The sequence below is a fragment of the Mustelus asterias genome, chromosome 9, assembly GCF_964213995.1.
Source record: "Mustelus asterias chromosome 9, sMusAst1.hap1.1, whole genome shotgun sequence".
NCBI lineage: Eukaryota > Metazoa > Chordata > Chondrichthyes > Carcharhiniformes > Triakidae > Mustelus > Mustelus asterias.
This window is the reverse complement of record NC_135809.1, coordinates 39291308-39433514: the sequence shown is the minus strand read 5'-3', so window position 1 is coordinate 39433514 and position 142207 is coordinate 39291308. Positions and strand designations below refer to the sequence as shown.

Below are 142207 nucleotides of genomic sequence, written 5' to 3'. Positions count from 1 at the left end.
GGGGAGGGGGTGAGGGTGGTGGCGTGGGAAATGGACCGCACACTGTTGAGAGCCCTGTCGACAACTGTAGGTGGGAATCCATGGTTGAGGAAAAAGGAGCGCATATTAGAAGCACCACTTTGGAAAGTGGCATTATCAGAACAAATGCGACAGAGGTGAAGGAGCTGAGAGAAAGGGATGGAGTCCTTACAGGATGTATGGAGCGAAAAGCTGTAGTCCTGGTAGCTGTGGGAGTCAGTAGGCTTGTAATGGATATTGGTGGATAGTTTATTGCCGGAAATGGAAACAGAAAGGTCAAGGAAGGGAAGGGAAGTGTCTGAGATGGACTAGGTGAAGGCGCTTGAGTGGTGGAAACCGGAAGCGAAATTGATGAATTTTTCGAGGTCTGAACAAGAGCATGAAGTGGCACCAAAATAGTCATCGATGTACCGGTAAAGGAGTTGTGTAGGGGACCTGGGTATGCTTGGAAAAAGGAATGTTCCACATACCCCATAAAAAGACAAGCATAGCTAGCACCCATGCGGTTACCCATTGCTACACCTTTGATTTGGAGAAAGTGGGATGAGTTAAAGGAGAAGTTGTTGAGAGATAGAACGAGTTCAGCCAGGCGGAGGAGAGTGGTGGTGGATGGAAATTGTTCAGGCCTCTTTTCAAGAAAGAAGTGAGGAGCTCTCAGGCCATCCTGGTGTGGGATGGAGGTGTAGAGAGATTGCACATCCATGGTGAATAGGAGGCGGTTAGGGCCTGTGAACTGAAAGCCGTCAATATGATGCAGGGCATCAGAGGAATCCCGGATGTAGGTGGGGAGGGAATGGACCAGATGAGTAAGGATGGAGTCAAGATAAGAGGAAATAAGTTCCGTGGGACAGGAGCTGACACAATGGGCCTACCAGGATGGTCCTTTTTGTGGATTTTGGGAAGTAGGTAGAAGCGGGCTGTCCGGGGTTGGGAGATGTAGGGGGAAGGCATCTGGAAGAAATGAGGTCTGTTACAGTGTTGGAGATAATGGCCTGATGTTCAGTGGTGTGGTCATGGTTCAGGGGGAGGTAGGAGGAAGTATCTGAGAGTTGGCGCTCAGCCTCTGTAAGGTAGAGGTCAGTATGAGAGACGACAACAGCACCCCCTTTGTCGGCAGGTTTGATGAAAATGTCAGGGTTGGACCTGAGGTAGCGAAGAGCGGAAAGTTCAGAAGGAGAGAGGTTAGAATGGATGAGAGGCGCAGAAAAATTAAGACGGCCAATGTCCCATCGACAGATCCCAATGAAAAGATCGATGACAGGTAATTGTCCCGGCAGGGAGGCCCAATTGGGGGCAGAATGTTGGAGGCACGTGAAAGGATCTGTGGAACAGGGGGGGAGGACTCTTGCCCAAAGAAGTGGGCACGGAGACGAAAGCAATGAAAGAAGAGTTCAAAATCATGTTGAGCCCGGAATTCATTGAGGTGGGAACGTAAGGATACAAAGCTGAGTCCTTTGCTGAGAACAGCACGCTCAGCCTCAGAGAGAGGAAGGTCAGAGGGTATGATGAAGACATCTGGACTCGAAATGTCAGCTCTTTTCTCTCCCAACAGATGCTGCCAGACCTGCTGAGACTTTCCAGCAATTTCTCTTTTGGTTTCAGATTCCAGCATCTGCAGTAATTTGTTTTTACCCTGGAAGACTTTGGCTACTTAACAGGCTCCTGATGGTTCTTTCACTCTCGGGGACCAAACCAAAGTGCCACAGCTCACAGGAATTCACTTTGATTTCTTCTCAGTGTTCCAGCTATTTGCCAAAGTCTGACATTTAATGGGAATCCTTCCATCAGCTTTTGAGTAAATGATTTTTCAATTTCTGTTCAAAGTCTCGCTACTGTGGACTTCTCAGCTTCACTACATTCTCCAAACTAACTGCTTAGTGCCTTTACATCAAAAATACCCTGGATTTCTGATTGCTTTTCTGCCTCAGGTCTACAGCTGCTTTTCAGCTCTTATCAAATTATTTCTCTGCTTGCTGAACTCGGGGTTTACGACCACTAACCCCAGTGCTTTCAGCTCCATCCCCAAAGACCATCTTGCAAAAATCCCACAGACTACTCAGAATTCCAACCAGGGCTCCACCCTGAATTACATATCTCTATGGCAACAGAAGTTAGTTAAAATGCCTGATATATTTCTAGATTAATTAACTTTTAGCTTCAAAATCACACCTTTTCATTCTGTGATATTAGCGAAACAAACTGGCTCTCATCAAGATCCTGACTAATTTAAATTTCAAATGAAGCCAGGGCAATTCTTACCAGAGAAAAGCAAATTACTGCAGATGTTGGATCTCAAACAAAAACAGAAAATGCTGGGAAATCTCAGCAGGTCTGACCGTATCCGTGGAGATGCCGGCGTTGGAATGGGGTAAGAACACTTCAGCAGTCACAGGCATTCAGCCTCTGATCTTCGGGTAAGTGTTCTCCAAGGCGGCCTTCACGGCACACGACAGCGCAGAGTCGCTGAACAGAAACTGATAGCCAAGTTCCGCACACATGAGGACGGCCTCAACCGGCATCTTGGGTTCATGTCACACTATCTGTAACCCCTACAACTTGCCTGGACTTGCAAAATCTCACTAACTGTCCTGGCTGGAGTCAATACACATCTCTTTAACTTGTGCTTGGCCCTCTCTCCACTCATATTGTCTGTACCTTTAAGACTTGATTACCTATAAAGACTCGCATTCCAACCATTATCTTGTAAATTGAGCTTGTGTCTGTATATGCCCTGTTTGTGAACACAAGTCCTCACTGACCTGATGAAGGAGCGAGACTCCGAAAGCTTGTGCTGCCAAATAAACCTGTTGGACTTTAACCTGGTGTTATGAGACTTCTTACTGTATCTGTGGAAAACAGAGCTAGCGTTTCCAGTCTGTATGACTCTTATCAGACTTACTGGGTGGTATTTTCCGGCCACACTCGCCCCAAGACTGGAAAATCCTGCCTGAGATCAATGGCAGGATGGCCCGTGACCCGCCCGCTGCAATTCCCATGGCGGGCGGGACAGGAAAACACTGCCTGTGTCTGCAGTTCCCCAGCTAAATGAAAGCCACCTGTTTTTTTTTAATGGTTTTTACCTTCCTACCTCTGACTTCAGAAGTAGACATGGAAACTTTTGAACTACCATTTTTTGAGATACTCTGGCAATTTTTAAAGTCCAACATTTTAAGTACTTACCCTTACAACTTCAATCTTCCCAAATCTAAAAATTACCTCTAAAATATTAATGTAAACCATGAAACTAGATTGTTATGACAACATGCTTATAATTTGTGTTGTGAGCTGCAGTCTCCCACTGGGTGTTACCAGCTTGAGCAGCCTGATGGTGGATGCAGCTTTTAACAATTATGCAATGTGCATTAGGACTGCTTGAAGAATCCTCCAGACAAATCCTGAAACTCTGAAGCTCTGAAAAAATCAGAGTGAAGCAGTTTAATCTGTCCACCGATTGTCCCTCAGAGGAAGCTAATATGGGCAACCCTCTCTGAGTCCCCAAAATCTCAACATGTGAATACGGAGCTCTGGAACTTTTTAGTTACTATTCCCGACCCCACGCCCTCATCCTAACCCTCTAATCACAATGTCATCTCCACCACCTCGCTGGCTGACATTCCTGTCATAGCCTCGCCAACTTACCCCGCATCCCCCAAACCAGGCCACACACAGTCCCATACTTGCTGATCTTCCGATCACCATTTTGTCCGCTCTGCTGCGACTCATGCCTTTTCCATTCCTTTGATGCTCCACTATAAGGAATCCAGGTGTGACAAAGAAATCGCTGGCAAGACAGTCAAATAGTAATGGCAGAACCACAAATGGGTGTTGCATTTGTACTGGGTGGCAGATTTTTCTAAAGCAGCACAGAATTAGAGATTGCATACAATTGGCCCTCACAGTCAACCCCATGCTATGCATGACCAGAAACAGGATTTATTCAATTAATATACAGGTTGTCTGTGACCACATACATCAAATAATACAAACTACTGCTTGATCATTTTGGGTGGGTAGGGAGGGGATGTGGGCTGCCAAATCAGCTTCATTTCTCACCATGTTTATTTGAAAGAGGACGGAGATTTGACGGTTGGCTTCTTAGGGACCCAAGATGTCTTCCAAAGACTTGTTTACTCCCTCGACACAGCCACAAACTCTGCAAACTCAATGTGACACATATTTATACCAAAGTACTTAAAAATCAACATTAAAAATTTGAAATTTTAATGTATAGAGATTTGAGAGGTCCTGCAGCAGTTCAGGAAGGCAACAACCATCACTTTGCCAACAACACCCACATCTGAAGAATAACTAAAAGATCGGACAGAGCATCCAAAGTTGTAGGAGTGTATTGAATAGTGTACAATTTTCCCACAGACTGAGGAGTTACAGCAAGAGAATAAGTAAGTTCTGCCACAACTGTTGACAGAGAAAGAATGAAGGTGAGTCTGAAATAATAGATTATGAAGCCCAATTTCAACTGAAAAGACATATCCACTATCAGCTGTAATTAACAGCACCTTTACCAAATCATCCAAGCTTCCCACAGCATAATGAGTCTAGTTCATTTGTGCATATTAATCTTATAAATCTTATTGGCATTGTTGTCTATTATGCCTTTATTCATTCAAGAGATGTGGGCTTTACTGGCTAGGCCAGCATTTATTGCCCATCCCTTATTGCCCTTCGGAAAGTGGTGGTGAGCTGCCTTCTTGAACCCGCTGTAGACCATGGTACACCCACAGTGCTGTAAGGGAGGGAGTTCGAAGATTTTAACCAGTGACAGTGAAGAAACAACAATATATTTCCGAGTCAGGATGGTGCGTAACTTGGAGGAGAACAATGGTAATACCATTGAATATCAAGGGTGGTGGTTAGATTCTCTCTTGTTGGAGATGGTCATTGCCTGGCACTTGTTTGGCACAAATGTTACTTGTCACTTCACTTCTCAATCCAAGCCTGGTTATTGTCTCGGTATTGCTGCATTTCGACATGGAATGCTTCAGTATCTGAGAAGTCACGAATGGTGCTGAATATTGTTCAATCATCAGCAAATATCCCTACTTCTGACCTTATGATGGAAGGAAGATCGTTGATGAAGCAGCTGAAGATGATTGGGCCGAGGACATTACCTGAGAAACTCATGTAGCAAAGTCCTGGACCTTAACTGAATGACTTCCAACAACCATATGCATCTTCCTTTGTTCTAGTTACGACTCCAAGCAGCAAAGAGTTTTCCCCCAATTCTCATTGATGCCACATTTGGTCAAATGCTGCCTTGATGTCAAGGGCAGTCAAACTCTCACCTCACCTCATTGAGATAACTCAATGTTAGTGAACATTGATGTCAAGCATCCTGACTACTTTATTACAATAAAAGTTCCATACAAATGCAAGCTGTTGCAACTAGAAATGGTAGCACTTTGGTATACTGTGGAGGGACAGCGGCAGATAATTCATTTCTGTAGGAGTCACCCGTGAGACCTCGTGGTGTCCGGCCCAAACATAGGCAAATAATTCTCCTGCAGATTATCATGTATGATCCTCTCAGCGAATTAATCAATACACCACTTGGAAGAAGTATGGAAGGTACTGTGTGGACTATGATCTCTGAACTTTTTAATAAAATATCTCTACAATATATTCATTGCTATTTCTACATTTTAAAATTGGTCCTTAGCTGAAAGTAATCCTTAAAATGGCTGAACCTATATCTGTCTGTGACCCTAGAACAGAAGATGCCACTTTGCAGTTTTGGGAAAATTTGCACCTCATTATCTCTGAAGAGCCACTAGCAATCACAGCCCAACTTCAAACAAAGCTATACAAAGGCCATTTACATTTATAACACAAGCTTCCCTGCAGAAGACAGAGCCTACACTAAAAGCCCCTCAAGTATACCTTTCAACTCATAATGGCTGAGATGATTAGCAGTCTTTGAGACCCAACCAAATGCAAAATGATGGATACATATCCTTTGTTGAAGGCCTGGCAGATCATATTACCTAGGTCTTTGGTTTTTTAAACAAGGTAATATTGCCTTGATGAACTGAATAGTCCAGTCTACCGTTTAATATCTGACTTGCAACCACACAGAAAGGAGTTTCTATTGGAAATTCTGTGCCATTGCCTACAAGGCTGATTCATTTCTCATCTTGTGAAGTCAACACCATGAGAAAAGTTAATTCTACAGCATCGGTTTTCAACCTGCAGACCTCTGTGAAGGAATACTTTATTGAACTTTGATTCTGGTTCTGAAACTTACAAAAAACAATATTTATTTTCTTTCTGGTCTCTGTACTGTAAAACCTTTTCTCTATCCATCTTTTTACTGACTGAATATGGAGATAATGTTGCGAACCCTCCTTCCTGCGTTTTGAGTATGAATAAATAAATTAACCCTTTGAGTTCATTCTATCTCAAGTTTGTTGTGGGGTTCGAAACTTGGATCACACTAAAACCGAAACTTTGGGAAAATGTGCCACTGCTTAGAAAGAGGGAAGTAAATCAAAACATCTTTCTGTTTACATACAGTTGTTAAGGAGAAATTATTGCTGTTTAAGATGCACGTGGCACAGTGGTTAGCACTGCTGCCTCACAGCACCAGAGACCCAGGCTCAATTCTGGCCTTGGGTGACTGTATGGAATTTGCACGTTCTCCCCGTGTCTGCGTGGTTTCCTCTGGGTGCTCCGGTTTCCTCCCACAGTCCAAAGATGTGCAGGTTAGGTGGATTGGCTATGCTAAATTGTCCCTTAGTGTCTCAAGATGTGTAAGTTAGGGTGATTAGCGGGGTAAATATGTTGGGTTACGGGGATAGGGCCTGGGTGGGATGCTCTGTCAGAGGGTCGATGGACCTAATGGCCTCCTTCTGCACCAAAGGGATTCTATGAAACTGTTTGTAGCAGTACCAATGATATAGAATATACATATCTTCATCAATCTATCACCCACTGATGCAATTATCCATAATAATACTATAATGGTAGGAATAGGCACCACACAATCCTTGTTGATACAAAGTTCCACCTTTACAGTGAGGATACCCTCCCTCATTTTGTCTGCCACTACTATAATCCTAAATGGGATTGATTTAGCAGCTCAAAATCTGGACATTCATGAGATGCAGTGGGCCTTCCGCAGCAACAGAACCATGTTCCAACACAATCTGGAATTTCATAGCCTGACATCACTCACTTCACCATTATCAATTAGTATCATAGAAAATGTTACATGCCACGCGAGACAAATGTGAGAATGAGGTGCCAATCTGGCAAAGCTACATGTATGCTGAATCACAGAAACTTACTGGACAGTTGGAAGCAATCAGGCCATCACACAATTGGGCCGAATTTAATCCCACACCTCAACTTTTTCCCCATAACCCTACAAACACTCACAATGGGTTTATTAAATGGTAAATCCATACAAGCTTCCTGCTACGTTCATTGAGATCTAGAAGCCTTTGAGTATTTGCACTTGTTTCCATTTTCTATTTTAACAACTGTTTCTGTCTTAAATTGTAGCTTTGGCCTTGCCCCTTTATTCTGAATTAAAGAATTACTATATCTAGTAGGAAATAAAACAAAACCCAAAGAAGCATCTAACCCACTAATTAGCATGTAAAGTCTTATATTGCACCATCTAAGAACAACTATAATTGCAATTGCTAATATGAGATCACAGAAATCAAAACACAACATGCTGGAAATACTCAGCAGGTCAGGTAGAATCCATGGAGAGAGAAGGTTTCAGGTTACTGATCTTGCTTCAGAAACACAGTTCTGAAAGGTTATTGATCTGACTTATTTGTGCAAATGAATGGATTCTGAGTAAGTTAAACTTGGGCCCATTCTGCCTCTGTCTCTCTTCACAGGATGCTCTGTGACCTACTGAGTATTTCCAGCATTTTCTGTTTTGATTTCTGCTACCTCATCTTTTTCAATATGTTATAGTTGTCCTGAACTGGTGCATTAAAGGACTTTGCCCTCTTAATTAGTGGGTTAGTTACTTCTTTGGGGTTTTATGTTTTATTTCCTATTGTTTGTGTAGGATATTAGCGGAATCTTCAGAAATCTAACGATAGCTTCATTTTGTGCGTATCACCATTCTCACATGATTTCCAACTTCCTCGGTCATATTGTTCAGACACAGAGCTTGGAAGTCTCCTTGCTCTTCTGACAGTAGATCAAATTACACACTGCAGGTAACACTGAACTGTTCTACAGCAGACAGGATCAAACTACACATTCCAAACAAACTGTTGGCTATGTGTTGTCCTTCAAGAGGACTGATCAAAAATCTGGTCTTGTCCACTTTTTTTAAACAGTGTTAGAAATCAACACTGCCTCTTATTTCTCAACAAGTGTGGGAAGATTTGAGCCACCTGTTGAGTTGACAATGGCCTATTCAGTTTATTGTAGCTGACTTTAAAATCCTGAATGAGTGCATCAGTCTTGAATCCCAGCGTGCTTTTAGAACTGGAGGATCCATAAATGACATGATCGGTGTGGCAGCCACAAGAGAAATGCTGTGAGTAAAGGAGATGGCTATAAATTGCCTTTAACAACCTCACCAAGGCATTGAACCATCTGAGCAGAGGCAATATATTTAAGCTGCTGAAGCTGCTCAGTGTGACCTCTTTCCATGTCAACATGAAGGGTAAGGTCAGAAATGATGGGGACACATCATAACCCTTTGAGATCCGTAATGGCGCCAGACAAGGTTATGTTCTGGTGTCAACACTATTCGGCATATTCTTCACCTTGCTGTTGTCACATGCCTTCTATTCATCTACAGTGTCTACTTATATAACAGAACTGACTGAATGCTGTTCAGCCTTGCCAGCCTGAGAAGCAGTGGTGTTCAGTTGACGTGGCTGGGTACCTGAGAGATTGTGTGGAAGCTTGAATACATGTGGTGTTTCAGGGCAGAGGAGTGCAGAAAGGAGAAGTGTGGATTGTTGATGAAGGCATTTGAGAGAAAGAATCGTTTGAGAGAAGATTCAAGCGTGTTCTTCAAGAGTGAAGTTTGGAAGACCAAATGTTGTCTTCATTCATAATGGAGCCCATTATTGGAGAAGTTGAAACTTGCAGTTATGTAGGCTACCAGTTTAGTAGCGCCTGATCTAGAACATCCATTTCATTTGGATGTAACTTCCACAAAGGATAGTATAATGGCAATATTGGGGCAGGGCTATGCAAGCCAGAGACATCCAGTAACTTACGCCCTTGCATCTTACAGGTGGCGGAGAAGTCTTACTCAATTTGTGAACAGCACTTGTTAGCTTTCTACTGAGTAGTATGCTTCCTCACTTATATCACGGGTTTAGAAAAGGTTATCATCCATTCATCTCATACCCCTTCAACTTTATTGAAGATAACTTTATTAAACTTTAGATGAAGTTAGGGGACAGTTCAGTATCATCACAGATTGAGTAGATGAACACAAGAATTACTTCATTGGGATTTAGGTGTGACCCCCAGATAGCATCACCCTTCTTCCAGGAATGATGATGTATGAAGGCTATAGATACGGGTCCTTTACCATTAATGGATTTTAAGCAGCATCCAATTCTTTAAGTTCCTATTGAAGAAGTTCCTGATGCTTATATTGATCATTTTGTGAGTTTCTCATACAGGATTTGCAGTGGTATTGCCTGAATATACCCTCAAGTTCATGTGTCTTCATCAGTATACTCAGTTTGCAAAATTGATGGCTTTTCTCATTGCAGGTAATGAAACTGCTCGTTACCTTCTGAATATATGTCTGATAATGCCTATGTTATTAATGCCATGCTGACTCTTCCTCCTTATAATAAAAATTCTTATTGTGCCTCAGATGGTACATTTTTGGGCTATGGGTTGAGTTTTCCATTCTGGAAGTTAAGTACCGTGGTGGGCTGGAAAGTTGCTTGATTCCTGCTGTGTGGCAGGATGGATTTTTGCGCCAGATCTTCCACTTTTCAGCTCATCAATTATACATGAGTGAAGAGCTCTTTGAGTCTCGTGACTAGATGGCCAGTGATTTGTCACCCCACCATTACCTTATGGGGTTGAAGGTTCTGATGCCATATTTAGACAGCATCAATGTATACATTAACTCACTGCAGGCCAGGTGTAAGCTGAAGGAATGCATTACAATGCTGCAGGTGAACAAATTCCCTTCTCTATGATTCAGTGAGGCTTCCCTGGGGATTCTCCTCCAGACCATACAAGAAAGGCAAGGAGTCCTCTTCCCAAGGAAAGGGAGCAGGAGGTCCACCCAGCAGGAGGACGTGGGAAGAGGTTGTCAGCAAGTCAGCACCCATGACAAACAAAAAAGGTCCACCCTGCAGTTCAGGAATAGGATGAATAATCTGATGTCCTCCACCAGGGTACGTGACCCTTATACTCATTCCAAACTCATAATCCTATCAGGGAATCAGGAAGTCTAAGGGTTAGAATCCACAAGGATGTCACATGCTACCAGCAGATCAAACATTAGGACTGAATACCTGACAGCCATTTTAAGATACCCATCTCATGTTAGATCCTGCACAAATGTCTTCTTAATCTCTGGGGAGGGCTCAGCGCACACAGCCGGCATGCATGCTTCTGAACTGCTCTTTCATTTGTTGTGCTCAAAGTCAATCCATCTTTCTTAATGCAGGACAAATTTGCCCATAATCAGTGTGAGGGTCAAGACCGGAGCTAAGAGCACTCCTATTCCATGAAGCGTATGCTGCAAAGCTGGCTGATGATACCAGAGATCATTCCTGTGCAGAAGATGAGATCAGTTTCCTGCAGCCTGTGAAGCTCCATATAGTATAAATTGGCCACATACAGGCAATCAATGTGAATGATCTGCAGCGTAGGAGCCTGCCTAGTCAATCACTAGTTTCTCTGTATTCCAGTCATCAGCAAGAAAAGGCTGAAGGAGGGGTTGAGCAAGCTCCCAGCCCCAGACCTCCTTTGATGACGATGCCAAGGAATCCTCGGATGAATTCACTTTACTACATTCACCTGCACCCTCCGCCAACGCAGATACACGCACTTACATGGCTTCTAGTTCCAGAGTAGGTTCTGGGTCACTTCCGGTGATCACCTCATGGACACGTGTCCTCAGCAGGCAGCGGCAGTGACAGTGAGGACGTTAACACTTGGAGAACTGCTAAGGACTAGATCCCTGCAGAGTCCATGACTGATAACAAGCATTTGGAATTGGCTCCAAGAGCAATGTTGGAGATGCTGAGACAGGCAGGGGAACTTCAGGTGGAGTTGTCAGAGGCTGTCATCATGGAACAGAGAATGGAGGGGTCCGTCCACTTTCTATCTGATGTTGTGGCTTCGGCATGCATATGCATCAAAGTCTTCATGGGAAGGGTAACAGCTGTCTTTAAGACCCAGTTCCAGCAGTTTCTGCTGGATTTGCACTTGGACTGACCAGCACACTATTGCTCTAGCCATCGGTGCTTCAAGCAGTGGCCACGTGAAAAGGGGGATGGGTAGGGAAGAGTAGGGAAGTCTTGTTGCACCTGTAAAAGATACTGGTGAGATCACATCTAGAGTGCTGTGAGCAGATTTGGTCCCCTTATTTAAGGAAAAATATTGTTTCATTGGACACAGTTCAGAGAAGGTTCACAAGGATGATCCCTGGTATGGAGGGATTGTCTTGTGAGGAAACGTCAAACAGGTTGGGATGCTACTTATTGGAATTTAGAAGAATGAGAGGTGATTTCATTGAAACATATATAATTCTTAAGGGGCTTGACAGGGTAAATGCTGAGAGGATATTTCCCCTCATGGGAGAGTCTAGGATCAGAGGGCGTAGTCTCAGAATAAAGAGGCGCCAATTTAAGACTGAGATGAGGAGGATTTTTTTCTCTCAGAGGCTTGTGGGTCTTTGGAACTCCTTGTCACAGAGAGCTGTGGGGGCAGAGTCCTTGTGTATATTTAAGGCTGAGATAGATAGATTTTTGATCAGTAAGGGAATCAAGGGTTATGGGGAAGGGGCAGGAAAGTGGACGTGAGGAATTTCAGATTAGCCATGATCCTATTGAATGGTGGAGCAGGTTTGAGGGGCTAAACAGCCGACTCCTATTCCTATTTATTCTGGTCTTATGGTCTTATTCAAGGTGTCTCAATTATAAGTGACAGATTGTTATGTTAACCAATTATTGGTTGACACCTAGGCTAACTCAAGATAAGAGATATAGCTTAAGGGAAGCCATTATCTTAAATTTGAGACAACATACATAATTAGCTAAAAGCCAATGGGCTAACTCCTATTTTATTATTGACAAATTATAGACCGATTGGCTATTTTCCAACATTGGCTAAGGTAAATTTTCAACAGCTTTAAGGTATAAAAACATGGTCTCAAAAAGTCATATTGATAGGTGTTGAGGGAAAGAGTTTTTTTTAACATGTTATCCATGTTTTCGGAACTTTCACATCATATCTTGGTCTGAGGAGGGTGGCAAGAAATCTGTTCAATTGTTAAAGTTGAGCTTTCTCCTCTTACTGTTAATTAAAACTATCTTTCTGACTTGTTACCTTTTTAATAATTAATAAACTTCATGAATTCACCATTTAAAGTGTTCTTTCTTGCCTTGTGGTTAAGTCTATGACACCTGGTGTGATTTACAGTTGGGGAGTTATTGTAAACAAGTGAACCCCATAAATCTCAGTCCAAATAAATCTCCGTTGTAACAACCCACAGCCCCATCCCCAAAGTATCTCCCATTTTGTCCTTCAGTTCCATGAAGTCTCACTCAATTTCATCACAGTGATTTGCCTTTAGTCCTACAACTGCAACATGAACAAAGGCACTTCCTATATGAAAATGATGGCTGGACAATACACATGTAACCCTTTCATCTCACGTAGACATTATGTGACCTTCTGAGAACTTGCTGTTGTGTTGAAACCTGTAGTTTGTGGATGTTATAAGTACTTGGCATGACCAACTTTGAAGTCTTCTCATCCAAGTGCACTTTGCAATGACCTTTATTTTATGGCTGTGAGGATTTGGTAAAAGTGTTATTCATTGATGGGCACCATAGTCTTTTATGCCTCCTTGCAGCATTATTTCATCTTCACTTTTAAAACTGAACATTATTTCTTTATTAATTCCCATTCTTCCTATTTATGATACTGAGCGATTGAAGTTAGTTCCACTCTGACATTTGAATGTCTGAGAGACAGGAACGAATGTGTGATGTCAGAGGTATGTGCTTATCCCAATGAAGCCATCCAATTGTCCGTAAGGATTTTACTTTGCTCCTAAACAGCACCCTATATTGCTTCACAAAATCCTTCTGTGAAGTCACAGAATGCCAATTGATATGACGCTGCTCTAATTGACTTAGTGTTCATAGAAAGGATTGGCCTTTTTGAGATGGACAATGTCAAGGACTGTAATGGGTTGAAAACAATGTTCCAGCACATCTCCTGAATGCTCATCAGTATCTATAAAAGGACTAAGTTATCATTGTCTGCTGTGTCAAACCTGACTGCGCCACATCTCTCCCAAATGCCAAGGCGGTGCAGTACATAAACTTGGCTTCTGACAAATGCAGGGTAATAAGTATCAATAATCACACAATGGTCCTGCTGAACCACTCTGTGAGGACAATGCTAACATAATTCACATCTTTGCCTCCATACTGACAATAACAGGTCACTGCATCCTGGTGTCCAATGACATCTTGAGACTCAGTCTCAAGATGCAAACTCTGCATTAATCTTGCATGAAAGCTGGCATTTGGAGAGACAGTGCTGTCCGGATATAGCTCCGTCTTGAGACAGTCAAGCGCTAATCATTGACACATGTCTTTCCTCTTCGAATCACCTTGCTAAACTGCTGTCTCACCGGCATGTGTGCATCTGTGTGTGCAATAGTGTTTCAACCTTTGAAGGTTGCCATGCCCACTGACTGACATATTGGCGCCATGATTAAAAGGATTGCACTATTTGTAATGAGTTGTTTAAGGATGTGCGCTAATGGAGAGTTAATCACATTTGAGAGTGGTTACTGAGTCCCCCGGCTGCTGTGCCTTCTAAGGATGACCCCATCTTTAGGGTTGAAGGTGACTTTTGCTTCTTCCATGATCATTATGATTGATGACCTTTTGTGACATGTAGTCGATATAAGTGAAGGCATTGTTGACTCCTCTACATCGAAGCGTGAAGAGAATTGCTCTTGTATCGATTTGTCTTCACTTCATTTCTCCTGGAAACTTGTCGCTATGAGATTGTCATTGCCACATCTTCCGTATCGTGCCCACACAATGGCCTCCTCATGTGGCTGGTCTGAATCCTCGCCCTCTTTAGATTCATCTCTTCAACATTCATTTGAGGAGACATGTAGCCCCTCCATGTCTCACTGTGACAAAACGTTCACCCTTTGCAGCACAAGATGGTGCAGGCACAACAAACAGCAGTGATCCGGGACACCCTCTGTGGTGAGTATTGGCGAGCCCCTCCTGAGTTCAAAAATCTCAAACACATCTTTAAGAAGCCAAGTCTCTATTAGGAACCTTGTGGCTGAATGTGCTGCACCATATCTTTCATCAGATGAACTCTATGGATGATGAATGGGCATCATTAGCCTTGTCTTTATGGGGTCCCTTTATCTCTGAGAAGTTAGAAGGGGAGGCAGTGGCTTAGTGGTACTGCCATTGGACTAGTAATCCAGAGACCCAGAGTAATGCTCTGGGGACCTGGGTTTGAATCCCACCACAAATTAAATCTGGAATTGAAAGTCTAACAATGACACAAAACCATTGTTGTAAAAACCCATCTGGTTCACGAATGGACTTTAAGGAAGAAAATCTGCCAAGTTATCAAGAAGGCATCATTGCTTGCATTCTACACTGGTGCTTGTTTCTGTAAATAGACACAATTGAGCGACCAATAGTAGTTTCCATTGGGTTGTCTTCCTCCATATACAAGGCAGCTAAGAATTCTCCAGCCCTTAGCCTGTACATCACATACCAAGGCCATTCACTGCCTCCTGGAGTGGTGGCTGATCCTTCCCCTCAAGCTGTGAATGCACATTCACAACAAGGATCCTAAATAGGGTCTAGGAACCTCCACAGTCAATCTAATGTTGGTTGTCTTTCAATGGCCTTTACAACAAATTTGGATACCTAGACCTTGCACTTATGTCCTGACTCCAAGTATGGTGTTTTGAATGCACTGGGAGGATGGAGGGCCCCTGCTGCCTCAGTACAGCATTGATTCTTGGACCCTATATCCATTCTGACATCACCGTTTAAGGATCAGATGGATTCTCACCTGAACATGCACCATTAGTAAACAGGCCAAGCTAATTTATTGTGCATGAGACCTTCAAGTCCAACACTCAGCTGTGCCAAGCTCTCCATAGATTGAGCAAGACAATTGTAGGGTACCCCTTCAATTGGCTGAAATTGCTGTACTGAACTCCTTCCACACACCTTCTCTGACCAAGACTTTCAAACTACGTCATTGCAAGGTGAGCTTGAAATGGTGCTGCTAACCTTCACTTGGGAGACCAGTTTCCAACCTCCCCCATTACCCACCAAATCCCTCTCATGTTCCTCAACCCTTACCAACTCCCTAATTCCCTTCCTCGTAGCACATCCAGCCTCCCCTTGTTATCCTTGAACCCAAAATTAACTATGTTGATATATCTGTCCTCTCCCTTGAACTCTTCAATGTTTACAATATCATGCTTAATCCCCAGGACCAAATTCCTTCAGTAACTAAGTGACTGACCATGTTCTACACACCACCCTGTGCATAACTATCATTGGCAGAGAGGTTTTCCCCTGCCCTAGACTGCGACCAAGACATGCATGCCATGCAGAGCCCTACAGTCTGTTCAATATTCACCCAGAAGCATGGCCTCAACCCCAGGACAATCTCCCTCAATAAACCCCACCAGGGTGGTCTCAACCCCAGGACATTCTACTCAATATGCCCTAACAGCATGACCTCAGCCTGGGGCAGACGCTTCAATATGCACCTGAAAGCATGTCCTCAGCCTCAGGAGAGTCTCTGACTCCTTAGACAATCTTATAACTCTTGCCCCAGAACTGCTGTTCACTAATCCAATCTGTTCATTGACATCCGTCCTCCCACCCAAGCTCTGCCTCTGCCTATCCTCTTCCTGCCTGTGTTTCACCACCCCCTCCTGCCTTTCCTCTGCCTTCCCCCTATCTTCCTGTGTTCTAGCACCACCCCCAGTCCTGCCTCTGCATTACCCCTTCCCTCCCTGTTCCACCATCCAGTGCCCAATCCTGCTTCCATCTTCCTCCTTCCCACTGCTATTGACTCCCATGCCCAGCCAATTTTTCCCATTTCATCACAATGTCTCAACAATGTTAAAATTAAGTTGGCTTAAGTTAAAATATTGAAGGACGTTGTGAGTCAAGAGACCAATTTCAAGGAACCAAGACCCTAGAGGTCCTGGGATCCACGGAAAAATAGACCGATGTATTGAACTTATGCATCATGCCTTGCCTCAACTAGTGGAATGTTAAGTATTAATCTTTATTGTTCAATAAACCTACTTAGTTTTCATTTTAAATTTGTGATTGTCCTTTTTGCCATTATGGTTATTCCTTGACAAGAATTTTCTTACTCTGGGGTTTCATACAGGGTGTAAACCCCAACACTAGCAATTTTCACTTGATGCTGAAATCAATACGTGTAGCAAAAGCTGTAGCTGTTCTGTCCAAACTGAATAAGAGTCTGTGGAAGAACAGCAACCTGACTGAGAACACCAAACTACGAGCCTACCAAGTATTTGTCCCTGTGCGCTCCTGCATTGTATCGAGACCACAGTAACATATGCTAGGCACTAGAAAAGGCTGAACAGTTTCCAGATCTCAGATGTATCCTCAGTATCTCAGGGCAAGACAAGGTCAACTTAAGGCTCTTAGTAAGCACAAATTTCATCATGTTAAGAGTCCCATCAAGACCAATACTTTTTAAAAGAGAAATTAATTTTCCAATGCCTAACAGAAAGAACCAAACAACAAGATTTCACATTTTAAGACTTTTATGGTAACAAATGAAACAAAATTGACAGAGATAGCTCATTACTTAATGGGAAACGAATACATCAGATAAAGAAACTGTACTTTCAAATTAACTAACACTACTGAAATACGTCTTAGGAAAATATTTTATACAATTCCTCACTTCTGGCAAATATGTAGCATTATAGGAATGATGTGGAGATGCCGGCATTGGACTGGGGTAAACACAGTAAAGGGTGTGGCTTTTGCTATCAAATAAACCTGTTGGACTTTAACCTGGTGTTGTTAAACTTCTTACTGCATTATAGGAACACAGGCTCCAGTCCCTCCCAGCTCTTTCATTTCTCCCTGCCATGTCAGGTTAAAACCTCCAAGTGTTTTTTGACAATCATTCTATTAAGCCCAAGTTTTCCGGTTTGAGTTATCACCAACAAATGCAAATCTTGGTAACTCGTCATTCTGTAAAACTCCAAGAGCAGCACCCGTTCTGTTCTCTTCCTAACAAAAACTGAACATGCAACCTGCTTGGTTGTTAACATGGAACAGTAACGTTAACTCCAGTGGGATCTTGCGGTCCCACCAACGGTGCACCCCTGCTGCGGGTTTCCCGGTGTGTTCAATGGGAAATCTTGTTGGCAATGCATGACCATAGGATCCTGCTGCCAGTGAGCGGCTGAACATGCTAGAGAGAGGGAGTAAAATCCTGCCCTTTGTTTCCAATGGGCCCAATTTTACCATCAAGTTGCGCCCGTTTTCGGGCGCGAAAACTTGGTAAACTTTGCACGCATTTAAATTGACTTAGTGGGCTGGACGCCCAAACTTACCGGCATTTCCCCCTTTATCACCACATTCGCCCGTCCAGATTCGGCACGAAACAGACATGGTCCACAAAGGTCCGAATCGGGCATTCCAGCTTCTGAGGAGGTAAGTTCAGGGCTTCTGGCGGCTCTCTGACTCAGATCAGTGGTGGGGGTGTGGGGGCGGGGGGGGTGGGGGGGAGGGAGGCAGGTCAAATGGCTCCCTGGTGGGGGGGGGGGAGGCGGATTAGATGGCTCTCTGCTGGGGGGGAGGGAGGCAGATTAGATGGCTCTCTGGTGGGGGGAGGGAGGCAGGTCAGATGGCTCTCTGTTGGGGGGAAGGGAGGTGGGTCAGATGGCTCTCTGTGGGAGGGGGCAGGGAGGTCTACTGCCACTGCGTATGATTGGTGGAAGAGTAGAGGTCGCAATCAGTCTAGGTGGCGGGGGGGTGGGGGGGTAAGGGGTCAGTTATGTTGTGGAGGTGGGGCAATGTCTGCGGGAGCCGGGGGGAGGCATTATCCGGCACGGGAGCGATGTGGCAGGACAGCATTTTTCTATTTTTTTTACTGCGCATGGGCAGTTGAAGGCTCCAATCGAAGCAGCGGCATTTCGGGCGCGATAAGCCTCACCCACAAGCTTCTGTAGCGCGATTCAGAATCACTGCTTTTTTTTTAGGCAGAGTGCGTGTGAGGATGCCAGAAAACAGGTCTAAAAGTAAAATCTGAAACAGTCCCAGATTTAGCACTTAGAATCAAAATGGTAAAATTGGGCCCAATGTCCCCAACAACAGCTGTCTTTTCTCTGTGAAATAACTGAACAAGTGCTAAAGCTGGCAACTGAGACTTCAACGAGCTGAATTTTACAACCCCAATATGTAGCAACCCCCCACCCCCCCCCCCCCCCCCAGCATTCTCAGTGGCGAGAACCATGATTTTGGATATTGTGCCCCCGCCGGCATTTGCCCAGATAGCGAACACGGGCTCAAGAGACTTCCCTGCATCTCTTGAGAGAGACTGTGACCTCACATTGTGAATTACTGGCTGGGATGATCAGTTCAAATTGCATTGCCTGTCATTCTCAAGGTGTGGCCTTGAACCTCTATGCATTGCAGTCATTCCAGGTACTAGCTGGAGACCTTTGTGGCACTTTTTTCCCTTATTCTTTCAAGGGATGTCTGCAGCACTGGCAAGGCTAACATTTGTTCCTCATCTTTGATTGCCTTGAACTAAATGGTTTGCTATGCTATTTCAGATAGCAGTTAAGAGTAAAACACATTAACGTGGGTATGGAATCACCTGTAGGCCAGACCAGGTAAGGATGGCAGATTTTCCTCCCTAAAGGGACATTAATGAGCCAGATGGGTTGATATAACACTCAATGATAGTTGTCATGGTAACCATTATTGAGACTGACTTTATATTTCAGATTTGTTAATTGAATTTAAATTCCATCAACTGCTGTGGTGATATTTGAACCCATGTTCCCAGAGCATTAGCCTGGGTCTCTGCGTTACTAGTCCAGTGACATTACTAGTCCAGTGACATTACTAGTTCAGTGATATTACTAGTGTGATATTACTAGTCCAGTGATATTACTAGTCCAGTGACATTACTAGTTCTGTGATATTACTAGTGTGATATTACTAGTTCAGTGATATTACTAATCCATAGATATTACTAGTTCAGTGATATTACTAGTGTGATATTACTAGTCCAGTGATATTACTAGTCCAGTGATGCCACCATCTGTCCCAGAGAACTAAAGCTTCAGCTCGCAATTACACAAAGCTGATCACAGATGCAATGTTTAGGCAAACCAAATGACGTCATCTCCTTCACACCAATGATGTAGTCAGGCTGAGAGGGTCAGGGACATAGTGTGTATTGCTGGATTCCCTAAAGTTCAACAGTGTGATAGATTGCAGGCCTGTGGTTGTCAAAGGTCCATCGGGACATCCAGTGGCATTTCGGGTCAATCACGAAGGTTTTCATCTCAATGCCCAACTTGTGTGTGACCATCATCAAAGGATCCTGCAGGTATGTGTCTGCCATCCTGGGAGTGGTCACGACTCCTACATCCTTAGGCATGCCCAGGTGCTATGGATGTTCTTTCTATCAGAGTCAAGGGTTGGTTTCTTAGAGACAAAGAATACTCACCGAAGATATTACTCATGACCCCATTGAGAAACCTATGGATAAAGACTGAGCTGCATTACAATCAAAGCTATACATCTTCCAGGGCCATCACCTCTGGTCTGCTCAAAATGTGGGCACAGTAAGAAGTCTCACAACACCAGATTAAAGCCCAATAGGTTTATTTGGAAGCACGAGCTTTTGGAGTGCTGCTCCTGCATCATCTGACTTAGATGCTTGGACTCTCTGCAATATTCTGCCGCTCGTGTCTCACTAATTATTGTCGTCTGCTATGCCACACACAACCTGGCGCTCCAGAAAAAGCATGGGCAGGGACTATCTAAAGGAATGAGCCATATCCTCTGATAACAAATCTCATGATGGGTCTGAGGATGAGCAGTAAGTCATCATTGAACCATGGAGCCGTCCGTAGATTGAGCCCCATCTAGCAGCTTCTAGAGGGGGTGAGGATTCAAAGCAGAAAGTGCTGGAAAAAGTCAGGTGGTCTTTCAACCTATGTGGAGAGACAACAGTAAAGGGCAAAATATGACTCTTTTTCTGAATACTTAAAATCCAGAAGGGGAATAGGACAGGTGAACATACAAATTATAAACAGGATTAGGCCATTTGGCCCCTTGAGCCTTCTCTGCCATTCAGCAAGATCATGGCTGATCTTCTTGTAGCCTCAACTCCACATTACTTGCTGCCCCTATACCCTTTCACTCCCTTGTAAATCCAGAATCTATCTAACTCAGCCTTAAAATATTCAATGACCCAGCCTTGACTGCTACCTGGGGAAAAGATTTCCATAGACTCAAGACCCTCAGAGAAAACATTTCTTCTCATTACCATCTTAAATGGGAAACCCCTTATTTTTAAACTGTGTCCCCTTGTTCTGGTTTGTCCCACAAGGAGAAACATCCCTTCAGCATCCACCCTTCACTGCCCCTCAGGATCTTATGTTTCAATAAGATTGCTTCTCATTCTTCTAAACTCCAATTGTTACAGGCCCAACCTGTTCAACCTTTTCTCATAGGATAGCCCCCTCATCCCAGGAATGAATCAAGTGAATCTTCTCTGAATTGCTTCTAATGTAATTATGTCCTTTCTAAATAAGTACTCTAGATGTGGCCTCACCAATATTTTATACAACTGTAGCAAAATATCTCTACTTTTATATTCCAGTCCCTTTGCAACAAACAACACCATCCCATTTGCATGCCCAATCACTTGTTATTCCAGCAAACTAACACGATGATTCATGTACCAGGATACCTAGACCCTCTGTATCTCAGTGTTTTGAAATCTGTAAATAATATGCTGCCTTTTTATTCTTTTTACCAAAGTAGACAAGTTCATATTTTCCAACAGTATACTCCATTTACCAATTTTTTGCCTACACACTCAAACTAACTATATATACGTATATAGTTTACAGACTCCTTAAGTCCTCTTCATAACTTACTTTCCTACCTATGTTTGTCTCCTCAGCAAATTTAGCAACCATACATTCAATCCCTTCATCCACATCATTAATGAAGGTTATAAAAAGTTGGACCACACAAAGTTCCATTGACATTGGGTGGGATTTTCCAGTTTTGGGGCGAGCGCGGCCAGAGAATCCTACTCATGGTCCTTTTTATTTAGAAAAATCCAAAAGTTCACCTGTGGATCGGGAGCAACAATATCTTTTCTAAGAAATCACTAACCAGCATGGTACTTGAGCAGGACGAGCTGTTTGCTTGCTTGCACTGCAATTATTTTTAATTGATAAGGGAAAAACATTGGTTTGCAGGTTACTGATTTACTGAAATCATCTAACAGGGGAGCTGTAATTTTGAACCTGTTGTTTTTGAACTCCGTTTTGAGGAATAAGCGGAGATGGAAGGTTGTCCTAACTCGCTCTCTCCCTGCCTTGCCTGAAACTCCATGTGTGGTTATCAACCTGCAGCCAGAGAATCTTCATCTGAATGTAACTTGTCTGTACTTGGCAACCTGCGAAGCTGAAACAAGAAGAATTGACCCAGCACTATATTCTCCTCCACGACATAGCTCCATTGGTGGCAACCTCCAGACACCCTCCAGGACCAGTCTTCATACAAGGGAGCTCCAGGTCAACAGTGCCAAGACCCTGCAATCTTCATCCTTTGTTTTATAAAGCCCATCCTGCAGAGACCCTATCTGTTTGTTTGTGTGTGTGCATGCTTGCTCTGGGTATTTTTAGATGGGCTAGATAGTTATACTTCAAGTACAATTGTGTGTTCAAAGTAAAATTCTGCTGGATATCTGAAATAGAAACAGAAAATGCTTGAAAGTGTTAGCAGGTCTAGTAGCATCTGTGGAAAAAGAAACAGAGTTAACATTTCAAGTCCATATAACGTGAGTAATTCTTTCTCCACGGGGGCTGCCAGACATAGTGAGTGCAATCTTACCAGCCGTTCACGCCGCACTCCTGCTGCAGGGAGGTCGGTCAGCCAAATCTCCATTCTCTGCAACAGCATGGGAAAATTCCACCAGCGTGAACAGCCATAACATTCCAGCCAGTGAGTCTTTCGTCTTTCCAGAATTTTATCTTTTTATTTACAATTGTGTGTTAACTGGTTCTTGCAACTAATTTTTAAAAAAATGTTTTGTTTGATTAATTATAAATCATTCTGAATTTATTGAAAGAAGTCTGGTCATAGTCTGACAATGGCAAAGGTAAGTGATTGGCTGTTTTGGTGACTGAATTAAACTTTTAAACTAATGGCAAGACCCTGGAGTAGTGGGGCTAGATAAACTGCACACTCCTCCTTTCATAACAATGTTACCCCCTACAGCAGTGGTTCCCAAACTTTTTTCACTGGGCCGCACTTTCGGAATAAAAATTTGCTCGCGCCACACTGAATTTTTTATTGATAAGAAATACATTCAAAAACAAAAAAAAACAACTCCTCGCAGTGCTTGATTCATAACATAGAACACAACTACTTTATAATATGATCACGGGACATCCAGGAAGTATAAAACAATGCAGCTCCATAAAAACATGATTCATTCCCAAAATATACTTCTCGACGAGCTTCTTACATATGTAACCTTAAGTAAGTATACAAACTCAATGAGAGGTGTGAGCTTGTTTTTGTCGGGTAATTTCATTTTAGGTCTAATTTCAGACAAACAAACTCTCATCTCCTCATCAACACAAAGAAGCCTTTCTTTTTTCTGGTCTTTGATATTTGTCAGAGCTGAAAATCCCTGTTCACAACAATATGTCGTGGAGAACTGTAGAAGAATAGCTGATGCTCTTGAAGAGATGCGTGGATACTGTTTCTGGTTGTATATCCAAAAAGAGTCCAGTGGCATACTCCCGTGTTTCATTTTCAAGGTGCGATCACTCGAAATGCAGGCCATTTCCTCCTCATCCAATGGCAGACCTGAACAGCTGGAATTCGCAAAAGGGTCTCTAACCCAGTCGAATTTTTCTGTAGACAACGATGGGAAGTAATGATCAATCTTTTCTACCAGTGTTGCAAGATGTTCCTGTATGAGGCCGTACAATTCATTGCTCGTTTTAAAACTTTTTACCAGTGGAAACATTGAGGTTATGTTGCATCGCTCTTCCGAGCCAGAGCTGAAGCTTTTTTTTTAATGCAGTTAGTTTGTCTGTAGTTGTGAGGATATTGTCATCGCGGCCTTGCATACTGGCATTGAGCACATTCAACCGGGAAAAGATAATCGGCCAAATATGCCAGCTTTGCACACCAGTCATTGTCATCCAGTTGCTGGTACAATGGGTTCCCTTCTTGTTCCAAAAATTCTCTTAATTCGTTCTTCAGTTCCAACACCCGATTTAAAACTTTTCCGCAGGACATCCAGCGAACCTCTGAGTGCAGAATTAGGCATTGATGTTTTGATTCCATGTCTTTGCAGAGTTGAGCAAATAACCGCGCCTTTAGTGGTTTTGCTTTGATGAAGTTCACAATGCGCACAGTCTGATCGAGAACCAACTTCAAATCAGCTACAAGGGTCTTGGTGATTAATGTCTCTGTGTAAAAAACAATGAGTTGATATTACATCTGGATTTTTCTGTTTGATGAGTGCCGCCAAGCCTCTCACATTCCCTATCATACATGGCACTCCATCCGTACAAATTCCAATACAAGAATCCCATGAAATCGCAACTTTTTCCAAATACTCAGACAAGGTTTGGAAAATATCTTGTCCTCTGGTATGTTTTTCAAATTCCTTGCAAAATAGAAACTGTGTGATTATTTCATCATTGTGAATGATTCTGATAAAGGCAAGCAACTGTGCTTTTCCACTAATGTCAGTCGATTCATCAACTTGAATGGCAAATTTAGAATTCTTCATACTTTCGGAAACACGCTTCTCAATATTAGCTGACATATCAACTATTCTTCTGCGAATTGTATTATCAGACAAAGGAATTTCCATAACTTCTCACTCAGCATCATCACCAAACAAAGTTTTCACAATCAAGCTGCAGGCAGGCTGAATCAATTTTTCAGCTATTGTATGTGGTTTTGTCTGTTGAGCAATCAATTCAGCCACTTGGTAAGATACAATCTGCAACTTATCTGAGACTGTCATTCGTTTTTCGAAATATGATCATTGGCATTTCTGCTGTTCCAAAAGCCTTTCAAAATATTGAACATCCTTGTTTGCCAGATTTCCATGTTTTGACAACAGATGTCTTTTCATCTTGCTTGGGACCATATTGGAATTGGAAAGCTTCTCACCACAGATCAAACACATAGGTACGTTTTCATCTCCAGTCCATGTGAAACCGAGACTCAGATAGCTATCCATATATTGTCGACAAACTTTCTTTTTTGGAGGTTTGCTTGGGCCTGCTACTGGTGTAGAATTAAACGACTCTTCTTCAGCACTCTGTTTGAACGGCGATTCTGGATCACAACATGGACTCGGATCGTCCTCAGCATCACTTGATGCTCTTGCTCTCACTTTGGAAAAATATCTATCCATGTTTAAATGTTTCTTTGATTGTCCTTGAATCTTCCCACCACACTTGCCATCCTCTCTCGCCGCACCAGTGTGGCGCGCCGCACCCTTTGGGAACCACTGCCCTACAGCATGAGCACTTATTTTGTGTAGTAACCGTTGACATGACACTTCATCAAATGCCTTCTGTAAATCTAGGTACACCACATACATAGGCTCCTCTTTATCCATGTTGTTTGTCACTTATTAAGAACATAAGAACATAAGAAATAGGAGCAGGAGTAGGCCATCTAGCCCCTCGAGCCTGCCCCGCCATTCAATAAGATCATGGCTGATCTGACGTGGATCAGTACCACTTACCCGCCTGATCCCCATAACCCTTAATACCCTTACCGATCAGGAATTTCTTTTATTGAAAGAACTGTATAAAATAGTTGAACACAATTTTCTTTTCACAAAATCATGTTGACTGTGCCTGATTGCACTGAGATTTTCTAAGTGCCTGCTATAACCTCCTTAATAATAGATACCAGTATTTCCCTAGAACAGATATTAACCTAACTGGTCTATAGTTTCCTACTTTCTGTCTCCCTCTTAACTCAAATAGGGGGAGTTACATTTGATATTTTACAATCTTTGGGACCTTTCCAAGATCTAGGAAATATTGGAAAATTAAGGCCAATGCCTTTTACTATCTCAGCAGCTTCTTTTAAGACCCTAGACTGAAGTCCTTCACAGTCTGGGGACTTGTCAGCTTTTAGTTTTAATAATTTTCTCAGTAGTCCTTCCCTGATGATTCTAATTATTTCAGGTTCCTCCCTTCTCTTCATCTCTGGATGCACTCTGGATTCCTTTCTAAGGAGATTACTTTCATACCTTATTTGTTGCTCATATCAGCTCTTTGGAGACTCATGCAGCTTGTGTTGCAAAATAGCTTTCTGAACATGACCCATTCCGCCCAAGGAGAAATCTCAGGCCTTTGCAATAGTAACTTACATCCCTTGTGAAATGGATCACCATATGAGAAAACCATAATCACCTCTTCAATAACATAGCACATTAGTCTGTTTTGAATGATTGCTTTCCAACAATGCATGGAGATAAACATCAGTTGACAATAGGCTGGTTCTGAATCCATACATATGAAAATTTCAGTATATTTTTGTCCATTTATTAATTTTATTGTGAAAGCAAATTGAGTACAAAGACAATCCTCCCCCCACCCCCAGCTACTTATCCCTTCACCCGCTGCAGCCTCTTTCCTTTTCCAGTGCTTGCTCCATGCCCCCACACTCTTTCACATCCTGTTTCTGTATTCCTTCCCACTCTTTTTTTCTCCTTCTCCTGTCCCTCTCCTGTTCTGTCTCCATCACCCCCTTCCTCAATAACAACCACTATCATTCATTACTAGCAGATCCCCATAACCCAAATTAAAGTATTTGTCTCATTTAAATTGCAAGTGTCTTAGTCATGATTCAGTCTACATTATGCAGTGCTATGGTTTTGCGAATTAGTCTTTCAGTCATTGGCGAGTTTGGTCTGGAAGCATCTCTTTTTTCCTCCTTCTCCTGTTCTTTTCCTGCTGTGTCTCCATCACCCCTTTCCTCAATAACAACCACTATCATTATTAGCAGATCCCTCTAACCCAAATTAAAGTAATTGTCTCATTTAAATTGCAAGTGCCTTAGTTTTGATTCAGTCCACATTATGCAGTGCTATGGCTTTGCGAGTTAGTCTTTCAGTCATTGGCGAGTTTGGTCTGAAGGCATCTCGTTCCATTAGTAGGCATCTGTTGGTGAAAGAAAAAATTAAAAGTTAGCAAATTACATGGTAGCCAGTCATAACATTTAGAGGAAATCAATATAGATCTAAAGCCCACATGTTTATATTATACTTTGTGAAAGCTCTGAAATTGCACCATGGAATAATAACTTACATGTAGTTAGTGTACTCATCTGAAATACACCAACACCTCTATTAAAATAATCAGAAATTTCAAATGTGTTAAGTATTTGATTCCATTTCTCATGAGAGATAGAGAATCTGGTGAATTGGTGCGATGATAATCTCTCCCTCAATGTCAGTAAAACAGAAGGAGATAGTCATCGACTTCAGGAAACCTGATGGAGGACATGCCCCTGTCTACATCAACGGGGATGAAGCGGAAATGGTTGAGAGCTTCAGGTTTCTAGGTGTCCAGATCACCAACAACCTGTTCTGGTCCTTCCATGCCGACGCTATAGTTAAGAAAGCCCACCAACATCTCTACTTTCTCAGGAGGCTCAGGAAATTTGGGATATCCGCCACCGCTCTCATCAACTTTTACAGCTGCATCATAGAAAGCATCCTTTCTGGATGTATCACAGCTTGGTATGGCTCCTGCTCTGCTCAAGACCACAAGAAACTACAAAGATTATGAACGAAGCCCATTCCATCACAGAAACCAGCCTCCCATTAATTGTCTCAATCTACACTTCCTGCTGCCTCGGAAATGCAGCCAGCATAATCAAGGACCCCTCGCACTCCGGACATACTCTCTTCCACTTTCTCCCGTCAGGAAAAAGATACAAAAGTTTGAGGTCATGTACCAACCGACTCAAGAACAGCTTCTTCCCTGCTGCCGTCAGACTTTTGACTGGACCTACCATATATTAAGTTGATCTTTCTCTTCACCCTAGCTGTGACTGTAAGACTATATTCTGCACTCTCTCCTTTCCTTCTCTATGTATGGTATGCTTTGTCTGTATAGCGCGTAAAAAAACAATACTTTTCACTGGATACCAATACATGTGACAATAATAAATCAATTTAAAATTTCCCTTAACAGAGTTTCAGGATCCAGGCGCTTCATCTCCTGCTTTTATTTGAAAATGATATAGTTTTCAGAATGAGCACAGTTCCTGTAATTCTGCTGTTTAATGCTGATGTTCTCTTGAAGCTATTACATCACACACCCATTGCTCAGATAGTCAGCTTACATATCTAAGCAGCAGACTATGGAATAACAATTATTTTTCTAATCATAAAATAATGTTCAATCTGAAAATGAAGTACAAATATGCTAAGGATTATTATGCAATCTTCCTTTCTTATGGTTGATGTAGATGGAAAACAACAACTATAATTTTACATTTGGGTGGTTTAGTCGGATAATTGCATCAGGACTGCCAAAGTGTGTCATTGTAATATTTCCTCTGTAATTGTGAATCGGGCATCAAGCCATTATACATTCCATGCTCAAATGTGGGTGAACACAGTCACACAGGGCAATCTTACCAAAATAATTCTAAGCCCAGAACAAGCATGAAAACGGGAGTTTCAGATCCGTTTTTTCGGCAAGGGTACAAGTCCAATCTTCTGCCACTCTGTGCAAAAGATGATGTTAAACCTGTTTCCCGCCTGTTGGGGGAGGCGACAAGGCCTGAGCTTGCCGGAAAGCCAGCAGCTCACAATAGAGAGCGCAATCATGCTTGCGCAGATCTCGCTGTTCTGTGCAGCGAAACAGAGAGAACTGTTAGTCAGCTCCACCCTCTGGGTACTGCCCACGATCGCTGGCCTCCGTAGCCAATTGCGACCACCCTCCTGGGCTGGTCGATCAGCCGCAGGACAAGAGGGTAAGATCGTCCCCATAATTTTTAATTTTCCATTGTGCATCAAGTATCTGCATCTACCAATTTATGCAGATGCAATTTAGTGTTGCCGAAGAGCTTTATGCAAGATGGAAGTTGGGAATCTTCTATATCAGGTATTTTGCAAGATATATGTTTGTGACTTCTTGTGAATCCATTCAGCTTTTCAACCTTCATTAGAGTTTAAGTTGCAATGTGGCTCTGATTTACAAATGATATATGTCTTTTACTTTCTATTTTGTTAGGTTTGGGAATTTTCAAAATTATAAAATTATTAAAAAAGGTACAAGAAAAAGGGATCTTTGAATGATAAAATTTACACTTCCAGTATTTAGGTACTCTATCGTGGAAAGGCTTTCCTAGTTGTGGTGGCAGTATTCAAGTCTTGGACAAATTTAGAGTTCATGGAATTATGCACTGAATTTTCTACTTTAAACATTTTCCAGAGCGGGAAATAAATGATGACATACATATGACATCATGGTGAAAGCTGAAATATGAAACACTTAAAATATCAAAAATATATCCTTTATCATAATTCTGACATTCCATAAATGTAAAATTAGTTTTTCCAGGCCTCTCAGCAGTGATGTGCACTTGGTGCCCAATTTGTATCCTAGTTAAACCACTTTCAAATATCCAGGCATTTTTACAACATGGCTAATCACACAAAAGGGCAAGTTCCCATCAGTTCATGCAAACTCCATGATTTCTAATGATTGCAGTGTGGTTGGACTGCAACAGTGCATTCTACAGTAAAATGTAAAATCACTGAAAGCTATTTAACATCGCATGTGCAGACTTGAGAAGTCTCTGTTAGTTTTAGAGAAGCAATGACAGCAAGTGCGAGTTTTACTATAATGACTACAACAAAATCCAGGCCATTAAATGAATCACAAACTGAGCTAAATGGAAGTGATTGCCATTGCTAATCATAATTAGCTATGTAAAGAACTTATCATTTCTAAGACTTTGGTCAAATTTTATAGAATCATAGAATCCCCACAGTGCAAAAAAAGGCCATCTGGCCCATTGAGTCTGCACTGAAAGAGCATCCCTCCCAGGCCCTCCCCTCCACTCTATCCCTGTTACCCTTTGCATTTGCCCTGCACACCTTTGGACTGTGGGAGGAAACTGGAGCTCCCAGAGGAAAGCCACACAGACACAAGGAGAACATGCAAATTCTACCCAGTCACCCAAGGCCGGAATCGACCTAGTTCCCCAGTGCTAACAACTGTGCCACCGTGCACTTAAATTTAGAAGTAATAATCTTGCAGTACCTTGTGCAGTAATTAAGGAGTCAAAAAGTAGTGTTTTCAAGAAACAATGGCCTGGGGAAACTGAAGATTGCACTGACATACCCGTTTCCAGCATACCCCAGTAAGCATGACTGCCTTAATTGGGTTTTAAGTAAAGTCAGTAAATCTGAAATAAATGATTAATTCTAATTCAATTACAAGATTTAGATCATAAGAAATAGTGCAGAGGTTTAACTTGCTATTCAATTACTTGTCCGACTCATGTTCAAACCTTAGCTAGACTAATGAGCTGAAAATCTCTGTTTTACTAGGCTCAGAAATGACATTAATTTTGTTAGTCTTAATCAAATTCCATGTGGGTAGACTTCGGCAGCACCAAATTGAGCAAGTATTGCCATTAATTTGACAAAATTGTTAAGGAATTGTCTCAGTCTATGAAAAGGTTAAACAATTAACTGGAATAAAATACGGTTAAAAGTTTTCTATAAAAAGTACATACACATTACTACTTTCGCAAACACAGGGTTACTTCCCAGACAAGAAGCCTTGAGAGCCTTGCCATTCCAGACAGCTAACTAGGCTTAAACTGATAATATGACACTTGTTTTCAGAAAAACATGTTGGGCGGAATTTAATGGCTCCTCCCGCCAGTAGGGTTTTCCAAGCCCACCAAAGTCAATGAACTTTTAAATGGCTCATCATATTTTCCAACCCTGTCCCCATGCAACAGGGTTGTAAAAGCCCGCCCTTCGTTTTGATTTAAAATAATCACTCAGAGAAAGAACCTCAGAAATATGACACATAATAAGGATTGTACTCTAAAACCAACAGTATTTCTTTATACTTAGGTAAACAAGTAGTCAGATTGCAAACTCCATGAGGAGCTAGAGGATTGAATGAACTGAGATAAAGAGAACAAGAGCTACACTTTACCTGGATTGCAAGTATAAAATTAGTTTGTTATTTGTTTTGATATTCTCCCAAAAAAATTCTAAGTGCCGAAATCGTGTAAAAATGGGAGTAAATCCCGCTGTTTTTTAAAGCGGGATTTTCAAGATGAATCTCCCACACCCTGAGCACTGCAGGATGCCCCAGCGCGAATCACAATAAAAACCAGCGGGTGGGGCCTATTCCCACTAGAGAGGCCAGCAGCATAGTGGTGAGCAGGCCACTGTGCACTCACCGATCTGTCACAGCGGAGATCGGCATCTACACAGTAGCCCCACACTGCCACTGGGGAGTGGGGCAGGGGGAGAGAAGTTAGCGGGCCCGGAGATTTGAAATCAGGATTTAAATATTAAATCCAGCGGCTGGAGACACGCGGAGGCCATGGCACCCAGCGGGGAGCTTTCTAAACAGCCTGCGCTTTTGACTCCCAGCCTGGGAGAATCACCTCCCCCTTAACTATTTTTAAGTGGATTTGAAGTTAGTGCTTTTAGATGAGTTCAGTTATCTTGTATTGTAATATTCAAACAATATTATAACATAATCCAATACATAAATTTCTAAACTATTATAGGAACCATTAAATAGGTTGTGATCTCATTCCATAAACCTCATGAACCCTATAATTTATCTAGAATTCTTAATTATAAGATTCTGTGTTCTGATAGAGGAGACTAAGAGACACAGCTCTCAGAAAATACTTGCATGTTTCTTTCCGAGCTCATTTTGTTTTGTTTGAAAACTCCTAGAAGAAAGGCCATTCATCTTAAGAGCAAATTGTTAGCCAGCATAGCTGATTAAGTTCTTATCATATTTTAGAATTTCTTTTTGATTAAGATTTTAATCTAGTAATAAGTTCAGAAGGAAGATTTATCCTTGTCGGGAGGTGGGGGTTGGTGCTAAAGAACTCTAACAAAATCATTTCACTTCAGAGAGGGCACAAAGATATCTTAAGAGAAAGTGGAATGAGTTCAATTAATTAAATTCATTCTGCAAAGTTCTGGCAGCACTTTTACTCCATAAGGAAAAACTGACTTCAATTCAAGGCTAAGTAAAACATTAAGGTTGGTGTTAAATTGAAAAAAACTGTGCAAATCTGCAAAGATTAGGTCAGAGGATTGTACAGATTTTAAGAAATAGCAAGGAATGATGGTAAAGATGATAAAGAGACAGAAATCAGAGTATGATGGAGTTAGCTAGTAATATAAAAACTGTACAAGTATTTAAATAGGAAGTAAGTAACTAAAGCTAGCATTGGCCCTCTAGAGAATGAGTTTGGGGTATTGACCAGAACTCAATTGAGTCCTCCACCACGTGCAGAGATTGCCAGGTATACCTTGGTGACCTCCCAGCTGGATCTGGAGAAGGATCACTTCCTTGTTGGGCATTCTTTGACCAAGGAGAAACCCCCTCCCCAGTGGCAATGCTACCCTCATCAACTCCCACTGCCAGGGCTTACCTAGCTGGTCCTGACACCTCTAAACCCCACTTAACTTGTTATGAAGGTACATGTCCGTCACTGCACACTGCTCCTCCCTGGCACTGTTGAACTGCTGGCCCTTTGATTGATTGGCAGTTCTTGGGGACAGGCAACCATCCATATAATAGACAGCAATTAGTAGACCAACTAATTGGTTGCCACTGACAAGGTGCAGCCCCAGGTCCCACTGAACCGAAGTAAGTTTGCGCTCAGCCCTCACCTCCCTCCAACCCCGTTTTTGAGATTGACAATGGGCCACCAGCACTAAATCCAGCCCTTTAGCACATACCTGGCTAGTTTCTGGTGAGCTCTGCTGTCTGATTTTAAAGCAGCATGGATCAGCAACAGGTTAAAGAGATCTCTCTGCAAGAAACAAAGTTGTTTTAAAGAGGTGGGACTACATGCGGTCAAATAAATCCCAATATCACTGCTGTGTTCAAATTAACTGGTACAATAACATAACATGTTCAGAGTCCTGGGCTCGAATTTTCCCTGTGGGTTCCTGAAACCTGGACATCAGCAGCTCCACACTGTGCGGGAAAAGGTCGCTCAATGTGATGACAACCAATAATGGCCAGAGGGTAGGCTTATCATCCAATTAAAGTCAGTGGGCTCTCAAAGTTAGAGAGCCAATTCGGAAGCCTTCCAGCTTGAAAGCAGCAGCAGGATGCAATGGAAGTTAATTGAGGGAGAGGACACCTCAAAATGGAGGCATTCTCTTGCTATTTTAAAAAATAATAATTGGTCTTGCTTTGCAGCCAGCCCTCCATAGTGGTGGGTCCCCCTCTGCAGGGCAGTCTGCGGCTTCCGTTGCATGATGTGGAGATGCCGGCGTTGGACTGGGGTAAACTCAGTAAGGAGTCTAACAACACCAGGTTAAAGTCCAACAGGTTTATTTGGTAGCAAACGCCACTAGCTTTCGGAGCGCTGCTCCTTCGTCAGGTGAGTGGGAGATCTGCTTATAAACAGCAAACAGGGCATATAAAGACACAAACTCAATTTACAGAACAATAGCACAGACTCAAGGGTTCACAGCAGTGACTGGGTGTGTCTACAATCGTTTTAGAGATTAATACAGGCTGATTTTTGGTTATGTTTTATTGTTCATAAGGGAAGTTTGAAAACACATCAAACAAAGCAGGGGAGTGATACAGTGACTCAGTTGCCATATGGTTTGTTTCCCCTTGGCCAACTTGCTCCGTAACAATTTAATGGCCAGAAGGCCTTTAATTGACTTGAGGTGGGCCAACCCACCCCTTTGGTGAGAAATCATACCTCCTAGAGCTGCCAGCAAATCAAATGGACTCAGCAATGGACACAGCTTGAAGTGACAGGTCCTGTTGAGGGGCTGAGGGGTGGGGAAAGGGGTTGTTGTGATAAAAAGCAAGGGGGAAAAATTACTTTGAGGGTATGGGGTGCTTCCAATGGCACAGGGGACCTGAAAAGGTGCAACCACCACCATTCAGTCATCAGTCTGCTAAGCGTCCCTCACCGCTGGTAAAATCCCAGCATTGGCAAGAGGAGGCTCACAATTGGGCATCAATTGTGAAGGGGGGAGGGAGGGGATTCCAAGGTATGAATGGTCCACTCCTGTGCCTATGTTGCTATCACTTGCACAGTGTATTTTCAGAGCTAAAGTTGGTTGACATTTGAATCTGATTTCAGCTCATGTAGGTCATACTGAAAAGATGCTGCAGAATACCTGTGCATTACTGCCACCAATGTTCTGAATCTGATAACGAATTGGATTTAACAGATCCACAGTGCAACCATAATTTCCATTAGCAAACTCTGTTATTGCCTGACAGATAGGAAGTCCCAAATCTCGACCAAGCTGGTGTTGATAGTTCTCACCAGGAGTTCTGAAAAATAAAAATAAAATCTAGAATCCAGGGTACATTGCACACAATTCACTGCAGTTTGTCTGGTGTGAATTTTCTTTAAATGCCAATTTGCATATTTTTCAGAAATGAATTTAAGCAGATTTGTTATTAATAAAGAACACTCATATACTCCCAGTATATGTGGAAGTGTCGGGTATACTGACCATATTGAACCAACTCGTTGGTTTCTTCCTGTCTTATTCTACATTTGGGGAGCATGGTGGCACAGTGGTTAGCACTTCTGCCTCACAGCGCCAGGGACCAGGTTCAATTCCCGGTTTGGGTCACTGCCTGTGCGGAGTTTGCATGTTCTCCCCATGTCTGCGTGGGTTTCCTCCAGGTGCTCCGGTTTCTCCCCACACTCCAAAAGATGTGCTGGTTGGGTGTATTGGCCGTGCTAAATTCTTCCTTGGTGTACTTGAACAGGCGCCGGAGTGTGAAGACCAGGGGATATTCACAGTAACTTCATTGCAATGTTAATGTAAGCCTACTTGTGACTAACAAACTTTAAAAGAAAGTATGGAAAAATGATCAAGCTATACTATACCAGTTTTGAGAGTGTGTTGCATTATTTGTAAAAATGGAAAATCTCGAATAAAAATATATTTTAAAAAGTCACAGCTAATACTGATGGAGTGATATCAGATATAGCACAGTGCAATTTTGTATAATAATCAAAGTCCCATTTTCAATCTTCTTTTGACTTATTGTGGGTGGGATAAAAATTATACTTGTTAAGATGAGGATGTCAGCACTGATTAGAGGACGTTTTGTAGGTCCCAATGTTTGTATTGCTGGGAGCTGAATTGAAATTGCTAAAATGCTTTATTTTTGACCCTCAGGGCAGCTGTGTTAGGAGACGTCACGCCATTAGTTTGGGATTCAATTCTGTCCCTAGCCTTGAGCTGCAACATCTATGAACGATACCACCTAAGGGCGGCATGGTAGCACAGTGGCTAGCACTGCTGCTTCACAGCTCCAGGGTCCCGGGTTCGATTCCCGGCTTGGGTCACTGTCTGTGTGGAGTTTGCACATTCTCCTCGTGTCTGCGTGGGTTTCCTCCGGGTGCTCCGGTTTCCTCCCACAGTCCAAAGATGTGCGGGTTAGGTTGATTGGCCAGGTTTAAAAAATTGCCCCTTAGAGTCCTGGGATGCGTAGGTTAGAGGGATTAGTGGGTAAAATATGTGGGGGTAGGGCCTGGGTGGGATTGTGGTTGGTGCAGACTCGATGGGCCGAATGGCCTCCTTCTGCACTGTAGGGTTTCTATGATTTCTATGATAAAACAATAGTTAAAGTGCAAAAAGGGTTCATCATCAGTAAATCATTTAAAAATACATAAGACTTTCAGATATATCACAATATGTCAACAAGTCAAGTATCATGGCTTCACACCCAGAATCTGGCAATATAGGTATCACCCTCTTGAGGGGGACAGATCTCGAACTATGTGACTCCCAAGTGTCCAATTTATGTGCATACTTACTGACAGACTTCTTGCAGCGATGTGATAAGCTGATTTGCAGTGTCAGTCTCTTTAGCTCCAAGCAGTGACATCAGTATATGGCTGTCATTGTAGATAAGAACATGGTCCTTGGCATGGCTCTTGGTGACTCCGACAAGTTTCTTCCACTGATTGTCAACATTAATACCTGTGTGGGAGACTGTACTGTCAGTAGAAAATTGGATCTGGCTTGTTTTTTCAGTCTTCATATTTGCATTAAATTATGTGATCCAACATACCATAACACGTGAAAAACAGAAAGAATAAATTAAAACACCATTTTAAAAGCACTCTTCTGGGTGTGAGTGCTGGGTTTTATCTTAGCTTGCCTATAAAATCTGCAACACATTTCCAAATTTAAACAATTTGCTGTGCCATCTTCTACACTTATAACAAAATCCTTATTGTTTACAGTCCCCATCCAATCCCTTGATACCTTCCCTCTTGAAAACCCTCCCTTCTATCCTGACTCTACATTGATAAGCTCCTTATCCTTGATGACTAACGCAACTAATTTGAAGATTTTGATTAGCAACATAATTTTTGATTACGTCTCAATTACCTTCCCTCTAAATATCCCTTTGCTCATCTTTTTGCGTGTTTTGCCATTGTGTTCTGTGTGGAGTTTGCACATTCTCCCCGTGTCTGTATGGGTTTCCTCCCAGTGCTCCGGTTTCTTCCCACACTCCAAAGATATGTGGGTTAGGTTGATTGGCCATGGAAAATTGCCCCTCAGTATGTGGGGTTACGGGGTTAGGGTCTGGGCGGGATTGTGGTTGGTGCAGGCTTGATGGGCCAAATGGCCTCCTTCTGCACTGTAGAGATTCTATGTTTAAACAAAGCTCTCTCTCTCTCTGAATTCCTTCACCACCACAATCCCCAACTTTCAATTCTCTCATCTTTGGCTAGTCACTTACTCTGGCATCGACACCTCCAGTAAGTTGTTACATGATTGTTTCTCCTGAATTTCTGGTTCCCTTATCTACACAGCTTTGATCATAGTCCCCAATACAACACCAATTCCATGGAAGCAAACTGTACAGTAGATAACGCCTGTCCTAGACGTTGGGTCACCAGATTTGGCTCAAAAAACCAGAAGTGACACTGATCCCTCTCAGCAGCTAATTCCTCTCATTACTCCAGGGTCATCCTGGAGAGCAAGAACCACTGCAATTGTATTTTCCATCTCAACCTTCACAAAGCTAATTTTCTTGCAGCTTCCACTCTCCCCTTAAATAGTAAAGAAGCTTATGGAACTGTAGAAGCTTACAACACAAAAAGAGGCAATTCAGCTCTGTGTCTGTCACAGAGAAGAGCAATCCTAAATCAAACTATCTCACTGCCCCAGTTTCCATCCTGCATCTTCTCCATTATAAATGTTTATCCCCTTTTTCCTCATGATATATGTCAACTATAGCTGAACAGAACATTAGAGTCCAATTACCTTCTTCATAATGAAATTTCATCTAATCTCTCTTCACTCCATGATGAGTCCTTATGACTAACTCCCCAAAAGCAATAATATTCCCTATTAATCCTATCAAATCCCACATTGGTTTTAAAATCCCAATATTAAATCTCCTCTAGTTTTTTTTCTGATCAGGGAAAATATTACCAATATCGAAATCTCTATACATACCTATGGTTTCTCATCACTCATTTTACCCAAATGCATCTATGCATCTGGTTTTCATGTCCTTTCTATAGGGAGAGGGATCCAAAACTGTGCACAGTCCTGTATCCTTTCATCTAAATGAGACCAACAAAAGTTGTAGTAAATAGAACTAAACAGGGAACAAAGTTAACAAAACAAAATGAAAAGAACCTATGAATCTGATTAATGATAATTTATACTCTGCTCTCACTATGAGATAGTCACTGATCTTTACTTGGATCCCTCCATACCTCCAACAATGTAATTATTAAGAACAGATGTTTCTTTGTGTATTATGTGTGATAACCACATCGAAAACTGTTTCTACCACTATTTGTATTTACGCAGCAGCTTCAATGCAACTAAATGTCCCAAAGCTGATCACAGAGCTGTCATTACAAAACAGCCAAGTCTAAGGAATAAATATTAGAAGAGCTGACCAAAAATCTTTATCAGGGCTTTAAGAGATCAGGTAACTTAGGGCACAGCTGTCAATGATAGGGGTGCAGAGTGGTGCATGCAGCAGAATCAGAGGAATAGATAGTATGGATGAGGTTTGATTTGGAAGGATGAAATTGCAGATGCAGCACAGACGACATTGTGGATAGATTTAAATAGAAAAATGTGAATACTGAATTTGATTTGAAGCATTGGACAAGGGAAAAAATGTACCTTCCATCTGCAGTCGATACAACATAGAACATGCGTCCACCACATCCAACATTGCTCCAGATTTGAAACAACTTCTGGAAATCTGCATATAGAATCACAGAATCATGGTATAGAGAAAATAACATTTAGAAACCAGAAAAAAAACAACGTAGTTGAGGACAGTAATAAACTAAAATACTTGTATTTACATTGTACTATCCACATTAAAACATCTATTTAGTGTTTCACATGATTAATTATCTCCTGAAATACAATTGTATTACAGTCTCAGTTGATAACTGGACGAGAAGATTCCAGAATGGAACCCTGGCTCAAAAGACCTTGGGCACGATCTTACCGGCCATTCATGCCACGCTTCCACTACAACAAGGTTGAAGAATTTGGCACCTAGGCAAATCTCAGTTCACTGCAGCGGAATGGGAAAATCCCACTGGCGTAAATGCTGGTAACATTCCAGCCCTTTTACTTTTTGTTATAAAACATAGAGGGACAGAGTCACAGGACCACTAACTAATTATAACAACTAGAAAAAACATTTATTAAACGTGGAAAAATTGGATTCCAATACAATACTACTTTACTACTTCCTTAGTTTCACAATTACACACAGGCTTTAAGATTAACACAGATAGCAAAGCATATCTTAAACTACAACCGTCTCAGAAACACAATGTCCCTTTAAATACACAAGATGGTTGTGGTCAAATACACTCTCCACTCTGAAGCTCATGTGAATGTCTGTGGATTTCTCCTCAGAATCCCTTCAGATGATTGTAAACTCCGCTTCCATAAAAACACGCTTTAAAATCTTTGTTCACAATAATGCTTTCCTTTTGCAGTTTGCACTCAGATATCAGTCCAGGTTTTCAAAATAACACTTTTAACAAAGCTTCCGCTCCACTTTCAATAGCAAAACCAGTCCAGGATTTTACACCACCCCTTCCTTTGTCTTGACTGCTGTACCAACTATTCACAATTGCTTTAACTCTTGATTCCCTGACTCTAGTAAAATGGCATTAAACACTTTATTTGCCTCTGAAGTCTACTGTCCCACTTTAAATCTGATTACTGCAATTGTCTCTTTAACTCAGAACTCTTTGTTTACATTTCCTTGATTTCTTCTGAACAATATCTTGGCGTCTGTTCTCTTAACTCCAGTCATCTTAAGACATTCTTTCTGTCCCAATTCACTGGTTATCCTTAGGAAGCCTGCATCTTTACATCTTCCTTGTCCTGTCCAGCTTCTCCTGGCAGAGTTGAGAGGCGTTGACTCTCCAGTGTCATGTACCCAGCTGCAATATATCCAGCTAAAACCAAAACTAAAAAGCTTTTCTACCTTAGAAGACCTCCAGTTGCTAAGCAACAGCTGCTACTACTACTTATTATTCATGCTGTAACCCTAACTAAGCACAATAGAATCACAGTTAAAATTTAAGCCAACCCCCACATCTGCAAACTCTTTTGTGCAGCATATAGGTTTACCAACTATAGGTTTACCCTTCCAGGCACAAAACATTAAATTAAACCCACTTAAAACTAAAGCTCTGACGAAGGGTCATCCAGACTCGAAACGTTATTCTCTCTCCACAGATGCTGTCAGAACTGCTGAGATTTTCCAGCATTTTCTCTTTTTGTGCCACTTAAAACTATACCTTATTTCTAATGTTTACCAATTCAAATATTTAAATCCACAACCTAAAATACACAAATCCAATGGGAAAGTTCTGGACAATGGACTGGAGGGTGGATCCGACTTGAGTGGCTTGGTTGGCACAAGGTTTAATAGAACAGTAAAAAAGGCAATTGTCACATGGGCTCTTCAAAGAACTCCACTTTTCTTACACAAATTAGTCCTGCTGCTAAACAGCCATATGCAGGTAAAAGTAGCAGAATGAGAAAATTAAATGGAAACTGCAAAGCACTTTTCCTTTCAACACTGCTGCAATTGTGTAATATGCAAGGCAGGAAGTGTCAGCACTTAGACAACTTTGATTCTTCCCAGTTTATGGAGCAGTAGGGTAGAATGTTAATAAAATACCGTCTGGATAACATGCATTTCAGGTACCGTATTAACACTAGATGCTGAATATGCAACTTCAAAATATTAATCCAGACCTAACCCTTGAAATCAAATGAATGAAAAACAAATCAAAATGCCTACGTTCTTTTTTTTTCAAACTTCACCTATAGTTTATACTCACTTTATCATCATACAGTGCGAGTGCCGCTTCATATTCACCCTGTGCAAAAAGAAGTCTATATTAAGAATGTTATCCAAGAATATCGATATAAGCAGAATATAGGGTTTCAGTATAATAATTGCAGATATTAAGCACTCCAAGGTACGGTAAAGTACTGCCCAGACCAGATGAAGTACAATTCAGCTACAGAATGAATATCTCTCTACTAAGCCTCAAACAAAGATCTAAAACTCAGCTTCAACATTCCTTATTTCTACAGTATAGCATTTTCATCTCTTATACCCCTCTATGTGAGCTGCATGTACTGGATGACCTCATGCTGCGCTTTTATATCCACTCACTGAGAAATGGATTCAGACTGGCCCAAATTAATTTTCTTTTGATGGATTTCACAATGCATTAACGTTTTTTCAATCCCCGCTTTGCCACTGGGAGCTTGACAGAGATCTCAAATTCACAGGCATCTTTCCATTGGGCGGCACGGTAGCACAGTGGTTAGCACTGCTGCTTCACAGCTCCAGGGTCCCGGGTTCGATTCCCGGCTCGGGTCACTGTCTGTGTGGAGTTTGCACATTCTCCTCGTGTTTGCGTGGGTTCCCTCCGGGTGCTCCGGTTTCCTCCCACAGTCCAAAGATGTGCGGGTTAGGTTGATTGGCCAGGTTAAAATTGCCCCTGAGATGCGTAGGTTAGAGGGATTAGTGGGTAAATATGTGGGGGTAGGGCCTGGGTGGGACTGTGGTCGGTGCAGACTCGATGGGCCGAATGGCCTCCTTCTGCACTGTAGGGTTTCTATGATTTCTATGATTTCATTGTAATCAAAAGACAGAAAGTCAACAGCTCTTTTCCCACAGGCTGTATATGAAGCCCTGCCAATGGGCAAAGAGCCTTGATAAATTTGTCTTCAAGTGCAACTGACTTTTTAAGTCATTGTAAATTTGAACCAACAAAACTGGGATCAAGCAGCTGGATCTCCATACCCATTTCTGGTCTTTAAGTTTCTATTAACCCAGAGCAGTTTTTATACCAATAAGGAATATATTGTTCATTTTGCTTTTATTTCAAATTTGCTCCTTTTTAGATGATTTTTAACCAAGTGTTTTGAGTTCAGGACCTGTAAACAGGCCATTTCCACAGAGGGCAGAGTCAGGTGGGCAGTGCTCCAATGATTATGCAGGCTTTTTTGTGATTACTTTGAACACTTCCTGTTGAAGCATTTTCTCCAATTTTCTTTTATAAGTCTGCGATTGTTGTCAGTACTGTGCATATTCAGTTGTTATGTGTTATTCCGTTATGCCATTGCGAGTGACAGACTAGACAGTGACCAGGACTAATGATGGCACTGCTCATATCATCGCAGCTGTGTTTTAGACCCGTAGACTGGAAGACACAATTTTTCCACCTGTAGGGATTCTATGAAAAAAGCTTTCTGGCAGACCAGGTGCAGCAGAGTGACATCATTGAATTTCTGCACACAGCGCATCTGACCTCAAGTTCCTTCCCTATGCAGGTGGGATTTCCATTAGGAATCTGACTAAAATATTTAAATACCCTCAGGACATTGACTGGGTTCAAGGACTGCCACTGAGTTAAGCAGAAGTCCAGCCTCCCCACTCTCTCTCTCTTCCCCGCCCCCCCCCCCCCCCCCCCGACAATCTTATCCTGACTTTCCATTCATTCTGCCATTCAGAAGAATTCACTGCATCACCCAGTCCCCTCTTGTAACATACCTTGTCAAGTTATTTTCAGATTATCAGATCAAATCTTCTCCTATCAGTAGCATTATGAAATATTCATGGTATACACCCCAGCATAAAAGAAGTGTAGGATCCTTCAATCCAGTGGAACAGCTTACAATGTACAGTGCGGCCCCGTTATAACGCGATGGTTGGGGTCCATAAAATGTTATTGCGAAAAAAGCGGGGTCGCGCTAAATCGGGGTTCCTCCCGATTTTGCCAATCATGAGCAGAAAAAAAGGGGTCCAATGATTCATCGCGTTGTATCCGAATTTGCGCTAAATCGGGGCGCGTTAAATCGGGGTTCCACTGTATTGATGTTGGAAAGTCAGGCTGTGGATATTAAGTGTAACATGACAAATAGTAGGTACAAACAAACATGGGAAGGTGCAAGTGTTCAAATCACTTACAAACCTTTTCAATATGGTAGAGTGTCCAATGCCAATAAATATGACAGCTGATCATGTCAGAGTCCTGTGAATAGATGAAAAGCAACTATTAAAACATTTCCATAAATGTATTATTTTTGGCTCTTTTCACCATTCCATGACTGATTGGAGTTGCCTATGACAGTCACCTATTCCCATTGCTCTAGCTCTTTTCAACTAGCAGTTGACTTTTCAGATTTTCTATCATACGACCATACAAAATCAGAGCAGAAGTAGGCCATTCGGCCCCTTGAGTTTGCTTTGCCATTCAATAAGATCACAGAACAATAACAAACAGATCAGCCAACAACAGCTATAGCAAGAATACTTTTTATCAGTTGGATCAAACTCAACTGGATGCTAACAGTTATTCAATTATTTAACATCTTTTAGAAAAAAGCAAATGGGGAACAAAATTCCTTTCCCTACACTTTCTCAGCAAGAAACCAGCAAGTATATAACAGAAACCCCAGTGATGACAGTTTTCCTTCCAATGTTCTTCTTCTTCACTGCCTTTGGGAACGCCGGCATCTCCACATCATTTGGGAAGACTGAACAGAGACAACCAACCTCCCTACAGCAGATCGGGAACGAATGAAATTCATTCCCACGCTGCTCTACACTGCTGTACTAGCTGCTGTCTTAACTGCACTTATCGCTTTTAATGGGGCTCAATCAGGGGCTTCACTTGGCTTTCTTAGGTTTACCTTCCAGTTGTTTTCCATCTGCTTCAAAACCTTTAATCCATTGTCCACATTTGCATTCATTTCATACACATGTGCCAGGGTATGCATAGACCAGGCATCCTTTGGGTTCAGAGCCAAAGCCTGATTGGAAGGAGATAGAGGAGGGTTAAAAAAAAGACAAAAGTTTATACTGTGGATGTTTAAAGACATGGGGCGGGATTCTCCAGCCGTTCATGTCAGCAGGATTCTCCCGTCCTTTTGCAGTGAATAGAGATTTAGTTGAGCGCCAAATTCTTCATCCTCTCTGCAATCTCCTCTGAGGGCGTGAACAGCTGGAAGAATTCAGCCACTGGGTCATAATTTCCGATTGAACAGCAATAGAGTTAGATTTCCACTCTGCTGGAAAGTTCTTACTTTGAAATAAGGCGACCCCATCTCGCAAAACCCTCTGACTCAGGCTGAGCAAGATCAGGGCAGTGCAGCATCCCTCGAACCTAGCGTTGGGGGCTGTAGAGTTGCAAGTAAGTAAGCCGCGCCTCCCTTCTTAAACCAGTAAGTTTAAAGATCCAGTCAGGTTCCAGGGTCCTTGAAAAGGCAGGTAACAATACAAGGCACATGGGTTTGGAGGGGGGGGGGGGGGGGGGCATGGGGGGGGGGGGGGGGGTGGCAGATGTTGGGTTAGTTCGAGGCTTGGGGGAGGTAAGGATGGGGCCCAGCGGTGTGTTCGGATGTGTGTGGGGGGGGGGGGGGGTGGGAAGAGGAGTCTGACCTGGCAGGAAGTGTCCCTGGGGGGGCGGGGGGTGGGGGGTTGGTGTGGGACTGACATTAGGTGGTAACTATTGATGTAACATAGTGGGAACCATCTGAAGTTAGCAATTTAAATCGCATTTTTGGATGACCTCTAGTGCAGGCCAATTGCCCAGGGGAAGTCAGCACTCCCAGGAAATTGCCGTGCGATCCTTATCTGGGAACTTTTGGGGGGTGGCTCCAAGCGCATTTTTCGGGTACCCCTTAAATATGGTGCCCAGGAGCTTGGAAATTACAGTCCTTCCAAGTGTGTATGTGGCAGTTTTATTGGGTCTCCAGTGTCCTCTGACATTTGTGGGAGTGTTCAATGCATGGGATTGGCAAACATCCCAATTGCAAAGAATAAGGAATGGCATATGCACTTTGTCATAGCTCCCTGGGTGCATCTCCATGACTCTCCTTGGTTGTAAGCAACAGTTTAAAAAAAAAATGTTTTTCCATTTGTGCATATCTATAAATGCAATACAATCACTTCCTTTGATTTATACATTTATTTCTATTGTGCTTCATTTATCAGGAAATTCCCGACAGAGGTTTCCCACTCCAGGATAGTGTAGAAAAGCTAGCTACATTATCACTTCCTCAAGAGAAGAGAAAGAGGGTTCCCCTTCCCCACTTTGTGAACTTCAGTTCTCAAACTTGCATTCCTCTTTTTGATTCGTGCACACCATCCAAATCAGTTCACTCCTACTGTCAATCTGTCCAAAAACCTATGTGACTCATGTGGACCCCTTAATGGCAAAATATCTTTCTGATGGTGCAGTGGTCGAAATTGCAGCATTTTACAGTTGTATTTTGAATCAGGCAATACGTTGATCAGTAGGTTTACTGAACAGGCTATTAGAATTTTGCACCAGAGCATGTGCTATAATGTGGTACAGCTGGCTGATTTTGCCACAAACGATGGTTACTGATGTAATGAATATATGGGGTGGGGGGGGGGCATTCTCCCAGCCTGCTGTGCTGCTCTAGCAGTGCAATGGGCGAGGAGACATCAGCAGAGGACATTTAGTGGGCTCCTGACTGGGTGCCACGGCCTCTACATGTCTCCGGCTCCAGGTTTTTTGGAGTCACCAGCTCTGCACTGGAAATCGGCGCGGAGCTGATTTAAATTAAAGGGGCGACACAGTGGTTAGCACTACTGCCTCAGAGCGCCAGGGACCCGGGTTCAATTCCGGCCTTGGGTGCTGTGTGTGTGGAGTATGCACATTTTCCCCGTCTGCGTGGGTTTCCTCCGGGTGTTCCGGTTTCCTCCCACAGTCCTAAGATGTGCGGGTTAGGTGGATTGGCCATGCTAAATTGCCCCTTAGTGTCAGGGGGACTAGCTAGGGTAAATGCATAGGGTTATGGGGTTGGTGCAGACTTGATGAGCTGAATGGCCTCCTTCTGCACTGTTGGATTCTATGATTGTAAAGTCTACGGGCCCGCTAGCATCACCCCCCCCTCCCCCAATCCTGGCCAGGAGTGGTTCACCCCAACGGGGTTTACTGCTGCTCCACACAAACGGGGAACAGGTGGCCCGACCCCGCTGGAGGGAATAGAGGCCATTGAGGCCCCTTCAGGAGATCGGGGGTAAGGGCAGTGCCAGTCTTGCAGTGCCAGTCTGGCCCCCTGGCACTGCCCAAGGGGCATCTTGGCACTGCTGACAGGCATCACGCAGTGCCAAGCAGGTGAGGCCAGAGGGGGGGGGTAGTGCCTGTTGGGGGGTCCCAGTGCCACTCTGCACAGGGATCAGTGGCAGAAGGAGGGAAGGGGGTGATCGGGGCTGGCCCGGAGAGATCTGGGAGGCTGGCAGTGCGGGCCACTGCACATGCGCCGATCTCTGCTCTGACAAATCACCACATGCGCAGTAGCCCGCTCAGTGCTATACTGCCAGCCTCTCCAGTGGGAAAAGGCCCCGCCCCCAGATTTTCAGTGTGAATCTCGCTAGGGCACTCTGCAGTGCTCAGAGTGTGGGAGATTCATTCTGAAAATCCCGCTAAAAAAAAATTGGCGGGAGTTACTCCAATTTTCACGCAAATTCGGCACTTAGAATTGTTTTGGGAGAATCGCCCCCCATGATTCTTCAAAAAGCACCAATCCCTCTTACCTCTAAAGATATATTTAAGTTATTACTTACTTCTTTGGCTACTTTCTCTGCCAGGTCATAAAAGTTAGTCTCCACCAGCCCAAATGAGTACATCCCTTTCAAGTAACTGAAGTAGGGGAGAACACAATACAAATCAAAGTCTTTTAATTCTGGTGTACGGTCTTTTTAATAAACTATTAATAGGCTGTAACATGATGACCAATCAGCTGGCTCCTAATAATGCATGTGCTGAATGGCTGTGCTGATGGAAATATAAATTAGATGAGAGATAAATCAGATTGCCAGTCACTAACACCCGTTTTACACTATTGCACAAAGCTTGAGATTTACCCACCTCCCCATTTGTTTGGAACTACATACACAACAAAAAATTTATATAACACTTTAACAGCAAAACATTCCAAATCACTTCACAGGACTAAGACAAGCTTTGACACTGAGACACATGAGGAAACATTTGGTCAAAGAGGTAAAGGAGTGATTTAAAGTGAGCATGTCTTGTTGAGGTGGAGAGGTTTGGAAAGAGCTTTCTGAGCTTCGAGTTTTGATACCTGAAGGCACACCTGTGAATCATGCCCAACTTGCCACTTTGCAGCTTCTGGCATGCCTCTGCCATCACTAATTGGACAGTGAGTGCACATCCTAGCCACAAATTAGCCTGCTTGTGCCCAAGGTCTGGACCTGGAAATGTTTCTGACATCGAGGTCATGATTTCAGAACAGAAATTGAGCCCATTTTCTTTATTTTCTGTCATAAACTCTGTTCCAGCCATCAACTTAATCCATCTCCCTGGCAACCCCCTGAAACAGGCTGTTTGCAAACTTGGTGACACATTTGACCACTTATCCGTGTAAGACTTTGATAATTCTACTGATTTTTAGAAACTGTATTATCTAAAAAAATTTATTCTGTGACTACAGTTTAAATTAAATGGTTCAGTTTCAATTTCTGTTAGTCAGAAAGGGGAAAGTTGTTTGTGAAGAAACAAAGTTGTTTTATGGCTGAGTCTTGAGCTGAAGTAGCCACATGTGTCTTGGCACAATGTAATTAGGTTTTTAAAAAATCAGTTTGAAGGAATGGCTAAAATAATCTGAATTTAGACTTAGAGTGGCACAGTGGTTAGCACTGCTGCCTCACAGCACCAGGGACCCAGGTTCGATTCTGTTCTTGGATGACCTGTGTGGAGTTTGCACGTTCTCCCCCTGTCAGGGTGGGTTTCCTCCAAATGCTCCGGTTTCCTCCCATGGTCCAAAGCTGTGCAGGTTAGGTGGATTTGCTACGCTAAATGCACAGGGTTACGGGGATAGGGCGGGGGGAAGGGTTGGGCTTGGATAAGATGCTTTTTCGGAGAGTTGGTGCGGACCCGATGGGTCGAGTGCCCTCTTTCTGCACTGTGGGGATTCTGTGGTTCATAAGATGACACTTTGTTTAAACAAACCATGTATTTCTTTAATCGATCTCTCCCAGAGAGGAACCTTTATTTTCTGATATCTGTTGAGCTTGGGTTAAAATATGTTGACAAGAGAATGTGACTTTATTTATGGCTTCTTTGTATCTGGAAGGAAATGTGCATTTATTTGTAATGTAATGTAAACTCTGAGGGAGCCTTAGAAAAGGGGATGAACATCTGTTTTTACTTTTACTTTAGATGATTCCAGTTAGAGGTAGGGTGACACAAGATGATTTGCCTCCTGTAACCAATAGGAGGGGTGATTTTGGACCATCTCCAAAACAAGGAAGGAGGAATGAGAAACTGAGAGATAAAAGTTGGAAAAATAGTGTCTTTGTTCGGCACAGTGATACCATGACTTCTGTTGTATGATTCATCAGGACACAGTTCAACATTATTTCAAAGGCAAAGAGAAAGACATCATTTGTGCTGACAACACCAAGAGCACCTAGGGATCTTGAGAGATGAGAAACTTCTATGTTGTTTTCACTGCTTCTTGTTAAGTAGATGTAAAATCTTGAGTCATTAATACTACTTATTTGTACCTTGTACATCAAGCACATCTGAGGACCCTAGTGTTAGAAATTAAGAATTTGGACCTTAGAGGTTTTTTTAATTAGAAGGGTTCTATACCTCAAAACCTTAATCCTTACATCTGTGCCATCACCAAAACTTCCCATTTCCACCACATAACCTTCCCCAATTCAATCTCTTCCTCAACTTACCTGCTGCTGAAACATTCAACCCTGTCATTTTTACCTGTACACACTAAGAGTTTTAACAATACCAGGTTAAAGTCCAACAGGTTTATTTGGTAGCAAATACCATTAGCTTTCGGAGCGCTGCTCCTTCGTCAGATGGAGTGGAAATGTGCTCTCAAACAGGGCACAGAGACACGAAAATCAAGTTACAGAATACTGATTAGAATGCGAATCCCTACAACCAGCCAGATCTTAAAGATACAGACAATGTGGGTGGAGGGAGCATTAAGCACAGGTTAAAGAGATGTGTATTGTCTCCAGACAGGACAGCCTACACATCTCTTTAACCTGTGCTTAATGCTCCCTCCACCCACATTGTATCTTTAAGAACTGGCTGACTGTAGGGATCCGCATTCTAATCAGTATTCTGTAACTTGATTTTTGTGTCTCTGTGCCCTGTTTGAGAGCACATTTCCACTCCATCTGACGAAGGAGCAGCGCTCCGAAAGCTAATGGTATTTGCTACCAACTAAACCTATTGGACTTTAACCTGGTGTTGTTAAAACTCTTACTGTGTTCACCCCAGTCCAACGCGGGCATCTCCACATCATTTTTACCTGTAGACATGACTAATCTAATATACCCCTAGCTTGCCTCTGACATTCTAACCTCAGTATTCTTGAGATCATCCAAAACTGCTGCTCATGTCTGTGGTTAAATGAACAAGGCCTGAGAAATTAGGCCCAACATAAAACTGGAATTAATATAGCTAAAAACTGCTTCTATGAGGTTACCACAGGTCAAAAGCTAACAGGGATACATACCAGAACTGTCGCACATACCAAACAAGGGTACTTCACTTTAACAATAGGGAAGTTATCATGACCCGAAACCAGAACTGTCCCATATTGAATAGAGGGGCTCAAACTTTACAATAGAGAGTCATTATGGCCCGAAACCCATCAGGATGTGCTCAGCCAGAAGACATAATGATTGTGTATTCCCTAGTTTCAGCCAGACTCCATGATGTTAAAGCGACATGTACAACTACCATGACCTGGCCTAACCTCATTGGGTGTTGTAACCAAACCCCCCCACACACACACCCCGGGCCACCCACCTCCATCACCCCATTGGTCGAAAACCAGGGAACATTCGAAGAAGGGAAGAAAAAAATAAAAACAGCCAAACTCGGGACAAACTCCAGCGAAGGCTCCACTAAACCTACTGTGACCTGGGATGATGCAAGACAGCGTGCCAGGTCCACCTTCCTGCTAAGATCACCCTGAATTCATCTGTCACCGTGACCTCAGTGAATTGAATCCAACAGCCCAATCAATTTCGATACTGGGTAATATCTATTCTCAGGCAATTAGCTTACTTTGGGGAACATGAACAAAGCCTTTACCATTTTAGTAACTGATGGTGACACAAAGTTTCCATCCAGTGACACTGTGCCAATTCTGGAATATGTACACAGAGGATATCCTCCATTGTGTTGTGTAGCATCACCAAGTGACTCAGATTAAGAACAGAACTAATCGTTCAAAACTGGATATCTATGAGGCATTGTGATTTCAGCTAATAGAACATTTCCTGCTTACTGTATTTAAAAAAAAACAATTAAAGGGGTGTGGTTAACTCAGTTAGGTGACCAGCATGTAGTTCAGAATAATATCAACGGCATGAGTTTGATTCCCCTTCTGTCTCAGGTCAACTTGGGACTTGTCTTCTTGCCCTGCCCCTGAGAGTGGAAGACCACAAGAAATCACCACTGACAATAACTGCTAGAAAACAGCTCAGGCAATGAACTAAGGATTCGTCTTTGGATAGAGCACAGATTAATGAATGAAACCAATTAAATAGGAGATCAAAATAACCATCTACTTCATCAGTAAAACCACAGCAAAGCAATTCAGCCATGGAACAACAAAGCTAATCAAAGATACATCTACCTCAGTGGAAGGCTGAAGTACAAGTTACTGAATATCAAATCCATCATCACTCATTATGGAGACATATTTATATCCTTTCTCCCAGCTTAGTCAAGCCAGATAGCTGATTAATTATTAAAAATTTATGGTACAATATTTTCTGATGGTATTTTCTTAAGACTAAGATGGAGTACTTACCCATAGAGGGGAATTTGTGGTGTCCAGTGAGGAATGACCTGTGCAACGGTGTTTCTTATTTGTTGCTGGTAACCCAGATAAAAGTAGGTATCGTAACACATCTTCAATGCCAACATATCGGTTGGCTGATGCAATATGATCTCTTCCCAGATGTTGCATGCTTTTGGAAGAGATCTAAAGGATATAAAAGCATGTTAGTATGAACATAAATGTAACTTTCTTCTCTTGATCAGTTCAAGATGGTAAATTCATTTTGGATCAGGCAACAAACTTTCACCTGAAACTTGACAGACATGCTAATCCTCACATAAATCATTAGGACCCACCTAAAGTGTAACAGACAAAAGGCCCCACAGGAATCTTTCCACTTGCTGCCAGTCCCTCTGTGCCCCTCCTTGTCTCCTTTCATTACAAACCTCTGAATCCGATCCACAAGGAAAATGCTGGATTCCCACCATCGACCAGCAAGCTGCTGGTCAGAATTATTGAAATGGCATCATGACCGTGAAAATGACTCTATGAGAATTGGTCAAGGTCCCTCGTTAAGGGACAGGCAGACAAAGCAAATGACCACCCCAATGTCCCTTTGATTTACACAGAAAGGCATTTAATTCACATTAATTTTCCTAACATAGAGACAGAAACTCACAGGTGCCTCCCAATTGCTGACCTCTGTAGCTGAACAGTAATTAAACACTAATTGAAACTCAAGACTATCTTTTTTAGGCAATAGTCTTTCTGGCCTTAAAGGGACCTATCGCTTAAACACAGCTTTATCCCATCAGCATTTACTATTAAATGTTATCAAATGATAATGATATGATATAACGCAGTGTATCACTTCACTTTCCAAGCATGACATTGCAGGAACATCAGCTGATTCCATTTTAAATTGAATCTTATTTATATATTATTCCTCTCTGTGATTGGACTTTAACAAGATGCAAAAATTTTACTAAATTACCCAAAATAAGACTTAAAACATTGCAAGCTAAACCTTTATATTGATTTTATGGTGATAGGAATGTTTATGGGAAATCATCTGTTGTTGATCATTGCCCATCATAAGCCTGGGTAGTATAAATGATGATGTGGAGATGCCGGCGTTGGACTGGGGTAAACACAGTAAGAAGTTTAACAACACCAGGTTTATTTGGTAGCAAAAGCCACACAAGCTTTCGGAGCTCCAAGCCCCTTCTTCAGGTGAGTGGGAATTCTGTTCACAAACAGGGCATATAAAGACACAAACTCAATTTACATGAATAATGGTTGGAATACGAATACTTACAACGAATCAAGTCTTTAAGAAACAAAACAACGTGAGTGGAGAGAGCATCAGGACAGGTTAAAAAGATGTGTATTGTCTCCAGACAAGACAGCCAGTGAAACTCTGCAGGTCCAGGCAATGTTGTCTACCTGATACGCTGCAGGAAAGGATGACCCGAGGCATGGTACATTGGGGAAACTATGCAGATGCTGCGACAACGGATGAATGAACACCGCTCGACAATCACCAGGCAAGACTGTTCTCTTCCTGTTGGGGAGCACTTCAGCAGTCACGGGCATTCGGCCTCTGATATTCGGGTAAGCGTTCTCCAAGGCGGCCTTCGCGACACACGACGGCGCAGAGTCGCTGAGCAGAAACTGATAGCCAAGTTCCGCACACACGAGGACGGCCTCAACCGGGATATTGGGTTCATGTCACACTATTTGTAACCCCCACAGTTGCCTGGACCTGCAGAGTTTCACTGGCTGTCTTGTCTGGAGACAATACACATCTTTTTAGCCTGTCTTGATGCTCTCTCCGCTTACGTTTTGTTTCTTAAAGACTTGATTAGTTGTAAGTATTCGCATTCCAACCATTATTCATGTAAATTGAGTTTGTGTCTTTATATGCCCTGTTTGTGAACAGAATTCCCACTCACCTGAAGAAGGGGCTTGGAGCTCCGAAAGCTTGTGTGGCTTTTGCTATCAAATAAACCTGTTGGACTTTAACCTGGTGTTGTTAAACTTCTTACTGAGTATAAATGATAGCACTGTACTACCTACATCAAAATCACTTTTCAGACAAAGTCAATTAGACCTTTAATGATCAGACTAATGTGATTTGAGTGCTAATAACTGTTAGTCACTGGCACTAAAGAAAATCTTCACTGTAGCACAACTGAAATCATGCCTTATATAACTCTCTTTACCCTTTTGCAAACAAATCCAATGCTTCCACATGGAGGCGTTCCCGCTCAGTGATCTCTTGTGTCTTTGAAAGTCCAACCATCCTCTTCATTGCAGCATCCAGATCTTTATCCAGCCAAACAGATTTTCCTGTGCCAAGCAGCTCCGCTCCGTTTATGATCACCTGTCCCATCACTAAAAGGGAAAGAGAAAGCAGGGGTTTGATTTTCCACTCGGATCTTCATCTTTGGGGGCCCCAAACTGGAGACATACAGAACTTTATACTTAGCAGCCCATTCCTGACAAGCATTTTCCTTGGGGCAGGAAATATGATGGTTTGTGGCCCAGTGCTCGTGTAATGTGATGTTGGGGTCACCATTTAAATGCCTTTAGCAAATCCAATTTTCCCTGCCATTGGTATTTTGGCGGATGGATTCTGGGAAACTGGGAATCTGGACACTGTGGTTTGAGTTTTACAGTAATTTAAAGTCCAGAGATCTTTGCAGACTTTGAAAGAAGCAGCACTGTTGCTGAACATCTTTTTTGAAACTTTAGCAAGCCTTTGAAACAAAGAAACAGATGGCTGTACTGCTGGTCAAGCAACTTCAAATAATCCATTCTGACAAAGAGTCGTCCAGATTTGAAACATTTGCTGTATTTTCTCTCCACAGATGCTGTCAGACCTGCTGAAATTTTCAAGCATTTTTTGTTTTTGTTTCAAACAATCCATTGTATTGAGCTCTGTAGGGTTTGTTTATTCAGCTGCATATTCATGTATTCATGGATGAAATAATTGTTTACACAGCTGTGTGCTTTGTTTTATTGTAAGAAGTCTCACAACACCAGGTTAAAGTCCAAGAGGTTTATTTGGTAGCAAATACCATAAGCTTTCGGAGCACAGCTCCTTCGTCAGATGGAGTGGATATCTTTGTTTTATTGACAGTTTTATGAGCAGCTGATAGGGTTAAAAGATTTGAATGGCTGTTTGTGTATTTTGACAGATTAATGAAGAAGTGTTTTTTTTTCCCAACGTGAGTTTCATAGCTGTATGTTTGATTGACATTTTATGAGCTTTTAAGTAGGATGTTTCTTTCAACTGGAATTTGAATAGCTGATTTCTTGAGTATTTCAAAGATTCCCCAGTGTAATGATATGACTGTTGAGTTCTATAGAAACTAGTTAGTGGGTATGGAGGGAAACTGGGACCATGGCGAGGGCATAAATTGTCTGCGCCTGGGTAGTACCAGCAGCAGCCACTGGCACTCAGTGGTGTTTCGAATACAAAAGACCTGCCGGCCTCTGAATGATGTGAGTTATACCACGGGGTCCTTCGGGCCTGGCACTAGCCTGCTAATTCAGTGGGCCTTCTAGAAAAGAGATAATGTGAGAGTCTCACCGGCTCTCCAGTGTATAGCTGAGGCCCCTGTCACCACCACAAGCTTCTGCCCCAGTCTCCAGAAAGAAAGTGGTATACTCAGTGAACATTTCACAGCTGGTAAAATTTGGGTATACATTTGTCTCCAAAGTGGTATATTCACTATGCTAGGGTCATGTCTCCAACAAGGTAAACACAGTAAGAGTTTTAACAACACCAGGTTAAAGTCCAACATGTTTATTTGCTAGCAAATGCCATTAACCTTCGGAGCGCTGCTCCTTCATCAGATGGGTTCCACTCCATCTGACGAAGGAGCAGCGCTCCGAAAGTGAATGGTATTTGCTACCAAATAAACCTGTTGGACTTTAACCTGGTGTTGTTGAAACTCTTACTGTGTTTACCCGAGTCCAACGCCGGCATTTCCACATCATGTCCAACAAGATAGCCAGTCTTAGGTACAGTTTCTGCATAAGCACCACCAAAGCAGCGTGTCCTTTGCCAGCCATCTCCAGCTTTATACCTAGCCAGGAATTACAGTACTCCTTGAAAATATAAGAGTGTAAGAAATAGGAACAGGAGTAAACCTTTCAGCTCTTCGAGTATGTTCCGTCATTCAATACAGATATGGCTGAGCTTCACCTGAATTCCACCTTCCTGCACTATTATCACATCTGTCATTTCCCCTCATATCAAAAAATCTAGTAAACAATATATCCAATGGCTGAGCATTAAGAAACCTCTAAGGTAGTGAATCCCAAAGATCCACAATCCTTTGAATGAAGAAATTTCTCCTCATCTCACTGCTAAATAGCCAACCCTTTAATCTGAGACTTTGATCCCCCCCCCGCCCCATTCTACACTTTCCTGCTGGGGAACATCCTTCAACATCCACTCTAACAAATCCGTTAAAATGTTAGAGGTTCCAATGAGATCCTTCTAAATTACAGGAAATATAGTCCTAGTCTATTCAATCTCTCCTCCAAGACAATTCTCTCATTCCAGGAATTGGCTTAGTAAACCTAAGAATAGCTACAGCCTTTAAGAATTTCAGAGGTACATTCTGGGGGCGATTCTCCCATCCCGCTGCGCTGTTTTTGTTGCGCAGTGGGCCGGGAGACTCTAGCAGAGGCCGTTTCGCAGGCTTCCCGTTGGGTGCCACAACCTTCGTGCGTCTCAAGCAGCTGTATTTCTGGCGCCGTCAGCTCCGTGCCGGAAATCGGCGCGAAGCCTCATACTTTATACAGACCCAAATTTCAATACAATTTAAATCCCATTAGCGGGCCTGGGACTGATGTCTCTGGGCTATTATCCAGGCACAGACAATTTATGCCCTCTCCATGGTCCCAGTTTCCCTCCATCCCCACTCACCAGTGTACAGATCTCAACATTCATATCATAACACTGGGAAATCTTTGAAATGCTCAGGAAATCAGATTCAAGTTCCAGTTGAAAGAAACATCCTACTTAAAAGCTCAAAATGTCAATCAAACATACAGCTATGAAACTCCCATTGGGAAAACAACACTTCCTCATCTCAAGTACTCATTAATCTGTCAAAATACACAAACATCCATTCAAATCTTTTAATCCTATCAGCTGCTCAAAGAACTGCCAATAAAACAAAGGATTTCACTCCAGCGGGGTTTAGTATAACTCCCACATATCATAGATGTCATAGAATCCCTTCAGCGCAGAAGGAGGCCATTCGGCCCATTGAGTCTGCACCGACAACAATCCCGCCCAAGTCTTATCCCCGTAACCCCACACATCCACCTCGCTAATCCCTCTAAGCTATGCATCCTGGGACACTACGGGCAATTTAGCATGGTCAATGCACCTAACCCACACATCTTTGAACTGTGAGAGGAACTGGAGCACCCGGGGGAAACCCACGCAGACACGGGGAGAACATGCAGACTCCACACAGACAGTGACCCAAGCCGGGAATCGAACCTGGGTCCCTGGCACTGTGAGGCAGCAGTGTTAACCACTGTGCCACCGTGCCACCCCACTGTGCCACTGTGCCACCACACTTGCGGGGAGCTGGCGGCCCAACCCCGCTGGAGTGAATGGGGGGGCAATCGAGGCCTCCATAGGGTCAGTCACTGGGTGGGTGCCCTCGGGCATTGCCACCTTGCCAGCCTGGTCCCCTGGCACTGCCCAAGAGGCAAAGTGCCAATACCTAAGGGCATCTTGACTTTGCCAACCAGGCATAGGGCAGTACGGAGTGGGAATGGAGGGATACAAAAGAATGGTCTAGTTTGGACCAGGGAGCGGCGCGGGCTTGGAGGGCCGAAGGGCCTGTTCCTGTGCTGTATTGTTCTTTGTTCTTAGTACCAAAGGGATGGGGCCTAATGGGGGCCTGGGGTCCTGTTGCCATTCTTCACTTTTGGTGGGGTAGAAAATCGAGGCTGGCCCGGGTATGTTCAGGGGGCCAGCGATTGAGCTGGCCAGCAATCGGGAGGCCGGCAGTCAGGGGCCACTGCGCATGTGCCAACCTCGGCGCTGACAGATTGGTGCATGTGCAGTGGCCCACTCAGCATGATGCTGCCGGCCCCTCCAGCGGGAATAGGCCCCGCCCACTGGTTTCAGGAATCACGCTAGTGCACTCTGCAGTGCACAGACTGTGGGAGATTCGTTTTGAAACTCCTGCTGAAAAAAAACAGCATATTTTCTTTGTTTTTATGCAAATTCTCCAATCTTTAGACTTTTGAGCTAATTACAACTTCCAGATTTATTCATTTCAGTCTTTATGATGTTCAAATACTGTATAATTTTATCTATTGAAATGTCTTGTAATTTCTTAATTAAAGCTTTCTACTTCAATCTCTCTCATAAAGTTTGATGTCAGTGGGAAAAGTAAATAAGTTTTTTACTTACCAAAGTCAGGATCTGCAGTTTGCAACTGAGTGGTACAACTCTCAAATCCTCCAAGACTTGGGTCATTCGTCCAGGACACCCACTGTGGGATAAGTAGTAAAACACTTGTTCACACATACCAACAGGGACAGCAGTATTTCAGTGACATAGCAATTTTATTCAGGATTAAAATAAACTAGCAATAGTGAAATTATTGGGATTCCTTTAGGATCAATGCTTTGTTGGAGTTTTTATTAGTTGGGACTTTATGGCTGTATGTGAACAGGCTTTTCTTCAAGAGGTCATACACTCGTTGATGCGTAGTGATTTTACTTAACGAATATCTCTACTCCAAAATAGGGGACAATGGAACTGGATTTCCCGAGACTGTTTCTTTGGAACTGGCGACAAGTGTCAAGACGTATCAGACTGAAATCTATTAGTGAACACAGCCTCCAGGCCACAAAGGAAGTTCCCTGTTGGTCCAGTAAACCTGGTATCATTCTATTCACACACTATCTAGTAAAAAATACATTTCTTAAATTGGCAAGGAATAAAATCTAAGACTGTTTGCTGTTTTTAATTCTGTTTCTCTGATTGTTTTGCTTTAATCAACCCATTCCTGAGCCTGAGGAGATACAAGTACCATTTTATACATTGGCTTAGATTTCAGACCAGATTCATAGAGTAAAGCTCAACACTGCTTGTAACTTCCCAAATTCAAAATCTTTGTTTTCATGCTGCAAATCCTGCTCTGATCTCCTATATTACATCTGAAACCACTGCCCGTCCAAGGCATTTTGTTTTCTGATTCTTGGTTCCTGTAAATCCTTAGCACAACCCTTGGCCATCTTGGCCCTCCGTAGCATAAATCACTTGTGTTAGAAAACAAACCATCACTGAACATTCTGAGCAAAGGATAGCTTCCACAAGGATTGCTCCTGATTAGAAATTCAAACTGTTGTTTTTACTGAACTGGATATGAGGATGAATTTCCACCGGAGTTCTCACTATATCTGCAGCAACTTCAGTAGAAGAGACATGGAATCCTGGAAAAATAATGTGAAGACTGGGATTCCAATTTTGGCAACTCTTCCATCCCTCAGCATGAGGAGTGCCTGCTGATCACTCAGAGCCTGGAGGAGATCTCAGAGAGATGATGTTGAACCGTAAGACCATGTGTGGTCTGAGCCTCTCAAATTGGCCTGCCTCTGGGGCAGCTGTAAGATGTGGTGAGGATTGAAAGCTGACACTACTGAAAATCAGCAGTTATAAAACAGAAAATGCTGGATAAACTCAGCAGGTCTGACAGATGGGCTTATTTTCTGTTTATTATTTCAGATTTCCAGCACCCACAGCTTTTTGTTTCTACTTGTGTGGAAATCTGAGTGATTGGTTGTCTCCCCACAGAGGCAGAAAGAATGTCTTTTTTTCTGAACACTTTTGGGCAGAAGTGGAATGGGACGGGTGTTCTTGGACGTTATTTCCTCATTGGCAAGGATGCTGAATGAGACTTTACCGGCACAATAGTTACAAGAACACAATAGTTACAGTCACCTGCTGCTGCCCCACTGTATCGATGTCAGCTGGAATGCTGCCTTATTCCCACACTAACTACAACCAACATGGATCACCACACATAGATTTCTCCTGCAGCTGCCACCAATCCAATAATAGTGTTCCTTTAAATGGGTACCCATGACTCACTTCTGGTTCACAGCTTAATCCTTCCCATGCCAGACACACAACTGTTCACGGAACTTCTCTTCGCAATGTTCTTTGAAAATCTTCTCTAATTGGCTATCTGATGCTTGATTGCCATTTTGAGATGGTGGGAGCAGGAGCAAGCGGACACTCACTTCCTGTTCTGCCTCCCTCACCCTGCTAAAAAGCATAAAATCCAGTCCCAATCCATTAAACCTACTCAACAGTAATGTCTTGGTTGTTGTAGTATAATGCGGAGAATCAGAGACTGGGGTGGGAGGGGTTGGGGGGGAGTTGGAGATGTAGTGTAAGGAGTTATCTCTAATTGTGTAATATGTCAATGAAACACAGGCCTGCATTTCGCCCATTGGAGGTGCATACTTACAAAACACACTTCCTGCCGCAGTTGGCCCCAGAACAAGATTTCCCGCTGGCTGGCCAATTAATGGAATGGACAGTCAACGTGAGATACATGCTGGGAAAGACTCAAACTATACTGGCCACAATATATATCATCAAGGAATGATGCAATGTCTCGTGATCTTGCTCTCTCCTGTACAATCTCATGACAAGGTGAAGTCACTGTAAGATGTTTCTTAATAAAATTAATGTTTTTTTTCCTCAGCAAACTCTGTAAATATTTTGTGTTAGCACAATGAAACCAAGAATATTACATGGTGGCAGCAAGTGAAAGAACAAGTATCAAGAGATTACTGCCGTTGCTGGAAAGCTTTGAGCACATCTCGGGTCTCAATTAAGCAGACTGAGGATGATGAGGTTTGATGCAAAGGCAGAGTATGCTCTGAGAAACAGCAGACCACAGAAGATGCTTTGATTCATATCCCAGTGGCAAGGCCTGAACAAGACGATGTAGTCCTTGTTGAAGAGGTTGAAAGCTTTGCATCAACAACAACCACAACTCTACCAGCAACAACTCTGCAACTAAATTAAATCAGAGATGCACAGAAATCTGATGAAGAATGTGTTCAGGTCAGAAAGTACTACATCACAGAATAGCCAGCACAAATTTTACAGAATCCCATTCTCAGCCAGTACTATGAACAGAGAGCACATCTCAGTATAGTGGATGATTTACTCATCTATGACAAGACAGTGATCATTCCAAGAATTCTGAGATTTGCTACACTACAACTATTGCACTAAGGATATTTGGGAATCACGAAATGTCAAGCCAGAGCAAGGTATTCACTTTGGTGGCCAGGTCTCTCAAAGTGGCTGGAAGTGATGTAATAAAACTGTATTAGTTCTGCTATTCATTGTCAGGAGATAAGAGAACCATTGATGTCATTTTTCTTTCCATCAAGATCATGGGAATATTTTATGATGGACCTCTTTGAACTCAGAGCTAAAATGTCCTTGATTGTAGTGGATTAATAATACTCCAGATGGGTAGAACTCAGCGGCTGCAGGCTCACACTTCTGAAGCAGTGGTCAGATCGCAGAAGGAGAATTTTGCAACACACAAAATCCCAGACCTTGTAATCGAGGACCCTGGACCACAATGGGGGTGTGGTGAGGTGTAGTACAAGGGGTTAATTCTTACTGTGTGATATGCTATTGAAACACAGTACGCATTATCACACAAAATGATGCAATGTCTCGCATTCTTGCTCTCTCTTGTACAACTTTATGGTAAGATGACACCATTATAAGATGTTTCTCAGTAAAGTTAATGTTTTCTTTACATCAGAAGACTCTAAATATTGTGTATTAGCACAATGAAATCAAGAATACTGGATGAGCATCCAGAGGTTGTGACTCCAAAATCACGTCATGTCAGGAAATTGGATGTAATAAAATCTGACCTGACTAGCACCAAAAAATTATTATGAAAGCTACCAGATTGTCTTAAAAATCATTTGTTAAATGGTTGCTCCAATACTGGATCAATCTGCCTGCCCTTGCTTGCACCTTCAATTGCTTGTTGCCTGGCCCACAACCCCCCCGCTCACCTCATTGTTGTTGCACCAATGAAGGCCTGTTGCATGCTGCACCTGCCCCAGTGGCATTGTGATAACCGAGGAATAACCATTTTTTCTGTGCTGATTCTCACTATCCCTGTCGAGTTGTCTTGTTTTTAATTCAGTTTCCTCTGAGCTACCCCATTTTTATTTCATTTTCTCCATCAAAACTCCAATTCTTAATTTTCAACAGAGAAATACCTATATTTGTTCATGTTGCTTGTAGCTAAGATCTTTCTTTAATTAAAGTTGCTGCGTGTAAGGGCCCTTTCAGTTTATTAATGCACATCTTTATTTATTTAATCTTGTCAACATTCTTCTGAATTTATTTAATTGATCTATCTCCACAACTTTCCTTAAAATTAATTATTTTCTCCCTTTTATGGCTAGGTTTGCTATTAATTAATGAATCACCTATCTTCAGTTTTTTTAATTTTTCCAATTTCTTTCCCCTTCCCCTCAATCTCTTCTCCTTTTCCCTCTTTTTCCCTTCTCTTCTTCCCTATGCACATTCCTCTATCTTCTCCCCCAGCGCTTTTGGCTGTCCTCCTTGCCCCTTACCCACACCTTATTCTCTCTCATAACCATAATCCAATGTAATCTTCTTCCCTTTTTCCATTGCCTTCTGGTCTTCCCATCTCCCACTTGCCACACAATCCATCCCCCTTCCCCCCATCTCTTCTCCCCTCCACCACAAAGACTCCCCAAGGTATTTGTGTCACTGGTTCAAACAGCACAACTGCTTCCTTTAGCCTCCAACCCAGTCCAAAACCTCTGGTTACCTTCAATGCTCTTTCCACAGACTTCATATGTTTCCCCTCCAGCCTCTCGCTACACTTTTATCTTCCCTCCTCAATCCTATTCTACTGTTTCCTTTCCCTAATCTGCCCATCCTAGTGGGCACTTCTCCTTCTGCTCCACCCTACATTACCGAATCAGTATTCATACTCCAGTTTTCTCTATCACCCTGACATTTTCCTGATTGGAGTCTTTAAATTGAGGATGTGAATTTTTGCCATACAACAAGGATTGAATGCACTGAGCAAAAATCACAAATATTGAAACAAGAGATGAGCAGAACTGGATGGGATGAGATGGAGTCAAGTGGGAAGAAGCTCGTGTGAAGGATAATCGTCAATTTTAATGCTGTACACTTTTGTCTCGAGGTTTGATGCATTGTGATGGTTAGGAGTGGGGAAGATATTTAGTCAATGGATTTAACACATTTCATTTGTACCAAAGCCTCACCTGGGTCAGTAAAGCATCATACATTTTGCAGGCCTCATTGCTGGTTGTGGAAAGGGGAAGACCAACGTCCTGCCAGGCCTGGGAACAAAACAGAGTACAACCTTATTGAACTAAAAATCTACCAATGCAGAACTGAATATTGGAAATTGTTTGTGCGCAAAACCACAGACACCTGGAACAAAAACAGAAAATGCTGGAAACACTCAACAGATCAGGCTGAATTTGTGGAGAAGAACAGAATTAACGGGTGGAATTTTCCTGTCCCGGCCACCACGGGAATCGTAGTGGGTGGGATACGGACCATGCAAAGGTCCATTGACCTTGGGCGGGATTTTCCGGCATTGGGGCGAGTGTGGCCTGAAAATCCCACCCGACATTTCAGGTTAATGACCCTTCATCAGAACTGAGAAAAGATTTACACAATAGATTTGAGCAAGTGAAAGGGGGTTGGAAGAACAAAAGAGAAGGGGCGGGATTTTCCAAAAAAATGACAAAGTGTCATTCTTGGCGAGAAAATTGGTGCAATTATCAGACACTTAAAAGACTCCCCTTGGGTCATCTGAGCACTTCCATGAATTTAAACTGTTCCACAGCCCTTGGTCCCATTCAAGCCAGGAGGATGGCAGCAAAGAAACCAGCTCCTAGATGTATGGAGGGGGCCCTCAGCCATTTTCTGGATGCCGTGGAGGAGCGGTGGGCAACCATATACTCTCGGGCTGGCAGGATGTCCTCCAGCAAGGTGACAAATCCCACCTAGGATACAGTGATAGCACTGGTCAGTGCCAGCAGCCTGGCCAAGAGGATGGGTGCGCAGTGCAGAAAAAAGATGAATGACCTACTCTCATCAGCCAGAGTAAGTGCTCCCTGTCTCCCCTCTGCATTCCACCCTTCCATTACCACCACTTCCCCCTCCTCCCTGGAATGTCAACCTGCTTTCACATGCCACTATCGTGCAGGGCCCCAGCACCTGACCTCCCCCCAGAATTCTCAAAGCCTCCCAGCACTCCTTATCACACACCTCCCCGTTTAAGCCCAGTGCCCAGACAAGCCAGCTGTCATCGACCTCTGACACGCCAAGCAACCAGCTCACATTATCCCCATTTGTGTTCCTGCAGGAGAAGCTTGTCCACAACAACCGCGAGTGAGAGAAGATGAGCAGCAGGATGCCTGAACTGAGGATCCTGGCTCTGTACAAGGAGACAGACATGAAGCTTGCAAGGCAGGGGCAGGAGTGAGTCGCAGAGTGAGATGGGCCTGTGAGAGGAAAGTGAGGAGCCACTGCACCCTCATCTAGATGACTATTCTCAAGTGAGTTCTGCGTACTCCAGACCCTTGACCAGGCCATGTACTAAATCCATGTCCCTTGCCTTGCAGAAGCACCAACCAAAGTGCCTGGCCTGTCTACAGCAGTGGCCCACCGCCCACCCTCAACATCAGCTCGGAGGAGTTCTCAGAGGAGGACATGAGCAAGGCATCACAGCTATCACCCACACCATCCACCATCGCAGAGACACATACCTCAAGCAGGCAGGCTTCTGGGACACTATCTGGTGAGCACCACACAGCCTCTGATGCATGTCAGGTGAAGGCAGGAACATCTCAGTCGGCAGTAGTCTGCTGGATTCCAGGACTCAGCTGTGCCCCAGCAAGGTGCTGTGCCTCTGGACATATTCATCCCTCAGCTATTGGAGATGCAACGGCAGAGGCATGAATATCAAGATGGATTGTCAGCAACACTCCTGTGACTGCAAGGCCAAATGGAGGAGTCTCAAAGCCTTCTGTTGCAGGAGATGTTGCTGGCATTGCTTGGCATGCAGGCCAACATTGCAAGGGTGGCATCTACAATGGAAAGCCTGGGGCAAGACATCAGATCCATGATGGGAGAACAGTCCAAGATGGATGAATTTATTATAGAGAACAAGGAAACAGCAGAACAATTTAACAACTACTTTTGTTCTGTCTTCATGGAAGAAGTCACAAATACTTCCCAGAAATGTTAAGGAACCAAGGGTCTAGTAAGAAGGAGGAATTGAAGGAAAATAGTAGTACTCAAGAAAAATGCTGGAGAAATTAATGGGACTGAAGGCTGATAAATCCTCAGAGCATGATAATCTACACCCAGGGCACTGAAGGAGGTGGCCATGAAAATAGTGAATGATTTGGTTTCAAAATTCTGTAGATTCTGGAACAGTCCCAGCAAATTGGAGGATGATAAATGTAACTCTACTATTTAAAGAGGGAGAGAGGGAAAGATAAAACTGGGAATTACAGACCAGTTGGCCTAACATCAGTAGTGGGGAAAATGCTAGAGTCTATTATAAGGGATGTGATAATAGGACATTTAGAAAATATTGAGGGGATTAGACAAAGTCAACATGGATTTATGAAAGAGAAATCATTTTTGACAAGGCTACTGGAGTTTTTTGAGGACGTAACTAATGGAATAAATAAGGGAAAACCAATGGATGTGGGTGTGTTTGGATATTTGGAAAGATTTTGATAAAGTCCCATATAAGAGGTTAGTGTGCAAAATTGAAGTGCATAGGATTGTGGATTGAGAATTGGATAGCAGACAGGAAACAGAGAGTAGGAATACATGTTTTTTTTTTCCAGAGTGACAGGCAGTGAGAGGTGGGGTATTGCATAGGTTAGTGTTTGGGCCCCAGCTATTCACAATGTACATCAATGATTTGGATGAGGAAACCAAAAGTAATATTTTCAAGTTTGCTGACAACATGAAACCTGGAAAGGTAAGTGATGGGGAGGATGTTACAATGTTTCAAGGCGATTTCGACAAGTTGAGTGAGTTGGCAAACACCTGGCAGATGCAATGTAACATGGATAAGGATGAAATTATCCACTTCTGTAGGAAAATCAGAATGGCGCGGTGTTATTTAAATGGTGGTAGATTGGGAAATATTGATGTTTTTTAAAGTTTATTTATTAGTGTCACAAGTAGGCTTACATTAACACTGCAATGAAGTTATTGTGAAAATCCCCCAGTCGCCACATTCCAGCACCTGTTCAGGTACGCTGAGTGAGAACTTAGTATGGCCAATGCACCTAACCAGCACGTCTTTCAGACTGTGGGAGGAAACCGGAGCACCCGGAGGAAACACATGCAGACACAGGGAGAACGTGCAGACTTCGCAGAGACAGTGACCCAAACCAGGAATCGAACCCGGTCCTTGGCACTGTGAGACAGTAGTGCTGACCACTGTGACTGGATGGGCTTCAGGACAAATTTATAAACTGAATGAACTAATTCAGTTGCAGGAGTAACCAGTCAAGAATGAGGAAAAAACAAGGCTAATGAGATATATCAAGCTGTTTAAAACACAGCTGTGATGATTTGAGCAACGGCATCTTTGTTCCTGGCATTGCCTCCTCTGTCACAATGATGTAATGGAGAAACTGCACATACACAGCATTAGCAGTAAACAGAGCCTTTTATAAAAACATATATACCCACAGCTAACTGGGTCCTGACACATGATGGATCACACCGAAGAGTAGTGATTCTCGGCTTATTGCACTTTAATACAATGTATTGCTGCAAAATAATCAGTGCTATATATAACTCATTTTTAAAAATTCTCCTATTGTAATTTGACAGAAACTGGATTGAAGGTCATGATTCCTCATTCTAGTAGTTTCACCCAGAGTATGGGAACATTTTCACCCTGAGAAACAGAGGACACATGTAAACTAATTAATCATCTGATTAACCATTCCACTCTATTTCCCTGGAGGAAAGTTTCTGTTTTCGAAAAGAGCAAGGCCAAACAAATTTGTTACACAGGCAGAGGCAAGGGAAATCATTCCAGAGAACAGCACAGGATTTGAGCTATATATTCATCGAGGAAGGATTTCATGTTAACTGGAAAAATATTTGATTTGAACAGCTTATGGGAGCAAAGTTGCTAACCCAAGTCGCAAATTTGGTTCCATTTTGGGTATTCCAACAAGCCAAAATAATTTCCTTCAAAATGTGTTTCTCCACAACTGATCTGTTTAACTGTGTTAAAGACTTTTCACTCATCCTTTGCCACCATTCTTCTCAAAAGATATTCAGAGTACCCAAGTTCAAGGCTCACAAGACAGCAAAGGAAAAACAGAAGGAGAATCTCCCAAATATTAGTTAAGCTTTCACATAGTGAGAAATTAGCTGCTTCCTCCTCTACTAACCCCATAGCCGTTGCTACCATCTCACACTGCTTTTCTTACAATGAATCTTGTGAACAATGAGACCCTTCAGAATGCCAGAACTAAAACCATTCTCTTGCCAGACTAGGGGTCAGCAACCTGCAGCTCAATGCTGCACATTAAGGACTCATGTGCAGCTCCTGACCATTGTCGTAGTGTGTTGGATAACATGGACATTAATGAAGTCTTCCGTAGTTCAACAGTGTATTTATTAACTACAGAACTATGTACATATATATAGTAAAGCTTCAAGCTAGGGGGTGTCTCAATCTCCATGCTTGCTTGTACATAGAGGCAGACTTACAACGGAACACATCATGACTCTGTGATATATGTGTTATATATATAGTATGTTGGGGTTTGGGTGCGGACTGCCCTTTACATGACCCCTAGGCTATTATGCGGACTGCCCCTTCAGGTGACCCCTGGGCTATTAGCTCCACTCAGTGTGGGACCATGTTGGACAGTCGTAGATCTGACTGTGAATGAGTGCACGCCTTCAATAAACAGCTCCCAGTATTGAAGTATTCATGCCTACCCCGTGATTCTTTATGCCCTTTAGTCCACAGGGACATAAATAATAACTGGCGACAAGGTGGTGTCACAGCCTACACATTCCACTGGCGTTCCGTTCTGGCGAAGGGAGGGGGAGAAGAAGAACGGCGCTGGAAAAAGAACCACAGCGCGGCGACCCATGAAGAATGGGTAGAAGTGTTCTGACCGCATTACTTCAGTCTGAACAATCCGTTCAGGGGGAGGTAGGAATTGACTGGGACCGGCTGAAAACATTGCGGGAAGCGGGCACTGAGGGGACTCGATTGCAGGCAGCTATCAGTGATGGCAAAAGGAAGTTTTAGGCTTACACTCGTGTGGAAGTGGATGCCAAGGGGACTCGGGAAGCAGATGCATGGGAGTCAGGCTGCGGATGGCTACTGCCGATGGCAGAAGGAAGTTATTGAACCTAGACTCCTGTGGAAGCGGCTGCCAAGGGGACTCGGGAAGCCAACGCCAAGGGGATTCAGGCTGCGGGCAGCTGCCAGCGACGGTGGGAGGAAAACTTCCTGCTGGCAGAAAAACAAATTGGTGGCCAGGTTCAGTGCCATACGACCCTTCGATGAAGAGGCAGAGAACTGGATATCTTATACAGAGCACTTCAGCACTTAACTGGTAGCAAATAACATGGCTGAGAACCTGGTATTACCAGTCTTCTTGAGCACCATAGAGACTAAGACCCAGGAGTTGTGCGATGTATTAAAGGCTCATTTCACTTCAATGCCACTAACAATTCTACAAATGAGACCAACTTGAAGGAGAGTCGATTGCACAATTCGTGGCAACTCCGAAAAGACTGGCTGAGTGCTGAGAGTTCAGAAACATACTCCAGGATACTCAATGGGACTGGCTGATTTGTGGCCTCTGGCATAAAGCCATTCAGCGGAAGCTGAAAAAAACTGACAGTCTGCATCAGAGATCGCAACTTCCATGGAATTAGCCGCCAGAGAAGCAGCACAGCTGGGTGTCAGTGCCCGGATACAGAAGGTAGCAAAAGCCCTGCAGGTTTCGGCACTGCAAGTAGAATGCTGCCGATGTGGCAGGACAAGCCACAAGGTATCGAATTGCTGGATATGAAAGGCCCAGTGTTGCAAGTGCAACTGAGTGGGTCACATTGCCCGGAATTGCCGGGCGCAACTAAGTCCAGAGAAAAGGAAAAGAGGTCCATGTTGCCAGCCATCGAGAGGATAGGGAGTCAGCCAGGTTTTAAATGACCAGCCCTTTATCTTGTAGCTATGTCCCTTTGTTCAAGACTCTCCCACTCGTGAAAACATCTCACCATCTATCCTGTCTAGCCTCCTCATGATCTTATATGTTTGAATAAGGTCACCCCTCACTCTTTTAAACCCCAAGGAATACAGGCCCAGACTATTTAGTCTCTCTTGATAGGACAACTGTCTTATCCCAGGAATTAGCCTGGTGAATCTCTTTGGACTGTCTCCAATAGTACTATATCCATTTTTAGGTAAGGGGACCAAAACTGTACACAGTATTCCAGGTGAGGCCTCACCAACCACCCTGTACAATTGCAACAAAACCTCCCTATTTTTAAAATCCAACCTCTTTGCAAAAAATTTTGATTTGATTTATTATTGTCACATGTATTACCATACAGTGAAAAGCATTGTTTTTTGCATGCTATACAGACAAAGCATACTGTTCATAGAGAAGGAAAGGAGAGAGTGCAGAATGTAGTGTTACAGTCATAGCTAGGGTGTAGAGAAAGATCAACTTTGTGCGAGGTAGGTCCATTCAAAAGTCTGATGGAAGCAGGGAAGAAGCTGTTCTTGAGTTGGTTGGTATGTGACCTCAAACTTTTTTTATCTTTTTCCCGACGGAAGAAGGTGGAAGAGAGTATATCTGGGGTGCGTGGGGTCCTTAATTATACTGGCTGCTTTTCCGAGGCAGCGGGAAGTGTAGACAGAGTCAACGGATGGAAGGCTGGTTTGCGTGATGGACTGGGCTTCATTCATGACCCTTTGTAGTTTATTGCAGTCTTTGGCAGAGCAGGAGCCATACCAAGCTGTGATACAGCCAGAAAGAATGCTTTCTATGGTGCGTCTGTAAAAGTTAGTGAGAGTCGTAGCTGACATGCCAAATTTCCTTAGTCTTCTGAGAAAGTAGAGGCGTTAGTGGGCTTTCTTAACTATAGTGTCGGCAGGGAAGGACAAGGACAGGTTGTTGGTGATCTGGACACCTAAAAACTTGGAAGCACTCGACCATTTGTACTTCGTCCCCATTGATGTAGACGGGCATGTTCTCCACTATGCTTCCTGAAGTCGATGAGTATCTCCTTCATTTTGTTGACATTGAGGGAGAGATTATTATCGTCACACCAGTTCGCCAGATTCTCTATCCCATTCCTGTATTCCGTCTCGTCATTGTTTGAGCTCCAACCCACCACAGTGGTGCCATCAGCAAATTTGAAAATGGAGTTGCAGCAGAATTTGGCCACACAGTCATAGGTGTATAAGGAGTATAGTAGAGGGCCGAGGACACAACCTTGAGGGGTCCCAGTGTTAAGGATAATCGTGGAGAGCGTGTCGTCGCCTATCCTTACTGATTGCGGTCTGTGGGTTAGGAAGTTCAGGATCCAGTTGCAGAGGGAGAAGCTGAGGAGTTTGGAGATGAGTTTTGTTGGAATAATGGTGTTGAAGGCTGAGCTGCAGTCAATAAAGAGGAGTCTAACATAGGTGTCCTTTTATCTAGGTGTTCCAGGGTTGAGTGCAGGGCCAGGGAGATTGCGTTTGCTGTGGACCTGTTGCAGCAATAGGCCAACTGTAGTGGATCCAGGCAATCCAGGAGGCTGGAATTGATTCGTGCCATGACTAACCTTTCGAAGCACTTCATAATGATGGATGTTAGAGCCACTGGCCGATAATCATTAAGGCACACTGCTTGGCTTTTCTTTGGTACTGGGATGATGGTCGTCTTCTTGAAGCAGATAGGGACCTCAGATTGTTGTAAAGAAAGGTTGAAGATGTCTGTGAATACTCCTGCCAGCTGGTCCACGCAGGACCTGAGGGCTCGACCGGGTACCCCATCCGGGCCAGTCACTTTCCGTGGGTTGACCTTTGAGAAGGATGCTGATACAGGTTCATCCAAAGCTTCTGGGGTGAAGGGCATGCTCTCGCTGACCCCTTGCTCAAAACGGGCATAGAATGCATTGAGCTCATCAGGGAGGGGTGCGTTGGTGCTGGCGATTTTAAAAGCCTTCATTTTGAAGCTTGTTATGTCTTGCAGACCTTGCCATAGTCGGCAGGAGTCCATGTGACTAGCCTGGGACTCTAGCTTTGTCCTGTACTGTCTTTTGGCATCTTTGATAGATCTTCTCAGACCATACTCTTGTATAGGTCAGGGTCGCCTGACTTGAACACCTCAGACCTAGACTTCAGCAAGCAGTGGATATCACTGTTCAACCATGGTTTCTGGTTGGGAAACACACGGATTTGCTTCTTTGACACACAGTCTTCTACACTCTTACTAATGAAGTCAGTTACTGTAAAGGCCAAAATGCTGCTTGCCTTCTTAACTACTTGTTGCATCTGCCTGCTAGCTTTTTGTGATTCATGCACTAGAACACCTAGATCCTTCTGTACTTCACTCACCTGCAGTCTACAATCATTGTGTGATTCACCATGAAACACTTGTCTGCATCCAAATGCTTATTCCCAAGTTTACAGAATTGTATAAAAATCCAAAAATCTGTCTGTTGAGTATATTGCAGTTCTGAACATATTACATAGAACAGTACAGCACAGAACAGGCCCTTCGGCCCACGATGTTGTGCCGAGCTTTATCTGAAACCAAGATCAAGCTATCCCACTCCCTATCATCCTGGTGTGCTCCATGTGCCTATCCAATAACCGCTTAAATGTCCCTAAAGTGTCTGACTCCACTATCACTGCAGGCACTCCATTCCACACCCCAACCACTCTCTGCGTAAAGAACCTACCTCTGATATCCTTCCTATACCTCCCACCACGAACCCTATAGTTATGCCCCCTTGTAATAGCTCCATCCACCCGAGGAAATAGTCTTTGAACATTCACTCTATCTATCCCCTTCATCATTTTATTAACCTCTATTAAGTCTCCCCTCAGCCTCCTCCGCTCCAGAGAGAACAGCCCTAGCTCCCTCAACCTTTCCTCATAAGACCTACCCTCCAAACCAGGCAGCATCCTGGTAAATCTCCTCTGCACTCTTTCCAGCGCTTCCACATCCTTCTTATAGTGAGGCGACCAGAACTGCACACAATATTCCAAATGTGGTCTCACCAAGGTCCTGTACAGTTGCAGCATAACCCCACGGCTCTTAAACTCCAACCCCCTGTTAATAAAAGCTAACACACTATAGGCCTTCTTCACAGCTCTATCCACTTGAGTGGCAACCTTTAGAGATCTGTGGATATGGACCCCAAGATCTCTCTGTTCCTCCACAGTCTTCAGAACCCTACCTTTGACCCTATAATCCACATTTAAATTACTCCTACCAAAATGAATCACCTCGCATTTATCAGGGTTAAACTCCATTTGCCATTTTTCAGCCCAGCTTTGCATCCTATCTATGTCTCTTTGCAGCCTACAACAACCCTCCACCTCATCCACTACTCCACCAATCTTGGTGTCATCAGCAAATTTACTGATCCACCCTTCAGCCCTCTAAGTCATTAATAAAAATCACAAAGAGCAGAGGACCAAGCACTGACCCCTGTGGCACTCCGCTAGCAACCTGCCTCCAATCCGAAAATTTTCCATCCACCACCACCCTCTGTCTTCGATCAGACAGCCAGTTACCTATCCAATCGGCCAACTTTCCCTCTATCCCACACCTCCTCACTTTCATCATAAGCCGACCATGGGGGACCTTATCAAACGCCTTACTAAAATCCATGTATATGACATCAACTGCCCTACCTTCATCAACACACTTAGTTACCTCCTCAAAAAATTCAATCAAATATGTGAGGCACGACTTGCCCTTCACGAATCCGTGCTGACTATCCCAGATTAATCCGCATCTTTCTAAATGGTCGTAAATCCCATCCCCAAGGACCTTTTCCATCAATTTACCAACCACCGAAGTAAGACTAACCGGTCTATAATTACCAGGGTCATTTCTATTCCCTTTCTTAAACAGAGGAACAACATTCGCCACTCTCCAGTCCTCTGGCACCATCTCTGTGGACAGTGAGGACCCAAAGATCAAAGCCAAAGGCTCTGCAATCTCATCCCTTGCCTCCCAAAGAATCCTAGGATATATTTCATCAGGCCCAGGGGACTTATCGACCTTCAGTTTATTCAAAACTGCCAGGACATCCTCCCTCCGAACATCTAATTCCTCCAGCCTATTAGCCTGTAACACCTTCTCTTCCTCAGAAACATGGCCCCTCTCCTTGGTGAACACTGAAGAAAAGTATTCATTCATCACCTCGCCTATCTCTACTGACTCCATACACAAGTTCCCACTACTGTCCTTGACCGGCCCTAACCTCACCCTGGTCATTCTTTTATTCCTCACAAGAGTAAAAAGCCTTGGGGTTTTCCTTGATCCGACCCGCCAAGGACTTCTCATGTCCCCTCCTAGCTCTCCTAAGCCCCTTTTTCAGCTCATTCCTTGCTAACTTGTAACCCTCAATCAAGCCATCTGAACCTTGTTTCCTCATCCTACATAAGCTTCCCTCTTCCTTTTCACAAGACATTCCACCTCTTTCGTGAACCATGGTTCCCTCACTCGGCCATTTCCTCCCTGATTGTTAAAGTTTTTTTATTAATCACAAGTAGGCTTACATTAACACTGCAATGAAGTTACTGTGAAAATCCCCTAGTCGCCATGCTTCGTCACCTGTTTGGGTATACCGAGGGAGAATTTAGCATGGCCAATGCACCTAACCAGCACATCTTTTGGACTGTGGGAGGAAACCGGAATACCCGGAGGAAACCCACACAGACATAGGGAGAATGTGCAGACTTTGCACAGACAGTAACCCAAGTGGGAATTGAACCCGGGTCCCTGGCGCTGTGAGGCAGCAGTGCTAACTGTGCCACCATGCCGCCCATTTTTGACTAAATTTAAAAATGGCTCTCTTTGTTATTAAACAATGGTCAGGAACTGTATGTGAGTCCTTAATGGGTTGCATACAGTTTCAGAGTTGCAGGTATGGGATCTCATTATCCATCCTTTCATCATGACCTTCCCATCACTCCTGTTGTTACAGTAACATTCGACTACTGAGTTCTGTAAACCTGTTGGACTTTAACCTGAATGTTGTGAAACTTCTTACTGTGCCCACCCCAGTCCAACGCCGGCATCTCCACATCATCAGTAATATTCGAGGTATTTGTAATACAGCAACACACAGAAAAGGAAATAGCCTTTGCTTCTGGAAAATTGCCAGCAACATAAGCAGCAAAGCATTTTTGAATATTTGAATTATTTTACTCTAAAAGCATTTAAGTTATTGAGTACAGATTCCAGACTTGGCCTTTAAAAACTCTCTCACTGCTTCTCACTGACCGTGGGCAAGATCTGCTGTTTATTCTTAAACACATCAACACTTTTTTCACCGAAGCTTCCAGTTTTGTTTTAACGACTTGTTTACTTCGTTTTCTTTGGACATTGGATACTGCATCTGATCTGAGCTTTATGGAGTATTGCAGCTATACTTAATAAGAATCCTTGCTTTTCTTCAGCTTCTCCAGCTTACCTTGCAGTCTCTTAGATTGGAATGCACCATCGCCTATTTTTCTTCAACTTTTTTTTAGATTTCTTGGAAAAGTGCGATCTTTGGTCGTGATCTCCGGTCTCAATTCCGAATAAACTGTGTCAAAACAAGCTTGGCAAGTTGTAATAATATGACTCACCACTAGTTGGTGCTATTTGTCAGGAACCCAATATACTGATAGGTCTCTGATCTGTTGAGTTATTTAAGTGGATGCACCAATAAATGCACACCATCGTATCAGCTCGGTTATGTTTGAGGTCTGATATTGTAGATTAATAAAGTCCATGAGGTTAATGATAATAAATTAACGGAACAGTTTCTTACTCATTCATCTCCAAGCACAGCCAGCACAAGGTTGCCCAGATAGTTCCCAGTAAGAGTTTTAACAACACCAGGTTAAAGTCCAACAAGTTTATTTAGTGCTACCAAATAAACCTGTTGGACTTTAACCTGTTGTTGTTAAAACTCTTACTGTGTTCACCCCAGTCCAACGCCGGCAACTACACATCAGATAGTTCCAGCCAGAGTGGGGTTTGAGTCCCAGGTCACCAGATCTGTTCTCTTAAAGGGGCATGCCCCTTGACATAACAGGGTCCTCAATTTAGTTTGCTTTGGAGACCCCTCTCCCATGTTATTGAAAACTCCATTGACTCATAGATTCCTAGATGTTTACAGCACACAAGGAGGCTATTTATTGTGTCCACGCCGGTCAACAAGGATCTGATTTCACTAATCACATTTTCAGGCGTTAAACCTAGAGCCCTGGAGATTACGGCAGTGCAAGTGAACATATCAACACTTCTTAAATGTTACGAGAGTTTCTGACTCAAACAACCTTTCAGGCAATGAATTCCAGATCTGCACCATCATCTGCATAAAAAGGTGTCTCCTCAACTTCCCTCTTTGCCTCTACCTCTTACTCTAAATCTCTACCCCCTGGTTGTTGACCCCTCTACTAATGGGAAAAGTGCCTTCCTATCCATTCTGCCCCTCATACAGCTCCATCAGGTTCTCTCTCAACCTTTGCTGCTCCAAGAAAAAAACAGCCCCAGCCCCATCCAATCTTGCCTCACAACTCTGACCCTCCAGCCCAGGCAGCATCCTGGTAAATCTCCTCTGCACCGTCTCCATTACAATCACATCCTTCCTATAGGTGGTGACCAGAACTGCATGCAGTATTCAAGTTGTGGTCTAACCAGTATTTTATGCCGTTCCAACATGACCTCTCTGCTCTTGTGTTGTATGCTTCAACTAATAAAAACAAGTACCCCCAAAATGCCTTCTTAACTATCTTATCAACCTGCCCTGTCACCTTCAGGGATCTGTGGATATGTCCCTCTGATCTTCAGTACTTTCCAGGGTCCTATCATTCAGACTGTAATTCTTTGCCTTGTTACCTCTCCCCATGTGCATTACCTCTCACTTTTCTGGGTTGAATTTCATTTGCCTCTGATCAATCCTCCTGCAGTTTACAGCTATCCTCCTCACTATTTACCATCCGACCAATTTTTGTGTCATCCACGAACTTCTTGATCATACTCCCTACATTTAGGTCCAAACCATATGGACTGTTACACAAATACCTTTTCCTTTATAAAAATTAGTTTTACAATTAAGCATATTTTTAATATTATGATTGCTTTCCTTACTTACTTGTTGCTGATGCTGAGCAACAATTCTGTCAATATGGGGCAGGTTGAGTTTGGGTGTGGACAGCCCCAGAAAATTGTGCACTCCTAAAGCGTCACTGGTTTCTGGCGCTGCAGTGAGTGATGACATTTTCAAAGGGAGAGTGGGTGAATGGTTGAGGCCGGCACCCACATGCCTCTAATTAATTGCTTGTTGGAATGGTGTAGAGCTCATGAAGAGTGTTGTGGAAGGAAAGGGTTAAACTACAATCTACTGGAAACTAAAAACAGTAACAGTACTAGCGGCTTATGTAATTTACTACTTAATGTGTTGTATTGGAAACCAGGATTTATCTTAGCTGATAACAATAAATAAATGATACTAAGTACAGGATGTATGCGTTCTTTACTCTATAATAGACTTGTTCAACCTTTTCACTCCTGGCGTTATATTTGCATATTTTTCACAATTAAGGGGCCCATAAGCAAATTTTGGAAACAAAAGATTTGGCATAACAATGAACTGAATTTCACAAAAGATGAAGTTTTAAGGAAACATTTGCTGAACAAATGTAATGTCCCAGCAATAAACAGTTAAGTTAAAAAAGAGTAAGCAATAAAAATGACTAGATTGTTGGAGGGTTAGTGTACGTGTGTAGTGGTGAGAGTGAGAGAGAAAACCCACACTAGACATAAGGGGAACCCTCCAATACAACCCCCAGAGAGTGTCATGCATCATCAGGTGTGCTGCATATTCTATAACCCGGCACTACAACAGGGTGAGGATGAAGAGGAGATTGATGACACATCTCAGATGAGGAGGAGGTCGAGGAGGGTGGTGAGGGGCAACCCCTGAAGGAGGCAGAGGAAGAACCTCAGGCAATGGCCAGGGGCCAAATGGTACACAGGACTCAGGACACCGTGATAGCTTCTCACTTTGGGAAGGACCAGGACCCGGGTGGGCAGATATGTCTCCCTTGTGGGATCTGAGACCTTCTTGTGTGCTGCCAGCGAGAGGTTTCCTCACTGATTGCTCCTTTCATGGGCAGGGCGCGAAAGCCCAGTAACCAGATGATGCAGGAGAATGATGATAACTTGCAGTGAGGACAGAGCAATGCTTCTCATATCTCCTGCGATTGTCTGACTCCTGCCTGACAGAAACCTGAAACCCTAAAACTTGTGTTCCTCAGAACTTCTGGTAGATTATTCATGTCTTAATGACAGTGGCAGCCATGGCTCAGGCAATAGGTTCAAGTCTCATTTCAGTACTGGGGCACAAAAGGCTGCCACTCCAGTGCAGGACCGAGGGAGTGTTGCAGTGTCTTTTGGTTGAGATATTGAACCAAGGCCCCATTTGCTTTCTCAGTGGACATAAAAGCGCCTGTGGAATTATTTCAAAGATAGTAGAGGAGGTATCTCTTACAGATACCAATGCCCATCCATGAAACATCACACCTTCCCGTACTTGGAAGTGCTCCATCCAGTTTAACTTGATTACCTTGAGCCAATCACGGCCCAAATGACTTGGCCCTTGGCCTGTCACGATTATTACTGGGAACTGAATTGATTGCTGCCAATAGCTTACAGGTACTGTGGTAGTACCCTTTATCTCGATGGCTTCCTCTGTAAAAGTTGTCAGTTTTGCTGTGGTACCCCTCAACTCAATGGCTGGACTCTTTCTTGTAAATATCAAAATGTGTGTTCTCCTGTCACCACAGCAACTTCCATCCTTTAGGGCCTACTATTCACTAAAAGCATCACAGTGATGGGGGCTATCTTGTCTGCTTTCACGTTGAAAGTGCTTGCGAAGCATTACTAACTCTGTCACTGGGTACACTTGACTTAATTTAACATCAGTGCCTTAAGTGACCTTTCCTGTGGCAGAAAAACCTTTCAGTCTCTTTATACCTGCAGGCTTCAGGGTAGTGATGACCCGCATCTTGGTAACCCTACTTCAGTCCTAAGCAATTGGCTGGCTCTTTTAAATCTTCTCACTCTATTTGTGGATGCATTTGCTTCCCGTTTTAAAATCACATCTTAATTTTTGGTGCCACTGCTGACTGCAGCTTCCTACCCTAACTGGTGAACGCACCATTCTGTGTGCTCTGAAGCTCCTGTGTGTCCTTCGCAGTGCTCTCCATTGCCAGCACTATCTCCAGCGCCTTCTTAAAATTTATCTCTGCCTCTTTTGGTTAGGATCTGGAATGTACTGTCTGAGAGTGTGGTGGAGACAGATTCACACAGCTTCTTTTGGGTGCCCTCATTATTTACCCCACAGTCTAAATGGCCCACAGCATATTGCTGAGAGTGGCTCTGAAGTCACAGTGCTCTGAGGTCTGTGTTAACTTGACAATATAAGTTGCAATAGTTTCCCCAGGGTTGAGTTAAACTTAAAATGCTGCAATATCACCAATGTGGTAGTGTGTTTTCAACAATTCAACTATCTCAATGAATGACTTGGAGTCAAGAGTGTTTTGGGAATGTGAGGTTGCATATTAAATTGTAGACCTGGGTCCTACATGTTCTGAGCAGGATTATCTTTCTCTTCCTCACTCATGTATTCCATTGGCTTGAAAATAGTAGCTCAAACGTTCAATATATTGGTGTCCAATTCTCCACAGAGGCACCAGAAGGATCTATCCACCTGAATTGGAACACATCTGCAAACTCTCTTCTGTTTCTCAACTTGAACTGAACTTCAATGTGACTTCATACTCATGGGGTGGAATTTTCCCATCCCACCTGCCGCAGGAATCAAAACGGACTGGGGCAGACATTGCAAAGACCCGTTGACCTCGAAGGGGATTCTCCGGTCTTGGAGCGAGCATGGTCGGAAAATCCCATCCATGATCTTGGGACTGTTTTATTTTTCTTTTATCCTCATTGCCAAAATAAGAGTTCTGTTCACCAGTTAGCTTCTGAGAAGGTTCTGGAACCAAAACCCAGGGTGATCCCCCACCCTGCTCTCCGATTGGCTCCCCAGGTCATGTGATCCTTACTCAGCAGATGGATCCTTAAAGGGGAAATCACCACACTGTGTATTCACTATACCCTCTGACCTTTCCCGCTCAGATGCTAAGCAATCTGTACTCAGCAAAAGACTCAGTTTCATTTCTTTACACCCTCACCTCAATGAATTTTGGGCTTGGCATGACACTGAACTCTACTTCCATCACCTCTGTCTCCATGCTTATTTCTTTGGGCAGGAGTCTTTTCCGTCCCTGTTCAATGAATCCTTTTACCCATCTGCTGTATTCTTCCTATACGTGGACCCCTCCTTTTGTCCTCCTACCTGCTCTTGATCTTTCCACTGAGAACTGCTGGCACGACATTGGCTGTCTCAATTTTTCTGCTCCTCTCACTCACTCCAACCCATCTCCTTCTGAACTTGCTGCATTCCATTCTCTTAGGTTCAACCTTGACCTTGTTATCAAACTTGTTGACAAGGATAGAGTTGTTGTTGTCTGACGTAATGACCTCTACCTCCCAGAGCTGAGCGCCAACTCTCAGACTTCTTTTTACCTCCCCCTGGACCATGACCCCACCAGTGAACATCAAGCCATTGTTTCCAGGACTGTCACTGATCTCATCTCCTTTGGGGCTCTTGCTTCCACAATTTCCAAACTCATAGTTCCCCAACAGCACACAGCTTCCTTCTACCCCCTTCCCAAAATCCACAAACATAACTGCTCTGGTAGACCCATGGTATCAGCCTGTTCCTGCCCTATTGAACTCTTTTCTTCCCATCTTGACTCCATTCTCACTCTTTTGTATAGTCCCTTCCCACCTACGTTTGTGATTCCTCCAATGCCCTATCTCACATCAACAATTTACAGTTTCCTGTCCTCTAACCACCTCCTCTTCACTATAGACTCCTTTACACCTCCATACCCCACTAGGAGGGTCTCAGGGCTCTCCACTTCTTCCTCAAGCAGAGGCTCAAATAATCCCCATTTTTCACCACTCTACTTTGCCTGGCTGAACCTATTCTGTTACTCAATGATTTCTCTTAATTTGCCCACTTCCTGCAAATAAAAGGTGTTTCTCTGGGTACCTCGTTATGCCTGTCTTTTTATGGGGAATGTGGAACATTCCTGTTCCAGTTTTATTCAGGTCCTCTCCCACAACTCTTGCTCTGTTACATCGATAACTATATTGGCGCTGCTTAATGCCATCATTTGGACCAGGAGAAATTTTTGCTTCCAATTTCAGCCCTTCTCTCACTTTCACATGGTCCACCTCTGACACTTCACTTCCCTTCCTTGACCCCTCTGTCTCCATGTCTGGTGACAGACTGACCACCAATATTTATTCCAAACCCATCATGTCCCATTGCTAGTTCAACTACAGTTCCTCACTCTCCCCCGCCCTCTCTCTGCTTCTTGTGAGGACTCTATCCCATTCTCTTAATTTCTCCATCTGCATTGCACCTGTTCCAATGGTGCCACCTTTGAAATTAATGCTTCCGACATGTCTGCCATGATCCCCCCCACCACCCACACTGTGGTTGACAGGGCCTCACCCATGTCCAGCCTAACTCCTGTACCTCTGCACTCACCCATTCCCCTTTCTCCCAAAACCACAACAGGGACCCTTTTGTCCTCACTTTTCACCCCACCAGCCTCCTCATTCAAAGGTTCATCCTCCACCATTTCCGTCAATGCCCTTTTTGTTTTCCCTGGCTTGCCCCAACACAACCCCACCCTCCCTCACATGGCCTCCTGTCCTTTTTCATTCAGGTTTGCTTCCACTGAACACTTCCCTTTGTTCTTCTATTAACACATTTGACTATCTTACAATTTGCCACCATTAGCAGTCTTTGGTCCTTAATTGCACTATTAACACACCGCTTTGTCTTATGTCCATAACATCTTTGTCAATCTCTCCTTTCTCTGACCTATCCCTGTCCTTCTTTTCTGCCCCATCTCCTCCACTCCCCTCTCCAACTGTATAATCACTGCATTTCTATCCCTCATCTGTTCTGTAAATGGATCACAAGGACTCAAAATATTAATTCGGTATCGCTTCTCGGCCTTTTGGCTAAGATCAAGTGTAGTATCGACATGCTGTACTTGGTTGAAGTCATTAGGTTACATTTTAGCTTCATTTGAAGCAATTTTTAAAAGCGGCATCTCGGCCTTTTTGGCTAGATGGCAAGATCAAGATCAAGTTTTGGAGGAAGTGCAATGCCTACTCCAATCAGCTTGGATCATGTAGATCAAGCCCAAGACAGAAGGTGAGAGCCTGTCTTGTCAGCTTGGATCGGGAATGTCTCACTTGTTGAGACTCTGAATTGGATTTGATTTGATTGAATTGGATTTAAAAAAAATTCGGTATCTCTCTCCACAGATGCTGCCAGATCTGCTGATTCAACCAGCATTTTCTGTTTTTATCTCTGGTTTCCTGGCCAAATTCATCCTTAAATCAACATCACAAAAACAGATTATCTGGTCATTAACATATTGCTGTTTGTGGGAGCTTGCTGTGTTCAACTTGGATACTGCGTTTCTGTGGTAATTGCAAGGATTGGCAAAAGTAAAACGAATTATAATGGTTTATTTACACGCAGAGCACTTTCAGGATGTCAACACTGTTATCACTGATTTCCCATGAACTGACTACAGGAGACTCAGAACAGGTTCGGATTGCTTTATTCAGGCACATGCATGGAGAGGACTACCTCAAAGAAAGATTCTGGGGCAGACTCTGATGTTTACCTGAAGGCTGTATATATTTATAACATGCTCTGCATGTGCACAGACATTGTTTAAGATTCAATCTAACAATACATTTAGGTTTTACCAAAAACAGGCACATCTTGTACTAGTCATGTGTTTACCTTTGCACCCATTGCAGAGATTTCTAACCTATAATGGTATGACTACCCTGCTATCTCTAACACTGCTCTTACTGTCTGACTCCAAAACTTCATTGTCGCTAAAAAGTTCTTGCAGTTGGAAATTCTGCTGACTTTAAGTTGTACAAAGGTGCTAACCTTTGTAGCCAAGATAAAGCTGGTTTTCTGTAACAAAGGAATCAGTAACCATTCTTTTATTATTTTCTTATTAATTATTAATTCTTAAACCTCACTATGCAATCATATTAAAAGCTCAACCTTTGTCATGTTTATTCCCTGCCCCTAGCAACACTGTAAGGAGTATAACACCACCATGTTAAAGTCCAACAGGTTTATTTGATAGCAAATGCCACTAGCTTTCGGAGATCTGCTCCTTCGTCAGATGGAGTGGAAATCTGCTCTCAAACAAGACACAGAGGCACAAAATCAAGTTACAGAATACTGATTAGAATGCGAATCTCTACAGCCAACCAGGTCTTAAAGATACAGACAATGTGAGTGGAGGGAGCATTAAGCACAGGTTAAAGAGATGTGTATTGTCTCCAGACAGGACAGCCAGTGAGATTCTGCAAGTCCAGGGGGCAAGCTGTGGGGGTTACTGATAGTGTGACATAAACCCAACATCCCGGTTTAGGCCGTCCTCATGTGTGCGGAACTCGGCTATCAGTTTCTGCTCAGCGACTCTGCGCTGTCGTGTGTCGTGAAGGCCGCCTTGGAGAACGCTTACCCGAAGATCAGAGGCTGAATGCCCGTGACTGCTGAAGTGCTCCTGCACAGGAGGAGAACAGTCTTGCCTGGTGATTGTCGAGCGGTGTTCATTCATCCGTTGTCGTAGCGTCTGCATGGTTTCCCCAATGTACCATGTCTCGGGACATCCTTTCCTGCAGCGTATCAGGTAGACAACGTTGGCCGAGTTGCAAGAGTAGGTACCGTGTACCTGGTAGATGGTGTTCTCACGTGAGATGATGGCATCTGTGTCGATGATCCGGCATGTCTTGCAGAGGTTGCTGTGGTGGGGTGGTGTGGTGTTGTGGTCACTGTTCTCCTGAAGGCTGGGTAGTTTGCTGCGGACAATGGTCTGTTTGAGGTTGTGCAGTTGTTTGAAGGCAAGAAGTGGGGGTGTGGCAAGATGTTCATCTTCATCAATGACCTGTTGAAGGCTCCGGAGGAGATTCCGCAGCTTCTCCGCTCCGGGGAAGTACTGGACGATGAAGGGTACTCTGTCCACCGTGTCCCGTGTTTGTCTTCTGAGGTCGTCGGTGCGGTTTTTCGCTGTGGCACGTCGGAACTGTTGATCGATGAGTCCAGCGCCATATCCTGTTCTTATGAGGGCATCTTTCAGCGTCTGGAGGTGTCTGTTGCGATCCTCCTCATCCGAGCAGATCCGCCAAGGCCATCCCCACACCCCCACTTCTTACCTTCAAACAACCGCATAACCTCAAACAGACCATTGTCCGCAGCAAACTACCCAGCCTTCAGGAGAACAGTGACCACAACACCACACAACCCTGCCACAGCAACCTCTGCAAGACGTGCCGGATCATTGACACAGATGCCATCATCTCACATGAGAACACCATCTACCAGGTACACGGTACCTATTCTTGCAACTCGGCCAACGTTGTCTACCTGATACGCTGCAGGAAAGGATGTCCCGAGGCATGGTACATTGGGGAAACCATGCAGACTCTATGACAACGAATGAATGAACACCGCTTGACAATCACCAGGCAAGACTGTCCTCTTCCTGTGGGGGAGCACTTCAGCGGTCACGGGCATTCAGCCTCTGATCTTCGGGTAAGCGTTCTCCAAGGCGGCCTTCACGACAGCGCAGAGTCGCTGAGCAGAAACTGATAGCCGAGTTCCGCACACATGAGGACGGCCTAAACCGGGATGTTGGGTTTATGTCATACTATCAGTAACCCCCACAGCTTGCCTGCTGGACTTGCAGAATCTCACTGGCTGTCCTGTCTGGAGACAATATACATCTCTTTAACCTGTGCTTAATGCTCCCTCCACTCACATTGTCTGTATCTTTAAGACCTGGTTGGCTGTAGAGATTTGCATTCTAATCAGTATTCTGTAACTTGATTTTGTGCCTCTGTGTCTTGTTTGAGAGCAGATTTCCACTCCATCTGACGAAGGAGCAGCGCTCCGAAAGCTAGTGGCGTTTGCTACCAAATAAACCTGTTGGACTTTAACCTGGTGTTGTTAGACTCCTTACTGTGTTTACCCTAGTCCAACGCCAGCATTTTCACATCATGCCTAACAACACTTCCAGCTCTAGGATCTACTCTGGCTGAAAAAGCCCTTGTTCTGCACCGAGATCCCCACACCCATTCCCCATTGGGTAATCAGGTCATATGGCCCTCCCAATGTATGCCCCCTAAAGGTGCCAGCTACTACAATTTCCTATATTACAATATTTTCAGAAGTACTCCCTTAGCTGTGAGGGGCTTTGTGCGTCCAATGGTCATGAAAAGTACTATATCAATGCAAGTCTTTTTATCTTCTTAATGGAATACTTAGGAAAGGAGAAATGTTATCTTAAAGAAATGGATAATTAGTCACTAATGTGGTGCTTATTCCACTTGAGTTGAGTATAACAGAGCAACAGGATAAAGAAAGAAAACCTGAGAGTTCATCTCAATGCTGGAACACTTACATTTAACAATTATTAATGTGAAACATAGTTTTATGTATCTATTTTGCATTTCTAGTGAGAAAGTGACAAAGTGATGAAGTATTTACCGGTTAATTTTCACATACTGTTTAATAAGATGGTTTTGCTGTGCATCCAACCATCAAACTTCATTCCACAAATTAATTCTTATTTCTTTAGTTTGCTTTTGGAAGGCTCTTGGCTTCACTCCACTTGTTTTTTCCCTTCTCTCTTTGGGGGATTTCTTGCCAAACTGTAGCTGCTTTCAATGAGCTTCACGTTTACCATTTCTTTCCGTTGACATAGTGGAGGAATCAAAGATTCTGCTATTCTGCAAACAAAAATACTTTGTACCAGAAAATATTAACAGTGGAAAAGTTAAATTTGACCAGCTCACCTTTTATTTGGCTTATTTGTTTTTAAATCATGGGAAGTACTTCAGAAAACAGTAAAATTAAAATGGAGTCTAAGGAGCAAGCTGTGTTTTTGAGGAAGAAAGTTAGCTTGTTGCGAACTATTTCATTTTTAATTGGTACAATAGTAGGCAGTGGTATATTCATTTCACCAAAAGGAATTCTGATTAATTCTGGGAATGTCGGGACATCCCTGGTGATCTGGTTGGCCTGTGGAATACTCTCAATGTTTGGTGAGTGCACATCTTTCTTATAAAACAATTCTTATTGAGTGATTATCGAGATACAACAAATTGATGTCTCTGTATTCTGTAGCACAGAGTGGCAGCAAAGATGGGTACAGATCCATTTGCTTAATAGTAGGCTCTTCACAAATGAACATATGAATACTTGTTTGTACGTCATTTCTTTCCTCAAGATCTTAACTAATGCTTTAACCCATTTTAATGCAAGCATGTCCAAACACGCTTGTATGTTAATATTTCAAGAATCAATTTTTATAAACATAGATATCCACATAACCATTCTGAGCCGGCTATCTAAGGGCACTTTGTGTTGAAGATTTTGTATTTACTCGTTGGTTTCTGTCATGCAATCTTTAGGGCCACCTGAGGGTTAGCATTAACAGTAGCTGAGGACCACATCACAGTAATGGTGCATCTCTCAGCAAGATTGGAATATTTTAACATGGACTAAAGATAGAACATACAATTCATAAATCAGGCGTCAATAGAATGCTTAAAGTACTGAGATGTGAAATTCAGATCAGTGACCCTACTGAAGACCATTGCCTTCTTGGAGGCACAACTATTGCTTCCAAAGGAGTTCATGGCATACCAACTGGAGATAGGGACCCGTGAGGCATCTCCTGTGAATGCTGCATGACCAAATGCTTCCTTTCATGATGCCACAGCTCTATTCACTGATCTGACACCCATTTACCACATGAGGACTACACAGCTCCATTCACTTCACTCACAAAAGATCAAACATTCAGCTGCAAGATGGGCCTGGTACTAGCATTACTTAAAGAGCTAAGCACCCAGCTTGAAAATAAGGTGATTCTGAAGAAATACTGTTTTTGCAAAATCTCTAGAAGTCTTGTGGATTTTGTTTGGAGGTGTTGTGGTGAGTCCTTGGATTTACAGGGATGACTGCTGTATTCTCACAAAGTGACAGAGGATTTGGTGACCTGTTCACACAAAGTCTGCAGCAGGTACAAGGATAGAATTCAGAAGATTAAGAGGTGATTTGATCAAACTTTTGAAACTATTAAAGAGAATTGACAAGATAGGGGATCTAGGTCTAGGCGTCAAATTTTTCAGGAGAGAGATTAGGAAACACTTCTACTTACAAAGGGTGATGGAAATTTGGAACTCTTCTGCAAACAGCAATTAATGCCATATTGTTAATTTTAAAACAGATTGATAGATTTTTGTTATCCAAAGGTATTAAGGATTAAAGGCCAGTATATGGTCACAAAACAGCCTTGAACAGGTTTGATGGATTAGATTACCTCCTCCTTTCCAATTTAACCATTTAATGGTTCACATATTAAGGGCTGGGGAAGGTACTAAAATTGTCAGTTGTGTCAGTCAACCTCCCGTATAGAAAAGGAGTCTGAAGTTAAACTGCTATAATTCCCATCCTGGGGAGCTGCAGTATGTTTTAGGTCAGAACACAATGTCAGAGTGACAGGACATAGAGATACATCCACTATATTTTCATCTGTGACTATCATTTAAAAGTTTACAGTAAGCAGGTTGAGGCAGCCATTGTTGTAGAGTGCCCCTGTGCATCACTCCCTCACCAGTTGGTAAATGTCACATTTAAGCCAAGAAAAGGAGACGGTTAAAAATGAAGCCATTGATTGGGGTGTCTCTTCTCATGGGAAGAGACTATACTGAATCAACTCCTCCTCACTTCCCACTGGGGAATTTACTGCAGCAGAATAGAGACCCGAGAAGAGGCCACAAATCTACACACGTCAAGGAAGAAAATGTGCAGGGATTCCAAGAAACCGGAGAGAGAGAGAAAAAAGGGGAAGGATAATTATAACCAGCAGTAAATAGTTGTGCAATATGTTAATATCATTTATAGACATTTGTTTGTTGTGCACCAGGAGCTCTATCTTATGCAGAACTTGGAACAAGCATTAAGAAATCTGGTGGGCACTACACCTACCTTCTGGAAACTTTGGGTCCACTTCCAGCCTTTGTCCGATTGTGGTGTGAAATCATTGTAATCAGGTAAGATACTTCTGTGTAATAAGTTAATAATCTCATATTTTCTGTCCAGTGAAATACACACGTCACTAAACTGCATAGCGTCTGAAAATGGGCGAAGGGATCGTAATGTGCAATTAACCTGCACATTCAAAGCAAGATAGGCAGCATGCTAACTTTGTACACGGTGTTAACTGCATTGTTTATTTGTTATATGCATCAGCAAGGATCCCATATTCATAACTTATCACCATTTAAAGCTAGTTACAGTATTTAGAGGGGAGACCCACTGTGGCTGGAGCAATGATTGGCTGCAGTTGTGCAGAAAATGAACCCGACCCTGGAAACAGTCCAGAAACCTGCAACATTGAAGGGATTAGGCTCCAAGCATTCCAAATGACACACAGGAGGCCTTGGTGGAAGTAGAAAGGAGAAAAGGTGTCCTGTACCCAGATACACACCTGAAAGGCAATGAGAGCAGATAACCATGGCAATCAATGCCAGATGTTAAGGTCTGAGGACCCAAATGCTGTGCTGAAAGCTCAGTGGCCTAACTTTTCATTCCCACCCACCCCGGGAATCGTCATGGGAGAGATGGATTATTTGACGGATCAGCAAAAGGTCTGTTAACTTCAAGCAGGAATTTCATGGTGGAACCAGAAAATCTCACCTAATGATTTCTCATGAGCCGTCAAGGTCCGTAAATGCATCTTCAAATGCCATATCCTACCATGGCACCAGTAACCACAACCATAGAAAATCACCACAAAACCCTCAAGAAGCAACCTACAGTCTCTAGTAATCAGCGCTCATACTGAACATTTGTATGCTTCACTTCACCCTTACACCATTCCTTCTTGTTTGTTCTTTGTTGACCATGTCCATCATCTAGGGTGTTTGATAGAGTTCCAGTGGGTAGGTGATTGTTAAGGCTGCTCTGCATCAGGAAGGTTCTGCTGCAGAATATCACAGACAATTGACATTTGGACAAGTTGCTGGTTCAGGATTTCCTCTCCTTGCGTTTCCCTCTACTTCGGATATGTGCTTACTTTGGAAGGAGACTGCATCATTTTTATTTGATTAAGCACTGCTACAAAGAGCCTCACCCACATCTCACAGCTTGCACTCACTGCCAGCTATTCAACCAGTGCAACCATATCAGCCAAACAGATGGAGTGTCCTCATTGACTCACTTCCAGCCATCTTTCACAATAACCGGAGGGAGCAAGAGCTAACTGGGGAGAAGTTAGAACATGTTCTAATACCCATGGAGAAGTTAGTGCTGGCCATTATTGTGACAGCCATTGCTGAGGCCATGACCATCAAAGATGATGGTATACTCATTTTTAATCATTGTTCTAACATCCCAATTTGCCCCTCATCCCACACTCTCTTTTGATACACAAGCTCCAGATGTTGGAAGCATGTGACTCACCTCACGTTGTGTGTTTTTCCATACAGATACCCAAGAGGTACAATCTGGCCAAGCAATGGACAAACACCAAAAAGACAGTGATGGGATGATGAAGACACAGCATTGTAGCATGATTTCACACTCACTCACAGCCTCTAACTGCACATTGCTGAACATATTTTTTTTTTAAATTTCATAGTATGTGGACATCACTGGCAATGTTAGCATAAGGCCCAACACAAACTGCCCTTGAAATGAGTAGCCATTTCAGAGGGTAGTTAAGAATCAACCACATTGCTGTGGCTCTGGAGTCACATGTAGGCCAGACTAGGAAAGCGTGGCAGATTTCCTCCCTAAAGGATATTAGTGAACCAAATGGGTTTTTACAGCACTCAATGATAGTTTCTTGGTCACCAATACCAGCTTTATATTCCACATTTATTAATTGAATTTAAATTCCATCAGCTGCCATGTTGGGATTTGAACCCATGCCCTTACAGCATTGACGTAGCCATCTGGATTACTTTTCAAGCGATATTACCATGACACTACCAGCTCGCTATGAGAATCGCCTGAGAGGATAAATTGGAGACATGATCTGCACATAGTGAGACACTGGGCATAAGTGGGCTACAACCAAGGCAAGGATGATGCAGATGTCAGCTCACCAGAGAGTGAGTAGGTGCACAGGTTCAACTGTAGACAATTCTGATGAACACTTCAATGGGGTGATCTACAGAAGAACACTGAAAGCTGCCGGAAAACTTGCAATAAATACCAAGGAGAATGGTGGGGACCAGCGTCAACTGAGCACAGAGCTTGGAGCCTACCCTTTCCAGCGAGAAAGATGGCGACCAATGGTATTCACACATTTGTGCACTCATCCATGATGGTCACTGTCACAGTTTCCATTCCTGCCATGATGGCTGTGAATTAAGGTGTGCAAAGTGATCCAAAGTACAATGTGCAGGCGTATGGGGGGAAGTACTAAGTCATAATGCTCAGTTGGAGAGCCATTGCAGACATGATGGGCCGAATGGCCTTCTTTTGCGCCGTAACGATACTGTGAAAGTCAGCAGCCTTCCACCAACAAAGTGCAGCTTCTGGTGTTGCCATGCATCAAAGCACTAGGAAAGGCAAAGGCACAAGGAAGACAGGTGCTAAGGAATGCACAAGAGTGGCTTTTGTAAGTAAAAAAACATAGAAACATCGATGTATATGTTTGCTTTGGAATAATTATTTTGTAGTGACTTTTATTTTTCCATTGTGTGCAGGCTTTGATGCTCAGCCTTTTAATTGATTACAACGTTGTCCCTTCAAGTAATCAAACCAAGTCATAGAGTTCTCTCCTGCCTCCAACTGTTTGTTACTGCTGCCATATTGATGCAGGGGATGGTCATTATGTGGCGCTTGTGTGGCACAAATGTTACTTGCCATCTATCAGGCCCCTAAGTCTGAATGTTGTCCAGCTCTTTCCGCGTGCAATCAAAGATTTTCTTTAGTATCTGGGGAATTGCAAATGGAATTGAACAATTTACAATAATAAGTGACCATCCTTTATCATAGAAGGGAGGACACCAATTGAAGGAGCTGAAGATGGTTGAGTTAGGAGAGGTGCTGATTATCTGTAAATAAAAGCTAATAGAAATATGTAACAATCATGAATGTAAAGAAAAATATAAGATAAAAAGATAAAGTCACCATAGTCCCAGATGACTACGCTCCCTTTTGAGGAAGAGAGCTGACTGCTGGTGATTTAACCTGAGAGTCACCACACCTCAGGCAAAGGGCAAAGTTGAGAAGGCAGGAATTGAACCCACACTGTTGCTGTTGCTCTGTATCATGAACCAGCTATCCAACCAACTGAGCGAACCAAAAATGGCAGATGTGTACATTGTTAGGTTATGGTTATCTCTTTGAACCATATTACCAGTGGAAGAATGAATTGGATTTGTGGACATGAGTTATGTCCCTTCCAAACAGGCAGCAAGGCATGTCTTTGTTGCGGTTGGTACCAACAAGAATTATCATCAGAAGTAAAATACCTTGTGAGCTGGATGTCTATCAGTTGGATAGTAATGAAGGTTTGGACTGGTGCTATCACAATATGCTGGAACCTTAACCTCAAGTTGTGTGAAGGGTGATATTAATGGGGTGGTGGTAGGTTAGGTTGGATGGACAACATTTGGGTGTAAGCACCCTAAAATGTCAGAGATTAGAGGACCCTGCTGGCCTGCTTCCTTGGAGTCACACATGCCTGTCATGACTCTGCTGTGGCTGTTAAGGTTGTGGGCAAGACAACCTTAGGTGTGCACACTTGAAAATGTGACAAGTGAAAGAGTATGTTAAGGAACTACATGCAGATTCCAGAGACCAGTGCTTGAGATATAATGATCATTTCACTCGTTGTACCCTTACAATATAATACTTTGGAACAAACATGAGGCAATGAGGTTAAGGGTGCTACATAGAATTGAATAGAATCCCTACAGTGCAGAAGGAGGCCATTTGGCCCATCAAGTCTGCACCAACTCTCCAACTGAGCATCTTACTCAGTCACCCCCTATCCCCACAATCCCATGCATTTACCTCACTAATCCTCCTAACCTACACATCTTTAGACACTAAGGGGCAACTTATCATGGCCAATCCATCTAACCTGCACAACTTTGGACTGTGGGAGGAAACCGGAGGAAACCCATGCAGATAAGCGGAGACAAGCGTGCAAGCTCCACAGAGACAGTGACCCAAGCCAGGAATCGAACCCGGGTCCCTGGAACTGTGATATAGCAGTGCTAACCACTGTACCACCCCTCCCATTTTGCTAGAAACCTTGCAGCAAGCAATAGGGCATTTTTGGGAGGTTAGCAAGAATTTCCTCATTCACCACGTCTGAGACAGATTCAAGAAAGCTACTGCTGACCTGTAAATGCTGGAACTCTGCAAGCAGCATGCACCCCTCATCTGTTGTCTTCTAACAAACCCAAACACAAAATATTGCTTACAAATGCTCTTGGAAAACTATTACATTAGGTTTTACTAGGTCAGTGTTAGGCAGGATCTCCAATTTTTCCAAGTTAAAATAACGTTAGGATCATAAAGGCCCAAATTGGTTTATATTCACGAAGTACCCACCTGTGACCGACATGCCTCAGATGCCAAAGAGAAAGTGGTGGCGGGCACTAATCTAACAGGAACAGGATTGTCAATCTGCCCACTTTTCTTTACCTCCCCATACTGCCATGTTCCTGTGAGGGGTGGGAAGGAGGATATCAAATTCCCTGTAACTTTTTTATGTATAAACGGAATTTGTTGTTTACACAGATCTTCAGAGAGACAAAATTCATATTCCACGAGTGGTTTACCAACACTTCAATCCCGTCTTTGAGATGGTTAAATTATAATTTTGAATTGATTTATGCTTGTCTTACTGCTGGAATATGTTTGGTATTGTAATTTTAAAAAGTAATAGTGAAACTGAGCTATAGTTTAGAAAGGAGTGCTAGTTGTTTCTCACACATCTACTCTGTATGAAGTTTATATTCAACTCCACAATGATGTCTATTCACAACTCATTCACGTGTACTCTTTGTTTTTGAGCAGACCAGCAATCACTGCTGTTGTTGGCTTGTCTTTTGGTCGCTACATTGTTGAGCCATTCTTTGCCCCATGCCAAGCTCCAGCTTTGGCAGTAAAACTTCTCACAGTGGCCGGAGTCTGTAAGTAACATTGTTCTGCCTGTCTGTCACATAAATTTGGTTTGTCAAGTTACAAGATTACGTACTCAGGTCTGAATTTCCTCTTGTTCATTTGACATGTAAACACTGTTATTAGAGTGTGGGGGAACAGAATTTGAGCAGGGCTTGGTTATACCATTCAGCTTTGCCAGGTTTATTATTATCACAGTCAAACATTGCTAAGGACTACAGGGTAAAGTATAAACAACCCATTTTGTTTTATTCAATCGCAGCAAGGAACATAACTTGCTTCAAAAGGGGGGAATTTTAAAACATTTCCAAAAAACATCTTCAGGCAGGCCCGGCCAATTTTACAGCAGTAAGATCCTTATCGGATTCCCCCCCACCCCTTTCCTGAGACAGGCACTCACAACTGCACCATTAGTGAAACTGATGCTGGGCTGAAATATTTAAACACCCTTTACCCAGTGAGATGCAATGTGATCATCAGCACGGATACTGACTGAGCAGAAGTTCCATCTCACTGTATGCATGGAAAGAGAGCAGGTTCAGAGGAAATTTAGGTCCGATTGTTGGAGGTTGGAAGGATTGTAATTGTGACAATTCTTCTTTTCTGTGTCAACAAAGGTCAACAGACAAAGCAAAAGGTGCATTGATGTAATTTTGAAGAATTAGCAAGGGAAAAGAACCAATTTTGCCGAGTTCCCTTTGGAAAGCACAGTTGGCAACTTGTAGGACAGCATATTTAGCACAATTAGACCAAATTATAAGAAGGATATTGGCACATAACTCCCATTCCCCAGACATTGTACCCGGAGGGGTAAAGTAAGTAAGGTAAGGGGTCTTGGCTGTGGGGGTCACAGGGTAGTTGTCATGGGGGACTTTAACTTTCCAAATATTGATTGGAACCTTTGTAGGTCAAATAGTTCGGATGGGGCAGTTTTTGTGCAGTGTGTGCAGGAGGGTTTCCTGACACAATATGTGGATAGGCCGACAAGAGGTGAGGCCACATTGGATTTGGTACTGGGAAATGAACCGGGCCAAATGTTAGATTTGGTTGTGGGAGAGCACTTTGGAGATAGTGACCACAATTCGGTGTCTTTTGTTATTGCAATGGAGAGGGATAGGGCTGTACGGCAGGGCAAGGTTTACAATTGGGGAGAGGTAATTATGATGCGATTAGGCAAGAATTAGGGGGCATAAGTTGGGAACAACTGTCAGGGAAAGGCACTAATGAAAAGTGGAACTTTTTCAAGGAACAAATACTGGGTGTTCTTGATAGGTATGTCCCTGTCAGGCAGGGAGGAAATGGCCGAGTGAGGGAACCATGGTTCACGAAAGAGATGGAATGTCTTGTGAAAAGGAAGAGGGAAGCTTATGTAGGGATGAGGAAACAAGGTTCAAATGGCTCGATTGAGGGTTACAAGTTAGCAAGGAATGAGCTGAAAAAGGGGCTTAGGAGAGCTAGGAGGGGACATGAGAGGTCCTTGGCGGGTCGGATCAAGGAAAACCCCAAGGCTTTTTACTCTTATGTGAGGAATAAAAGAATGACCAGGGTGAGGTTAGGGCCGGTCAAGGACAGTAGTGGGAACTTGTGTATGGAGTCAGTAGAGATAGGAGAGGTGATGAATGAATATTTTTCTCCAGTGTTCACCAAGGAGAGGGGCCATGTTTTTGAGGAAGAGAAGGTGTTACAGGCTAATAGGCTGGAGGAAATAGAGGTTCGGAGGGAGGATGTCCTGGCAGTTTTGAATAAACTGAAGGTCGATAAGTTCCCTGGGCCTGATGAAATATATCCTAGGATTCTTTGGGAGGCAAGGGCTGAGATTGCAGAGCCTTTGGTTTTGATCTGTGGGTCCTCGCTGTCCACGGGGATGGTGCCAGAGGACTGGAGATTGGCGAATGTTGTTCCTCTGTTTAAGAAAGGGAATAGAAATGACCCTGGTAATTATAGACCGGTTAGTCTTACTTCGGTGGTTGGTAAATTGATGGAAAAGGTCCTGAGGGATGGGATTTACGACCATTTAGAAAGATGCGGATTAATCCGGGATAGTCAGCACGGATTCGTGAAGGGCAAGTCGTGCCTCACAAATTTGATAGAATTTTTTGAGGAGGTAAGTGTGTTGATGAAGGTAGGGCAGTTGATGTCATATACATGGATTTTAGTAAGGCGTTTGATAAGGTCCCCCATGGTCGGCTTATGATGAAAGTGAGGAGGTGTGGGATAGAGGGAAAGTTGGCCGATTGGATAGGTAACTGGCTGTCTGATTGAAGACAGAGGGTGGTGGTGGATGGAAAATTTTCGGATTGGAGGCAGGTTGCTAGCGGAGTGCCGCAGGGATCAATGCTTGGTCCTCTGCTCTTTGTGATTTTTATTAATGACTTAGAGGAGGGGGCTGAAGGGTGGATCAGTAAATTTGCTGATGACACCAAGATTGGTGGAGTAGTGGATGAGGTGGAGGGCTGTTGTAGGCTGCAAAGAGACATAGATAGGATGCAAAGCTGGGCTGAAAAATGGCAAATGGAGTTTAACCCTGATAAATGTGAGGTGATTCATTTTGGTAGGACTAATTTAAATGTGGATTACAGGGTCAAAGGTAGGGCTCTGAAGACTGTGGAGGAACAGAGAGATCTTGGGGTCCATGTCCACAGATCTCTAAAGGTTGCCACTCAAGTGGATAGAGCTATGAAGAAGGCCTATAGTGTGTTAGCTTTTATTAACAGGGGGTTGGAGTTTAAGAGCCGTGGGGTTATGCTGCAACTGTACAGGACCTTGGTGAGACCACATTTGGAATATTGTGTGCAGTTCTGGTCACCTCACTATAAGAAGGATGTGGAAGCGCTGGAAAGAATGCAGAGGAGATTTACCAGGATGCTGCCTGGTTTGGAGGGTAGGTCTTATGAGGAAAGGTTGAGGGAGCTAGGGCTGTTCTCTCTGGAGCGGAGGAGGCTGAGGGGAGACTTAATAGAGGTTTATAAAATGATGAAGGGGATAGATAGAGTGAACGTTCAAAGACTATTTCCTCGGGTGGATGGAGCTATTACAAGGGGGCATAACTATAGGGTTCATGGTGGGAGATATAGGAAGGATATCAGAGGTAGGTTCTTTACGCAGAGAGTGGTTGGGGTGTGGAATGGACTGCCTGCAGTGATAGTGGAGTCAGACACTTTAGGAACATTTAAGCGGTTATTGGATAGGCACATGGAGCACACCAGGATGATAGAGAGTGGGATAGCTTGATCTTGGTTTCAGATAAAGCTCGGCACAACATCGTGGGCCGAAGGGCCTGTTCTGTGCTGTACTGTTCTATCTATCTATGTAAGGTCACAATAGTCCCAGATGACCATAGGCTGCCCTCCCTTTGAGGGGTAGAGTTGCTTGATTTAACCTGAGGATCACCACACTTCAGGCAAGAGGCAAGGTTGAGAAGGCGGGCCTTCATGAATAACCTCAGCAGAATGGGAATTGAAACTTCTATTGGGCAATCACCCTACACCGGAAACCATCTGAAACTCTGATTTAAATTGTGGTTTGGTTTTGTCCGAATTGTCTTACCGAAATAATTATCCGAGGAAAAGTTAGAAGAGTAAAAACCGCTTCTAACTCCTGGCTAACTATTATTCCAACCGACCCTAACTCCCTGATGACCCCACACCCCTGACAACCCCCAACTAACTCACCCGTAGACCACGAGGACTACCCTCACTGACCACCCTCTCACTGAATACCTAACCATACCCTCACTGACCATCCAGCCCCATCTTACCATCTCCCTGGCTTCTCAAAGTGACTGGGGTCTTTAAACTTACCTGCTTTGCGGCAGCTAGCAGCATCAAAAAGTCTTCCTCCCACTTGACTTTCCTGCACTCGGCAGATGGACTCAGGAACTCACTGTGCTGCACATTCTCTTCCATCCTGAGTCAGAAGGTCAGACAAGAAAGCTGTGGCTACATTTCAGTGTGAGTATAGGAGCAGAGTGACAATTCCACTTCTCAGAATCTCTGGCTGATTGTTGACAGTGAATATGCCCTGTACAGGGTATGCTGGAATCTTTCCAGCTTGACTCTTGCAGGGTAAGAATGTAAAAAGCATTTAAAAATATTTGCAGAAATTATTAAAATGGGAGACACAGCAAATATTTTGGGGACCAAATGAAGCTATAAGTAAATGTTGATACGTCGTGAATAGGCAAAAATGCAAAAAATGGAATTCCATTTCAGCAAGTATGAGATGGTAAATTTTGGTTAAAGCTATGTTGACAAGGGGCAGAAAGATTTGGGGGTTCAGATTTACAAAGTACTACAAGCAGCACTTCAAATGGATAAGGCCATGAAAAAGCTCATGGAATACTAAGTTTTATGGCAAGCGGAATGGAATATAAAAGCAGGGATGTAATATGGCTAGTCTTAACAAAACGTTGACTTAGACCACTCGTATGCAATTTATGATTCTACAGAATACAGAAAGGATGTCGAGGCCTTCAAGAGGGTTTGCAGAATCACTAAGGTGTCATATGATATGAGGAGATGCAAAACTGAAGACAGACAACAGTTGAGGCTCATGTTGTTGGAATAGCGAAGATTATGGGCTGATTTGATCGAGGTGTTTATAATTATTAAAAATGTGGCAGTAGGTTATATTTGGAGTGGTTGAGGATTTTGAATGAGAGAACTTATCTTTTAGATTAGGACAAAGAGCGGGAAAATTTCTATTAAATAAAGAGTTGAATCTGTAGAATGCATTAATGGGAATGGAGTCTACGGTCTGAATTTTATGCTGCAGCAAAGGTGAACACACACACACATCTCTTGCCACCCCCCCCCCCCCCCCATATAAAAGTAGCAAGCCCGCCCCTGCTTGTGGTCTGCACAAGGGCTCTCGGTATTACTTGGCTTGATGTGAGACTTTCATTCACATCAGAAAGGAAGTCCCACCTCTGAGAGCTGCTAGCCAATCAAATGTCCCAGAAATGCCACTGGGAACAGTGACCACCACTGGAACTGCAGCAATCCCAGAGGAAGCGAGGCACAACGGAGCTGTGCCTCAAGGTAAGTCTGGGGTATCTCCAGGGTCAGGCTGGCAGACCATGTAAAGGAGCAGAGAGGATGCAGAATCAGGATAGTCCAGGGGGGAAGGGAAGCACTGGAGATGAAGACCTGGTGGGGTGGGGGGGGGGCTATATTTGGCAAAGTTGGGCAGAAAATAAGTCTCCCACTTGCCCAGCCAGCAGCCCATCCAGCTAGCCAAAAGCTTGAGTGGATTTCCTGACACCTTTCCTGCCATGAGTAAAATAGTGACGGGGCTGAGTATGCACTGAAATGGTGCCAGTGACAACAGCCCCTCAACACCCCACCTGCCATCCCACCACTGGAGGCCAGAAAAAATCAGCCTTATATCAACCTATAATAACGGGTTTGATAGATGGGTGAAGGAAACTACGTATAACATAGCAAAATAATACCATAGCAGCACCATTTTTCATATCTTTCACAGTATGTTAAAAGTTTTGCTCAATCAAAGGCAAAAACTAGCCAAGGAATTCAATAAATGTTTAGTTAACAGAATCATTGCATAACATCAGAGTACTAAATGTTCAGAAACTAATTCAGTACAGAATTGTATATTGGTTAGATTTTGCATGTATAAAGCAGTCCATTTGATTGGCCACTTTTTCTACTAGCCTAAACATCCAATCCCTGCATCACTAGTATACCATGGCTACAGTGGATACTATTTGCAGAATCACTGCACCAATGTGTCAATGCTTCTTCAGTAGAACCTCCCAAATTTATTGTCTTCCCCACCCAGAAGTACAAGGGCAACAGCATGTGGGAACATCATCACCTCCAAGTTCCCTTTCCTGTCACGTACCACCCTAACTTGGTCGTGTGTTACCATTTGTCGCTGGGCTAATGTTCTCAAATTTCTGATTCAGAGACATTGTGGGAGCAACTTACCGCAAGGCCTGCAGTGGTTGGAGGCAATGGCACCACCATAGGTTCAAGGGCAATGAGAGCTGGACAATAAATGCTGGTCTTGCCATATTCCAACAATTAATAAAAAAAACTAATAAAAGAGCAAAGTCCTGTGGATGTTGGAAATTTACTTTAAATATAGAAAATGCTGGAAATACCCAACCCGTCTGGCTGTATCTATGGAGGGAGAAACCTGAGTTCTGCCAAAGTGTTACTGGCCTGAAACATTCATTCTTTCTCTCAACAGACCTTACCATGACACTTGAGATGAGGTGGCTAAATGAAATAGCTGAATGAAACATTCAAAACTACTAGCATTTTTAGGACAAACTGCCTTTTAGGCTAGCTGGCTGATAAAGTTGAAATGGAGTACACATTTCAATGACTATGACAGTAAACCATTCCAGCACCAATCCCAGTCTGAAATATTCTCATTCACATGATACTTGAGATGAAGTGGCTGAATGAAATAGCTGAACTCTCAAAGCTTGCTTAAAAATTAATTTGATGTACATCTTGTGTAAATACCAGAAAGAAAATACCGCGTGCAATGTTTTGATTTTTGATTTGAGTATTTTAGACATTTATTGTTTTTTAATTATAATTTTAAGAAAGCACTGTTGGTTTTATTTGATATCTTACACAAACGTGACAATGATTTTGTTTTTTTTGTACTTTCTGCAGCATTGGTGGTGTATGTAAATTCCTGCAGTGTGAGCTGGACTGCCCGAATTCAAGTCATCCTCACAATTTTTAAACTGGCAACATTGGGATTGATCATTGTTCCAGGGATGATGGCCTTGTACCAAGGTATGATTTATCCAGAAAAAAAAAGACACAGGGCTGAAATATCCCAGATTTGGGCAAAGCCAGAGTCAGGTGGGGAAAAACGGCTTTGAAGCTGTTAACGGCTTATGTTAATGGTTTTCTCCGGAATATAGTGCCGGATATAGAAAAATAGACTTCAACGGGTGGATCCCATGATAGAAGACTGGTGGGGTGGGTGAATCAGAAGCTGTCTATGTTGGAACAAGAACTCCATTTTGTAAGCTTTGTCAATTATTTCTACATGTGCCTGATATATTCATTGGAGTTTAGAAGAGTGAGAGGGGATCTCATAGAAACATATAATGTTAAACAGGGTTAGATAGGGTAGACTCAGAAAGAATGTTCCCAATGGTGGGGGAGTCCAGAATTAGGAGTCATAGTTTGAGGATAAGAGATAAACCTTTTAGAATGGAGGTGAGGAGAAATTTCTTCACCCAGAGAGTGGTGGTCAGTACCACAGAAAGTAGTTGAGGCCAAAACATTATGGTGATTTCAAGAAGAAATTAAATATAGCTCTTGGGGCTAAAGGGATCAAGGGATATGGGGTGGGGGGAGGGGGATCAGGAAATTGATTTTGATGATCAGCCATGATCATAATGAATAGCAGAGCAGGCTCAAAGGGCCAAATGGCCTAATCCTGCTTCTAGTTTCTATGTATCTATGTATATACCAAGCTATAAATATGACCCATCCTTTTTGGTGGACTTGATTCTTTATCATACCAGTCATTAAAGATGTACTGAATATTGGCAAGTTGAAACAAGTTTGTGATCTATAAGACTTTGAAATCTTTATCTTGAATTGAACTCGGGTTCTCCTCTTTTCACAGGTCACTATGAAAACTTTCAAAATGCTTTTGACAGTAGTACAATCACATTAGACAGAATTCCACTGGCTTTCTACTCAGGCATGTTTGCTTACAGTGGTTGGTATGTAAGCACTTTAATGATTTCCAACATATGAGCTGAGGTACAAGGGGAGACTAATGTTCGCATAGCTTGGAGGGCTAAGCACACTAATTTTTTCTTATTTTTGTCTATCAGTGAGCTGAACTCCAAGGAATTCATTTTTAGACATCACTTGTTTCCAAGTGAGTCATTTCTTGAATCCCTTCTGTTTATGAAATTTATCTATGGTGTTCTTTAAGAGTTATTTCAGCCAATTGGCACGCTGAGGTGATAGGAGGCTGCAGGATCCCTTTAGTACACCATTTCCACAACACAGGAAACAATAGCTGTCTTTGGAGACCGGGTACACAGCTTGAATTTACTGTACATCGAAAACGTATTATGGTGCGGTTGAATAGATGCCTTGAATAAAAAAAGACTTGATGTTCTTTTCGAAGGTAATTCATAAAAAGCCAAATCAACTAGAAGAGAAATCATGCAGAACAATGTTGTTAGCAATGTACTACAATGTGAAAAGCACAGGTTGAGTGCATGTGGTAAATATGTGTGGAATATTAGGTAAGATTATGATCCTATTTTATGTAAAGAGAGCAATAATTGAATCCAAAAGAAATGTGGGGGATATGAATGAGTGTGAGGGGAGTCATTGAAGTAAAACATGTGGAAAGAAAATAGCTTGAATTTGGAGAGTATGTTGTTGTGGACAGGATGAGGAGTTAATTTAAGTAGCACTAGAACGAAGAACAAAAAACAAAGAACTAATTTCTTCTCTAACTACCTGTTCATAAACAAAAAGGACTTTCTCATCTATTTCCCTTTTTACAAGCAGTGGTGTATTTTCCAAATACTTAGTTTTTAGTGTGATTCAATTTTCTATTAATAACCCCCCACAGTAAACTCGAGATTGGATGAAAGGGTTAGTTTATTGCACACATTCAAAATGCGAAAGGAATGTTCATAACATCACTGTCACAGTCAGATGGTAAAGAGAATGATAGAGGAAAGGAGACATCACAGTATAGAAACCGCAGAGAAACTAGATATTGGTTCACTAGGGTTCCAGGGTCCAGAAGCAAAGTACAATGGAGTTATTTCTTCACAGAGGTTGGCAGACTGAAATCTGATGCTGTATAATTCCACTTTTCGGGTGGTGTTGACTTCAAAAGATGAAATAGGTATGCAGTGCTGAATCAGTCTTGTAGGCAATGATACAGAACTTCAAGCAGTGTAAATGGAGCTAGGTGTTCAACCTGGACAGAGATATTTTCTGTGTGGTTGCTAGTCAGATGCTGAAGAGCAGACTGAGCTATTCAGCTCAGGAAGGCAATATTACTTGTTAAACAAACCAGAGGCCTATGTCACATGACCCCCACATCTCCACCAGGCCTTTATTGTCTAGAATTTGGCTGGGTTGCAAAGACTGCTAAACATCCTAGCCATTATGAATTGAAAGAAATGCTTCGAGTGCCTTTTGTCTAGAGAGACCCTCTGTCTCCTGCTGGCAAGCCTAGGTTATCAAATGCAAATAGCCTTTGTGTAGCTCTCTTTGAAGTTGGGCTGTGCAGTTCCCAGGTGAATGCTAATGGTTCTTCAGAGATAATGAGGTATGAGTTTCCTGAAAAAGCAAAATGTCTTCTTTTATTCTGGAGTCACAGACAAACATATGTTCTGCTATTTTAGGAATCTTCTTCAGCCAAGGTCCAGTTTTAAAATTTTAGAAATATCAATGGGTACATATATTATAAAAGATGTACCATGTGAGCTCATGGCACACAATGGTGAATGAGGGATATGTATGAATGGAGTGACAGGTATATGGATGGTGAGAGGGATGTAACATTTGAATGTATGAATGAAGTGAGAAGTGTACAAACGGAGCATGTAAATAGAGTGAAGAGTGTAGAAATGGTATGCAAAAGTTTTAGAATTGAACAAATGTTGACAAAAAATAACAGATCTAGGGATAAATTTGAGTATGAGAGAAATATAAAAACATACAGTAAAAGCATCTACAAGCATGCAAAAAGAAAGCAAGAAGTTAAAGTGAGCACTGGTCCCTTAGAAGGTGAGACTGGCATTTAATAATGGGAAAGAGGAAATGGGGGGAAACTTTTAACAAATAAGTTTACCCATTTTCACAGAAGACATTGACAATAGCATCCCAAAGATAGTAGAAAATCAAGGGGCAAAACATTGGAACTTAAAACAATTACTATCACTGCAGAAAAATTAATGGAAATACTTGTGGAACTTCAGGCTAACAGGCTCCTTGGAACTAATGGTCTGCATCCTCAGGTTATAAAATAAGTGGCTGCAGAAATATTTGATGCATTGGTTGCAATCATAGAATCCCTACAGTGTAGAAAAGGCCATTCAGCCCATCAAGTCTGCACTGACTCTGACAGAGTATCTTACCCAGGCCCTCTCCCCTGCCCTATCCCCGTAACCCCACACATTTCCCATGGCTAATGCCCTTACCCTACACATCTTTGGATACTGAGGGGCAATTTAGCAAGGTCAATTCCCCTAACCTACACATCTTTGGACTATGGTAGGAAACTGGAGCATCCAAAGGAAACCCATGCAGACATGGGGAGAATGTGCAAACTCCATACAGACAGTCACCCAAGGCCAGAATTGAACCTGGGCCCCTGGAGCTGTGAGGCAACAGTGCTAACCACTGTGCGACTGTGCTGCCCATAATCTTCAAAAAATTCCTACATTCTGGAAATGTCCCAGCAGATTGAAAAACTGCAAATATAATACCTCTGTTTATGAAAGGAGGGAGCCGGAAATCCAGAAACGATAGGCCAGTTAATCCAGCATCCGTCATCGGGAAAATCCTAGAATCCGTTATTAATGAGGTCATGGCAGGATATTTAGAAAATTATACTACAATCAGGGAGAGTGAAAAGAAAAACATGTTTGACAAATTTATTCGAGTTCTTTGAGGATGTAACAACCAGTGTAGAAAAAGGGGAACCAGTAGATGTATTAGGTGTGTTTCACGGTGGTAGATGTGGCCTGCCATTGACTGGCAGCAGGATGTTCAAGGCCCAACGTTTTTCAATGGATTTTCTCATGGAATGCACCCTTGTTGCTGGGAAACCTGAAGGTTCACCCAGTGTGACGTGAGCAGATTCCGTTATTTCAACCCAGACCTGTATTCTGTAGGTCCCTGGGTATTGACATGCATGTTGTAAGCCACAGGGAAGACTCTTGCATTACTGTTAAAAGGGTTTTGGTGATAGAAGACTGGCATTGGTGGGATTATGCTGCCATGTATTGTTTAATGGGCTCACCATTTCCCCAGAATCTCTGGTGGAATATATATGATCACAACTTTCTTTGGCCAGAAGTATTTTTCAAAAGCACTTACAGCTGTATCAAACATAGATGAATCTTCTGTGAATTGCTTGAATATTCACTGGCTCTCTGCTCTGAAACAATGTACGGGTATCACTTTCTAATAGACTTGCTGCTACATTTGGACTGTCCAACTCCCTATAGTGAGCAATGGGCCCTGAACCCTGAAGTCCATCAATCCCACAGCAGGTATGGGCGGATCTCCCGGCAAAGAATGTAAAGCTTCAGAAATAGGTAGATTTAAACTTTTCTCCATCATCCTCATTACCTTTTTATTCTCAGATCTATGCAGGGATGAGCCTGGTTTCTATGTGTTTTAAAATATCTACTCCATGCTACAACACTGAGATCCAGCTCTTTCTACTGTTTGTTCACTTTCTCTGAATCCATACCCAGGCTTATCTAATCAAACACTGGGATGTTTAGAATCTTTGCAACCCAGCCAAATTCTAGACGATAAAGGCCTGGTGGAGATGTAGGGATCATGTGACATAGGCCTCTGGTTTGTTGAGCAAGTAATATTGCCTTACTGAGCTGAATAGCTCCGTCTACACACAGTGTGCATCAGTAGTAAACAGACTCACATAATCAAAAGAAAATCAGAACAATTGAAAACTACAAGCAGTAAGTAGATTTTTGATATTTAAAACTTCTCACCTGCCCCATTTCCGACAAGCTTTAGGTTAAATTCTGTGCCATTAATTGAGTTTCACATACCAGACTCTCAGATTATCTCAAATAGACATAATAGATTTCCAAGCACTATCTTGAAGAAGAACAGAATTTTTGGTGTCCTGACCAATATTTATCAACATCACAAAAACAAATTCTTTATTCGTTTTCACATTGCTGTTTGCAGGAACTTGCTGTGCACTAATTGGCTTCCCTACATCAGTGACTACAGTTCAAAGTAGTTTATTGGCTGTAAAGTGCTTTGGGACACCTTGAGGTCATGAAAGGTTCTATACAAATGCAAGTCTTTTGTTCTTTTTACCAATGTGGGCGCCATTTGAATTGGGACTGCAATAGTTCAGCACAAAACCCATCAGCTTTGGATCGAGTCCAAATGAATTGAGGCAGTTTGACTGAGCAACTGGACATAATTTGTTGACAGTAAGAGCAGAGTTCAAGACTGATTCGGTTTCAATGGAAGTGCCAAAAATTCTTGGGACTTTTTAGTCACTCATTAACGGAAAACCCTAACAGATTTTTAAGAACTATTAACAAAAGACTAACTCCAAGAAGAAACATTTTGAAGTGATCTCCAGCAAGCAAGTGCTTAATTTTTTTGTTACATAAAATTATATTTAAAGAATTCAAGAACATCCTGTCGATTAATTTTATGCCGCTAGTGTATTCGTGAATTTGGATACCATTGCCCTCTAGGATATGTCTTCACCATGTTCTATCTGGTGAACAATGATGGCTATTATTAACTTGTCCACATATTATATCGTAATAAACACTGCCTCCAATCTACAAGATTCAATCACATTCTGAAAGATAAAAGGCTAGTGTACTAACCCATTGCGTGTATAATATGTAAAGTTTCCAGCTCCTGACCAGTACCTGTTGGTTCTATATGCTCTGTGAAGATACGAAGATCAATGTGTGACTTGAGGCATGATGCAGGAGGGAGATCTTCAGATTCTTGGGTCACTGGGGCTAATTCTGTACCAGGAGTCAAATGTTCAAAAGGAATGGCTCATACCACAACAGGACTGGAACAATGTCCTCGTGGGAAGGTTCAGTAGTGTGAGTCAGTAGGGTTTAAAATAAATTGGTAGAGGGGTGAGTAACAGCATACAGAAGTAGAAAAGCAGAATAAAGTACATAAAGGAACGAGAGTGTTGGATAGTACTCGTGAAGGAATTTTTCCATATTTGATAGTAACAGACAAGAAAGGACCACAAGAAATAAAAAAAACACAAGTTTAGAATGAAGGTTTGTAAATACACAAAGTGTGGCCAATAGGATTGGTGAGCTACAAGTGCAAATAGTCATGTGAGAATATGATGTCATGACAATAATGGAAACATATAAGGACTGAACTCCTAATATTCACAGACACAACATGGTTCAGAAAAGACCAAAAAGAATAAAGGGGAAGTGGGATTGCAATACTGATTAGGGAAGATGTTGAAATGTTGGGAAGGCAGGATGTCTTTGAGGGTACAAATACAGAATCCATTTGGCTAGAGTTGAGAAGCAAAAAGGGCATGTTCACAATCCTGGAGGTATTCTATGGGCACTCAAACAGTGAGGGAGACATAGAACAGCAGATTTGCATGGAGCTCACAAAGATATACAAAAGCTACAGGCAGGATCTTTTGGTCCCACCCACCCGGGGACCCGAAATTCCTGCCTGAGTTCAATGGACTTTTTAAATGGTCTGTAAAATTGTCCATCCTCCCTGTGATGATTTCCACAAATTCCCAAAATAAATAGCTGTTTAAATTCATTCATGGGACATGGGCATCACTGGCTGGCCAACATTTATTGCCCATCCCTAGCTGCCTGAGGGCAGTTGAGAGTCAACCACATTGCTGTAGATCTGGAATCACATGTAGGCCAGACCAGGTAAGGACGACAGATTTCCTTCCCTAAAGGACATTAATGAACTAGATGGGTTTTTCTGACAATCAAAAATTGTTTTTATGGTGATCAGTAATTCCAGATATTTTTTATTGAATTCAAATTCCACATCTGCCTTGGCAGGATTTGAACCCAGGTCCCCAGAACATTAGCTGAATTTCTGGATTAATAGTGTAGCTATAATACCACTAGGCCATTGCCTCCCCTGGTAAGTAAGTAGTAAGGGATGGGGTGAGCCAATTAGGGATAAAGAAGATGATATATGCTTAGAGGTGCAGGTCAAGACTAATACTTAATGAGTACGTTGTATTGATGTTTATTAAGGAAGAGATGTTGATAAAATATTGGTAGAAGCAGAAATGGCAAAGGGAATGAATGGGATGGAAATTGATGGGCAGGATGTACTGGAAAGGTTGGCTATGCTTAGAATAGATAAGTTGACTGATTGGGAAAGCTTGCATCCTAGGTTGCTAAGGGAAGTGACAGTTGAGATAGTGAAAGGACTTGCCATAATCTTCCAACCTTTGCTAGGCACAAGCACAATGCCATTTGCTTTCTTGAGCAAAGGGGTCATATGTGCCAGGGGATTGGAAAATGGCACATATGACCCCCTTGCTCAAGAAAGCTAATGTAATAAGACCATAAGACCATAAGACATAGGAGCGGAAGTAAGGCCATTTGGCCCATCGAGTCCACTCCACCATTCAATCATGGTTGATTTCAACTCCATTTACCCGCTCTCTCCCCATAGCCCTTAATTCCTCGAGAAATCAAGAATTTATCAATTTCTGTCTTGAAGACGCTCAACGTCTCGGCCTCCACAGCCCTCTGTGGCAATGAATTCCACAGACCCACCACTCTCTGGCTGAAGAAATTTCTCCTCATCTCTGTTCTAAAGTGACTCCCTTTTATTCTAAGGCTGTGCCCCCGCGTCCTAGTCTCCCCTGTTAATGGAAACAACTTCCCTACGTCCATCCTATCTAAGCCGTTCATTATCTTGTAAGTTTCTATCAGATCTCCCCTCAACCTCCTAAACTCCAATGAATATAATCCCACGATCCTCAGACGTTCATCGTATGTCATCGTAATGGCCTCAATTGCAAGAGGGTTGGAATGCATGAATAAAGAAGTCTTGCTTTGGTGAGGCCATACCTAGAATACTGAATGCAGTTTTGGTCTCTATATTTAAGGATGGATATATTTACACTGGAGGCAGTACAACAAAGGTTCAGTTTAGAAGAATCAGAGGTGATCTGATTGAAATATGCAAGATTATGAAGGGGCTTAACAAGGTAGATTCTGAGAGGGTGTTCCTGCTGGCTAAGGAATCTAAAACTAGACAGTACAGTTTCAGGATAAGGGACTGATCATTTAGAATTAAGACTAGCAGAATCTCTTCAGAGTTGTGAATCTTTGGAATTCTCTATCCTATCTGATTGTGAGTGCACCTATAAAGCTGGGATAGACAGATGTTTACTCTCACAGGGAATTAAGGGATATGGGAAGTGAGTGGGAGAGTGGAGCTGAGCCTAAAATCAATCATGATCATATTGAATGGTGGAGCAGGCGTGATGAGCTATTTGATCTTCTCCTGCTCCTATTTCTTATGTTCTTAAGAAAGGTGCAAGGATATTCCTAGTAACTACAGGCTGGTAAATTTAGGATCAGCGGTGGGTAAGGTTTTACAAACAATAAAAAGCAAAAGTTAACAAACACTTGGAGAATTTTGAATTAATTCAGGAGAGCTAACATGGATTTGTGAAAGATAAATTATGTTTCATTAAATGAATTCAATTTTTTGATGAAATAACAAAATAAAGGTAAACGGTGTGCAGGGGCCAGATGAGAAACTCCAAGGTATATTATAAAGTTAACCTAGACCCCAACTATTTTTGATTAGTGTGAGCATAAGGTGCTCCACTCCAGGTGTGATTCTATTGACCCACTCAGAAGCTTTTATTAAAACAAACTTTAACAACACAGTTAAAATATAACAAGAATTAGCATAACTTTTACCAATTGAAATATTTAAACATGACAACTGGCCAATTCTATTAGTTCCAATTTAAGCAATATCCCCATAGACTTAAATTCCTCTTCAGAATCAGTTAACAAGACATACAGACTTATGTGAACTCTCAGTCCTCTAGCCTTTTAACCTCTCTGGACAGAGACACAGAGAGATACCCATCTTTTGATTCTCAAACAGCAACCTCGAGAGGAAAAATCTGTCTTCCAACAACAGAACTCCAGAGAGAGGAAGAGAGGGGGAGAAAATACTTCTTGTTTTCTGCAGACTTCTGGAGAGATATCGAGGTTCTAGCAGGTCCCCAGACTTCAATTTCCAGAATGGGGAAGGGGAGAAAAACTACTGTTTCTTTTCAAATTCAAACAACAACTGCCTGCTTTATTCTCCCTGCAGGCTTAGCTCCACCTACATGACTTTCTTACCAATCAACCTAATTAAACCCTACTCTGAACCCCCAGGAAACAACTCTAAGAATAACAATAAGTGCATTAGTCCAGATTAAAACAAATACTCTAATAATGGGAAGCAATTAACCTTATGCAGTATCAGCAAGTGGGCTGCCGGCTATAAGACAATTGGTACCATAATCAGAGTTGAAGTATAAAACTGAGCCTTCGAGGAAATGAACACAAATACATTTCTTAAAGGCACAGTATCGTCACAAGTGGACATTGTCTATATCGACTTTAATTTGCCCTTGGGCCTACTAGGCTCTTAAGTGGCAAACTAATGTATTTTTCCTGAAGTTTGGAAGCCAGACTCCAGGACCCTAATAAATCCAGCCCCATGACTCCAAGTGATGATGATACACAACTTTCTGAGAAGGGCACATTGGTCTCAGAATGACTGTTCATCCTACATAAAGCTGGCCAATAGTGCAATATTTTCTATTATCCTGGACATCCCATACATTCCTTAGGAAGCTGTTTACAACAATGGTGACAATCTGCACCATACTAACCTATACATGGCTAGGAATCACAGCACAAGTTCAATTTGTAAGAGATTCATTGTGCTTACAGAAAGAATCGTCAAGCCACATAAACAATTCAAAACTGTTAGAGACAAGCCTGAACTATAACCATCCATGTATGCTACCAGTTGAAAAGGGTACATATGGTATGTGTACACAAGTATAATGTGTATGAACAGATCAAGTGAGTGATGTGTGTTAACTCAGTAAAGAATATGCTATTGATGTGTGTTATGCTGTTTGTCAAGAGATGAAGAGGACTAAACTGTGAATAGCGAGGTGCAATCATTGTATGCTAATCCTTCTTTAAATTCTGAATTTCTTCTTTTAGGTTTTATATGAACTTTGTCACAGAGGAGATAATTAACCCAGAAAGGTATGTATTACAATTGTATCAAAACGAACAACAAGCAAATATTAAGTTCTATAATCCTTCCATCAGATGATTATGGGTTTAAACCACACTCCAGCATTTAATCTCTAGCATTTAAACCCATTCGCCGGAACTCTATGATTTCTATGATTTCTACCGCCTCACCCGCCATGGATTCAGAACAGGTGAGGGGCCGACAATGGAAATGTCCATTGACCTTGAGTGGGAATTTCTGGTCTCGCTCGAGCGAGACAGTAAAATCCTGCCCATCGTGTTTCAGAAAAGAAGCATTAAGCTGGGGTTTGGCCTGCCTATTTAGATGAATACAGAAGACCCCATGCCATTATTGAAAGAGGAGCTAAGGATTTCTCCCAGTATTTTGGCTAATATTTACCCTCAATTAACCGTAATTAAAAGCAAATTTATTAAATTTCATATTTTGTTGTCTGTGGGAGCTTGCTGTGGATAGAGCGACTATGGGCCCTGACAACATCCCAGCAGCAGTACTGAAGACTTTGTTCCAGAACTAGTCATGGTCCTAGCTGAGCTGTTTCAGTACAGCTACTACATTGGTATCTACCTGACAAATTTTACATACTGTAAAATTGTCTTGCTCAATGGAGATAAGAGCTGAAATCAAGGTGAGGTGAGAGTGAAGGCGGCATTTGACTGAGTGTGGTTTCAAGGAGCTCCAGCAGAACTGAAGGCAATGGGAAGCAGGGAGAAAACTCTCCACTGGTTGGAGTCACAGACCTACCATAGAAAAGGGGTCAGGATATTTTGCATGGCAGGCTTTCTTATCCCGCCATCTGAGGCCTAGGCAATGTATTCATACAGTTTTTATTTGAAGTCTCTGAGCCTTTCTAGAATGCTGAAACATTTGAAACCCTCTCCATTCCATTGCAAACCTTTGATCTCTGTGAATTTCATGGTACAGTGCTTCGAAATAGGCTTCCATTGACAACTTGACGGATTTCTACTCAGCTTCCAGTCATCTGTGTTTATTTACTTTTCCCTTCACACAAATGCATTTCAAGTACTTCCATTGTTCCTAACCGCAATGTTTATATTGGATCCAATTTTAGCATTTTGATTCTAAGTGCTGGGCGGACTTGAAACCGGGAGTGTTTCAGATCCGACTTTTAGACCCGTTCTCAGGTGCCCCCATACACACTCTGCCTGAAAAAATATCAGCGATTCCGAATCGCGCTGCACAAGCCTGTGGGTGGGGCTTATCGTGCCCGAAACCCTGCAGCTCCAATCGGCCTCCAACTGCTCATGCACAGACAAAAAGTGATAGAATAAAGCTCCCCTGCCACATCCCTCCAGGGCCGATAATGCCTCCCCCTGGGCCCCCACAGACATTGCCCCACCCCCACAACATTACTGACCACCTTATCTACCCACCCCCCCCCCCCCACCCCCCGCCACCCAGACCTTCCCCCCCTGACCGGAGTGGGAATGGAGGGATACAAAAGAGTGGTCTAGTTTGGACCAGGGAGCGGCGCGGGCTAATTGTTCCTTGTTTCTCGTTTCAAGGCTTCATTCTATGATCATCTTGCTGGTGCCAGTACAGAGCGAGACTGCGGATAGTTGGGAACCTGTCTCGGGGGCAGGGAATTCATATGGTCTTCATGGAAGTGGAAATGACTAGGGTTGGGAAGCATTTTCCGATCAGGGCCATTGTGATCTCCTGGACTCGTTTCGATCGCCTCAGGGGGTCGGAGAGGAATTTCCCAGATTTTTTTTTTCCCCATATTGGCCCTGGGGTTTTTCACTCTGGGTTTTCGCCTCTCCCTGGGGATCACATGGTCTGGAATACGGGGGTGGGGGTGAGTTAATAGGTTGTAATGAACAAAGCATCGTAGCTGTGAGGGACAGCTCGGTGGATAGGATATTGGTATGTAGATAGGCTGGAAAATTGGGCGGGGATCCTGGATTCAGGATTCAATCCTGGACCGGGGAGCGGCGCGGGCTTGGAGGGCCGAAGGGCCTGTTCCTGTGCTGTATTGTTCTTTGTTCTTTGTTCTTTGATCTCAGGCAGAGTGACAGCGCACCCCCCCCTTCCCCCCACTGATCTCAGGCAGAGAGATCGACCCTCCCCCCTTCCCCCTCCACCCTACACATATCAGGCAGAGTGATCCCCCTCACTCCCACCCCGGACTCTCCCGCACAAGGCCTCCATCTCTTTCGGACTCTGATGGCTGTGTGACACCTCCCTCTCTCTCCCCTGTCCCCAATCGTTGAGGCACTGATCCACCACCGCCCCCCCCCCCCCCCCCCGCCCACCGCCCCCACCCCCACTCTCCCTCATCAACACACCTGCAAGTGCTCACTTGCCTTCCCCCTCAATGCTAACAAGCAAACTATGTAACTTGCTGGAATGCTCTGCCAAACTGCCTGCAGCTGATTTGCCCTAACGAGGGACAGCTCCATAAAAACCCCAAGGATGGACAGGCAGTGCAGGAAAAAATGACCACATGTCCAGATTTACTGAGGGCAACCTGGGGAGGCTACTGGATGCGGCACAGGTGAGGCGGGACACCCTCTTCCCCCCAGGAGGACGCTGACCCATGGGCTCTTATGGAAATGCAGCCTGGGAGGAAGTCACCACCTTGGTCAGTGCCAGGGCATTCACCCCCCTGCCGAAACGGGAAGCAGTATCGGAAAAAAGTCATGACCTTATCTGTGCAGCAAGGGTGAGTGCTGAACCCCATCTAGCATCTTTCCCCAAATCTCCCCCAGATCCTCCCAGCACCCTGCATGTTTCCAACTCCTGACCCCGAAGCAGCTCCTTCCTATCCCCCTCAAGAGCCCCACTCTGCTTGCCCTCTAAGGGCCACCACCTGATACTCTGCAGGAGTCACGCGATCATTTCTTTCATGTCTCCTTCTGTCTCCACAGGAGAAGACCGACCATAACACCCATGAGAGGGCGAAGACAGTGGGTGGTGAGCCAGACCTCCGGATCCTCATCCCCTTTGAAGAGTGGGCGCTGGAGCTCTCAAGAGAAGGGGAGATGAGGGCTGTCAGCGACAGCATGGTCGGGCTGCCGTCAAGACGTGAGCACCTGTCATTCCTCCACTCACTTTGAGGCAACTTCTCGGGGGCATGAGTTTCAGGTGCAAGGGGCAAGGTTTAAAGGAGATGTACGAGGTATGTTTATTTGCACATAGAAGGTAGTGGGTGCCTGGAACTGGCTGCCGAGGGAGGTTGTGGAGGAGGATACATTAATGACCTTTAAGGGGTGTGGTGGACTTCAGTTGTGCCTTTGTCCTGCCTGGACCACCGTTGTGTGTTTGTCATGCCTGGACACATCCTCTGCCGGCTCGGCTCCTCCCCTTGTCACCTAGTATAAAGGTGGCTGTTTCCTCCCCCTTGTTCAGTTCGGGTCGGTTATCTGTTGGGATGTGCTCCTGGTTCTGTAATGAATAAAAGCCTACAGTTGTATTGGCACACAAGTAGTCTTTTGCCTAATTGATAGGGCATCAAGGGGCGTCTTTGCAGCCAAGTGAATGGGATGGGAATAGAGTCACATGGTCCCTGGAAGGGTAGGGGGTTACAAATCAGATGGGCAGCCTGGTCGCTGCAGGCTTGGAGGGCCTGTTCCTGTGATGTAATTTTCTTGGTGCTTTGTTCTATGTTCAATGGAGAAATGTGAATCAAGTGTTTTGCATCCCGGATTCCTCTCCCTCTCTTGCACTTAACCTTGTGTCCTGTGTTGCAGGGACAGAACCGGATGCCCCGGGGTCTTCTGGACTACAGGCCCATGCTGCAGCCCCCGCCCATCCTGATTACGACAGCTCGGATGAGTTTTCAGAGGTTATGAGTGAAGGGACCTCCGATGGTGGCACCGTTTTGGCGTCAGCTTCCACCTCACAACTCAACATCCCAGATACTGACACAGTTAGTGGTGAGGCTTCTGGGTCACTCTCTGGTGAGCATGACACATCTGCTAATAATCGGGTGGAGGAGGGAATGTCCGAGGCCTCTGGCACCCGGGGGCCTGCTGGGGTCGAGGACTCAGCTGGCCCCAGGTTAAATGCTGGGCCTCTGAGATCACTTCTCCCTCAGCTGCTGGAAATGCCACAACAGAGCCAGGGAATGCAGGAGGGACAGGCGGCCACACTGGACCAATTGCGAGGCTGTTGGGAGAAGTCCAAAGCTTTCAGGCGGACCAGCTATTTCCTGTCTTGCGTGGTTTCCAGGCCAACACTACAAGGGTGGCATTCGCAGTGGAAAGCCTGGGGCAGGGGATCCTCACCATGAGTGGCAGGCTCCAAGTGATGGCCGAGTCACAGCAGGCCACAGCAGAGTCCCAAAGGGCCACAGCCCAGTCACAGTGGGTCACAGCTGAGGGACTGAACAGGATTCTCAAGGTTCTGTGGCCCATGGCTCAGAGGCTCGAGAGCTTGCAGGAGACCCAGCGGGACAGCACTGAGACACAGCAGGCTACGGCAGCAGCCCTTGAGAATGTGGCACAGTGGCAGAGGGCCATGGCTGAGGGGTTGCAGAGTGCCACCCAGTCTCAGAGGGCACTTGCTGCGGCCATTGAGAGGTGGCCCCCGACTCAAGTGGCCATCGGAGAAGGCTCAACTACCTTGGGTAGGACACAAGTGGTCCTCCAGTACTGGCAGTGCCAGGTGTTGCCAGAGCTTTTGGTGCTCACTGCAAAAGCACTGCCATCCCATGGAATGACCCAGGGGCCCACAGGAACCCCAAGGAAGGAGGAAGAGCTTGAGCCCATGCCGGGGCCTTCCAGCCAGGAGGCTGTGGCTACATCGTCTGACTCCCCCATTCCTGACACTGGGGCATCTCAGGGGCAGTGGGATGAAGAGGGTGCATGGAAACATCTCAGACACCTGGAAGCAGGCCAGGGCCATCAAGGTCCAGGGACCCCAGAGGACGCCTGCCACGCGCATCACAGGCAAAAGGGCAAGGTAGGCAGCTGGCCCCCTCCACTTCCGATGTACATTCTGGGGAGTCACTGAGACGTAGTGGTAGGCCACGTAAGGTTATGAAGTTGTAGTTGCACTGAGATGGCACTCGTGAAGGGCTGCACTAGTTAGAAAGATATTTAAGCACCTTAACGTTTTCTGTTCACAAGTTTTTATGTTAGAACGTCTTATTTAAACACCTTTATTGCAATTAAATGATTTTTCACCACCCAGCTGTGACTAATTTGTCTCAGATTTGTCTAGAATAGGAATCCTCTTCCATTGATGATCGCCAGAGGGATGCTTCATGTTGATGTCAGTTGGGGAGGCCCCTCAATGCTGTGTCACTGAGGAAAGGAAGCCATTGGTTCCCCAGAACCCACGAGCGATTCCCTCCCACCCCCACCCCACCTGCCCCTGGGCCCTGTATGGGGGTTTCAGATCCCTTACCCACTACACAGATGTGGGCCCAGGTGTCAGCATGCATGCAGAGATCAGACTAGTTTGCACCAGAGCGTCATCATAATGGTGCTTAGTGAATCATCATTACCCACCTGCCTGCCAAAAAACTCGCTAACACAGAGTACACAGGCCTATCATTCTGATGTGACAATGTTGCAGGAGATAGAAGGAATTTTATGGGGGGGGGAGAGGAGGGGGGTAGAATGGAACCCACAGACAAGCCCCTAGTGCCTGAACCGCCTGGTGATCAGGGCCTCCCTGGCCGCTGTCCAATGCTTCATTTGAGCTGCCATCCCTCCAGCGCCTGGGTGGTGTTCCAAGGCGTGCTCTTCCTCTTCTCCCTCCTCCTCCTCTTCCTCCTCCTCCTGCTGGTCATCCTTCTCAGCGACGCCCAGCTGGTCAGCCTCCACGTCCTCCTCCTCCTCCTCCAATAGGTCACCTCTCTGCAGAGCCAGATTGTGCAAGACACAGCACACCACCGCCATGCGGGAAGAGATCACAGGCAGCTGGAGGGCCCTGCCAAACGGTCCAGGCACCGGAATCAGATTTTGAGGAGCCCAATGCACCTCTCCACTATCGTGTGGGTGGCTACATGAGCCTCATTATAGCAGGTCTCCACCTCAGACACAGACCTCTGCACAGGCGTCATCAGCCAAGTCCGAAGCGGGTAACCCATATCACCCAGGAGCCAACCCCGCAGCCTGGGCTCCTCCTCAAATGCCTCCGAGATGTCCAAGCTCCTGACAATGAAGCTGTCGTGCGCGCTGCCTGGGTGTCTTGCGCAGACATGCATAATGTTCATATTATGGTCACACACTTGTTGAACATTAAGGGAGTGGAACCCTTTCCTGTTGATGAATCTCCAGGATTCTGTAGGGGGGCTTTGACATGGGTGCAGTCGATCGCCCCCTGCACGTTAGGCATCCCTGCAATGGCCGCAAACCCTGCAGCCCGGCTTCCTGATGGGCTTGGTCCAGCTTAAATTTGATGTAGTACCCAGCCCGGGCATACAGGGCTTCTGTGACTTGCTTGACACAAGTGTGCACAGCTGACTGGGAAATGCTACATACATCTCCACTAGGGGTCTGGAAGGAACCAGTCGCATAAAAATTCAGAGCGGCCATCAATTTGACAGCCACCGAGAGTGGGTGCCCTCCCCTGCTTCTAGGTGCCAGGTCCTGCAACAGGTTGCACAGATGTTGCACTGTCTCCTTTTGGAGGTGGGGACATCGGCGGCACACGGTGTCCGACATCTGTTCAAATGACACTCATGCACGGAACTGCTGGGGTCTCTGCTCCCTTCTTCTTCTGCGCCCTCCTCTGGGTGAATGGCAGCCACCTCCTGCCTCTGGTGGTCATCTCCCTCTACTCCTGCAAGTGGTGAGGCCTGGGCCTCCTGTGCCCGTAATTCTTCCTCCAGCTCCTCCTCCTCAGCTCCAGCAGCAACCAAAAGAACAGCAAGATTGATCGGTTGCATCGCAAAAGCCATTTCTTCACTCTGAGGTGGAGGGGGATTGGGGGGGTGGAGGTGGAGGTGGAGACGAACACATGTAGAGGTTAAGGAATGCTGCTTGCCTCTAGCACATCAGCAGTCATTGTCCATACCCCCCAATTTCCCCAGCCACATGCTCCCCACAATCACTGCCCCTCCCAATTCCAGTAAGAAGTCTCATAACACCAGGTTAAAGTCCAACAGATTTATTTGGCAGCACAAGCTTTCGGAGCGCTGCTCCTTCATCAGGTGAGTGAGGACTTGTTTTCACAAATAGGGCATATACAGTCACAAACTCAATTTATAAGATAATGGTTGGAATGCGAGTCTTTACAGGTAATCAAATCTTAAAGGTACAGACAATGTGAGTGGAGAGAGGGTTAAGCACAGGTTAAAGAGATGTGTATTGTCTCCAGCCAGGACAATTAGCGAGATTTTGCAAGCCCAGGCATGTCGGGGGGTTACAGATAGCGTGACATGAACCTAAGATCCTGGTTGAGGCCGTCCTCATGTGTGTGGAACTTGGCTATCAGTTTCTGCTCAGTGACTCTGCGTTGTCGTGTGTCGTGAAGACCGTCTTGGAGAACGCTTACCTGAAGATCAGAGGCTGAATGCCCATGACTGCTGAAGTGTTCCCCGGCTGGAAGGGAACACCCCTGCCTGGTGATTGTCGAGCAGTGTTCATTCATCCGTTGTCGTAGCGTCTGCATGGTCTCCCCAATGTACCATGCCTCGGGACATCCTTTCCTGCAGCGTATCAGGTAGACAACGTTGGCCGAGTCGCAAGAGTATGTACCGTGTACCTGGTGGATGGTGTTCTCACGTGAGATGATGGCATCCATGTCGATGATCCAGCACTTCTTGCAGAGATTGCTGTGGCAGGGTTGTGTGGTGTCGTGGTCACTGTTCTCCTGAAGGCTGGGTAGTTTGCTGCAGACAATGGTCTGTTTGAGGTTGTGTGGTTGTTTGAAGGCAAGAAGTGGGGGTGTGGGGATAGCCTTGGCGAGATGTTCGTCTTCATCGATGACATGTTGAAGGCTCCAGAGAAGATGTCGTAGCTTCTCTGCTCCGGGGAAGTACTGGACGACGAAGGGCACTCTGTCCATCGTGTCCCGTGTTTGTCTTCTGAGGAGGTCGGTGCGGTTTTTCGCTGTGGCATGTTGGAACTGTCAATCGATGAGTCAAGCGCCATATCCTGTTCTTGTGAGGGCGTCTTTCAGCGTCTGTCGGTGTCTGTTGCGATCCTCCTCATCTGAGCAGATCCTGTGTAGATGGAGGGCTTGTCTGTAGGGGATGGCTTCTTTAACGTGTTTAGGGTGGAAGCTGGAGAAGTGGAGCATCGTGAGGTTATCCGTGGGCTTGCGGTACAGTGAAGTGCTGAGGTGACCGTCCTTGATAGAGATGCATGTATCCAAGAATGCAACCGATTCCGGAGAGTAGCCCATGGTGAGTCTGATGGTGGGATGGAACTTGTTGATGTCGTCATATAGTTGTTTCAATGATTGTTCGCCATGAGTCCAAAGAAAGAAAATGTCATCGATGTGTCTAGTGTATAGCATCGGTTGAAGGTCCTGTGCGGTGAAGAGGTCTTGTTCGAACCTGTGCATAAAGATGTTGGCATATTGAGGTGCGAATTTGGTCCCCATGGTTGTTCCATGCGTCTGGATGAAGAACTGGTTGTTGAAGGTGAAGACGTTGTGGTCCAGGATGAAGCGGATGAGTTGTAGAATTGCATCTGGAGATTGGCAGTTGTCGATGTTGAGTACTGAGGCAGTTGCAGCAATGCCATCGTCGTGGGGGATGCTGGTGTAGAGTGCTCTCCAGCTACATCGAGGGTATCCTGAAACCCATTGTACAAAGAACCCCCAGCTTCTGTCGCGACAGTATGGACTTCCTACAGAAACTCAGCACACATGGAGCAGTTGAACTAGGAGCACTCCTCATCACAATGGATGTCTCGGCACTCTACACCAGCATTGAAACAAAAGTTCACCCATGAGTAGCAGAGAGCCGTCGGACACACTTACCTCCTCACTAACCCTCACTGATGGAGCACCCGAATCAGACTTTTATGGAGCACGTCTATTTTGTGCCGATTTGGGATTTGCAAACGAGGTGGTAAAGGGGGAAGTGCCGGTCAAATTGGGCGTGCAGCCCATTAAATCAAGTTATATGCATTCAAATCCAAAACGGGCGCAGTCCCGATCACATCCATTTTCAGGCCTTGGTAAAGGGGGAACCGTCACAGAGGTGGGCGCGAATCGTGCTACTAGCCTCACACCCGACTTTACCAAGTTTTCGCGCCCGAAATCAGGTGCAACTTGATGGTAAAATCGAGCCCATAGACTCTCAGCCTGAATGACAGCTGTGGTTTCTTCAAAGGGGTTAAATGGTTTCCCTTCCTCTTTTGCAAACCACTTATTCACAAAGCACCAGGCCAGGGTGTCAGTGCCACTGTGTGAGGGGGCAGTGCACCATTGGTACTGCCAAGGTGCTTGGCCTAATTGAGGGTCTGAATGGGGTGGGGGGGCTGAAAGGGGGTCTGAGTGGGGATGGGGGGGATGAGTGTGGGGCTGAATGGGGATGTCTGAGTGGGGATATCTGAGTGATGTTGGGGGGGATGAGGGGGCGGCTGAGAGGGGCTCAATAGGGGTCAGTGTGGGAAGAAGGAATGATTGCGGTGCTGAGTGAGGAGGGGCCTAATTGGAGGGTTGAAGTTGTGGGGGGCACAGAGTGAAAGACTGAGTGGAGGCTCTAGTCACCCACATGCCTGTATGGTGTGGGGGGGTTGACCCATTATTTGTGAGTGGCAGGGGATGATGCCCCTCATTGGTGAATATTCCATCAACCTCCTGACTTATCGTGTGTATACTTACTCTCTCCACATGACATTACACTCACGACATCAAGTATAAGCAGCATCATTACTTTTCATTTCAAATGAACTTTAAGCAAGTTTATTGTATCAAACAGTCTCTGGTTATTCATTGTGTTTTGCAGGAATATTCCTCTTGCAATTATCTCCTCTCTGAGCATTGTAACGATACTCTACCTGCTTGTAAATGTGGCTTACTACACTGTATTGTCAGCAGACGAGGTGTTAGCATCTGGTGCAGTTGCTGTGGTAGGTAACCAAGTAAACTCACTATAATATATTTTTCTCCTATATTATTTTCCTCCTGTTAAATTCTTATTCTGAACTTTGAACAGAGCATATTTGAATATGTGATTACCAGGGAGAGAAATAAGCATCCCCTTGTTAGGTAGATGTCCGAATATGACTGTTTTCCCTCATTCTGCTGACCTTTCCGTAAGGAGTCTGCTTATCCTGAGCTTCAGGACAGGGATGTGACCTGGACAACACACTTAGCCACATCTGGCCTCAGAGGCCAGGGGCACAGGAACTTCCCACCGAGGAAGTCCCGAAACTGCCCAGCCTCCTCCTTCATCTTTGACTCCCTCAACATCACCAAAGAAATTCTGGATCAAAGATAGGACCTGACATTTCAGGCTAATTTTATCTGAAGCTCTTTTGCTGCATTCCCATAGTTGCAATGGCAGTTCGTCAGAAGGGTCAAGAATTTCCAGCTCCCATTTCTCTAAAAAGACAAATAGTCTGACAAAGAACATTAAAACATAAAAATGACCTGAACTGAAAAAGGCAATATTTTCCTTCACAGCTTTGTCTCAACAAACACTGTAACCTCCTCTATCCTTATATCCTCCAACATAGCCTTTGGTCCTCTGAATGTGACTTTTTGTATAATGTGTCCTCCCCTTTCTCATGTTCATGGAAGAATTTTCAGATGCCTCAGAACTATGCTTTGGAATTCCCTTCTGAAACCCCTCTAAATTCTAAATTAATCCTAACTTTTGTTTGGAATAAGCTGGACGAGGCATATGAGAAGGTCTTTGTTCCCACACTTAAGTCTTAAGAAGGAAAATGTTCTGCACGGTTCAGACACTTGTTCCATTTCTCAATTTGTTCATAAACATACTGCACCAGTGAGCCAATTGGTCAACATTTCAGTGAAATTCTATGGAAGGAAAACTGTTTCCAAATAATAATTCTGAACTTTTTGTTTGAATTAGACCTTTGGAGATCAGACGCTGAAAGGCTTCTCCTCAGTGATTCAAATTCTTGTTGCGCTGTCATGTCTTGGAGCAATAACTGGAGGATTATTTGCTGTTTCCAGGTAGTATTGAGGATATCTGTGAGACTTAGTGATAACTCTAACATAATAAAGTGCTTCCTTTAAACCAGAAATTAAAATACTGCAGCAGGTTGTTGAATTGTACTAATGTTCAGATTTTCACCCTTTCTCAGTTTGCTTCTTGGTTTAAGGGAGAAATTCTTCCCCTTTCAACTATGAAAAATAGATAAATGCATTTAGAGGCAGATAAAATGGTATAAAGAAACAATTACACTGCACTCTGCTGTAAGAGTTGTTTGGTGTCTCACAGAGAGATCTGGAGACTTGTATGGTTAAACATTATTGGTGGGATTTTCCAGCCATGCTTACCCCAAGACTGGAAAATCCCATCCGAGGTCAACAGACCTTCGCATGGTCCGTGTCCCGCCCACTACGATTCCCGTGGCAGTGGGGTGGGAAAATTCCACCATGTGTTTATTAACAACTCATAACTACATACATCTCCAAGATATAGTACTGCATGGACGTTGTCTCCATGCTGGCTCCTACCAGATTCTTCCGCTGTAATCAGTCTACTACCATGTGACTCTCTGTGTGGACACTACTATTTCCTCAGTCCCCACATTAACCCTTACTCTGCCAAACACTCTTATACTACACTCTTAGATTAATATAAAATGGCTTCATGTGCACATTGACACAAAAGCAGAATAACTCCAGCTATTAGCAGTCTTTTCCCCTGGTTTCTGTGGCTATGACTCATCTTTCATTCCCACACCCTGCAGTATAAATATCTCCCACTTTCTATGCCTTTTAGTTTTGACAAAGGGTTGTCTGGACTCGAAGCGTCAGCTCTTTTCTCTCCTTACAGATGCTGCCAGACCTGCTGAGATTTTCCAGCATTTTCTCTTTTGGTTTCAAATTCCATCATCCGCGGTAATTTGCTTTTAACTCCAGATCCAATTCCCACATGCGCAAAATCCACCCTAAGATCATCTCCAAGAATGCAGTATCATTTCAGCTCAATCCATAGGTGAATTTTGAAAGTCCCAAATCGTCAATTTAATCTCTCTCAAATTACATAGAGTATTTTTACAGTTAGGAGACAATATACCTCCACCTTTTCTCCCCTCTAACATTAACATTAAAGATTAGCTACTGAGGGGAGAGGGGCTCTGACAAGGCATCAACACCCTCTTCTACCAGCCAGACTCAGATCAATTTGCAAAAACTATATATCACAGCTTGTGTAACTGCAGCCAAATATCTCTGGAAATATGAATAAGTAATTTAGCATCTGAAAGAGGTTAATTTGAGCCAGTCTGTTACCAAATAACACTGGCTACTCTATGATATTATTGGATATATTATTAATTGAAATTGAGCTTCAAATTTTTGATTTTGATTTGATTTATTATTGTCACTTGTATTAACATACAGTGAAAAGTATTGTTTCTTGCGCGCTATACACACAAAACATACCGTTCATAGAGAAGGAAACGAGAAAGTGCAGAATGTAGTGTTACAGTCATAGCTAGGGTATGGAGAAAGATCAACTTAATGCAAGGTAAGTCCATTCAAAAGTCTGACAGCATTGGGGAAGAAGCTGTTCTTGAGTCGGTTGTGACCTCAGACTTTTGTATCTTTTTCCCAAAGGAAGAAGGCGGAAGAGAGAATGTCTGGGGTGCGTGGGGTCCTTAATTACGCTGGCTGCTTTGCCGAGGCAGCAGGAAGTGTAGACAGAATCAATGGATGGGAAGCTGGTTCTACATTATGTGACAGAATTCTTGTTAATATTCAAAGTCTACAAAGAAGGGGGCCCATCATTATAGTTGAATGTAACACTCATACCTGTTCCTGCAGTCACCTAAGTTCTTCAGAACTTCATTGAGAAGAGATGTCAATTTCTTTAGTCTTTCAACAATGACAGCAAAGTTGCACTGGTTGTAAGTTCCACTTGTGCATTGGACATGTGTCCAAATATTTCTTAAAGCACCAATGGAACAGAACGGCTTTCAGTGAGCAATGCAACAAACCCAGAAGCAGGTTGTAAGGTGAATTTAAGACAAAATGGGAATTAATTGTTAGAGAGAAAGTCTCCAGCTGAGCACCCTGAAGGAAGCTGTCTCAGATTGTTTTATTTTGCAAAACTATACTTTATTCGTAAAATATCTGAAAGAACATTACAATAATTTCAAAATGGCCATCGCACCAAGTGCAAAGATGTTCAGGTTTTCAATATACATCATGTTGCAGTCTGAGGTGCTTCATTCCAGTCAAAGAAACATTACAGACATTTCATAATGGTCAATGCAAATGGTGCAAAGATATTTAAGTTGTCTACCCAGAGCAAGTTGCACTCAGGTGCTTCAATACAATTGTGATACATGTAATATTCATTGTATACATTCAATGTGAGTCATATGGCCCGAGGAGGTTCTGTACAATTCCCTTCCTCTCCCTTCACTATGATTGGAAGGCCTTTGACAGCAACCTTTCCCCGTTGCACCTCCGCGACAGCCACCCCAGACTTTTGTGCATTCCTCAGCATGTTGTCCTGGGCTCTGGAATGTGCCAGTCTCCAACACTCGGTCAGGGACAACTTGTAAAGTTTATTTATTTATTTTTATCAGTGTCACAAGTAGGCTTACATTAACACTGCAATGAAGTTACTGTGAAAATCCCCTAGTCGCCACACTCCGGTGCCTGTTCGGGTACACTGCGGGAGAATTTAGCATGGCCAATGCACCTAACCAGCACATTTTTCGGACTGTGGGAGGAAACCAGAGCACCTGGAGGAAACCCACTCAGACACAGAGAATGTGCAGACTCCACACAAACCCAGGTCCCTAGCACTGAGGCAGCAGTGCTAAGCACTGTGTCAGCGTGCCACCCCCTGGAAGAGCAACAATTTTCAGGTGGACCAAAGAGCGTCTTTTACCAAGTTGATGATCCTCCGGCAACAGCTGATGTTTGTCCCATAGAGCAGAGTCCTGCATCACGGAGCTGCTCAGGATGAACCTCAACAAAATCCACCTCATCTCTTTCCAGACCTTCTTTGTAAAGGCACATTCCACAAGGAGGTGGACAATGGTCTCTTCCCCACCACAGACATGTCAACATGCAGATGGCGTAAGACTCCGAGCGTGTAGGGAGGATCTGACTGGGAGGGCCTTTCTCACCACCAGCCAAGCTAGGTCTTGTTACATCAGGCTGCTTTAATTTTTTATTCCATTGTTAAAGTTACAAAGCCAATGTTCAGAATGGACCAGTCAAACTCAGATCCATTCCTTGCTTGTTCCAAAAACCAAATTCAAATTTGAATTGAATCCAATTCAAGAGAGACAAACAAGAACCAAGTTGACATGATAAGGCATTGCACCCCATCTTGGGCTTGACCTGACATTTGATCTTAGCCAAATGTTCCTCATGATGTAGAGATGCTGGCGTTGGATTGGGGTGGGCACAGTAAGAGGTCTCTCAACACCAGATTAAAGTCCAACAGGTTTATTTGGAATCATGAACTTTTGGAGCACTACTCCTTCATCAGGTTCCTCAGGCTGTGTTTTTTTTTGTACCTTTTGGTACTTTATTCTCATTCAAAACAGATCCAAGCTGATATGACAGGCCATACCTCCCATCTTGGCCTCAATCAAACAAGATCCAAGCTGACAGGATGAGGCATTACACCTCCTCCCAGGCTTGATCTGAGCTTCATCTTAGCTAAAAGGCCCAGATGATCTTAGCCAAAGGTTCCTCAGGCTGTTACTTGCAGTGAGAGTTGATTGACATTTCTTTATCTAGGAATAGCCACATGGGCGGCACGGTAGCACAGTGGTTAGCACTGCTGCTTCACAGCTCCAGGGACCTGGGTTCAATTCCCGGCTTGGATCACTGTCTGTGTGGAGTTTGCACATTCTCCTCGTGTCTGCGTGGGTTTCCTCCGGGTGCTCCGGTTTCCTCCCACAGTCCAAAGATGTGCAGGTTAGGTTGATTGGCCATGCTAAAAAATTGCCCCTTAATGTCTTGAGATGGGTAGGTTAGAGGGATTAGCGGGTAAATATGTAGGGATATGGGGGTAGGGCCTGGATGGGATTGTGGTCGGTGTAGACTTGATGGGCCGAATGACCTCTTTCTACACTGTAGGGTTTCTATGATTTCTATGATGATGTTTGGAGTTCTTTCAACCTCATCAAGATAAGTGTTATTGGACTAAATTTCATCTGAAGGGATGTTTCAAATACCAGCATGGGTTTAATATTGGCAAGGTTAGGAAAATGTTGGTTCTTTTGTTTTTTTAAATAAGGTAGAATATTGCAATTCTGTAACCAAATCAAAGCTGCTCTATTAGGTTTATGCTGTTGTTTTAACTTAAACCTGATTCGTAGGATAAATGTTTATTCCACTATCCACAAACGAGGATAATACAAGAGGGTTTGTGTCAATTCAGTGAGATAATTACAGTAACAACACTTTCTCACATTATTGGATTGCAGGTGTATAAGCTCACTTTCCAGTTTGTCAGGAGCAAGAGCTCACATTGAGACAGTTAATTGACACTGAGAATAGTGAAATATCAGCTAAATATATAAAAGTAACAATCTCTTTTACCCAGTGAGTGCTGTAAAAATCAGGACAAGATCCTGTGACAGATGGGCTGCAGACAAAGGCTATTTGCTGGATGATAACTGCTATTCTCTGTCTTAGGGTATTCTTTGTGGCTTCAAGGGAAAATCAATGGCCAACTCTCTTCTCCATGATCCACGTTCGACACCATACTCCTCTTCCAGCTGTACTTTTAATGGTGAGTACAGATCACTGCTGGCTTCATAACTTCCCAAGCAGTACTGACTCCAGCCCTGTGTCAAACAAAATATCGTTCAATTAATAACATTCTGTTTACCAGTTACATCTTTCAAAGTATTGCAGGTCAGAAAACTGGAATTGTCTTTGAGTATTGGGCAGCACAGTGGTTAGCACTGCTGCCTCACAGCACCAGGGACCTGGGTTTGATTCCTGGCTTGGGTCACTGTCTGTGTGGAGTTTGCACATTCTCCCCGTGACTGCGCGGGTTTCCTCCGGGTGCTCTGGTTTCCTCCCACAGTCCGACGATGTGCAGGTTAGGTTGATTGGCCATGCTAAATTGCCCCGTAATGTCGGGGGACTAGCTAGTGTAAATGCATGGAGTTATGGGGATAGGGCCTGGGTGGGATAGTGTCGGTGCAGACTTGATGGGCCAAATCGTGGCCTCCTGCACTGTAGGGTTCTATGATTCTATTCTTAACTGCTTTCTGTAGTCCAACAGCTGCTTTTTGTTCTTGATGGACAACATAACTCTTAAATTGAATATCGGTCCTCTGTGTTGCTCTGTGCTGGGTTTTCAATTTCATGCACTGGAAAGCTACACTGTCCTCAATGTCTCTTAATTCTCCATGAAGCTTTTGACTGTTGGTTACTGATCTTGTATCGAAGGGTTTCCCAACACTTTGTGCACATCAGGAAGAATACCATTCTTCCCACCCACATTGTGACTGCAATTAAAGTATTCCCTGCATTTCCTCCAGTGTTTGTGACCCATTCCTTCCTTCGTATCCACCTGTCTGTTTGAGGATTTTCTTTGATGTTCTGCATTGCACACCCATAAACATTAGAACCCATGCAGAAGGGCTAATGGATCCAGCTTTAAGGGTGACCAGGAGATCTGCACCTTTGCTTGCCCCTAGATCTATTCTGCTCCCAGTATGTCATGCACTGAGTACTAAGAGTGTGACGTCAATATTCAACTGTACTGGCAGTACATTATAGCACAAGGACATCTCAGTTCAGTATAAACACACACAAAATCTAAACACTGTCATCCTGTAACCAGTGCACCGGGATCATATTGTCTGCTGTATGTGCAGACAACATATGAAGAATACAATCATTTTGAGGGCAAAAATGACCAAATTTTCTTGCTGGGATGCATTCCGAGTTGGGAACCCTGAACAGTGAATGGCAGGACATCAGCCATGACCTTCCCAGAGATGGCCAATTGAGAAGAGCACAGTCCAAATAGGATTAGCAAGAAACCAATCAGAGTAGGCAAAGGGAAGGGTGGCCAGCAACTTCACTAAGAATGGTATGGGCTGCTCAGATGAGGATACCACAAGATAGAGGTCTGCTGGAACTGGTAGACAGATTCTAACAGCTGGATGTCTATGCAGGAGAATGCTAAATGAAACCAATATGCAGATTTAAATATAACCCTGCATTTCATATTGCTTAGACCTTCCACTGTACACTCATACAGAGAGGGGAAGTGAGCGACAGGCACAATTGGGGCTCCCTATCCAACAGGTAGACTTGGATTGCCAGAGCGGAATACCACTTAATTGATGCTATATAGGCACTCACTGGCTTCCTGCCAGTCAAGTTGCCATCTGGGAATGTAATACGCCACTGGGGAAAGCAGTCAAAGGCAAAAAAACATCAAGAAGCTGACCCCAAGCACTTATTTAAAAATTTCCCCGACCAATATTATATTCATGATTTTCACATGATGCCATTGAGTGCAATCAGTTTCATGAACAATGTCATGTAATTTTTAATGAGCCACTCCATTTCTTGATTGCATTTTTTGAGGGCAATCACACTTCTCATTTGACACTAAGGCAATGTCATTTTCACTTAAAAATTGTAGTTTCTGTATTAGAGGATGTAACAGTCTGCTTCGTTTAAAGAATAAAAGTTTACCATTGCTGCAGGCTTTAGCACCTTGAGGTTAATGCAGAAGACATGTTATCTCATTAATCATCTCTGGAGATAAGAACATGTAGCCAACTATTACCCTGATGTAATTCTCTCCGAGTTATTAATTATTCTTCAGATACCTCCCTCTTAACTATCCAATCGAATCGAATCCCAAGTGTATGCTATCCTCTAGATTCTTTCAATGTTTGCAGTTTTTTTCATTCATTAATGGAATGTGGGCTTTGCTGGCTAGGTCAACAATTATTGCCCATCCCCAATTGCCCTTGGGAAGGTGAAGGTGAGCTGCCTTCTTGATTCCACGTGGTGTAGGAACACCCACAGTGCTGTTAGAGAGGGCATTCCAGGATGTTGACCCAGAGATATTGAAGCAACGGCAACTTATTTCCAAATCTGGATGGTGTGCAACTTTTTCTTTATTCTTTCATGGGATGTGGGCATCATTGGCAAAGGCAGCATTTGATGCCCATCTCTAATTTCCCTTGAACTGAGTTGCTTGCTAGGCCATTTCAGAGGGCAGTGAAGAGTTAACCACATTGCCTTGGGACTGAAGTCACATGTAGGCCAGACCAGGTAACGATGGCAAGTTTCCTTCCCTGAAAGATATTGGTGAGCCAGATGGGTTTTTACAACAATCGACAATGATTTCACGGTCATCAGTAGTCTTGTTCCAGAGCATATTCGCTCCCACCAGTATTGCTGCTCCTCCAATCATAGACTGTTTCTCTCCCACATTTGCTGCTGATCGGCACACAGGCCTGATTTGTCCTGCTGTTTGTATTCAAGTATTTAGTGCACTTCCTCCAGTGTTATTAAAACTATCTCTATGTCTTCTTCAGTATCCCCTGGTCATTTTGATGATTTTCATTGGTGATCTGTATGGTTTGCTGAATTTAAACAGCTTTCCGCGATGGCTGTTTATGGGGCTTGTAACCTTTGGACTCATCCGACATCGATACAAACAGCCAGATATACACCGTCCGTTCAAGGTACAGTATCATAGGTTATTCATTAAGCAAAAAGCAGCTTAGTACTAAGGTACTAAGCCACCGCCAGCTCCAGTATTCAATTCATTCTTACCTTGTCTAAAAGGTATAGGACCACGTAAGCCACTTCCTCTATTCTGTCCCAGTCACTTGCCTGTCGAACGCCCTGATCTCCACCAAAGTCTTTAGTGGATCTTGGTTTCTGACCTTTGGGCCATTTCTGTTCCTATAATGTCCCTCACTGGATCCTCTGGTGATGAAGCACCATCCACCATCCACACTGTACCACAGGTAGAATCTCCTCCTTTGCACTGACACCTTCCCTGAAAGCGGAAACTAGAGCTGCCATGTATAATTAATGAGCCCTCACCCAGGTGGAAATAGAGCAATGAGCAAAATTCTCACCCAGCTAGAAATCACTTCAAACAGGAGAAACTCCCTCCTAAACTCTAGGCTCCTTCTGAACACTTTGTTCCCAGATCCTGCAAACTTGGAACCTCGCATGTACTCACTCAGTCACTTCCATGTAATCAGCCTATACACTATACTTTCAGAGAAGGATGGCCATCCTCTCCAAACAGCACTACACTCCATTGCTGGACCGACCACCTGCAGCAAGCCATATAAAGCTTCATCGCCAAACAGGAGAAGTTTCACCACATTCGTCAGAATCGTTAAAGTGGATGAAACCACCTGAGGTACAATTTGAATGCTACAAAATGTCATTTCACCTTACAGCCAAGCAGCGGCCTTTAAACGTTGCTATCGAGCAGTTTCCCCGGTGCATCAAATGGCACTGTCCATCAGGATCCCCAAGCACATTCTTCAAAGACTAAATTAGTTTCACAAAATTGAAGCAGGTCAATATCCTCCTTCCCTCAAGCACTGGTGTGTCCATGACATGGCAATCATAGTCTCAATCTTTCAGATCTTGCAAGATCAAGGCTTACGTTATTAAAAAAAATGAACTAATTGGAATGTGTTACACAACCACAGCAGGAACATTTTTTTTACATATTTAAAGTTAAAAGTAACTGAGAAGTGAGCTAATCACGAATGTTCTTATCTCCTTAGGTTCCAATTATCATTCCTGGGATCTTTACTGTAATGTGCCTGTTTATTGTAGTCACGTCCCTTTACTCTGACCCTATCAACACAGGGATTGGCTGTGCATTAACCCTATCCGGTGTGCCTGTCTATTACCTTATAGTATGCCGATCTCAACAGCCAGTCTGGTGGGGAAAAGCACTTGGTAAGTACACATGTAAAATCATACCTCCACACCTGAATATTCTGTTGCACTCCTTGCTAGCCTCCCAGGTTCCACCCTCTGTAAACTTCAGGTCATCAAAATCTTTGTTGCCCTTGTCCTAACTTGCATCAAATCCAGTCATCCATAACCCTTGTGCTTACTGACCTAAATTGACTCCTGGTGATAAGCAATGCCTCAATTTTAAAATTCTCATCCTTGTTTATAAATCCCTCCACAGACTCACTTCTCCCTATCTCTGTAATCTCCCATAACGTTCCGAGATATCCCCTCTCCTCTAATTCTTGAGCATCCCAATTTTAATCACTCCACCATTAACCGCTGTACTTTCAGCTATCAGCTCCTAAACGCTGGAATTTTCTCCCCACATCTCTCCACCTCTGTACCTTGCTTTCTTCCTTTAAAGCACTCCTTATAACTTACTGTTTTGTCTAAACTTTTGGTTGCCTGCGCTAATATCTCCTTATGCGGCTCAGTGTCATACTTTAAAAAATAACACTCCTGTGACTCATGAGCCTCAGGCGGGCGAGGCGGTAAAATTTGGAGAAGAGCCACATAAAACCTACCCTTACAGAAAGGGTCATTTCCATTGTGCCACAAGATGTTTGTAAGTAAACAGTGTGACAGTCTGTCAGTGTATATGTGCTGACTGCTTTAACAACATTAACTCATTAAAAAAAAATAGATTAACATCTGCATCAAAATCATGTCATTGAAAATAATCTCCGACATCGTGTTCAGGATATATTCAACCTCCACTTTTCATTTAAGAAGTACAAAGTAACTGTGGTAAAAGCATGAATTTCAAGTATGTTCTGACTTAGCCTTGACATTTGTTCAGTGCATAAGATCCATTGGATGTTCTCAGAAAACAGGCAACACTCACACTGACACATTCATTGCCCATCTCTTGCTGTCAGGGAAAGTTTACAACTGTGTGGATTAGGAAGCCATTTCAGAGGGCCAGCTTGGAATGAAGGTAGTCCAGCAGGTTCATATTAATAAACTAGTTTCCTTTTGACACAATCGTGCCAATTTTAGTGTCAATTGTTCCTGGTACTAACCCAAAATAACCAGCTTTGTTACACTGAGCTTCACTGTTCGTTCCTGTGGGATTTGAAGACAGGGCTGTTAGTCCAATGCCAAACCATTAGCCTACCCCATATCTGCAATCTATAAGATTTATCATTTAAAGAAGTAATTGGGCCCATTATTATTCCTTTTTGTGGTTACGCACATGGAAAGAATCATCATTAACTTTAACATCCTGCTGTTTATGAGATGAGATTGTTTTAAATATGTTTTAAAGTCTTTGACTTGTACTTGTGCACCGATATTAGAGTGTATCTGCTTGCTCTTTCAGATCATTTCACTGTCAAACTGCAGATTTTAATGGAGGTGGTGCAACAGGAGATTGTTACCTACTGAGAAAATGACAGAGGGAACTTGAATCCTTCTGCACACTCATGGTGGGATCATTGCAAGGGATCATCCACAAAGCACACATCCTGAGTGATAGATATGGTCAGTGTGTGAGAACTGCACTCTCACTTACCCTGTTACGTGAAATAGTAATTAATGAAATTCTGTTGTTAGCTTCACTAGTTCACTTCTTTCATGACTAATTCTCTGAATTGTATAATAAGAATACAGGTAGTGAGTAAACGAGGCTTAGTTGTCAATGATAAAAAAATTTAGAAACACATTTCAACAAACTGAAAGTATTAAAGAAAGAAAAATATACAATGTTACAGAGACAGAAATGGTGGCATATTATGTTTCTCAGAATTGTCATGTACAGCAGATTGCTGTGAAGTATAGTGATTGTTGATACGTATGCAAACTGATAAATTGGTTGAAAAAACTTGCTGGCTCAAAAATTGAGGCTGCAGTTTACTTAGAATTGTAGAATGGTTACAACACAAAAGGAGGCCATTCTCCCTGTCATGTCCATGCTGACCCTCTGCAAGAGCAACTCACCTGATTCCACTCCTTGCCATTTCCCTGTAGGCTCTGCAAATACTTTCTCCTCAGATAGTTAGCCAATTCTCTTCTAAAGGTTTCAATTGAATCTGCTGCTATCACACACTCAGGCAGTGCGTTACAGATTCTAACCACTCAGTGAGAAAGAACGTTTTTCCTCATATCGCTACTGTTTTTCCCTAATCACCTTAAATCTGTATTCTTGATCCTTATGCCAACGGAAACAGTTTAACTCTATTTATTCTGTAATCTCATGAATTTGAAAACCTCTATCAAATCTTCTTTTCTCCAAGGAGAACAACCCCACCTTCTCAAATCCATCCACATAACTGAAATTCCTCGTCCCTGGAACCATTCTCATGGAACATTTCTGCATCCTCTTTAATATTTTCACATCCTTCCCAAAGTTGGTGCCCAGACTGACTGGGGGGAAATGGCACCATAATGGTAACATCACCAGATTAGTAATGCAGAGGTCCAGCCTAATGCTCTGGGGACATGGGTTCATCTCCCACCATGGCAGCTGGTGGAATTTGAATTCAATTAATAAATCTGGAATATAAAGTTAGTCTCTGTAATGGTGACAATGACAACTATCGACAGTTGTAAAAATCCATTTGGTTCACGAATATCCTTTAGGGAAATCTGCCATCCTTACCCAATCTGGCCTATGTGATTCCAGATCTACAGTAAAGTAAAGTCTATTTATTAGTCACGAGTAAGGTTTACATTAACACTGCAATGAAGTTACTGTGAAATTCCCTTAGTCGCCACACTCCAGCGCCTGTTCAGGTCAATGTACTTAATCAGCAAGTCTTTCAGAATATGGGAGGAAATCGGAGTACCCGGAGGAAACCCATGCAGACTCGGGGAGAACATGCAAACTCCACACAGACAGTGACCCAAGCCAGGAATCGAACCCAGGTCCCTGGCGCTGTGAGGCAGCAGTGCTAACCATTGTGCTACCATGGCGCCAATGTGACCCTTAAGACAAAGACAGAACTACCTACTTCTCTGTGTTATGTATCTGCCCATCCCACCAGCCTGGTTATGTCCTTTTGAATTTCATCACCCTCCTCCTCACATTTCATAAAACATCCAAGTTTTTGCCATCTGCAAAATTTGAAATTGTGCCCTATACACTGAAGCTTAAGTTATTACTGAGCTCTGGAAACCCACTTTGTACCATCCTCCAATAAGACCACAATTCTCTGTTTCCTGTCACTCAGCCAATTTCATACCCCCCGGGCTGTATTTAATGACGGAAAAGTCAGGAATAAACTGATTCCCACTTTGGCAGCTTGCTCTGCAGGCATTTAACACTAGGAGGGGTATTAATTACCTTAAGGCTAAATTGTGCCCCCATCTGAGCAGGATGGTTTGAATTGGCCATTTATCCCAGCAGTGTTACTGAGAATGGTGCTTGCTGCTGGGACTGAATCAGTCTTCAACACCAAGGATCCAAAGCTGGAATGCGAGTGGGAGGGGTTACTGCAGGTCACAATGAAGATTGAGATGAATGGGGTGCGTGGCTGGTATAGAAAACTCAGTGAGGAGGGGAACTGAGCTGGGGGAAGGGATAAACACCTGCAGGGTCAGTAAGGTGGAACCCTACTCCCTACCCCCGCTTTGCCACCACCGACTCGCACAGAGAAGGCTACCAAGTTGGATACTTGGGCAAATTCTCGGAACATTAAAGGCGCGTTGAGCATCCCAGTGGCAGGCATCAGGAAGCCCTTTTTAGGCATTGACACGTCAGGCATGCTGATAAAATGACCAGTTCAACAGAATTAAAAAGTTGAAGTTAAAGTTCATTTATTAGTCACAAGTAGGCTTACATTAACATTGCAATAAAGTTACTGTGAAATTCCCCTAGTCACCACATTCCGGCGCCTGTTCAGTCAATGCACCTAACCAGCACGTCTTTCAGAATGTGGGAAGAAACCGGAGCACCCGGAAGAAACCCACGCAGACACAGGAGAATGTGCAAACTCCACACAGTGACCCAAGCTGGGAATTGAACCCGACTCCCTGGCGCTGTGAGGCAGCAGTGCTAACCACTGTGTCACCGTGCCACAGTAAGAAGTCTCACAACTCCAGGTTAAAGTCCAACAGGTTTATTTGGTAGCAAAAGCCACTAGCTTTCGGAGCGCTGCCCCTTCGTCAGGTGAGCGCTGCGAAAGCTAGTGGCTTTTGCTACCAAATAAACCTGGTGTTGTGAGACTTCTTACTGTGTTTACCCCAGTCCAACGCCAGCGTCTCCACATCATGATCACCATGCCATCCCAGTTCTCCCTTGCAATTGAGTTATCTATGAGTGAGAAATACATGCCTTCTGATTCATGACTGCATATTAAATGGCATGTACCAAGCGAGATAGACACCTTCCTGGAGTGAGTGGCTGTTATCTTGGCCTCTTTCAGGACCAGTTTTCTAGGGGAGGATTAAAGGGGAGGAGGTGCTCGCTGTCTTGAGGCAAATCAGAGTGGATAAATCCCCAGGACCGGACCGGGTATTCCCGCGGACCTTGAGGGAAGATCGTGTTGAACTTGCAGGGGCCCTGGCAGACATATTTAAAATGTCAGTATTCACGGGGGAGGTGCCGGATGATTGGAGAGTGGCTCATGTTGTTCCGTTGTTTAAAAAAGGTTCCAAAAGAAATCCGGGAAATTATAGGCCAGTAAGTTTGACGTCGGTGGTGGGCAAGTTATTGGAAGGTGTGATAAGGGATAGGATCTACAAATATTTGGATAGACAGGGACTTATTAAGGAGAGTCAACATGGCTTTGTGCGTGGTAGGTCATGTTTGACCAATCTATTAGAGTTGTTTAAGGAGGTTACCAGGAAAGTGGATGAAGGGAAGGCGGTGGATGTTGTCTACCTGGATTTCAGCAAGGCCTTTGACAAGGTCCCTCATGGGAGGTTAGTTAGGAAGGTTCAGTCGCTAGGTATACATGGGGAGGTAGTAAATTGGATTAGACACTGGCTCAATGGAAGAAGCCAGAGAGTGGTTGTGGAGAATTGCTTCTCTGAGTGGAGGCCTGTGACTAGTGGTGTGCTGCAGGGCTCGGTGTTGGGTCCATTGTTGTTTGTCATCTATATCAATGATCTGGATGATAATGTGGTAAATTGGATCAGCAAGTTTGCTGATGATACAAAGATTGGAGGTGTAGTGGACAGTGAGGAAGGTTTTCAAAGCTTGCAGAGGGATTTGGACCAACTAGAAAAATGGGCTGAAATATGGCAAATGGAATTTAACGCAGACAAGTGTGAGATATTGCACATTGGAAGGACAAACCAAAGTAGAACGTACAGGGTAAATGGTAGGACTCTGAAGAGTGCAGTTGAACAGAGGGATCTGGGAATACAGGTACAGAATTCCCTAAAAGTGACGTCACAGGTGGATAGGGTCGTAAAGAATGCCTTTGGTACATTGGCCTTTATAAATCGGAGTATCTAGTATAAAAGTTGGAGTGTTATGGTAAGGTTATATAAGGCATTGGTGAGGCCGAATTTGGAGTATTGTGTACAGTTTTGGTCACCTAGTTACAGGAAGGATGTAAATAAGGTTGAAAGAGTGCAGAGAAGGTTCACAAGGATGTTGCCGGGACTTGAGAAGCTGAGTTACAGAGAGAGATTGAATAGGTTGGGACTTTATTCCCTGGAGCGTAGAAGATTGAGGGGAGATTTGATAGAGGTGTATAAGATTTTGATGGGTATAGATAGAGTGAATGCAAGCAGGCTTTTTCCGCTGAGGCTAGGGGAGAAAAAAACCAGAGGGCATGGGTTAAGGGTGAAAAGAGAAAAGTTTAAAGGGAATATTAGGGGGGGCTTCTTCACGCAGAGAGTGGTGGGAGTGTGGAATGAGCTGCCGGATAAAGTGGTAAATGCGGGGTCACTTTTAACATTCAAGAAAAACTTGGACGGGTTCATGGATGAGAGGGGTGTGGAGGGATATGGTCCAAGTGCAGGTCAGTGGGACTAGGCAAAAAATGGTTCGGCACAGACAAGAAGGGCCAAAGGGCCTGTTTCTGAGCTGTAATTTTCTATGGTTCTATGGGTGGCTGTGATTGAATTTGGCTGGTGGTTATTCAAGGTGTGCGCAGTGTGACCAAGGGAAGGAGGATGGAGTCAACAAGGCAAGGGTCAAGGAGGCTGGACAAAGGAAGCAGGGTCAGTGGGAAAGGGTGGAACTGGGGCCAGATAAAGATGTAAGGTTCAGCAGGGCAAGGTGGGAGGATGTCTGGGGAAGGAAGCCAGACTGGCTGGCGAAGGATTATAGGGTAAGCGTATCATGAATGTGTTTGTCTTGTTCTTAGATGGTGGAGGGGCTTTCTGGGCAGTGAGTGTGAGAAAGAGATGAGTCTAAAGGGTGGGGTCACTGATGTCCAGGGTTAGGTTTTGAAGGTTTGAATGAAGGTACTTTGAAGCAGAGGAGACAGTGACAGCGAGGGGGCGGGGAAGGTTTGTGGGAGAGCGGGGAGGATTGCAGGCCGGGGATGGGGAGTTGAATCTGGTAAGGTGGTAGTTGCAGGGTCACGGATGGGTACTGGATGGTCCCTTGGGTGGGTGGTCACTAAGTCAGGGTACAGGTGTCCGCAAGAACAGGAGGGGTCAAGGTCTGGAGGGGCATGAGAACATTGATGGTTATGGGCTCGGGGGTGAGCAGGCATTTCACGAAAACTAATAATAGGGTCAAGGATAACTGGGGAGCGGAATGAGAATGTGGTGTTGGTGAAGGATGATGGGGCAAACTTGGTGGGTAATGGGAGGAGTCGTGAGTTGTTGAAGCATTTTAGAAAAGCAATGCGCACCAATTTTCTGATCAATAGGTCCAAACACAATCCTTCACTGATAGCCAACACTGAAAGTGGCAGGAGGATCTTTGCAAGTAGGAGGTGCTACTGGTGTTCCCACTAAAAGGATACCCCAATAATCATGGGCCAACTGGATGGAGAACCATACTCAGGTGTGTTCTCCTCTCTAAACTCAATCCCCCAAGACAACAATGTTCCTCCATGCCTCATTGATCTTATTCAAGTGTGATTCCAGCAAGGCCAGGAGCTGCAGTAAACTATGCATTGAAAGGCATCTCTTGGTGTCAAGAAAACTATGAAATTGTAATATTTTTCATTTGGCAATATTGTCATATTTTGTATGTACTGGAAGGCAAGCTGTTGGGGGTTTGTGAGAATGGTAATTGGAGTAAGAGGCAGGGTGACTGAAAATCTAGCTAACAATAAGAAGTGGTTTTAATATGGTAATGAGCCTAGAGAGACTTCAAACAGATGTCGACATAAGGCAATAACAGGAGTAGATATGAATGGGTTGTTCTTGTTCAAAGGAGATTATATACAAGTTATTAAAAAATGGGTGTAAGGAAGTAAAGCAGATAGGATCAGTTTACTCTTAAATCCTGAGCTAAAGTAAATAAATAAATTTAATCAATCTGGAAGAGAGCATTTTTAAAGTCACTGGGTGAGATACAGGAGAGATCAATGGGAAAGAATATACTTAAGGAGGTACTACAAGCTATGTGAGGGAATACCCACATAGATAGCCCAGCAGGCAGTGCGAATAGCCGGTCAGAACTCCCAAAAAGCAATGTGAACAAGACCAGACCTGAAGAACCAGCTGTAGTTACCCTCAGAGGCCACCCCAAGAGAAAACAAAGTCACTGTGTGGTAAACATTATTGGGATTCTATAGGTTTTAAAATCTATCAGAGATTGCTGAACAGAAAAGGGGAAGATTACCTCTGAGGGTAGTTAAGCTAAAATTTTTTGGAACTGTTTGAAGTATTGTTACTGTATGCATTCATTTCCATGTTTAAGTATAATTTTGTATTTTTCTTTATCCTTTAATAAACATTTTCTTTACTATAAAATCATCACAAGTAGTCAATCTTTTTATTCAAAACAATTCATCCAATTACAAATCAAAATACATCATAATTTCACAATAATAAATTATAATTTCACAATAAATTGTAAAACGACAAACCAATATAGCAAATGTAGATTATCTGTAACCATCCGGGACCCAGCCCCAGGGACCTAGACTTATTGGGTCAAGCCCTTGGGGCTATACCTGCCAGGGCCAAGCCCCAGGGGTCACAAACAATCCATCCAAAACATTACAGTTAAAGCACATTGTAAATTATCTGCAACCGTCCAGGGCTCAGTCCCCACAAGTTGTCAGGGACATCATTTCTGGATTTCAGAACCTCTCCTCACACTATACAAATTGCAAAAAACCATTTTGGCAGCTATTTCAAGTTTCCTTCTTGGATTCGAGCAGCTTGGCACTTACCATCAGCCATGCCATAACACTGTTGACTGAGACAGTGGCAGAGGGAAAGAGGGAGGTGACAACTCTGCAGCATCCAGGTGGGAGACAGTAACAATCTGCCTGTTTAGAATCTTGAGGGCTCCAGATTGATAGTCATGGCTGATAAATGGATGGGTGGCATGTCTAAAATGCAAAGGCAAATGTTAATAGGATCCATGCCATTTGGTGAAGTCAAAGCTAACACAGACCGTTTCTTTGCTGAGGGAAATTATTGCCTTTGTCCAGTGTCAACACATCTTGTCCACACCCAGTATCCCAGCTATTCCCTATTTTTATGTGTTCAAATACCCAACACCTGTTTTCCCATGCCATGTAATTGACATTAACAAGTATTAACATTGTAATTGATAAGACACTGACAGTAATGGTCTCTTGATTGTGTATAAGGGTGATGGAGGGAAGCTCAATGGTGTCTAGGGGGTAGAGAGCGGGTGGGATGGAGGCAAGGCTATCATTACCCTGATCAATGCAGCAGGTCTCCATGCACATGGAAGAATGGACAAGAGGACCACTCCAGGAGGAGCTTCACATGGTGGATACAGGATTTCCCATTGGCTGGAATGGTCAGGGATCGAAGAATATGCTGACTGGATAGATCTTTGCAATTTGTTCTCAGTTCACCTCAGCCCTTTACAATTAAGGCACAAAACACCTTGCCCTTCCACTGACTATTTTGTTCAGCTGAGGAGGAACGGGTACACAGTGTGGCCCAGGGCCAGGAGCAGCAATGACCAGAGCATTGGCAGCCAATGGCAAAAGAGCCTCAGGAAGTGCCGGACGCTGGTAACCAGGGACCAGAGTGACGGTGAGCGTTGGCCCAAAATAGGGTAAATCGCAGGCGCTGCAGATACCTGCAGATGAGTGAATGGCAATACCAGAGACACCTTAAGATGTCACAAGATATAGTTAGGCATATGTGTTGCTCGATGAAGGCCTGCATTCGCAATGACTGGGACACAATTTCATGCTGGTGGCATGAAAGGTGACAGTAACTTAAACTGTTTTGACAATGGCTCCTTCCTGGGACTGACTGAGGATCTGTATGGGATATCCCAGTCTGCTACATACAAGTGCCCTCCTGAAAACAGCACATGATTTTGTGAAGCTCTGTTTGGACCCTGAGAGCCAGACAGTCAGAGTTTTGTGTGTTGCTGCAATTGCAGGATTCTCACAAGTACCAGGAGCTTTTGACTGCACACATGTGGCATTGAGGGCTCCCTGGGAGCAGCCAGCTGCAACCATTAAAGGAAGGGTTTTCACTCACTAAACGTTTAGCGGGTATGTGATCACTCCAAGAAAATCCTTGGCAGACGGAGAGAGGGCGAGCTGAGGTGTCACTTCTGAGGATGAGGGAGGGTGTGGTGGACCTCAGTTGTGCCTTTGTCCTATATGGACCACCGTTGTGTGTGTTTGTCATACCTGGACACATCCCCTTCCAGTTTGGTTCCTCCCCTCAGCACCTAGTATAAAGGTGGCTGTCTCCTCCCCCTTGTTCAGTCCAGGTCTGTTAATTGTTGGGATCTGCTCCTGATTCTGTTGTGAATAAAAGCCTACACTTATATTGGCATATCGGTAGTCTTTCGCCTTATTGATAGCGCATCAATTTTATTCACAACAGTTACTAGTATGGAGCAGTTTCTAAAACCCGACAAGTTAGCATTAGACCCTCAAGAGGTTGGAGCCTCTGATAAATTTGATCATTGGTTGGACTGCTTCGAAGCATTCGTCGACACCGCTACGGCCATCGACACCGACGCTGCTAAACTCCACGTGCTCCGCGCCCGGGTAAGCGAAACTGTCTATGGAATCTTCCGGGACGCTGCTACTTACGCGGACGCTATCGAACTCCTAAAAGGGCAGTTCCGAAAGAGCCCTAACGTTTACGCCAGACACCTCCTAACTACCCGCAAACAGCAGCCAGGAGAATCGTGCGCCCAATTTCTGCGTGCCCTGCGAGTCCTCGCCCGAGCATGCGACTGTAAGGCTGTTTCAGCAGCTCAGAACACGGAGGATCTGATCCGCGACGCCTACGTTGCGGGCATTGAGTCTACATACATCCAGCAGCGTCTGCTGGAACAAGATGACCTAGACCTCCGGAAAACGGCCACGATGGCTGAAACGTTAGAAGCAGCCTCCCATAATCTCGGGTCTTACCTTGGATCCCGTTCCACCGACGGCTCCACTGCGACGGCTGCTCCAGCAGGGCCCAAATGTTACTTTTGTGGCCTCCCTAAGCACCCTCGGCGTCACTGCCCGGCAAAGGACGCGATTTGCTCCGGATGCGGTAAGCTAGGCCACTTTGTTAAAGTCTGCAGAGCAAAGCCGCTTCTGAAGACTCGTGGAGCCATGTGTGCTCCGAGGGCGCGGCCATCTTTGATGCAGGCGGCGGCTGCGCGCGAATCGCCATCTTGGATGCGGTCACCGGAAGTGCGGGAATCGCCATCTTTGATGCGGTCACCGGAAGTGCGGGAGTCGCCATCTTTGAGACTGGCATCAAGGCAAGCTGAGCAGGAAGCTTCAACCGTGACGTCATCAGACGGCGACGAAGATGGATTCTTCTTTAATTCAACAGTGGCATCGATTTGCCTGGACCAGTCGCAGCCACATCAACTCTCCAAGTCCATAATGGAGATCAAGGTAAATGGTTATGCAGAAAACTGCCTGTTTGACTGTGGGAGCACGGAAAGTTTTATACACCCTCGCACAGTGCGTCAATATGCCCTTCCCGTGCGACCCTGGAGCCAGACCATCTCCATGGCCTCGAATTCTCACTCAGTGGAGGTCCTCGGGTGCTGCTTGGTGACGCTGACAGTACAGGGCACAGTCTACGAGCGTTTTCGGCTCCTCGTGCTGCCGCGACTCTGCGCAGCTGTACTGCTGGGGTTAGATTTCCTCAGCCATCATAGAAGCGTCATCCTGCAGTACGATGGCCCTTATCCCCCGCTCTCCGTCTGCAAGGCGCCGTCACGGCAGCGCCCCTCGCGCACCACCTGCAGTCTCTCGACCCTCAAGATCACCCCCCCCCCCGTTATTTGATAACCTCACCCCGGATTGTAGGCCTATAGCCACCAAGAGTAGGCGCTATAGTGCGGATGACCGGGCCTTCATTCGGTCCGAGGTACAACGTTTGCTCCAGGAAGGGATTATCCAGGCCAGCACCAGCCCCTGGAGGGCGCAAGTGGTCGTAGTTAAATCGGGGGAGAAACACCGCATGGTGATTGACTACAGCCAGACCATAAACAGGTATACCCAACTAGATGCATATCCTCTTCCCCGTATCGCGGACATAGTCAACCACATCGCGCACTATAGGGTTTTCTCAACGATCGATTTGAAATCGGCTTACCACCAGCTCCCTATCCGCTCGGAGGATCGCCCATACACTGCCTTTGAGGCGGATGGCCGCCTCTACCAGTTCCTCCGAGTCCCCTTTGGTGTCACCAATGGGGTCTCAGTCTTCCAACGGGCCATGGATCAAATGGTGGACCAGCACGGACTACGGGCCACTTTCCCGTATCTGGATAACGTCACCATCTGCGGCCATGACCTGCAGGACCATGATGCCAACCTACAAAAATTCCTTCGTACGGCCACTCTCCTGAACCTCACATACAATGAGGCGAAGTGTGTTTTCCGGACACGCCGCCTCGCCATCCTTGGGTACGTGATAGAAAATGGTGTCCTTGGCCCCGACCCAGCCCGTATGCGTCCCCTTATGCAGCTTCCCCTCCCTACTACCCTCAAAGCACTGAGGAGATGCCTGGGCTTCTTCTCCTATTATGCCCAGTGGGTTCCCCGTTACGCAGATAAAGCCCGTCCGCTCCTAAAATCGACCTCTTTTCCCCTGGCGGAGGAGGCCTGTCGGGCCTTCGATGACATCAAAGCGGACATCGCGAAGGCCGCGATGCACGCTGTGGACGAATCCATCCCATTCCAAGTGGAAAGTGATGCGTCTGACTTTGCCCTCGCTGCCACCCTTAACCAGAGGGGCCGTCCGGTGGCCTTCTTTTCCCGGACCTTACAAGGCCCTGAGATTCGACACTCCTCGGTCGAGAAGGAGGCCCAGGCCATCGTGGAAGCCGTCCGGCACTGGCGCCATTATCTCGCGGGCCAACGATTCACCTTAATTACGGACCAGCGGTCAGTTGCCTTCCTGTTTAACACCAGGCAAAAGGGCAAGATTAAGAATGACAAGATCTTGCGGTGGAGGATTGAGCTCTCCACCTACAGATATGACATCATGTACCGGCCTGGGAAGCTCAATGAGCCCCCAGACGCCCTGTCCCGTGGATCATGTGCCAGTGCCCAACTAGACCAGCTACAGTCCCTCCATAACGACCTCTGTCACCCGGGTGTCACCAGATTTTTCCATTTTGTCAAGTCCCGTAACCTGCCCTTCTCCCTTGAGGAAGTCCGGACGATTACCAGGCAATGCAGGGTCTGCGCTGAGTGCAAACCGCAGTTCTACCGGCCAGGTAGGGCGCACCTTGTAAAGGCCACTCGCGCGTTCGAGCGCCTTAGCGTAGATTTTAAAGGCCCCCTCCCCTCCTCTAACCGCAATGTTTATTTCCTGAATATCATTGACGAATACTCACGTTTCCCTTTTGCCTTCCCCTGCTCGGACATGACCACGGCTACAGTGATTCGGACCCTGAACAAGCTCTTCACCCTGTTCGGCTTCCCAGCCTATATTCATAGCGACCGTGGGTCCTCTTTCATGAGTGACGAGCTGAGGCAGTACCTGCTCGCCAAAGGCGTTGCCTCCAGCCGCACCACTAGCTATAACCCCAGGGGCAATGGTCAAGTAGAGCGGGAGAACGCAACCGTCTGGAAGGCCGTTCTATTAGCGTTACGGTCTAGGGGCCTTCCAGTCAGCCGTTGGCAAGACGTCCTTCCGGACGCATTACATTCCATTAGGTCACTCTTGTGCACAGCGACCAATACGACCCCTCACGAGCGGATGTTTTCATTTCCCAGGAAGTCCTCCTCGGGTACTTCGCTCCCGGATTGGCTGATGTCCCCGGGACCCGTCCTGCTTCGGAAGCATGTCCGGACCCATAAGGCAGATCCCTTGGTCGAGGAGGTCCAATTGCTCCATGCTAATCCCCAATATGCTTATGTAGCGTACCCTGATGGGCGGGAGGACACGGTTTCTGTCCGTGACTTGGCACCCGCGGGTGCCCCGGAGGTCACCACGTCCTTCCGCCCCACGGTCCCTGGTGTCGTCCATTCGGAGACTGCTACGCCTCTTCCTCCCTCAGTCCCTGTCTCCAATGTAGTGCGCCCAGAGCCTGTTGCAGCCCCCCACCCCCCAGCTCCGGTTCCCACTGTTCCCCATACGCCACCAGGGCCACTGCTCATTCCTCTCGCCCCTATGTACAGCTCACTTGAGTCGCCGGAGCCGTCGCCACGCAGTACCCGACGACTGGACGGGACGACGGATCGGTCCGCTTCACACCACCCAGCGCCTTCTCTCGACGCTCACTGTACGGAGCCTGGGCCGACATCGCTCCCGGCTCGGTCGACTCTGCGACCTGCACTACGACGATCGCGACGACGGATCAAGCCACCGGTTCGTCTGGACTTGTGATATTGTTTCCGCTTCACCCCCGTGTTGTTTTTTAAAAGGAAGGGGTGAATGTGGTGGACCTCAGTTGTGCCTTTGTCCTATATGGACCACCGTTGTGTGTGTTTGTCATACCTGGACACATCCCCTTCCAGTTTGGTTCCTCCCCTCAGCACCTAGTATAAAGGTGGCTGTCTCCTCCCCCTTGTTCAGTCCAGGTCTGTTAATTGTTGGGATCTGCTCCTGATTCTGTTGTGAATAAAAGCCTACACTTATATTGGCATATCGGTAGTCTTTCGCCTTATTGATAGCGCATCAGAGG

The 142207-nt window shown here is 44.0% G+C and overlaps 2 protein-coding genes and 1 non-coding gene across 4 annotated transcripts; 2 read left to right on the top strand and 1 right to left on the bottom strand.

Annotated features, from left to right (window-relative positions):
• Positions 1 to 26046: 26046 nt before the first annotated feature.
• ttc38 (tetratricopeptide repeat domain 38) lies at positions 26047 to 73128 on the bottom strand. Of its 2 annotated transcripts, XM_078220051.1 has the most exons (14): positions 72974 to 73128; positions 61510 to 61587; positions 56597 to 56678; positions 52365 to 52536; positions 50170 to 50343; positions 45917 to 45992; positions 43012 to 43131; positions 42291 to 42350; positions 40143 to 40181; positions 37942 to 38023; positions 35598 to 35763; positions 33934 to 34093; positions 32521 to 32594; positions 26047 to 26707 (listed from the first exon to the last, which is right to left on the bottom strand). In XM_078220051.1, the coding sequence occupies exons 1-14, from the start codon at positions 73001 to 73003 to the stop codon at positions 26614 to 26616; spliced, it is 1407 nt and encodes a 468-aa protein (XP_078076177.1). In that variant the 5' UTR covers positions 73004 to 73128; the 3' UTR covers positions 26047 to 26613. The 2 variants fall into 2 exon arrangements, with proteins under 2 accessions (XP_078076177.1, XP_078076179.1); XM_078220053.1 differs by lacking the exon at positions 61510 to 61587 and having other exon boundaries at positions 26083 to 26707; positions 72974 to 73119.
• A 6511-nt stretch (positions 73129 to 79639) lies between these two features.
• Positions 79640 to 79832, top strand: LOC144499369 (U2 spliceosomal RNA). The gene has a single exon (XR_013498837.1). It is a non-coding gene; the product is annotated as a U2 spliceosomal RNA (small nuclear RNA).
• A 3732-nt stretch (positions 79833 to 83564) lies between these two features.
• LOC144499220 (cystine/glutamate transporter-like) lies at positions 83565 to 130885 on the top strand. Its single transcript, XM_078221338.1, has 12 exons — positions 83565 to 83670; positions 85674 to 85800; positions 90794 to 90909; positions 97549 to 97674; positions 98522 to 98621; positions 107895 to 107939; positions 117827 to 117950; positions 118919 to 119022; positions 123688 to 123784; positions 126570 to 126719; positions 127791 to 127968; positions 129350 to 130885. The coding sequence occupies exons 1-12, from the start codon at positions 83565 to 83567 to the stop codon at positions 129412 to 129414; spliced, it is 1338 nt and encodes a 445-aa protein (XP_078077464.1). The 3' UTR covers positions 129415 to 130885.
• The last annotated feature ends 11322 nt before the right edge of the window (positions 130886 to 142207 follow it).

What these genes read in the sequence shown, in the direction of transcription:
- ttc38 (XM_078220051.1), bottom strand. Translation starts at nt 73,003, where the DNA reads ATGGTGCATTCCAATCTAAGAGACTGCAAG. An exon ending in CCACAAATTCCCCTCTATGG is followed by an intron (nt 45,993 to 50,169) that starts GTAAGTACTCCA and finishes CCCCTACTTCAG; the next exon opens with TTACTTGAAAGGGATGTACT. An exon ending in AGATGGAAAACAACTGGAAG is followed by an intron (nt 42,351 to 43,011) that starts GTAAACCTAAGA and finishes ATCTATTCACAG; the next exon opens with GACTCTGACATGATCAGCTG.
- LOC144499220 (XM_078221338.1), top strand. Translation starts at nt 83,565, where the DNA reads ATGGGAAGTACTTCAGAAAACAGTAAAATTAAAATGGAGTCTAAGGAG. An exon ending in AACTATTTCATTTTTAATTG is followed by an intron (nt 83,671 to 85,673) that starts GTACAATAGTAG and finishes GTTGTGCACCAG; the next exon opens with GAGCTCTATCTTATGCAGAA. An exon ending in GGATTATTTGCTGTTTCCAG is followed by an intron (nt 119,023 to 123,687) that starts GTAGTATTGAGG and finishes TCTCTGTCTTAG; the next exon opens with GGTATTCTTTGTGGCTTCAA.